Source organism: Neodiprion fabricii, chromosome 2, assembly GCF_021155785.1.
Source record: "Neodiprion fabricii isolate iyNeoFabr1 chromosome 2, iyNeoFabr1.1, whole genome shotgun sequence".
Lineage (NCBI taxonomy): Eukaryota > Metazoa > Arthropoda > Insecta > Hymenoptera > Diprionidae > Neodiprion > Neodiprion fabricii.
The window spans coordinates 22913587-23031461 of NC_060240.1; the positions used below are offsets into that span (position 1 = coordinate 22913587).

The 117875-nt window shown below is 37.5% G+C and overlaps 2 protein-coding genes across 7 annotated transcripts; both read left to right on the forward strand.

The window, feature by feature from the left end:
- Positions 1-3079: 3079 nt before the first annotated feature.
- On the forward strand, positions 3080-110715 carry LOC124174762 (potassium voltage-gated channel subfamily B member 2). 6 transcript variants are annotated; one of them, XM_046554215.1, is made up of 11 exons: positions 3080-3204; positions 3326-3615; positions 21036-22008; positions 49596-50442; positions 52336-52631; positions 81777-81860; positions 83284-83790; positions 89383-89608; positions 90610-91002; positions 98485-99659; positions 102310-110715. In XM_046554215.1, exons 3-10 carry the CDS (start codon positions 21163-21165, stop codon positions 98751-98753), a joined length of 3468 nt encoding a protein of 1155 aa, XP_046410171.1. In that variant the 5' UTR covers positions 3080-3204; positions 3326-3615; positions 21036-21162; the 3' UTR covers positions 98754-99659; positions 102310-110715. The 6 variants fall into 6 exon arrangements, with proteins under 6 accessions (XP_046410171.1, XP_046410170.1, XP_046410172.1 ...); XM_046554214.1 differs by having other exon boundaries at positions 3080-3615; positions 102409-110715; XM_046554216.1 differs by lacking the exon at positions 102310-110715 and adding an exon at positions 97764-97844 and having other exon boundaries at positions 3080-3615; positions 98485-98618.
- Positions 110716-112965: 2250 nt separating this feature from the next.
- On the forward strand, positions 112966-113902 carry LOC124175604. Its single transcript, XM_046556004.1, has 2 exons — positions 112966-113113; positions 113262-113902. The coding sequence occupies exons 1-2, from the start codon at positions 112966-112968 to the stop codon at positions 113900-113902; spliced, it is 789 nt and encodes a 262-aa protein (XP_046411960.1).
- Positions 113903-117875: the final 3973 nt, after the last annotated feature.

Sequence of the window (117875 nt, forward strand, 5' to 3'; positions counted from 1 at the left end):
TCTAAGTTAATTAGAAGCTAAGATACAAATTTTTTTAAATGATTAAAAAATCGAATTTTTTTTTATTTCAAAAATTGCTTCAGCGGCCAAATTTGATCTTATCGGGCTGAAATTTGCCGGATTGTCTCCTTTTCTACCCTACTTTCGAACAAAAAATCAGCATCAAAATCGCTGCCCAAAGTGCGCACACTTTCGTCGAAAAGTAATGGATCTGCCTATATATTTTTTTATATGTAACTTTTCGCACTTTTCAAGCATACATTATGTGGTATGAAATACAAATTTTTCTGATTTTGTGAGCAGTCATTTTTACTCTTACAAAAATGGCACAGATAATGAATATGAGTGTTTTCAATTTTTCAAGATTTTTGATTAAGGCTCAATAAGTCTGCGAAAATTGCTTTTCATACCTCATAATATCCCCAAAGAGTACGCCAAGTTACAAATTTTTTTCATCGTTCTTATGTATTTAAGAAATATTTGAGTATTAGCATTGAAAAAACACGTGTATTTTTCATTTAAAATTTCAATCGCTCGGTGTACGGTTTAAAATTAACCGAGCGCCTTCAAGCCGTACACACACATATTTTTCTGCACACCTTGATAATATTTTCAGAGTAAGAACAAAAAAATTTTGCCAAAGCCGAAATAGCGGCCACTACCCAGTTGTGTATAACGGCGACCCGAAAAACTTCTTACAAGTTTTGAAGCCGTTGCTCCGAACAATAAGCGCGAGTTGTAAGTCAACTACCACAGAACGTTTTAAATCCTACAAGAACTTTTTCGGTTCACTGTACACGAAGTGTTGCAAGGGACGCGTAGAAGTGTTTGTTGAATAATATGTATCCAATCAAAGCTCAACTTTATAGACTTGGCCGTAGTAAAAGTCGGGTTGAATAAATTACCACCAAAACGCTAAATAAACTGTTTGAAAGTATGTTATGCTTAGACGAGCCATAGACTAATTCGAACATACTTCCGAGGGTGTTCAATTCATCATTTCATCGGCCACTGCAATGAAGTAGCTTCGAGTTTTTCAGTTATGATTAGGTTGACGAATAGATTAGGCATAAACATGTGCTATACATACAGACAGTATGGGTATTACAGATGATGAATGTATATTTGTAATTATGCCCATGCATCTAAAGTATGAGCATTAGTGATTTACGGTATGCAAATTTTAATATAATGCGTTATTTCAGAGCGTGTATGAAAACCTTCTCCACTGACGATCGTAAATGTTTTGCGCATTAAAGCGATAATGGATTGATTGTATTGAAAACTATCGATTGGAGTGACTTTATTCAATGATAGACATGACCGCATTGCAAAAACATGGAAATATGCACATTAGCGTGGCTTAGAAAAGGGCTTTTTTTTCATAGATTTCGCTCTTATCCGAGATTCTTGTACTTTTTCACTAAAAAATAGCTCACGCGAAAGGTCTACGCTGAAACAATTTTGTTACTACTGTCTCAACGACGGTGAAATTTCGAAAAAGGTTATTTTCAGGAATTTGAAAATTGAAATATCCTTAAATTCTTGAGTGGCTATGTTTTGTATAACGAAACAAAAGTTTTTGTAAAATCTGAGATGCGTGTGTTTTCTTTTAGCACCGAAAAATCTATGTTGAATTTCGGAGAAACTAATTTTTATAACTAAAGTCTTGGAAGAAAAAATTAATAATTCGACGAGGCAATACCCAATATTGGCTTACACTACAATACAATATTGGCTCACACTCCTTCAGTTTCGCTAAAGAGGGTCGGCTAGTGTGAAAGCTTTTTTAGAAGCTTTTGGGATATTTTTTTAAGACAAATCAATAAAATAAAATTTCTCATAGTTTTTACATTATATTTATTGACATTTAGACAAACTTTGTGAATTTTGTAGAGATGAAGTATTGAATATAACCTAATGTATACTGCCCGATAGGAACGTATGTAAAAAAAAGTGTAGACGTAACATCTCAAAAACAGTAGACCGATGCTACTCAAATTTCTACAGCATCTTTATTATACCTATACCTATCGCGTGAACTAGGATGATCATGATTGCTTTAGAGGTTTCTGTTTTGCGAAAAAAAAAAATTGAAATTTGCATTTTTTTCCATGTTTAAATTGTAAAATAAAAACTACCAAAGCAATCATGATTACCCTAGTTCACACAATCGGTGTAGGTTTAATAAAGTGCTGTAAAAATCCGAGCAGGATCGGTCTACTGCTTTTTGAGGCATCGTGTCTACTCTTTTTTTACATACGTTCCTATCGGGCTGTATACATTATTAGGTTATATTCACTACTTCGTCTCTAAAAAATTCACAAAGTTTACGGGAATGTCAATAAATGTAACATAAAAATTATTAGAAATTTCATATCAATGGTTTGACCTAACAAAATACCTAAGAAACTTTGAAAAATCAGCTTTCATACTACACCACGCCTTTAAGCGTTTATTTGCCATAAAGCAATGAGAAAAATGAAAAGCAGTGAAATATTTTATACATGAATGTTAATAAAATCAGTTTTCATGGATTTCAAAATAGATTTTTCGTTACTAAAAAAAATCGCACGCATCTCAGGTTTCCCAAAAACTTTCGTTTCGTCATACAAAACACAGCTACCAAAGTATTTAAGGACATCTGAATGTTAAAATTCTCGAAGTATCCTTTTTCGAAATTTCAACGTCGTTGAAGCAGTAGTAAAAATATTTTTTTCAACCCATTCCTTTCGCGTGAGCTAGTTTTTAGCGTAAAAGTGCAAAAATCTCGGAAAAGAGCGAAGTCTAAAAAAAGGGCCTTTTCTGAACGGTAACACACAACTGAAGTCAAGTAGTGAGATCAAATTTCGCTACCTGAACACTGGACTCCGTTTCTTCTGCAATATACACGTAAAAAAAATTCTCTCATTGTGAGCATAAATTTCGTGACCGCGAAATAAAGCGGAGCTGCGACGGGTTTGCGTATCAAAATTTAGGGTGGTCGAGTCAGGCGAATCAGGCAGGCGCAGCTGGCCCGATTCCAAGTACCGCCTCGACGTCAACGCAGAGCCAGGAGCAGCAACGGCAGCAACCACAAAGCAGCAGCAGCAGCAGCAGCAGTACTCGCAGAAGCAGTAGCAGCACGAGCAGCTGAGTGTCTCAATCGTGCATTTACCCGCTGCTGCTGTCGGAATTTCTGCAGTCATTTAACAATAATTTGGTGTATCGATCTGCCTCGCGCGGCATAGTGTCTCAGTCACGTTTTCGCCGTTGTTATTGGTGTTGTTATTGTTAATATTGTTATTGCTAATCATTTAAATGTTGAAATTGTTATTGTTTACAGCAGCTAGTCAATAGCAGTAGTGGTAGTAGTTAATAATAGAAGTGGCGATGCGAGTCGTATTGTTATACACGATATGTTAATGGTGGAGACTGAAGGTAGATCACTCGATTTATACATCAGGACGGTAACTAATCGATAACTGTTCAGTGGATTGTCGATATTGCATATGACGAATCATAGTGAAAGAAGTTTTTGCGGTATTCGCCCTTGTCCTTTGGAATAATGTGAAATGTGAACAAGTGAATTTTTTTATAACTCTGCAAACATTCCCAGCAGTATTCAAGAGGAAGGTAAATATAAATCGTTACATTAAACTTGTAACGTATATATATATATATATATTATATATATATAAGTGTATATACATATAGAATAAGTATATCCACCCATGCAAAGGCTTCACTGTATAGGTATAATATACGCACGTATGTATGAGAACCTATTTATGAATGGATTACGTGCATTATAGTTATGTGCACTTGATACGTAAGCTTATAATTACACGTATTGGTTATTCACCCCTGGCAAGAATAGTAGCAATAGCGACAATTCTAATAATAATGTCACTCGAACGTAACATCGATTATATGATGTGTATTTAAAAGCGCGACTCATCGTCTGACATTACCTGAAGTATAATATGCATAAAGTTTTTCGGAAGAAACATGGAAAAGTATTTTAAAATAAAACTGCGAAGGGCGTAAAAATTTGAAAAGTCATTTGAATCTTCAGGAAATGGTCAATATTTTTCAGGATAATGCTGCTACAAAGTTGCTTCTGAACGGGATCGATTTCGTGGGTAACCGGGCGAGGCAGAGCGTCCGTCCGTTAAAGGGGCCAAACCAGGGTATATTTTATTACAAGTGTAACATATATACTCAGTCCATACCCTGCACATTGACATTACTGTTTGCTCTTTATACATGTATAAACCCAGCTGCTGTATTAATGTCATGCGATCGTTAAAGCAGTCGGTTTTGCTTTAGAAAAGTTGATGTACTTTATTCGGATAGTACATTGACGTACAGCAGAGAGCTATACAGCTATTGTTAATATTTCGTTGGGGAATTGCATGATATTTTATTCATATAATTATAAATTTTTGATGCAATCACACTAATCTTCGCGTTATGATCATCAAGGTCAAGGCTTGTCAAAATTCATTTCGGTTCTCTTTTTACATTTTTCCGTACGCCTGGCAAGGCGCCCCGGTTCGCCGAGGGCAATCGATACGAGGGTTGTGAATTTGTGTTATTCAGGTCACAGCGTAAGTGTGAGTAGGTCGGACCGTTGACATTCAAATGATTTGTGCGATTTACGCAAAGTTGCTGCTGCTTTTTTCCTTATACTTATGTGTTTTGCGGGTATTCTTAGTTCGTCATATGCTGTTTCTGTCATGCTCAGACTATTTTCATGTCGTTCTCTTTGCAAGTGAGTTAAAGTTACAGAGTTACATTCGATGCCAGGCAATTTATTTATACCTAACTCTCACCTCGTTGTTACTATCGTCAACCCATCACTGCTCGTTGTAAGGAAATAATTTACGTCGCAAGCCAGTATATAATAATACATGTATACCCGTAGAATGCAGCAATTAACAATACAGATTTTATGGCTGTTCGACGCTGCTTAGATTTAATACAATTGTTTGAGTATGGCGACTAAAATTAGTGCAAAATTACTGTGATAAACGAATTCTTCCGGTGGTGCCTTGACTTCACAGTAAAACGAATTAGCTCAGATTACGTTTGTGAGTATTACTGTGCGAATTATTATATGCCTAGGGTTGAAAACCATTTTTTGATTACTCAATTGTTCACCAAGTTTTTTATTTCCCCCTCACTATTATACATCCAATAAAAAATACATTCGTCTCAATCCAATAGTTCCTACAGGTCAACCATGCAACTATTTTTGTTTGCCATTTTCGGGATTTGTGACCTCGAAAATCTTGGCACACTATCTCTCACACAACTCGAACTGTTATTAAATAATCTGGTACACGATTCAAAATTAGCAAATTTTCACTATGAAATTTTACTTAATCACCCCAAAAATTTTTGCATACAAGTTTTCCTTCGATTGAAACGAATCTTAACATATTACCGCACAATGCTGCTTTACGTATGCATTCGAAACAACTCAGAAACATTGCAGGAATATTTAGGTTTGCTGATTCTGGTCAAAATATTAGAAATTCTGCCGTTATGGTATAAACCAGTCGCTACTTCCTGGTCATCGATCACGTATCAGCAATACTATAAAGTTGTTTGTTTATTATTTGTTTTAAACTAATTAGGGTCTAATCGTGAAACACCATTATTCCTACAGCCTCGTACGTCAATGTTTATGAAGTAGTATTATCACGTATATCTACATCTTACGCATTACTTTGATAGTTTAAAGGGGAGGCTCCATCGACCAAAGCAGCTACATGAACATAAGTCGCAGACAGCTGTCGATTTTTTTCTAAGTGTATTTTTGTACTCTGGAAAACATGCCACGGAGTTCGAAGTGGTAAAAAAATATTTGTACGCCGCCGATTTTCTGTATTGGACATAAAGTAAGACAACAAAAATCTGAAAATATTGTTTGTTCGGAATAGTACACTGAACGTGCACTACAAATTTTAGCCCAAAATATTTAAAGCTGGCGAGATGTACTTTAAAGGATGAAAAATGTCATTTTTCGAAGATTTTTTAATGCTACCTTTTTTTTAAACTGTAGAAAATTTCATGTCAAAAGAAAGGTGTTACAATGTTAGTACTTGCCGTGAATAATTGTGGGGATCTATATTTACTCTGCTGAATGTATTGCAATACATGGACCTGTAGTAAACATTGTTTACTAACCAATCTTCACTACGCGGTGAATAAAAAAAAAATTCCAGTCGGGCCACTGAAATTTTCATATCAATTCTGTTATTTTCAAATTATATTGCTGAACGAAAAAAATGTTCAAGTTGAAAGTTGAGTTTTAAAGCAACATATTTATTCGCTATATCACATCATAAACGTGTTGAAATGACACAAATATCGAGAAATAAGTGAATAATTTTAAATACATTAAAATTAAAGTAAATAAAGTACCATTCTTTCTTAGTTTTTTTCTCATGAAGTAAAAAGACCGATTTATAAATCGGTTTACGAGTTACAATTCGTAATTGCATAATCTATTTTCAATAATTCACACCCCTGAAACTATTCACGGTAAGTACCAACATTGTAGAATCTTTTTGCATGAAATTAACTACAGTTTACAAAAAAAAAAGTGGAGGAGACCAAGGCTAGTTGTCACAGTATTTACTCTCTGATTGTTAGAATTTTTTTGTATAAAATTTTTTTCAATTTGAAACATGGGGTATTGTAAATGCATCCATTGCACACCTAGAGTTGATTAGTAGTTGTTCCAAAGCAAGTTTGAATAGGGTTTGTCGAATTTTTTAAAAAAAAGTTTCGGAGGGTGACAACTTCCCATGAGGCGGGGTAAATTGTCCCAAGATTTTTAAATGACAAAAGTGAATAAAAATTGGTGAATAAATTTTTTGGTCCTTTGTTTTGTTGTTTTTGTTTTGAATTGAGAAAACTACGGAAAAGTCGACATGGGGCAAGTTGTCGCGAAATTATTTTTACATGCGGCAACTTGCCCCAACCCGAATTTATATTTAAAAAAGTGCATATCTTGATGATCCGCTATTCAAATATCAAATATATATATATCAAATAAAAGTGACAAGAATCACCTTTCCGATTATCTTATTGCGAAATATCCCAAGGCAGCCAAGAATATGAGAAACAAACATATTTAGAAGATGTAATATAATTACTTACCAGGTCTAATTTCAATGTTTCAATCATTGTAAGGCCGCATATGTGGCGATATTCTAGTTAACAACATTCATTTGTTTCAAACATTGATGTCACGGAGTAGTAGGAAGGAGACACCACTCTGCTATAAAACTTGTCCCCAGTCTTGAGGTAACATAAAATAGTACATTGTGTATCTAGGGCGGAAAGTGAGCGATTGACGCGAGTGCGAGGCTCAGCCCAAACTCGCACGAGCGTATATCGCTTTCCACCCATGGTGCACACGATACTTTTTGTCCACAATCTGTACCGAAAGTTTGCCTTGAGTGCACCAGAGAAGCGGTACACCACTTCATTTTGCACCCGCTCATTTGTCACCGGTCGAGAAAAAGCCACTTTGTGCGCCTTTACATGCATACTTACATTACCCCAAAAACCGAACCTACCTCTGACCGAACGCTGCTTGACTGTTGTCTCCTTCTTGCTATTCCGTGATTGAACTACAACTTTAATCTATAACGCCGCTCATCGCAGCATCTAGCGATGGAGTTATGAATTTTCTGACAATTAACCCGTGTGACAACCATTGACTTAGAGATAGACTGCGTGGTCCACGGACTTATGGACGGAGCCTTTCCCTGCGGGGATGCGGCGAAAGGATGCACACGGATGTGTACGCACGTGCAGTTGTTTGTTATTATTGTATAGGTTAGGTCAGAAGGTAGCCGATCACGGACTGAGAATTCAGAATAATACAACAGGCCTTATTATGTAGCGCCTAACTGCAAAAACAGATCTTTCTCAAATTCACAAAAACAATGTGAAGTCGAAGTAGAGAATAAGGCTACATTTCACCTGTAAGTATAAGTAACGCTTCTAGAACTGTAAATAATGTGAATGCTGTGATTCCAAGTAATGTATTTGTATCTATATTCCTTCAAGTTTTCCGAAAAATATTGAGAGGTGTAGGATATGGCTTATTACGATAGGGTTGACGAACACAAGTGTGCCAAAGTATGCTTATTTATGTTCATGTTATCTTTCACCGGAAACATTCGATCGAACATCTGCTTTCAAAGTTAGGCTGAAAGACGATGCTATTCCAAATGTGAGTTCAATTTATAGTTTTTGAATACAAATATATTTCCGCATGTGAATATAAATCATTTATTTATATAGGTTATAAATACAATAATTTACGAATTATTCAACGCGATGTTTTCTGTTCATTCTGTCATTGTATTATATTGTTTTTTTTTTTGGTTTTTTCTTTGCTTACATTGATACTCAGTAATATTCTGGTTCTATGTCAGGTACTTTCCACCTTTATAAAATGTACGCCGGAATTAAAATTGGATTTAAAAAAAATGTGCTTACCTGCACTGTTTCTTATAAAAAAAGAATTGAAGCTGTGTTCGTACATACCTATACAGTTCGAGGAAATAGTTTATCACAACGATCTGTCCCAAAAACTAATACTACCTAAAGTGAATCGTTTAAACGTGGCGCCCGAAAACTTAGCTCATCAATATGGCCGACGTGCTACCACATGTACTCTCCCCAAGGCTCATACCCCTCGTCGTCAAGCCTAGCTTACGCTCCGTCAGCGCGGTCCGTGCACCGAGTTGAAGCCCTAATCAGAAAGAGAAAGCAACAGCGGGAGCCGACTTCTCACTCTAATCGGTAACTTGGTAGGGGAAAAACATAGCTTGTACAAGCATGCGTGCTTGCCTTATTTGCTTTCCCCGTGGCTGCTCCCCACTCTTCCGACCGTGCAACAGAGAGGTGGGTCTCCCGCTGCTGCTTTCTTTTTTTAATTAGGGCTTCAGCTCAGTGCACGGACCGCGCAGTATATCTCCGTAAGTTTATGGTGACAACTAGCCCCGGCCTCGCCCGCCTCGCCTAGTATCAAAAAATCGTTAAAAGACGACATTTTCGATCCTTCGCAGTGTACTTCCTTCTTCAGTTTTTAATATTATTGGTTGAAGTTTGTTGTGTACATTCAGTTCACTTATGCGAAAAAACAATAGTTTCAGATTTTTGATATCATGCTTTATATCGAATATAGAAAATCGGTGGAGTATAAATCCTTTTTTACCGCTTCGAACTCCATGGCATGTTTTTTTAAGCGCAAAAATACATTTAAAAAAAAAATTTACAGCTATCTGCGACCTAGGCTTCATGTATAACTGTTTTGGTCGTTGGAGCCCCCTTAATTGAATCTACCCGAAACAATGGATGCTAAAGTAAAAGTCTAAGAGGCAGTGGCCAGCAAAGTCACGTCATTTGACCATGCAAATGCTCTTTCTTATTATACTCTCTAAATATAGTTTATAATCGATTTCTAAGTCTGGCTGCCCTTCGGCGTAACCTTCAGCTTGTAGGCGGGGCTGAAAAGGGTAAAAAGAATGAATAAATTCATGTGAAATGAACAAAGGCTGATCTTACGTTTTTTAGTAGGTAATAATGTTTTGATTACGAAATTAATAATGCCAGATTCTTTGGATAGGACCAAAATACCGCCAGGCGACGACAAAAGGGCACGAAAATGTACCCCGCTCAAAGGATAACTTGTTTTTGCGAAATAAATCTTTTATTTTCAACTTTTGACTATAAAAATGGTCGCTCAACTATAGTGGTGAGCAGTAAGTTCTTTGCAAAAGTTGCGTTAATAGCGTGGCAAAAACGGATGACGTCAAGCGAATAAAAGTAAGAGTAAATTGTAACTATGCAATCGAGATCAAAATTAAAGCACAAGCAGATCATCGTATGTTCCAAACGCTTAACTTTTCTGCCATACTGATACGTGATTTGGCAACTCCAATGGGTACCCATTACTTTACATGAAAAATGGAAACACCCTTCCATTGGGTTCAAAGATTAATTATCATCAGCTGAATGAACAAAAATGCTCAACTTTTTTGCAATAGGGACGATCGGATGTTCGCGTTTCTAGTCCTTAATCCTTTCATGCATACATTTTTCCTTACATACACGGTTCTCTTGAAATTTGGCATACGTGGACTTTTGGGGTCGCTGATTACGAACCTGAACTAGAAATTCAAAAATTCGTAATGGCGAATCTAATATGGCTTACGATCAAAAAAAACAAGAAAAATTTTTTGGTGTGTACTCGTATTAAGTTTGTGTAATAATTGGCATTTGGATTTTCATGGTGGATCCGCAGAGAATTCTTTTTTTCGTCCAAAAGTATGAATTTCGACCATTTGGTGACCACATGGTAGCCCAGAATTTGGAAAGAAATCAGAATTCTAAGACTTTTCAAACCAATTGATATAAAATTTGGTACACGACCTTTCGTTTTTAATTCAGATGTATGTGTTTCTGCATCGGTATCGTCCGCCACTTGGAAATTTTTCGCGGATGGTAGTTTATCCCAGTCACTTCTCTTCGAACATCTAACAAACTAATCTGATCTATTAACTCTTTTATTCACACTGGGACGCTCAGTACCCACCTTTTTTTGCAGTTTTTTTATTCATCAAACTATTTTTTTAGTAACATTTGTTGAATTCATGGGTTCCACGTGGACCTTAAAGTATTTTTAAGTCTAAAAAAATTGTAATTTATTTATCTATTCATTGCAAAAATAACACATGTAAGCAAATGGCATGCTGTACGTTTACGTATTCAATAAATCACGTTACTTCATATCACATGTACAAATGCAGTGATAAGTCGTCATTGCTTGTTTGTTTCATCCAACTACGTACATAATAATACCATGATTGTTTTTATTTCATTTCACAATCACCTGGATCATCCTTATTCGATTATGAATCCGTTGGAACAGACAAAAATTAAATTTGTGACACAAAAGATGGTCTACAGTTGCTCGGAAGTTGTCACTCTACGTATCTCGCATTGTCCTGAACCAACTTTCACTGGCCTACCAACAACTAACTTGAATTTGCCTATCTTTCAGCACCACTAACTTTTCCAACAGCATGTCTGATATAATCCCAATACCTTACTTTAAATGGTATGCACTGAGCACAATACTATTCCTAAATCACCTGTAATCATATAAAGCAGACTACAAACTTTATAACCATTCAATTACAGTATAAATGCAATAGTATAAATGTATAGTGACCAGTTGCATGTTTCTCGTTTTGTATGTGATCGATGTTTTGTATATTTTTCTTATCATCAGTCAATTGACAGGAATTATACTCATTGTCAGTCTTAATGACAGTCAAAATCAGGATGTGAGCTTGATGAATGCTTCTGAACCAAGGGATTAGTCACTTACGATATAGAATGGATGTCCTGGATTATATACTACCCACTCGATATGAGAAATCATTAACTTACAGAGCACAACTTGAAAATAGCTATTTTAGGCAACTCAGACTGTAAACTCCAAGGTTGAATATGATGATATCTGTTTCAGGAACATTCAAAATAAACAATATGCAAAACTTGAACCAGTGAAAATACCTGAAATATGAACTGGAATCACTGCCAACTATACGTATAGGTCAACATACCATGAAACAAGGACTCATTTACCAGATCATGACTGATAAGAAGAGAAAATAACATTTTTAATTGAGATGAAGTGACTACTTCCAACTGCAAATAAAACAACAATGTAATCTACAAAGTCTGTTGGAAAAAAGATTGGAAAAAAAAGTTACAAGCAAAACTGGGCAAATATCACATTAAACCAACGTTAACAAAACAGTTTTGTATATAGCGTAGCAATAGGAATAAATAGACAGAATACACAGAAGCATTCTATCAGCTCAGAAAGAAGAAAAATTTTCGTCCAATGTAAATTATTTATAAATCGCCGGAGAATTTGAATTACTCGAGTAAATATAGTTCTGTTAATTGTTATTTCATTTCTCAAAATGTTTTAAATTGCAGAAAAAAGAGTAACAATCTCCATTTCGTTGTATAAAAATGGTATTAATTAAAAAAAAAACTTAGCGTAGTTAACACAAACCTAACGTCACATTAACATATGTCAACAATACATTCATTAGAATTACATTTTATGTAATTTTTGAAGCGATTGTTCTAAATTTCTGATTCACCAGCAACGTGATCACAAATCGGTAAGGTTCATAAACATCTTATGAATAATCTAACGTTAATTAGAGTTATTTACTATTCCTTTTCATTCCTTTGACAGAATGCGTCGTACGCTTGAAATCAAACTGTAATATTTTGAACACATCTTATTCAAAAAAAGTCAACATGAAAATGAATGCACTTTACTTTTTACTTTCAAGTGTGTGCAAATTCCCCAAAATAACATATGTATTTTGAGATCTTGCAACGTAGGTCTGATTGTGAGCATGTGGCATGGATTATTAATTGGTAATTTGGTGTTAAGAGTATAAAAGTGTGTAAAATAAAGTTTTATATTTAGACTGACAAAGGGTATCCCTGGTTAAGAGGGGCCAAATGCCCCTGTTTCGGGATTTTTAAATTACCTGTTCAGAAATGTTTCTTAGGTCAGAAAAACAGGTGCCCAGTGGTTCATAACCACTGAAATAGAGATATACCTATTTCAGTGTTCATAATTCAATAACCCCCTCCACCCGCTCCAGGGGGTGAAAAACGACATTTAATGCATTTCATTTTTTATCTCAAAACTCAATTGACGGATCCGTATGAAAAAAATTATTAATATCCATTACCAAAAGACCCTTTAGGTGAATTAATTTGGCCGTGAAGGGCCACTCCCAAGGTACCGAAAAAACTCAATTTGAGTTAAAAATCGTTATATTTCGAAATCAAGTCGATGTAACAAAACTTTTTTTTCCTTCATTTCATTGCTTCAGGTGTATAGTACCTCTATGAATTATTCCAGAGTTTTGCGAGTGGTGCGCCACGTGGAAAATTGCGATTTATGCACATTTTTACCATTCTTTTACGATTTTGACCATGTCTTAAGGAAAAGTTAATTGAATATCCTTGAAATTGCGAGATTACACTTTCAAGTCATAATATCCCTAACATCCAGCCTCGCCATCTTGTATATGAGAGCTTTGAGTCGGTGAAATGTCTTATTTCAGGGCTGAAAATATTGAATCGTGACAATTTAACATTTTTCTTCCAATTCATTCTTGCCCATAGTAAATTGAGATGGGAATACCGATATTCCTTTTCTACTTGCACTTATGGACACCGTTAATCGCAACAGCTTTTCCTTACGTGTACCTGCTCCTTGTGAAATCGATCCAATACGAATAAGATTTATCAAAGAAAATCCTATTCTGGACAAAAAAAAAACGTCTTTATGCAAACCGTTAACAATCTGTACCACGAATGGGTTTGTTGTAGGTATTGCAAGATCTTTTGAAGCAAACAAAAATGATGCGCACATCTTAAAATATATCTTGAAAAAGGAACATAGACTCAGCAGTATTTTGAAACCAGGAGATTATTTCATTCTAGATACAGGTTTTCGTGATGTTATAGATATTTAAAAAAAGAAAGGTTATCGAGTACTCATACCTGCATTGAAAGGGAATCGGAACCAACTTACGACAGACGAATCCAATGAATCACGTTTTGTTAGCAAAATTCGATGGGTAATTGAAACTGTTCATGGAAATTACAGGACAGAAATACAGACTCTTGCATCATCAGTTCCGGAATAAACTTTTAGCCGTTGCTAAGGCGTACTATTAGTTCGCATGTTTTATTCACAATCTAACTGGCAAACGTCTCAATTCATATGTTGGAAAACTAAATATCATAGTCGACAGAATGAAATTAAAAAGGTACGAGAATAATGTCCTCGTCGAAAAAGTTGCTGCAGCCAACTATAACAGAAAGAGTATGCCCTTTAGTGAAATATCATCTGCGGATTTAAACGGTTTTCCGAAAATCACATTTGAAGATTTGGAATTGTTTTTCACTTGATCCTACCAACTTTCTCAGGCTATATTCTATCTAACATTTCGAATTATAAGATTTCAAGTCAAATTAAGGCATATTAATAGAAAAATGTACGAATGTTATATACATTATGACGAAAATTTTGTTGATATCGACACAATCAAAGGATACCGTTGCAGCTGTGCAAATGGTCTGCGAACAATTGGATGTTGCTCTCATGTGGCTGCTCTTGTGTACCATTTGTTTTACCGCCGGTGTTTATCAAAAATAGTTCAACCCGTGCAAATGTTATCAAAATTATTTGACGTGGAAAATGTTTGTCCCATTATTGATGAGGATAGCGACGAATACTAGATAATTAATTCATATAGAAGACTAGAACGTCGGTTCTGCAAATGTAAAATCTTTTTTTAATTTTAGTTAGTATCATATTTATCACCAATATCTTATTTTATTTTAAAAGTCTGATTTTGAGTTGTTGATAAATTGAAAATCCCAAGGATATTCAGTCAACTTTTCCTTAAGACATGGTCAAAATAGTAAAAAAATGGTAAAAATGTGCATAAATCGCAATTTTCGACGTGGCGCACCACTCGCAAAACTCTGGAATAATTCATAGAGGTACTATACACCTAAAGCTATGAAATGAAGGAAAAAAAAGTTTTGTTACATCGACTTGATTTCGAAATATAACGATTTTTAACTCAAATTGAGTTTTTTCGGTACCTTGGGAGTGGCCCTTCACGGCCAAATTAATTCACCTAAAGGGTCTTTTGGTAATAGATATTAATAATTTTTTTCATACGTATCCGTCAATCGAGTTTTGAGATAAAAAATGAAATGCATTAAATGTCGTTTTTCACCCCCTGGAGCGGGTGGAGGGGGTTATTGAATTATGAACACTGAAATAGGTATATCTCTATTTCAGTGGTTATGAACCACTGGGAACCTGTTTTTCTGACTTAGAAACATTTCTGCACAGGTAATTTAAAAATCCCGAAACAGGCGCATTTGGCCCCTCTTAACCAGGAATACCCTTTGAGTTATGCTTATTGTACTTGACGGTTGAATGAAGTGTTTTTCAAAAAAAAAAAGGGATAAATATATTGATTATTTGTTAAAAAAATTGAAATAGTCGTATGTACGTATAGGTGCGCCAATCGGATCAGCAGTACTGGTATTTTGCGTTCTCATCGTGGTGATCTTAGTGGCGATATCAACTATGAATGGCAAAAAGTATAAAAGTTGTGGTTTACTGACAATTAGTTGATCGGTTACTTGGGACCAACAGTATCATTGCCGCATACTTACAAAAAGTAATGAAGTCTAGGCAAATGTATCGAAAATATAAAAAAATCTGCCAAGTTACCAAAACCACATCACATTAAAGATACAAGAACGACTTAGGTATTGCCAGTTTCCGTCATGAAATTAGGAAAAAACCTCAAGCCCTAGGATCTCTCAGCCAGTCATCGCGAAGTCAGACCTCGCTGTTTCGTATAGTGTTACCGAAACATCAATCCAAGAGCTCCGTACTCGTAGCATAAAGCCCGAAAAATTATTCTTGGATGTGTCGAAGTATAAATAGAACATGTATCAATAGATTTTATTTAAAGCTATTTCCGTAGCGAGATAGTTCACCACCTAGTGTCCGTTTATTGTACTGGTATACTGATATTTACGATGAATATACTTACATATACTCTACTTGCTTCAAAGCATGTGGTGTTTCTTTCACCTCGTCAACAAATTAGTGCAACTGATTCAACCAGTTACACCAAACAAGTTCCGGTTAGATTGATGAAGTTTGGCTTTCAATCGATGTAAATTTTTTGTCGGTTAGATTTATGTGCTTATTTTATTTAAAGTACATAATTGTTTCCGTCAACTAACATGCGACTTAGAGAAACGACACATAAACTTGAAATGAAATGATATTTAGTTGACTCAATTTCGAAAATACATCGAAAGGTTCACTCGAACCAATACTCCATTCGATACAACAAGAAAAGACTTTTGACTCAAGGAATTCATTTGAATAAATCATTTTGACAAACTAACTATATCGAAAGTGTTGAATTAAAGTTATCGTATTTGGAACAAATAAGGGATACTAGATTGGAGTGAATGGACTCCAACAAAATCTGTTTTGTTGGTTCGAAATGTCCTTTCCCTCCGTTTGAAACTTCATTTCTGACAGAGGCTCAAAATGTATTTGTATTTTACTAGATTGTTCTAAACATTTTCTGATTTTAGAGAATTGGCGCGTCGGAAATAGCAAGTTAAATGTACAGATAGAGTTGGTGCCAAAAATTTTAAAGAACTCGGGGTATGTTTGTCGACTACTACTTCTGCATGCAAAATTGCGAAGCAGATCTAAGATCGCAACTTCCGATCTTGAACAATATCCCATATGTATAGTAATACATTGTCCCATATCGATAATAACCAATTTCTGGAGTTTGTTTAAAAAATAATTTCGAAGACCCGCCCGCATAAATAGCATGTAGACCTTAGACCTGTGATCGAATTCTTAAATCACTTGATCGATATGTCGTATATAATAACATAATTTAACCACTTACGATACTTGGTTTCCATCGATGCTCTTACACGTGGTTGGCTTAGACTTGATTTCCGCAGTTGATTGTGATTTTCATACTCATCTTTATAGCCCGGTCAATCTGCATTTAAAATCTTTTGCATTTAAAAAAGTATTGTCCTTGAAAATTACATTATAATAGTTCGTGGAATAGGCCTACTGGCGAAACCACGTAAAAAAAAACACGTCGAGTACACTACCTCATAGGTGGCGTGGAAATGTGTGCATATCATGTATAACGTGACTCTTACAATCGCGATATCTCAGAAATGGTGACTCTTGGAAAAAAAATTATAAAGACCATTTTTGTAGATAATTTGAGGATCTACAACTTTGGTCAAAAGTACTTTTTCGATAAAACTCACCGTTTCCGAAAAAAATCCAAAAGACCTCAAATTTTGACCTTTGACCCCGAATAACTTTTGTAGCGCACATGGGATTAATGGGGACTTTTGAAACTTTCTTTCTCATGGTGAACCCAAGCTCTCCACAAAAATTCAGCTTTCCCCCAATTTTGGCTATTTCAAATGTCTAGATTGACTTGATTGACTGGGCTATTTAACGGTGGAGGGTCGACATGACATAAATGATCATCAAGTCACTACATGAGGTATAAATATCACAATCTCAGTTTCAATCTATGCATTTTACGTAATTCTAAAACACTATTTTACACTTCATTTGCAATCTGCATGTCGTATTTGATGTCTCGTCGTACATTTATTTGTTTACTTATTTGCATATTTGATCTACCCGTGTTTATTTTTTCGTTTATGTAAATTATCTTCTACTGTTGCTCTATATTCATATTGTACAACCTACTTTTTGGGAGAACTTAATTCATAATGTTAAAGTGTGACAATACATTTTTAGGAAAAATCGTTATTTCACGACATGAAGATTGAGTATGAAATTTCAGTTAACTCTAACGAAACAAAACATATTCATATTTTGCAAATTCGACTCCTTCAAATTCATTTTAGAGTTGCGAAACAGTATTTTTTGTTTCAATATTTTGTTGTATTGTAACGTTACTGATTTGAATCTTGTGTTTCTTTTTCCTGTTAAGGTTTTTCAATTGTTTGCAATGCAATATGACCGTGTAACGGTGCTCAAAATAAGTATACATAATATTACCCGTATGTAAAATGTTCATGTTGTTATGGAATTGTACCAATATAATGTCACCAAAATTTTTATTCGACTCTGCAAGTGGCGATAAAAGAACTCTTTGTATTCTCGGAAAACTCTCCTTCGTAACCATCGAACTGTACGAAACTATCGTTTGGTCGTTCAAATAATTTATTACCTTCGTCTGAATGAATGTATATAATGTTGAACACGTTATTCTTGCACACAACCATAAAGTATTCTCTGCATAAATAAACACATAATTGTATGTCTTCTCGTTCGGGACACAACAACGTTCACTTAGTCAAGTTTGTTTTATGGCTATTGCACATCCTTCTCCGACACTATATATATTTGGGAATTGCTTAGATTATTTCCTTAGTACTTTATGAGCCATTTATCATTGATAGTGTTTCACATACTCTCTTTTTATATCGTTAACGAATAAACAGTTTTAATTGGGCACTGCTGAAACACTTAAGGGGGTGCCCTGGTCGATTTCGACATTAATGTGTACATCTACAAATCTCAAAGTCCACGTATTTCAAACGCGGAAATACGCTTAAAGGCCCCATTTTATATGTTGGGAATGCCCCACATGCAATTCTGAACAAAAATACTTCAATTTGTTTCCTTAGACGCAGAATTAAAGAAATGTCATGAATTCTGCAAATTTACTACTGTGATTTCGGAGTATGTTCGTTGAGAATTGCATATAGAATGTGGCTGTTAACCCAGATAACTCTTCAACTCACTCTGGGACGCTCAGCGTCCCACCTTTTTGTGTAGCTTTTTATTTATTAAGCTACTTTTTGGTAACAACTCTCGAATTTTTTGATTCTTTTATTTATATATTGCAAATCTAAAAAATTTTTTAACCTATCTTCTACTTATTAAGCTACTTTTTTGGTAACAACTCTCGAATTATTTGGTCCCACGTGGTCACTGAAATATTTCTAACAATACGTCTAAAAAAAAAAAGAAAATTTATTTATTTATTTAGTGCACATGTAAACAAATGGTGGAAATCTCTACTTTTCCATGAAAAAAAGGATTCTCTCCTAATCTACCATGAAATTCTGAATGCCAATTTTTACTCAAACTTATTACACACCAAAAAATTTTACAAAATTAAATCAAAATTTTTCGATTTATTGTTTTTGTTTGTCCACTATGTTAGATCCACTATTTTGACTTTTTAAATTTCGAATTCAGATTCACAATTTGCGACCCCGAAAGCCCATGTATGCAAAATTTCAAGGGAATCGCATGTAAGAAAAATGCATGCCTGAAAGGATTAAGCCCTTTTTCACGTTTGTCAATGAGATACATGAACTACGATATTTGGAGATATATATACGTTAACGTTGAAATCGATCAGGGCACTCCCTTAATATCGTTAATTGAAAAAATTTCTAGTTATTTTCCATATAACTTTCAATTATACGCTTTATACGGATATGCTTCTGGCTTCTGATACAGAGGCTGTCTTTATTTATTATCATTTTCTTCAATTCATTTGTCTGAGGTGAATAAATAAATGGTTGTTAGAAGTTCTGGATAGACAATATACTTCCTCCGCACACTGATTTGCAAGGCTTTCAACCTGTTTTATTATAGTCTGCTTTTTGTATACACTTCTATGTTTTAGCTTATCTCAACTCTCAGTCTTGGTATATTTATTTCAATATTTCGGCACTTGAACAGTTTTTATGCGTTAACAGTTACTACTCCTCTGCCTGTTATCTGGTGAGATTCTCTCAGACGTGATGCGCCATGGATTCGTGTGGCCACACCTACGTGATTGACGCAACGCACGATATGCATATACAATCTGTTTGTCCAAATCCAACTTTACTCACATTGTTGTTACTATATCCTCTGTATTTGCGTCGGACGCCCCACTATAGTTATAGTTAATGTTTGTTTTCAGTGTTTGCTTCTCTCTCTTCTGTAAAATTATTTCTACCAGGCACTACTTATACCGTATTTCTTTATTTTATTTTCAACTTGAAGTCTCACTCGCTCGAATCTTTCTTGCAATGATGTACGTCATGACCGATCTATTTATACAAACAAGCATTCTTACGATGAAATACACATTTACTCGTCACAAATTCTTCAAAAAATGGATAAAAAGGGAATTTTAATGTGATATCAATGGACTTGGAGTTGCATACATTACTAAGTATAGGATAATCATGGCATCAACTTGTTTAACGATTTCAAGATGTTTATTTGGCATAAGGAAAATAGTATTTGATAAAGGAATTAATACACACCGTCGAATATGATTACGGATCACTCATCCTACACGCGTTCTTCCCGCCATCCACCATCTGTTGGATTTTCGTAATTCAATTCTCGAGTACATTCTCCACATAACCTAAACAGGATACAAGTAGAGGACATAAAACATATAACAATCAATTTTGGAGGAAATACTGGTCAATGTTGACCACCACTAATCACTTTGTGTAATGAATTACGTTGAAATTACCAATTACATTCGTAATTTGTAATTGAGTAAAAAACAAAAATACTACGATTACAATTTCTAAATAGAAAAATTTTGATTACAAATTACAAATGTAATCAGTGACGGTTTTCATTCTAATTACAAATTATAAATGTAATTGGTATCGATTTTTTTTTTGCAATTATAAATGAGAATTTCACTAAAATTTTTTTAAATTAATAAACACATTCGTAATTTTTAATTAAAATGTAATTAATTAAAACAGTGCCCAGAATTGTCAATATAAAGCATCCTTAAACATCGATTTTCAATTCAATAAAGTCCGTTCTGTGCCCCTGTCGTGGAATGACAGGTGAATTTGTTATATTGCGGTCCGGTCGATAAAAACGCCGTTTGCTTCATCCTATTACAACCCGTTAATCGTGAAAGAGGGAGGCACCTAGCACAGAGTTCCTTAGTGAACTATAAGATGCTAACTCTAGTAATTTTTTTACAAGTGGATATTCATTTACAGATTAGTTCAAGAATGATTGTAAGATTTCGAAGATTTCTGTCGATTGCATTCGATCTCAAGCAATTTAAATCATTTCTATTTCAAAGATGTTGAGTAATTCGAGTAATTTCAACTGCGATTGATTTCTTTTCTCTCTATAGGTATGGATTGTAGCGTGAAAAGTTCTAGTACTTGGATCTCTAAACTGAGATCTATAACATCGTAGGATCAAAGCGTTGTAGATACATCGATTATACACAAAGATGCAGTAAAGTTGTGTTAAATCAACTGACCACGAACACTGTTTTTTGTTTTAGGACTAACATTAAGATGTGGCCAACTGGTGGGAGGTTAGTAAAAGAGGACCAGAGTTCCACTGGCGGATGAAGCTGAAAGGCGACTGATCGTCAAGCATAGATTGACATTCAAGCTAAAGTTAATCTCATGCTGAACGACAGAAGGTTTGATGATGAAACGGGTGCCGACCCAGAACGCAACGGAAATGGAGTTCCTACTTCGATTTATACTCAGGTCCCTCATCTTGAGTCAACGATGGACTCTTTCACATATGACCCATCGCTTGTCACGGTTGGAAACATGTCGAACCTTGGGAACCTTGGTAGCCTGGGCAATAAAGAAGTTCGTTATGCTTCATTCTCAACAGTTCCAGCTTCGCTACCATCGATGCTTCCGCCACCGTTGCCACCACCCCCACCACCTCTTCCTCTTCACATGCAACAACGCATTTACTCGCGTTCCATGACATCCTTACCACCGGAGCCTTTCATGCTGATGCGTTCAAAAGCTTTGAACAGAAGAGTCTGCATTAATGTCGGTGGTGTTAAACACGAAGTTCTTTGGCGTACTCTGGAAAGACTGCCTCACACTCGTCTCGGACGTCTCCGAGACTGCAATACCCACGAAGCAATAACTGAGCTTTGTGACGATTACTCGCTTATAGACAACGAATTTTTTTTCGATCGACATCCCAAGTCGTTTAGCTCAATATTAAATTTCTACAGGACTGGGAAACTCCATTTAGTTGACGAGATGTGCGTTCTAGCATTCAGCGATGACTTAGAGTACTGGGGTATCGACGAGCTTTATCTCGAAAGCTGCTGCCAGCACAAATACCACCAACGGAAGGAGCACGTTCACGAGGAAATGAGAAAGGAGGCCGAGTCTCTTCGGCAACGAGAGGAGGAGGAATTCGGGGAAGGAAAATGTGCGCAATATCAAAAATGTCTCTGGGATCTTCTCGAAAAACCAACAACCTCTATAGCTGCCAGGGTGAGTCATGTTTTCTTATAATATACGTTTACAAATGTTTGTAGCGCGGAGGCATGCACATGGATCGTATATCACTCTACAAATACTTGTTAGCATCAGTGAAATGGTGAAGATACTGTATAATTAACAATCAATAATATTCAACGTTGCATCATTTAGTTAAACGCGTTTTCCAAATATGTCTTACAAGGAGCATCAGTATGGTGTCCCCCCCCCCCCCCCCATTTTGTCGTTGCACCTCACATATGTTCTAGAACATTGAAAACTAAAAGACTCGTATTATTATTTATCGGCAGAAAAACTGTTTAACTGGGTGAAAATGGCTCCCAAAAATGTGCATTCAATGAGGTGGTTTCTCAATTTTGGATAGAAGCACTTCATGGATTTGAATGAAACCAACGCTGCAATGTTTCTATTCATTAATAGAACATTTCAGCGTTCTCTTCATTCTAATGCAACAAGTGCATCAAGAAATCATCCCGCTGTGTGCCCATCTTTGGGAAACGATTTCACCGCTTTAAATCGTTTTTCTGTAGATAAAAAAAGGGGGACACCAAATTGGTGTTCCTTGTTAGGTGTATAATGTTCATTTGCCCATAACCATATCACGTTTAGTTTGCATGTTTATATAACTAATCTAGCTAAAAATGAAGGATATATTGCTGGGAAAAATAATTTGTTCGCATTAGTTACGAGTTTGGTAACTTCAGCTGTTTTTTGTTCTAAATTATGCAACAAAATAATCTAGTTTTTGAGATATTACAACTATATGTTCATTAAAATGTATCTAGACAGCATCAAGAGACTTTTAAGGTTTGAATGCTTAAAATTATGGAAAACTTACTACATTCGACAGTGATGTAGTAAGGGGAAATGAGACAACCGCATTATTCAATCACAATTAATTGGATGAAAATCTGATGCTATCGAATCCCCTGTACATCGCATGCATACATACGTATCATACATAAGTAGCAATCGTTTTCTCATATGCTAGAAAATCGAAATTGTATTTTCTGTGAATAATAAAGCAGTATACGAATACAAGTCAGAAAAAAAGTTTCTGTACACAAGACCAGTTTGGCCGATCGCCAAGATCAGATTTGTTTCTTTTAGAACTCGTTGAAATCAATTATATTTATAAATTGGTAGTAAGTATAAGATATCACGAGCGTGCTCGTGCCATGCCACTTAAAAAAAGACAGGTAAGCAGAGTAATAGATTTTTATAATTTAATGTACCTATAGCGCTACCGAGAATAAACAATATCAATATAGTGTTTTGAAAGTTTGGAAAAAATAACGAATATACGGATATTTGAATTTTATAACGTCTAAAAATTCATGTCTCTATACATATCCAAATTACCGAATGATTATATTTCACTTTTATCCGCAGGAAGTGGCCTTTTTATTATACGATACAAGAACTAGGTTTAAAAAATTCACGAACGTCTCTAACTCTTGCAGTTCAAATAAAGTAACATGTGATCAAAAATTATATAATAAGATTGACTTATACATATGGGATTTTTCATCTCGAAAAGTCTATTTTAATAAAATTGGAGCAACAAAAAATCACTGCAATCAAGCGTATTCGAAAACTAAGAAAATAGTAGCATCAAGAATTATAAAGATGAAGTTAAGTCAATTGCGTTGAATTTATTAAAATAGCCTGTTCTCAACAGAACAGTAAATCAAAAAATCCGCATTTAATCGACTAAAATTTATTTATTACTGATTTTTAAATGGTTATATTTTTGTTCCGGTCGGCCAATGTCGTATCATTTGTTTATTTATTGATAAATGAGACGAGTTTTTTCTGTTGAACCTCAACTTCTCACAATATCTTTGTATTCAAAATCATTCAAGGTCATAATTGAAAAACATTTGCTAACACTCTTTCAAATTCAGACAATCTGTATGTAGTATCCCGTCACGACTAAATTGAGCCTAATTGACTCATTTAAATTACACAGTAGTTTGGCACTAAAAAAATACAATAAAAATGTGACCTCTCTAAAATTAATAATCACAAAAGTTTCTCTATTTAAAATTGCTGTTTTTGAGATAGCCATATTGACAAATTTTACAAACTAGTGGAGACTTTTTTCTTCGTTAGCACTACAAAAGTGTCAAATTTCAGAACCGTTTTCGTCTGAAGTTAGCTGACGTGAATCCACTAACTTATATAATACAAAAAGAAAAATGTGCCACACTTTTATTGTGATAAACATACAGTATTATTTTACCAATTCGCATACTTTTTATAGTAGGTGTAACAAGATAAGTTATCATATACAGACATTATACACATCAATAGCTGATTTCTAATTCGCTTCATACGTCGTACAAAACTTTGCTGTTCCGCAATTCACTCGTAATGTAGGTATATATCATTTAGTCACGCATGGAATATATATTGTCCAATGCTTTTCTGCCACGAATATTTCTGTTAAATTCATATTGTTTTTTAAAAATTACTATCCACTGACACTTAAATTCAGGGCACAATGATAGGACTGAATTTAAATTAGTCATTTCCGGCAACACGGACTTCTTTAAGAGAAGACTTCGGTAAAACTTTGGAGAAAAATCGATTTTTTCATTCTTATACGATTAAAACCAGTCATAAAAAAAACTTTCAACCAATTTTTAGGTTATGGTATTATATGCATTGAAAAAAGTTTCAATCTCCTGTAATGAAACTTTGTTTGAAAGCCTATATTACCATAATATAAAAATTAGTGGAAGGATTTTTTATACGACTTCCAGTAACGGTTTTAAAAATTTCACCGAAGTTTCCCTTATGGAAGGTGTCCCATTTCTTCCGCTAAAATGAGTTTTTTTGGATTCAATAAATATAAAACTGTTCAATTAATTACTTCCAAAATTTGCAGCTTGTATTAATCGATATTTTACATGTTCACATCTTCCTCATCCGTGACCCCCGGACGCAGTTTCGCAACCGCAGGGGTGCAGGTTTTCTTCACTTCTGGTAGTCTGAATGAGAAAACCGAACGGAATTTTAGTTTCTAGGGGCGAGGTTGAAGTTCCGAATTTAAAAAGTTCCGAAAACGCCTTATTCCAAATTATTCTGTGGCGAAACTTGGAGTAAAGAAATCAAATTTTTACGAAACAACAAAGTTTCGAATGGTCGAGAACTCGACTACTCAAAGTTCCCAAATGCGAGATTGCTAAAATTTAAATTACAGTAGAGTAAAGTTCCGAAAAGTAAAGTTCCGATCGAGAAAAATTCCGAAAAATAAAGATTCGGTAAATTACAATACCGAAAATTGAAATATACTCGCATAGCGTAGTTTACCCAACGAGTGGGTGACAAAAAATGAGAAAAACCGAAAATCAGAATTACCAGGATTGCGAACTTAAGAATATCGAAAATCCAAAACAAAGAAAGATCAAAGGGGTGAAATTTCACCAAGCCGAAAATCTGCGATCATTCGGAATTTCCATGTATCAGATTTTTTGATTTTCGCACTTTCAGAACTTTGGGTTGTCGAAGTTGTGCTCGTTCGGAATTTTTCCCTTTCCGAACTTTGCATTTTTGGAACTTTGAGCGTCGGGTTTCGGACCATTCAATACTTTGATGTTTCGTCAAAATTTTATTTCTTGACTTTAAATTTCGCCACCAAAATATTCGGAATTCGGGACTTTCGGAACTTTTCAAATTCGGAATTTCAACCCTTCCCCAGTTTGTAAACATGTAGCTGCCGTTTGATGAATCGCAAAATTATTTTTTTATGAAATGACTACTGATGAAATGATCTGACTACACATCGCTTTTTTCGTTCATCAAACGATAAGAGTATGTATGGCTCTGCATGCTGTTAAAATTTGTAGTCGATCGCTCTACTGGTTTTTCAAATATCGTGCACACTAGTTGCAAAACAGCTGTTCCGCGAAAAACGCGTTCAAACTTGAGTACAATTTACAAGCATATGGAGTACTTGCAGTGTTCATATGCTAATTTAATTCAATTTTGCGGATTTTGGGATGAAATTTGGCACACTTGTACTTAACACCTTGAAGCACAAAACGAGGCAAAAAAAATAAAAAAATGGCGCACCCCCCCTTAAGTAGATTATTCAAAGTTTGGGTAAGCCAATGCACTATTTTGACAATTTATTTGTTGTTATCATTATTATTGGTGCCATTACACGGAGAGAAAAACTTAAATTAGCCGGGTATATTCCAGATTACGGTAGATTTGAGTATACACGATAGTCTTTGGAGCAAAAATTATGGCGAGTATCGCTTGCACAACTATATCACTATTTAAAATACCATTACCGATTTCTCATACTAGCCATACTCACTTGACCACTTATGCGTATGGCTGCTTTTTCTAAGTCGGCTTGTTGAAGTGATAAATAGTATTATTTTTTTAGGGATAAAATATTTTAGAATTGAAAACATTTCTCCAACCGTAACTGTCATTTCCAGATAACCGTATTCACTCGTATATCTTTTTTCTCCGTGTATCATTATTTAGTTGTAAGTGAACTTCGCTTTGCATTAATTTATTGCATATTATAATGTGAATAAATTTTACTATAATCGTACCAATACATCAAATCATGTATCTAGAAAAGTCCGGAAATCATTTGTGTGAATACTTATGACAATTTTCCTGAATCATTGTTGTTTTTTTTTCCATAAATTTATTCACATTGGTAAAAGGAAGTAGAAAAGAAAGTTTATGAAAAACAAGAGATAATAATAAAATTAGTATCAGCTCTGAATAGGAGTAGACAAAGTAGAATATGTATAGTAATAAAGAGTTATTATAATCGAATTTATTATTTCTAGGTGGTGTGACAACGCTATTTTTGTACATACATAATATAAATCTATCCCCCTTTATGTCATGTAGATAGATTGACTACGTACTGCTAATCATTATTTTCATATTACGTCAATATAAGAATATATGAAAGCAGATTGTGATGGAAGGGTTAACACGTGATTACCAGGCATCATGTAGCTCCAGTCTCGGCACCGCTCCCTCTATGCAGTATAGTACCATCGGTAGATAGAATAAAAAGAAACGTCTCAGATTTATAACTATGGAAATAGTGGTGCAAAGAGGATGAAATTGACAAAAGAAAATAAAATACAAGACGATTAGCTACAAGCAGACATGTATTCCAAAATTAACTGTCCATCGAAAATCTAACAGAAAATACACCATATTATAGTTCAGAGGGTTGGGTAATATTGGAAACGATGTCACTTCAAATATGTATTTCGCCGGCCCTTAATAAAATTCACTTAACTTTAGAGAGGCTGATTATGAAAGACCTCACTTTGGTGTGACGATTATAAGTCAAGTAACTCTACGGACCGGGATGACAAAACAGTTCATTCCTGTCTGTAAGCATAGACAATAATTGTTTTATCATCGCCGTCTGTAGAGTTACTTGGATTATAATTATCACGCCAAAGTTTTTTACAAACAGCTAAGGTTGAGTGAATTTTATTAGGGGTTATCGATTTGGTATTCAAAGTGGCCAACAGCAGTTTCTATTTTGAATATCCTTATAAGCAATTATAACCGTTTTATATTACGAATGGAAGAATGTGAGCTATTTACAATTTCATAATACCGTAACATTCATTAGGAAATTCTATCGAAATCCCATTTTGCTGTACTTTTAAAACTAAAATGGGCACATAATTTGCCTGTGAACAAAGATTGTAATGTCTTGAAAAAAAGAATACGTAGTGACTGTGCTTTTCAAGAATTTCACCAGTTCTATATATCACGGTACGTGAGTTAAGGGAGCGGGGCTTGGATAGGACGCAATGAATGCGGAAGAAAGTATATCAGCTATCCATAGACGTAATTTAGTGCAAGTGCAAGTGTCTGAAGTAAATATCTGCTAGTCTACCTAATTTGTACGAGTTAGGTGAAACATCTGTAGGATAGACAAAAATACTACTGCTACCGCCTACTTCCGTAGTAGTGCAATTTGGTCCGGTTGCACCTGCGTAAGGTGTTTTGCAGTTTTCATTGCCGCCTGTTTAAATTCGGGTGCTTTTATTAAACGTCAAGATAACTGCAGACGTATAAAAGTGGTCACTAACCTCTCTCTTCCTCGCCCCGCACAAGCTGATCGCTTATGGGGACTTAGCCGAAAGCGTATTGTGGGCTTGGTGGTAATTACTATCATTTTCATTATTATTAAACAGATTGGTATCGACGATTGCACCGCCTATATTTGTATCATTTTCCACAATTTTTTCCATTCGTCAGATTGAGATAATATTTAGCGATATAGCGTATACGCACGATTAGAAAACTTGATCTATGAGTACTATAACACTACTATTATTGTCATTATCACTTTCATCGACATCGTTATCGCTATCGCTATCGCAATCGTTATCGTTATCGTTATCGTTATCGTTATCGTTATCGTCATCATCATCGTTATTGATATTGCTATCATTGTATCGCTATCTGTATTTCATCTTTATTGTTATCACCGCCATCAACTTTATTAGTCATATACACCATGCATAATAACATTGGTCTACGAAAAACAAAATTTCTTGTCATGCTTTGTAAATGCTTTTTTTCATACCTTGGCGTTAGACGAGTTAAAATATTTCTAAAAAAAAACTCCCATTTTTTTAGAACAATTGTTTATTTGAAAAAATAAAAGTGTATGAAAATCTTTATATAATTAATTTTTTTTAATTATTTTGACGACTTTTTCATACGGTCTACTTTTTTTTGAAACAACGTAACCGTGTCACTTTCATCCTACGAAAAGTTAGTGTTCAGACGAGCAGGCTAGTAAACGCCCAGAGTAAATTTAAAGCAATAAACCAAAATAACGGAGTAATTAGAAGAGCAAGAAATATCGGAAAACAAGATTAGGAACAAATATCAAGCGCCAGGCACTAAGTGTCAACGAAATGAAGAATCGACAAAACAAAATGTCAGCAAAGAAAACAAAGTTGAATCAAGGAAATTACCTGAATCAAACGATAAGCTCTGCTGTCAGTAATTGGAGGAAAGGAACGTGGGGGCAAGGAGTGAAAAGGATACACGCAAACGGAACAAAAGAGTTAGTAAGTAAGGTAGAAACTTATTCGGGGTGGATAAGGAGACTTCAGTTAGACTGCCTCGTACAGGCATTCCCGGAAAGGTCGGTAATACAGAACCCGACATACTACGTCGTCCACGTTGCAGAAGGCGGCGGAAAGAGTGGGGATAGACCAAAGAAATAGGATATAAAAATAATACAACAGATTTCAGAATAAAATTACCGGAGATGTGAATGGTACAACAAAAATTGTAGCACAACTTATGATATAATTGTGAAGAAATTACCCTACACGAATCAATATAATGGTATACGAGTTGATACAATAAAGTAGAAACACAATATTTTAATTATTAATCAAAAGATTAAATCAGGGTAGAATAGTTACACGATATAACACAGTAAAATAGGGGCAAAAGTAACACACTGGCTTAGTACGGGAAATGAAAATTTACACACTATATCCCAACCCGAAATTGATGTGGAGACAACACGATAGATCAGTAATAAGTCCCAAAATCATCGGTACAGAGACGAAGCAAGATATGACATTGTCCGCACACAGGCACTCGCATATGCGCTCACTCACACACGTCAGGAATGGAGCGTAGAGCGTATAAAACAATAATAACTAGGACAAAAACTAAATTCGGTATAAAACTGACAAACTCAAAATATTGAATACAAAATATGTGATAGTCAAGATAAAATGACATTGGCACGAAAACCGGACAAGGGCAAGAAGCCGAACGCCGAAGAATGACCTCGTCGGGTTGTTATGCAATAATCAGTAAGAACTATTTGCTCAGCAAAAATCGAAAATCATAACACAGGGGGTTGTGTGATAACGAAAGCTTACTTACGAAATCTACAATGTAACGATAATCCGAAATCGAGAGTTACAACAAAAGGTACTAAGGTACTAAGGCCCAAAAGGTATTTTCAACGATACGAAAAACACGCCAAGTCGTTACGAAGGTAGAACGAAAAGTTGTTACAAATAATTCTAAGCGCATCGGTAGTTTAACGAGAAGTGGCAAAGTTTGAACCGTTTTTTCCCTCGCAGGGTTCATAGAAAGAACGAGAAATAGATGGCACTGATGTACGAACTTGACGAGTAGACTGCCGTTAGGTGGCCAGGCGGAGACCGTGGCGCTCAGCGGATTTGAAGTGTTTCTGTCAAATTTGGTAGGGCGACGAGTCATCAGGTTGAATATCGTCAAATCGTAGAATGTTCCGGTGTCGTGCCAATAAATGAAGCTGCTTTTCATGTTATCGAAAAAGAGATAAGGGGTTACATACAACTGGGGCGGCTAAAACTAAGATTACGTTTAAGAATTTTTTTCGTACTTAAAACTGAATTTTATTGAACAATTATTACTTATAATTTAAAGTCTGACATATTATCCATATTGTGTGAAAATTTGGTTGAAAAATTTCAAACGGTAAAAAAGTTACAGTCGTTTTCCTGAGACATGTTTTTCTTGATAGCGTTTGTGGTACCGGACGTGCCTTCACTATTTCTTATATTTAAATAAAAAAAAAAAAATGTCCTAAAGTAGATAGATGAAACTAGTACTCAGTAAACCGGGATTTAAAAATTAAATTTTTTCGAATCCTCGCAGTCTTTGGAACAAAAAAGCCGATTTTTCGCCTCAAAATTTTTCACTACTCATAACGAAAAAAAACTATGAGAAGTATCAAAAAAACGGCGCACAAGTACTGAATTATTGTGTGAAATATAACTATGCAAAACTAGATCTCTGTATATATGACGAATCTTCCTGAAATGTCGACGCTTCCATTAGATCTTTTTTTTTGCTGTGTTAACCTCATTGTTCCTTCTTTTGATGGCCTTGTCGCTGCTCACCCGGCCTGCAGGATAGTCACTCGAAGGATCGTACTTTCGAATGAACAAATTTATGAAAAATCGATTTTTTGACGTAGCCAGGTGTACGTAACTCCTTAATAATTACCAGCAGTATATGGAGTGGTAAGCGCGATTGTTGGAGCTGATACTTCACAGATCGGATACTAAAGTTCAGAGGTTTCGTAATTAGTGCCAACTAACTCATTTTAATGAATTTTCAACCCAGTTGCGCACTCCTGTTAGCGGACCCACGTTGTTAACAGTTCAAGTCGTACGTAGGTGGCGAGATGCGGTAAACGATTACTACAGAGACACAAGTACTCTCACCGACACTTTCAGGCACCTGCCAGGAATGTCTCAGCATCTCAGTAATGACAGACTTTACATTCTGTGGTTTCCAAGCTGGATACAAACGTTTCGCTAGTCTTGGTAGTACGACAGTGCCTAGGCAACGATATCGTCTCCGCCTTATCTCTCAGCGACACTATCTTCTTCCGGACCGCTCGTTGGAAGGTTAGGCTGGTCGGGACACAGAAAAAAAATATAAAACGAAAAACGATAAGAAATATTTTGGATTCTTCTAGTACGGGTCGTATCGTGAGTCTTAACTTCTCATCGTTACCCAGTCGAATACAGAATATAGTGGATGCGGTGATTAGTGATGCCGTCGAGCGAGACGAGACGAGAATTTCGGATTTCTCGTCTCGAAAAAATTTCAAGAAATATTTCTCGTCTCGAATTCCGAGAAAAATTTCACGTCTCGAATTTCGAGACTCTCGAAATTCTTAATAATCTCGGCGCCCTTGGGCTTGGGCATGGACTGGGCTGGAATAATATAAATACAAATAAAACGCTTTCAAATGCACTTTTATTATTCGGACGGGTTAAGATTTTTTTGAATCGCTGATTTGAGGCTGCACGTCAGCCATCCGTTTAAACACAGCAGACTTCTCGCTGTTTCATTGGACATCCTATTTCGGTGTTTCCTTAGGATCAAACCGGCCTTCGAAAACAAACGTTCAGCCGGGACGCTTGTCGCCGGGATGCTTAAGAAATCTCGCGCCATTTTTGCCAAATTCGGAAATGAATTCGAATTGTTTCGCCACCACTCCAAAATATTTTCGTTCCGGCTCGCCCGTTTGAGTTTGCAATAGCGCTCGAATTCTCGCTGTGGTTCACTACAGTCTTCGTGAAAAATCTGCGTGGAAGCCTCATAAAGTTCATATAAATCGAAGGATCCCTGGCTTCCTTGATCCGATAAACTTTTACCCTGAGATGCTATCATCTCGACGGTGGAATTTGCGCAATATTGTTCGCGAAAAATTTTTTGAAACTTAGCCATTGATGCCTTCTCTATGTCACGACCCCAAGGTGTGAGTTGAAACGTTTCAACTTTGTGCCGAGGATTGAGGATGAGAACAATTCCATATATCCAATTCGTTTTCTTGTAGTGTTTAAGTATCTTATCTCTTCCAGCTTGGAAAGCTTCGATAAATTCCTCGTCGACGCAACTTCGCGATGGCTTCGCATCAAGTTGGTGAGTTACCGTCTCGATTTTGTCAAGAAGCATATTGAACCCCACAATTACCAACGGCAACGTAATGTACGTTTGACCACCGAGAACCGTCGACAGATGATCGAATGGTTTTAAATACGCGCACACAGCCGCGATGATTTCCCATTCTTCAGGGTTGATTATCATCTCGCGAAGTTCTCCATAGCTGTGCATCAGTGCGTTAAGAGCCGACTTGACACTCAGTGCTGTTCGCAACATTACGTAAGTCGAATTCGAGTCGAATGATTAATTCGAGAAGAGACAGAAAACGGGGATTTCTTGATCATTGGGACGAAAAGGGAATAATTGGCTTGGTAATGGCGTCGCACGCCCGGTGAAAAACGAAGGACTCACTTGATCGCTTTTTCAGTGTTCAACAACACGAAAAGAAGGTGCCGACGAGATCCAGAAACATCCAAGAGTCGTTCTTCACGGAGCCGGTTCGACGTAAAAACTTTGATTGCGAAAATCGTTAGAAATATCCTCGAAAACGATGAAAATTTGAGGGACGCCGTGCGTGCCTTGCGAGTCCGCCGGGGAAGCGAAGCGCTACGGGGTCCTCACGAGCTCCCTGTCGCTAGCTCGCGGCTTCGTGGAGCCTCGCGAGTTCTCGCGAAGCCTCGCGAAGCCCTGCAACCTGATTAATTGAGAACGCTCGCGGGCCTCACGAGGCAAGGCCTCGCCTAGTTACTATTTATTTTTCTCGTTCGGTGCCCCAAAAATCAAACGTAGACTGAGAGATTCCAGGAATCTCGAAATTGACAAGAAATCTCGAGAAATCTCGAGAAATCTCGAGAAATCCGAGAAATCTCGAAAAATCTGAGAAATCTCGAGAAGTTCGAGAAACCTCGAGATGTCGAGAATCTCGATCGAGAATCTCGTCAGTCGAGAAAAATTTCTCGTCTCGTCTCGCCAAGAAATGTCTCATCTCGACGGCATCACTAGTAGCCAGTATAATCTGATTAGACCGTCGGTAGGCGAAGTCATCGAGAGCTGGAAACGGTAGATATCGGTCCCTCGGTCGTCGGGATCGTTGTCGTCCAAGTACCTTATTATCGTGCGCCGAAGTGCGAAATACAGAATTTACAAAGAAAGAATTGGTTAAAAGTAGTTATTGCCTATTTTGTATCGAATTCGGTTGGAGTACCCTACTGAGGACGCGTAAACTAGAAATAATAACGGTTGTGTGCCCTTGTGACGCGCGACTTTGAAACGCCACGTTACAATATATGTAGGGTTATTTGACTCTATAGGTATAAGGGTGTGTATTCAGAGTAAAGGGTTGAATCTGTGTAAGTATAAAGGTATATTTCGGGTCAAAGATTCCCTGATTCTAAGATGGATGTATATTGTATATGTGTGGGTACAGTGTTAAATCTGTAAGGGTATGAGGGCATGTATGTGAGGTAAAGGATTAAATCTAGCAAGGTACGAAGGCATATATCTGGGGTAAAAGGTTAAATCTGTGAAGGTATGAGGGCATATATGTGGAGTAAAGGGTTAGATCTGTAAAAGAATGGGAGCACATATATAGGTTCGAGATTAAATCTGTCCAAGTATAAGGGCATATACGTGGGTTCGAGGTTAAGTCTGTCAAGATCTGAGAACATATACGAAAGGTAAAAGGAAAAGCGGTCTTCCTGGTGAAGAGCCTGACGGCAGAGGAAAGGAGGAGGTGAGATAGTGAGGGGAAGGGCGGGTAGTGGAAGAAAGGTCTGAATTCCTGACACGGCGGCGGCGGTGAGATATCTTTATAATATAGAGATTTTATTTTCAGGCTGGTTAATAGTACATTCGAGTTCCGATTGACTCTCCGCGCGAAAGTCTGCCGCTGCTGGACTCAGAATCTTCTCCCCTCTCCATTGGTTCTAGAAGCGTTTGACTATCGTCGGCGCAGGCGCTCAGTTTTCTGCTTTCGCTACCAGCCGATGTCTCTACACGTTGAACCTCTTAACACAGTCGCCTCATGCCGCGGGCGCATATTACCGTCATCTGTATGGTCTCTTACTCCTTTTCTTTTACCATCTTATGTAACAAATCAACTTGCCACCACCCTATATGGCTGACGACCCCTTTTGGTCACGCTATGTGACAGGCCAGACTTTGCCGCGACCCTATATGACGGACGACCCTTTTTGGTCACCTTATGTGACAGATCCGTCTTGGCCGCCACTATATATGGCAGACGACTCTTTTTAGTCACCCTATGTGACAGGTCAGTCTTTTGCGTTTGACGACTTATGTTTTCTTGTTATTTGTCCGTTTTACATATACATATTTTTACGTTCCAACTGTGCATTTATGCACTAAACACACGACAATAGCGGTGAAGCAAGTATAAACAAATAAATATCACTGTGCACAAGCGACTAACGCGAAATTAAGTGGTCCTCTGACCATTAAACAACAATTAACTAAGGCGACTCTACAAGCACGTAAATAATACTAATAAATTGACCTTGCGCAGGTTTGGTCTGACACAAACACACTTTATATACTCACGCCAAGGGCAGGACTAGCTCTGTCCTGCGGTCTTGGCTTCAGCGGCCCGTAAGATTGCGCAGTCTATTTCTATAAGTCTATAGTGTGAACCAATTGTAACATGGACCGTCAAGATTTCCTACAGCTATAAGCTAAATTCGTGACCCGGACAAATAGGTGCCAATTATCTCACTGAAATAGTACCAATCATTTAATGGTGAATAATTGTGAATTGGATGCCATGGTGATTTTATTATTCCCACCTTACCTTGGCCATGTAACCGACTTAGATCGTGGGTTGTTCTGGTACCGGGTCGCGTTGTTCGGTGTTGGGGTCTTTCGGCAATTATTGGTAACAAAATTCTCAAGAGGAAGTCGGGAAAGATTTAATGAAGCGTAATTATAATTACTTAAACCACCACCATACCTTTTCCATCCTCTCTCGAGCATTACTAGCCAATCTCTAATCTCTGCATCGTTTTTAAGGTGTTCGAACGCATTGTTCTGGATCAGATCATGGTTTTTCCCGACAGCTGTGGCTTGCATGACCCCCATCAGTCAGGTTTTCGCCCTGGACTTGACACATAGTCGGCGCTACTGAGGCTCACCAAACACATTCGCATAGGAATTGATGACCGTGACGTAACCTTATTCGTTCTAGTTGATTTTCGAAAAGCTTTTGATTCTATCCCTTATTCTATCCTACTCAGAAAACTACACGATATGAGCTTTTCTCGGAGCGCCTTGAACTGGATAGCCAGTTATTTACAGGGTATATCGCAGGCGGTGGCTGGTAGCAACGGGAAATTGCCTTCTTAAAAATGTCTCAATCAAGGTGTGTCTCGAAGTTCGGTACTGGGCCCCCTTATATTTCTGGTTTTTATTAACCACTTGTCCCGTGTTTTGCGTTTCTCAGACCATCTCATTTATGCGGACAATCTGCAAATTTATCTGTCGACTCCTGTTTGTGGCCTGGCGAATGCTATCCGTAGTGTCAACAAGGATATCGACGCTGTTTTAAGCCGGGCTGCGGCCAACGCCTTGAAGTTAAGGGGGGGGGGGGGTAAGGTTAATTCGGTGAAAAAAAAGCATGTTTTTAAGATTTTTTTTTGGCAATACAGATGGTGTTAGTTTATTCAGGCAATCCGTACATGATAATGTAACATTTGAACAATATTTCCCTAAATTTTCATTGCAAAATAGCAAAAATTGAGCGACTGACGATGAATCTCCGGAGGCGCCTCGAGAAAAAGTTGTTTTGCGGTGCCCATCATAACTCGCAACCAAATCATGTGAAACGAAAAAATCAAAATGCATTTGTTAAAGGAGATGTTTGTCGAGGTATTCACGGGAGGATTTTTTTTTTTTGATTTTTCGATTTTTCGTAGCACTTGGAAGCCAAAAACCTGATTTTCGCTAAAAAAAACGTCTAATTTGTTGTTGTAAAATTGATAATTATTGAAAAAAAAAAAAAGCTCCCGACAATACCTGGCGAATAATGTGAAAAAACACTGTGCAAAATTTCAAAACGATTGGTCCAGTAGATTTTTAGTTATGGTGGGCACGGACTCCAAAAATGACAAGTCTCAGAAAAACGCTTTAGAGTTTTGCGTACTGAAAAATTCAACATAAAATTCGATAATTTTTTTATACTCCCACAGAGTCGTCGATGCCAGGTCCGTAGAGCAAAAGGCTTCCATCAAGATGGTCTAGAGCATCTTTTTGCATTTGTCTACGCAAAACTCTTTCTTCTTTACTGTCACGCGCTGCTTGCTCCTCTGCTCTACTAATTCGCAACTCGTCAGCTTGTCGTGCCCATTCGTGAGAACTTGGCCCTGTCGGGATGTGCATCTCTTGCATAAAGGCCAGTAAGGCAAAAGAACCTTCATTGAAAGTACATGCAGCTACATGAGCTGCAATTTCAACGATTGTAGCGGTGCCACTGACAGACTTTGGCTAATTTTTCGGGGCATTTTTCGATGTACGAACACAAATGATAACAAAGTAACACTTTCGATGTACGAATTGAAGGAAAACAGAGTCAAAATTTTAGCGTCACTTGTTACTGCTCAGCACGGCGTACAGTGTTTAACTGATGTATATACCATGCCTCGAATATTCTTGACTCTACCTGAACAGACGCGTTTGGTTTTAATTGGGCCGGGTGAGCGCGTCGCGTAACTGTCGGTCAGGTATAAAACCTCATCCCGGAGCAACGGACGCTTACTCATAACTTCCTCAATTTTGCTTCAATCGACTTGAAATTTTAACACAATATTCTTGACATATTGTGCAATCAATTAGAAAAATAAAAAAAAATTGAAAAAAAAAAAATTTAATACCTTACCCCCCCCTTAAATGTTACTAAGACCCAAGCCATCTTTCTCGGTAACACTATTATAATCGCCAGACTCAAGAGTCTCGAGCTCCCGAATATCTGTCTCAATGGGTACTCCATAGCCTTCTCTCAGTGTGTACAGAATCTCGGACTGCTCATTAACAGCGGTTTGACCTGACCCCTTCAGGTGTACTCCATCTGTAACCGGGTGCATTGTCTGCTCAGGCAACTTTCTCTCTCATGTCCTATGCTATCTTTTGCTCTCCGTAAGTTTCCATCACTGATTTTCCCCGTTTCTGACTATTGCGCTATCGTCTATAACGATCTCTCTGGGATGCAGAACGCACCTGCGTCTGCGGTGTGGTAAGGAGAGATCATATTACTCTTTACTATCGAGGACTTGGCTGGCTTTCTGTCCAGGATCACAGGCTTTATCTTCTGGGCATTGTACTCTTCATAATTTTTCGATCTGGGAGTCCAGGTTACCTAAGAAGCCTTTTTACCAATCGCGAACTTGCAATTCGTGACATGACCAGGCCCCACGTGAGTAATTTTGTTACTTCGCGGTGTGCAAGTGAATCGTATCTACGATATTTCACGGTTGAAGGGTTGCGTTTATGGGAATCCCTTCCAGGCGAGTTGAGGGAGTCCAGTTCTTTGTAGGGCTACAAACAGGATCTTTTTAATCACCTGTTAGCCGCTGAGGATGCGCGATGGCGTGCGATCTGACTTTGCTTTTCCTTGTCATCTGATGTATTTTCTAATCATTTATGACTTTAATTTGAGTCTGTTAGCTGTGTAGTTATGTTTATTTATTTTATTTTACTTTAATTTTTATTTTCTTTCATTTTTCGTTTTATTTATTTTTTTATGTAACCTGACCTACGTCTCTATACTTTTACCATACTTTCCTCTCCTTTACTACTCTGTATTCTAATTTTTTATCACGGCACTTATGTGAATTGTTTGTCAGTTTCTCTTGGTATAAATATTGTTGGTTTGTGTTAGATTAATTTAAGATTTTTTGATTGTATTTTATTGTCTGAAGTGGTATTTTTGGCTTTCTCCTGTTTGACATGTTTGTTTCGCATTTGTTGAATTTGTTGGAGACAAATAATTCGAGGTTGTCCAATATTGCCATGGACATTAATAAATATTGATACTGATACTGATACTGATGGTCACCGCAAGGCACTATTTGTAAGAGAGGGTTCAACAATCCAGCAGACAACTTGGTCCAGAATTAATACTTTGACTTAAAATTTTCGTCAAGTTTACTCAAAATATCGGGTAAAAATTTGGTATTATACGTAAAATATAAAACATACAATGATGAAAGAAAAATCTTTAAAGTGCCTTTTTTTCACGCTTCTGACTGCCCCTTAAGGGAGTATTCTAGTCTAAAAATAAAAACATTTTTACCATCCATTATTTCACAGAATCCTTATTGGTATTTGAAGACCGTACATTTAAATTTTTCTCAAGAAAACAAGTGGAAATAAAAAAAAATGATGGATCTCTAAATACGGCTGTTGCAAAAGAATCCGGTTGAAGTAGTTGACACGATTCTAGTGCTCCCGTTCATCCGAAACAGAAAAAAAACAAATTTTCTTGATCAATAGGAATGTCGCTATAACTCGTACCAAAAAAAAAAAATTATGAAAATGGCAACTGTTTGAAGGCAAAATTATTTATTTTTTATCTTTATTTTTCTAGGTGCTTTTCAATTTTTTATAACTAGTAATAATAATTTAGCAATGCCCGAGGCAGGGGCTTTAAAGAAATGTATACTGTATAAAACAGGAATTCTTCTTACCGTTAATCGACGATTCTTGGGGCATATAGGAGGCCTTTTACCGTATTCGCACCTTCCTTAGAAGCTGATCTTTCTGGCCTTGAAGCCAATAGATTTGTTGAGGTGTGCATCGAGCAATTGTGCATAGTTTCACAAGTGCTCATAACTTTCTCAATTTTTGAAAATTCGCCATCGGCCTTAGGCCAAAATATTCTTAAAGGATGTAGGTGTAATACTATGCAAAAAAATGAATCCATTTTTCCAAATTTGTAAACCAGAATAGCCCCTCAAGTCCTTTAATTCATCTCACAGTTCCCAAGGACGTACCGGACGGCATTGTAACAGGTTTCGGACAGGTAATTGCGTAAACTACGTGGCATCATCCATATTTCTACCGTGGGCATCGCCCTATTCCATTTTTTATCATCTTTCACAGACTTAGGACTAAACGTATTTCTGAAATGTGTACAGAATTTCTCCATTTACCGTTCCAAGCTCATAAAAACTTGTACCTTGTATTTGTACTCGTAAAGCTGTAATACAAGGTTCAAAAGGAATTGTGACGCCCATTTTTTAGTAACTCTCTTCAAAAAATTTACCTTCTTCAGCGTGACAATCTTGATATAATACATGTGATTATTAAACGACAGTTTCCTATCAAAGACAATACCTAAATCTTTAATATGCTCAACATTTGCAAAATGAATACCATTCAACGAAGAAATAGTCGTTGGCAGCCCAGTTTCACCAAAACGTATACATACTAAAATATTTATTAACATTACAACTCAGCTCAGATCATTAAGTCCGCGCCACTGGGAGAATGAATCAACATGGTAAATCTTCATGTTGTCACCAAATAACAGGAATTTAAATGCTTTATTCTAAACTTGACATCGTTTTTAAAAACAAGAAATGGCAAGGTTTCTAAATGTGAACCCTGTTCAATACCAGATCGAACAGTCATAGCTTCAGAGACAAAATTTTGAATTCTAACGTAATGAGTTCTACCACAAAGAGACGACTCCAACCACTTAAGCAGACTCCCAGACACGCCATAACAACTTAATTTCCTAATTAATAGATTCATATTGAGCATATCAAAAGCCTTTGTAAAATCAGTGCAAATAACATCGATAGTATTCTTATTTGCAATATTCACAACCAAAAAATCAACATAAATGCAAAAATTAGACATAGTTGATCGACTACTCAGGAACTCGTGTTGTTCCGGGATAATAAATTTTCTTATATATTTTTACAGCTTATCACACACCAGGAGATCAAAAATTTTAGCAAACACATTTGCTGTGCATATGGGCGATAATTATTCACATCAGTGACATCACCACCTTTATGAAGAAGGGAGATACAGGTCATTTTCCATTGTTTAAAACAAACGCCCATACTGAGAGAGTAATTGAATGAATCTATGAGAACCTTGCAGAAAGTTAGAGAGCAGTTTTTTACAAGCAATGGTTGAATACAATCAGGTCCCGGACTGGATTCCTTTCTCTAATTTTTAATACTTGTCAATACATTATTTTCAGTTAAGTAAATATTTTCCATACATTTGTTATGGTCAAAGTGCAACACAGTACCACTCAGATTATCATCCCTATAAACACAACCAAACTTACATGCAAACAGATTAGCTATGTTTTGCCAACTATCGGCTTTTTCATTCCCACAATGCATAATTGCCGGTATATAGCATCCTCAACGTTTATGGAACTAACATACCAAAGAATTTTCTACAGTCAACGGTCAGCCCTGCCTTAGTTTCGTTGAGAAGATTCGACTCGTCTCATCTAGAGAGGACTACACAATGCTCTCAACTTCCTAAATAGACCATAGTAATGATGAGAATTATATAGCTTATAACGCTTATGCATCTTTTTTTCTCCTTAATATTATAGGTTATCTCTCTGGAAGACCATTTTGGAATGGTGATAACCCTAGCAACAATCTTTGGTACATGCTTACTAATAACATTAACAGTAGCACCGTTTATGATATTGACTCTATTACCCACACTACTTATTTCCGTAGAAGAATCTGACCAATTCACCTAGACAGCTCCAAAGATATAGCATTATAGTCAGCCCTCTTAAAATCGTAACAATATTTCTTATGCCCTGTGATATTCATCTCGATTACCTGCAGCTCGATATCAAGGGCCGACTGGAAGGGATCACAATCAAATATGGCATCCACGTACGCTTGGCACTAAGCATTCATAGCGCTCGTAAATAATAGATCTATAATATTTCCTAAGATATTTGCGCGATTGTTGAACTGAAAGATTCCATAAGATTCACACAAGTTAGTCAGTGAGTTCACCGCAAATCTAATATCAGTATCACTATGATAACCGCTGGCCACAGAATTTCTGGCCTCCCTAATCCAATTACAGCCTGGAATGTTCTAGTCATTAAGTAAGATCAAGTTGTCACTACTTGATCCGCAGGTAGCTTCTAGAAATGAGCTTTGCACACATTCAATATACTGAGAGTAATAATCCAATTATAAAACTCACATTATGAACTGTAACACTGACTATAACCTGTTCAAACGCGTTATCTGTAAGAGAAACAACAGATTGCTTCAACCGTTTTTTTACCGTGATCTGTCGCATCTGGTAACATTAAATTGATTTAATCCGTTGCATACACTGTCGTCCAGCCAGCTCTCCGTCAAAATAATGATATTGTATTCTTCGTTCAATCCTGTGCAAGTCTAAATTCGGTGATGCGTTCTTTGATGCCACGAATGTTCTGATAGTAAATTCTGATGCTACTTCTGATCTTTATTTAGAGTTATGACTAGAACACGTCGAATATACATAATGAACAGTTTACTTTCACCGTTATTCTTGCGATTGCCAAGTTCTACACGCAACTTATTGTAATGGGCAAGTTAAGATTTCGTTAGGTCGCTCTTGAACACGACTTGATTCTTAACAAACCTTCTCTTGTTCTTAAAAATCCAGTGCACAGATCCAGTGTACAGTGCTCAGAAGAAGTCAGAATTATCTTTAAAGGCCTGACTTTTAACACTCACAGCGTTCTTCCCCAGTCGAACCACTCTAATTTTATTGACATCGAAAGGAAGCTGATTAGCATCACTAGCAAGCACAACATTCTTCATAACGCGGAGAACGTTTCCGCCGGTATTAAGAGAATCTGTCAGGTTGAAAGCAATAATACTCTTTTCCCTGAACTACCTGTCACGGATTTCATTTATGACACATTCACTAGAAGAGGTAACTAGCCCTTCAATGCCGTCAATTCTTCCTTCCACCTCGTCAATCCTGGTGTGGGCATCATTAATACTGCCAACAATGTGATCCATCTTTTTATTGATCATAATACACTCTGATTTCATCCTGTCCCAGAGTGGCTCCGAGTTATTGTCAAGCTCTGCATTTCTATGAGCAGCGCGAGTAGTCTGACTGCTTCCAGAGGAGGGCTGCGATAAAGTACCAGCCCGTTGTATTCCAGCACCGCAACAGAGTAAACTTTCGTATCTGGAATAGACTCTCTTTTTGCAAGACACGTGATACGGCACATTGCAGTACGGATATTCGACCGCATCTTTTATCAAAATTGGACCCGACTTATTAGGGCAAACCACGCACTTCATATTAAGCATTATAATAATAGGAGGGAAGAGAAAAAATAAAATAAAATCCAGATCAGTGAAACACATGGTGTTTAAGTTCAGAACAGTCAACTAAACAAAGGCACCGTAACCGACTAAGCACACACGACGATTAGGTTACAAGACACTTTATCAGTCAAAAGACACCAAACCAACACACTTAATACTAAAATATTTAGGGCAAAACCTGCAGTAATAATTTCTTGTTTACCATACGCAATATAACACAAAGCAGTAATATTATTAGGCAACAAGAAATATTCGATACTGTGGTCAGGCAACAGAATGAATGTATCGATACGCCATTTTGAATTTTCTGCATAAATCAGAAGAAACACTACGTACAAATGCTTTTTTGATGTGCAAATACATATGAAAAACAATCTTTATTGCCAAGTACATAATTGAAACATAAGTTAATATGCATATAGAAACCCTTTTCCGTAATTTCAACGAACTAGCTGGCTTCAAATGAAAAACCTGCAGTGACTGGTACTACTTACCGGAAATTTTCATAAAATAAAGGGAAAATTCGATTTTGGAGCTGCACCTGCAGTCGAGAAAATCAATAGTCTAGGACCTAACTAGTCATTGCTTTAATGGTTATTTATAGGCAAAGTCATATCAAACTACGTATGCATTAGTGTGTCAGTTTCAACATTATTTCATGATCATGAGCCTCGTTGTTAAATTAGCACCTTTAGAAACCATGAGGCCCGCGTTCTATACCAAAAGCTTGAAGTATATCATTTCTTCCAATAATTTTACAAACAAGATTCACATGGACGGGTGTATGTGTTTCATACATATGTACATTGAACAGAAGTTGATGCATGTGTAACAACATAATTACATAATCCAATTCATACTTTTATGAAATTTTTCCTTGGTCCACAAAGGCTCACGACCAGTCACTAAAAATTTTTTATTTCAGGGTGACTAGTTCTTTATTTTTTACGTTTATTTAAATTTTTACAAAACGGCGTGTGTGTACGTACATATTACTTTATGATTGACCGATGAACTTGGCGATAAATATTGATTTTAAAATTCTTGGTACACCAAGAAAGCATTTATATGGGTTATTTTTTTATGGATTTTGAGATAGAGAAGGAATTTTTATAGCTGTTCACCACTTTGGTGAACTTAGCGCAAGGTCTTTGCACCTGAGATGCTCTTAAAGGAATGCCTTGTCTTTGGAAACAATATAGGTACTAAATGTTAAAATTTTTCTATTTTTACACCACCTGTAGACCTCATTCGCTAATTATAAGTGATTTAGGTGTTGTATTGAATTCTCCCATTATTCGTATAAGTTACTGCGGTAGTGTTGCCTATGCATAGTACAATTTCACAATCATTGACATCCGAAACAAAGCACCTTAATACCCAAAAAGCAGCTAATAGCATCAAATAATTAATATAGCAAACTTTTTTCCCACTCAGTGAAAGTCCGTTTGTACTTCTTTGTAGTTTATAACCAGCAACATACTTTCCATCCAGATCCTAAGGCATCTAACCAATTTTCCGTCTTGCAGGTGTACCTCCTGTTTAAATTATATGCCGTGGGTAATTTATTAGTCCTTCACTCCAACTCCTTCTAAATGTAACTCGGTATTGTCATTGTCGGGTCGTAGTCGTCGTTAGCCATTTTTTTTCACATTTTTTGGCGTAGCCCCAACCAAACTCAACACGGGGCAGTGAGTGAGCAATGATTTGACATACCAGTTGTGCAAGCTAGCGAATTTTACAATTCTGTCTTAGTGAAGGGGAGTTCATGATATTGTCTGTCAAATTTGTCTTTTCGATTTCAGCTATTTCAGGGCTCATTTTGTCTGAATTCAGAATAAATCCTAAAAATTTACTGTGCTTTTGGCGTGTCGTTACGTTTTTCATAGTTTATTACGAACCATAAAGATTCTAGCGTTGATATCAAGGTCTTCAAATGCAACAGCCATTTATCAAATAAGCTACCCAAAATCAAAATATCATCAAGCTAAACTATCGATCGGAACCATTTTTCTGTCAGATCTTTTGCAACTGCACTTATATTCTCATGGAAACATAAGGCCTTATATCCAACCCAATGCGTAAACAGGTAAAATGAAAAGGTTGATTGTCGAAAAGAAGTTTAATAAATTTGTGACCATTTTTATGTAACGGTATCGCAAAGCAGGCATCCTTCAGGCTTAAGTGACACATAGGTGTGGTTGTCGTTTGATAACAGGTCAGTTGCAGCCACCAAACACAGTAGCTTAAAATGTGAGGCATTCATAAATAAATTAAGCTTTTTGATATTGATAATAAAGCAGTTTGACTTATTAAGCGTTTCTATACGAAAATATGATGATACAAATTGATTCCCCATCGTTCAACTGCTCGAATTTTGAGTAGATGATCAATTTCTGATCTGTTGATAACAGAACTGTGTTCGAGGACAGACTATTTGCGAGGGTCATAGACAGGGAGAGCTGTGTCGAAACGGTAATAAATAGTATTCTGTATTTCCTAATACATTGCAAAAGAAATTTATCTTTCGTGAGGGCATCTTCTGTGGTAAAGGGTAAGTTCACCTGGTACTCAAGGCTTGAATCTGATGTTCATCTCGTTGTCTTCTTGGCTCTTCCAGACGAGCTTCTGGGGTTTAAACTGTATATCGGCTGATGTGATGAACGTACATTTAGTGAATGTTAATGGAGAATCCAATTACTTATCCATCTTCTCCATTGATCGAGCTTCCTTGACTCTTCCACCAAGGTTTTCACCATCAAAAACAAATCCATAATGTTTTTTTTCTTCTAAAACTTCTCTTAATATTCTGTCCAACAGTCCAACCTTAGAAGAATAAAGGTCTTTCTGGCTATTGCTTGAATGTAATGAATTTCGATCAAAAAGTTTTCTGCATCTAATAGAAATTCTAATAATACTAATTTGTCGACCTTCCGCATTCTGCAATAACGGTATTGATATTTCTGAACCTAGGGGGACAACGCAGTCCCTGTAAAGCTTTGTAAGTGGTTAAAGTGATTGTCTCGCTTTAAGGCAAACTCTCAAACTAGTAATTACACCCTATGAAAGCTTCCCACTCTCACACGTTATTACTCGACGACATTTTCCATTGCAGTATCATACTGTTTACCAGAGAAAACGATATAAAGTGTTAACATGGCGCTCACCGCGTATTCCAGTGATGGTGCGCTAAACTAAGCACCACGGACACTATTTGGTACCCGAAATAAACAACGGAACCAGGGAAGCTGTCCTCCAGTGCGTTGAGTGACAATTGCTGAAGACGGCCAGCTAAGTGGAAAATTTTGAAGCTTAGCGCAATTGTTACGGCACGGTGAAGGGAGCTTCGGCACAAAGGTTTTATACCAAATACAGTTTTTATTGTGAGCCCTATAAGCCAGTTGGTAAATGTGGGGCACTTCCATTACCCTCGCACTCGCTGTGCTCTTTTGCTTGCTTTAAAATAATACCCATGGTTGGCTGTCTTCAGCAACCTTCAGTCAATGTTCAGAGAAAACGAAACTTCGAAATTCTTGTCATGAACTACTATGCAAGATGGCTCGGTTTTGGGTCACGCTTTGTCGATGCATTTCTTCTTCCAATAGTTTTTCCATTCTCTGGACCTTTTTCATCAGGCTATAGCCTATATATAGGCCTATATATAGGCCTAGCTCCTCTATTGGCTGGTATATTCGATATTTTCTTTTCGATTTCCCCATATTTTTAAGAAAAAAAGGTGTAACAAGGGTCACTGTTGAACTTATGACGCTGCGAAGCACAAAGAACATTATGATCAAGTAAGTCCATGTGGGGCAACTGCGAACCCCCATCTTAAGTGTTCAAATTCTGAAATGTGACACTTCCTGGTTACCGGTACGGTACTACGTGTTTATAATCTTGAGAACGAGATGGCAAATATAATTTCTGGAGTTCACTTTGAAAATAATATTGAAAACGCGCCCACATAAGTAGCATGCGTTGTGGCCTAGGACCAAATTCTCGAATCACTCGATCGATACGTCGTATGAAATATGTAATACATTTCTATTGACGAGACTTGATTCTGATTGGTGCCCTTGCACGTGGCGTTGGCGATAAATATAGATATAAAGACTTTAATAAAGACCAGCTTTATGGGCTTTTGTACGCTAGTTTAACATGGATCTACTAAAACTTCTGGGGATGTTTCTTTGCCTCAAAATATGGACCTTTTCGAGTGAGGTTTCATCTCTTGAGCCGTTTTTCACTCCGCTTAAAATTGATTCATCAATAATTTGATAAGTGAAATGCCCTAATAAACCAATCCTGTTTTGTATTTTTTGGTAACATATTCATTTTTATTGTCTTCACAGAGAGGTTTTCATAGATTCTACGTAAACAGATATATTATTATTTCAGAGCCATAACAAAATATCATGTATGAATTTCGACAACCTGATATATTGTCGATCCAGCAAAAGAAGACCCAATAGATGCAATTAGACATCAGAAGCTTCATATTTTGAACCAAAGAAACACACTTAGGAGTTTCAGTAAAATCTGTATTCTACAGATCTGACACTCTCCTTGTTAGTCCAATTCTGCTGGCAGAAACAAAACTTTGAACACCGGTCAGTTAGTACGTTCAAGCATATTGGACAAAATTTCCCCCAAGGATACATATTACATACACATATAAATACTGACAAGCAAATGAACTTGAAATCATTCAATGGGATGGCACCTTCAGTTAATGCAATAATTCACATGTTGAAACCAAGATACATATGCAGAACTATATACCTACACCGTTTTTATCGTGGTGTGCTTAATTTGTGTTAAAGTGAAATGTGTAGTATCAATGATTAGATGTAATGTTGTACACCACCATTTAACGTTTGTATTTCTCCTAATTTTAATTCAATTCCAGTTTATTATAATTGATTTCACTATTTTATTTTGTACATGCAACTGTTGCGCCATACATACATTTACAGGTTTTACCTCTTTACCGTGTTTCTTGTACCGGCATTCGCAGTATTATGTTATTTTTATATTAACAAGTAACTTAGGTGTCTCAATAAATGCACCGACGAACGAAAAACTTTATTGTCATCACACTATCCAGATTTCAACGTTGTTTTATTCTAACTCTTAGAAAGGTTTCTATGAACGCGACGATTTGTTAATCAACCAAGCGGAGATTTCGATAATATCAAAGTTTTATTTAGGAATCGGGTCTTACCATAATATAATAATTTGTACCAGAAATTTTTGGTTAGACCTATTTCTAATGGAAATAAAAATGTTACCACTTTCGCCGAAGATTCGTTTCATGAACCGACCGTACCTATTTCTTTTCGTTGTAACGAAAAGAATATAGAATTTATTGAATATAGGATACAAAATTATTCGTTTTATAAAAATATTTCGCATGAAATAGAATCTGATAATTCTTGGTTCGCACTGTTCTAGAAGACATTGTTCGTCACAATATTTGCTAAGTGAGTTTACAGTTTGCTGCAAAATCAATATGCTGTTAGATACACTTGTTATTTTATTTCGGCGATCTTTAGTTGTGTAATGTTTTTTTACATCGTACGAAATGACGCATAGAGAAATCGAAGAACCATTACACCTTCACCAGACTTCCAATTTTTGGGAATTTAACCCGCGAAATTTACAGGTACGTTGATACTTGTCTCTTGAAAGATCAACGTCTCCAGAAGCAAAATTAATTCTTTCAATTCCTCCTATATAGTAGTAGATTCCAGATCTGTTAAAATTTCAGGGTAAAAACGTTTCACCGAAAATATCTCTGCAACACTCCCCAAAAGACTTGACAAAAGTTAACAATCAAATTTGGTAGAACGTCGCTGATTTCGATTAAAAAACCTGTAGTTTTCTGTACTTTGCTAATTTTTGGCGTACTAGGCAAAACAAAACTGTATGCGATCATCCAAATTTTCAGAATGTCAATAATTTGTGTTATGCAAAAGATCAAGCCTTGTTTAAAAATTCATCATGAATAAGTTTAAGAAAATGTATTTTGTATGTTTTTCAGAGATGGCTTTGTTTTTGATTCGTCTAAAGTCTGAATATATTGCACATTTTTTTTAAAAATAGACCCAATTTAGGAAAATATGTTATTTCAAAATTTCTCCCAACTTGGAATTGCAACTTCACATCATATCTCGTACTGACAAATGTTCCCATAAGATTCTTCCAAATTTTTTGTTCGGATCAAGTATTGTTGAAATCTAATCAGGTCAGTTTGATGCATAGGTCGAGTATTCTTTGAAACCTTTTAATTACCTCGCTTTAACAAATTGTATAGTTTCATATCCAGCTGAAACTTCGTGACTCAAATATAATAAGCTACAATTTTGCAATAATAGAACACTCAGAAAATTAGCCCTTATAGCTCGAATTGAAAATAAGAGAGAAGTATCTATTCCTCGCATTCTGCTGTCAAAACATTGATAAATTTATATGCATATAGTAAAAATATTCAAATATATTTCCTCGACAATGAGCATCATACAATGATTTCTGTCAATTTCTCTTTTGACGGAATTACCTTTGGTGCCATTTATTCAGGGATGCAGTTATTCTGTTAACATAAATATAGAAGATAGATATATTCCTCTTATTCTTCGGGCTTATGTTATAAAATGCACATGTTACACCAGTCGATGAAAAATAGCGGTACAAGAATTGGAACTGGAAGGCACATATAAATAATATGTCAATGTTATTTTAATAGACTTGATAAACTGTATTTAGAGATGAGTGATCGATTTGGGTTACTTAAAATTGCAGGTGATAGCTGTGATATCAATACTCTTTATTGTGCTATCAACCATCGCATTAACTCTCAACACCATTCCTAGTATGCAAGTGAATGACGAAAAAGGAAACTTTCAAGACAATCCACAACTTGCAATGGTGGAAGCGGTTTGCATCACTTGGTTTACACTTGAGTATGTACTTAGGTTCAGTGCCTCCCCTGACAAGTGGAAGTTCTTTAAGGGAGGCCTAAACGTAATAGACCTTCTCGCAATACTTCCTTACTTCGTGTCTCTATTCCTCGTCGAAACAAACAAGAACGCAACGGACCAATTCCAGGATGTGCGTCGTGTAGTTCAGATATTTCGTATAATGCGCATTTTGAGGATACTGAAGCTTGCACGCCATTCAACCGGGCTCCAAAGCTTGGGCTTTACGTTACGTAATTCATACAAAGAGCTCGGCCTGTTGATGCTATTTCTTGCAATGGGCGTCTTGATATTCTCAAGTCTCGCTTATTTTGCCGAAAAGGAAGAACCTGGAACTAAATTCATAAGCATTCCCGAGACATTTTGGTGGGCAGGAATCACCATGACAACCGTAGGCTATGGAGATATTTACCCAACTACTCCCCTCGGCAAAGTGATTGGAAGTGTATGTTGTATATGTGGTGTCCTGGTAATTGCGTTACCCATTCCAATTATCGTCAATAATTTTGCCGAGTTCTACAAGAATCAGATGAGGCGCGAAAAAGCACTGAAGCGCCGAGAGGCTTTGGAAAGGGCGAAGCGAGAAGGAAGCATTGTTTCCTTCCACCACATCAACCTGAGGGACGCCTTCGCTAAGAGTATAGATCTCATCGACGTCATCGCTGACACGGGTAAGAAGTGTTCACTCACTGTTGAATTTACCAAAAAAGTCAATCATCATTTAACGAGATATTACGGTAACTGTTTAAACAGCTAAATTGCTTTACGAAATATCTTATTTTTCATCATAACAACCACACCATTCTCTTACACACATTTATTGCCACTGCAGCTTGCGTACACATTATTACTAAACACAAATTTCATGATTTTAGTATATTCAGACCTTTTTTTGGTTGGATTTATTGATCGTTCATTCTTTGCATTATATCAATCTTCAAAATTTCTTGCCTTCTCTTTCACTTAAAAATATTTTTATCTCATATTACCCGATTGTGTACTTCATTTGGCTTGTCCAACAAAAATTCAGCAAACTATCATATTTTTGCACGCATGTCATAAACATGTACGAATACTCGAGTCCCAGTCACAGCATTTGAGAAATGTAGTCCGTGCAAGAGATTTTCGATTTTATATTTGGTCGCCATGTTACAATAGCGTCCTAAATCACGTCAAGAATTTCTCATCGCGATGAAGAATCAAGTTCTGAGATCATTTATGACTAACCATTACCAACGATTGTAAAATATTTCAGACGTAAATACACTTTAAGTAATGACAAGTATTTTCAATAATTAGAGAGAGAGAGTACGCTGTGGATTCAGAGATATCAAATAATTCTGTAAAATAGCGTTTCTATAGATCCAAAATGATGAACCGCGTATTTCAGAGAATCTCATTGATAAAAAAAGGCTAATTCTATGTGTATGCTGCACTGTTGAGTTTATTAAGGCGCAATTCATTTATCGTTTGTTTTACAGTGAAGGAGGATGAGGTATAGTTGCTGTTGTTGTCAACTTTATTTGCCAGAATGTGCAAACGCTTTACCTGAGTTTCGATTCTAATTTTAGGTGGAATACCAACTGTTTTTCCACACCTACATAAAGGACAACCGGCTATACATACTTACATTTTAAATTAAGCCATAATCAAATTAATAAAATACATTATGCTTGTTTTCTTACTCCGCCCCACTTGCTTTTTAACCATTGTACAATTCCCCACGTCCCCTTCTGCCAAACTGACGATTATGTAAAATAAAAACAATGGTTTTTAATGTCTAGCTTGCAAATGCTAAGGGTATCAATTGAATTTGATGATCAATCGATGAACGCAATTAAATCGACATACCGATGTCGTAAATTCGATATTTCCGACAGATCCCTTAAATTTATAACAACATATTTCTTCGAACACTTACTCTGCGATATTTTCCGATCATTAGTGTCATCTTTTTTTTTTGCAAATTTTGAGGTATACTATGCATGATATTGAATCACGATTTCTAACTTGAGCTGTCCTTGAGCTGATGTAGTACCGGTACCGAGCAAACTCACTCTTTTTCTTCCTATATTAAAGAAACAAACGAACTTAAAGCATTCAAATTTCGACGGCGCAGCACTCTTTTGAAGCGGAATTCAGGAAAGTTACTCTAGAAATAAAATGGGAAATGTGGGAATGGTAAGACGTATCAAAAAACTACACATTTTTTGACGATTTTCGGGATATGAGTAGCTTTCCGAAATTCCGCTAGAAAAGAGCGATGCACCATCGAAATTTCAAACATTTCGGTTCGTTTGTTTATTTAATATACCAAGAAAAACGGTGAGTTTTCTCGGACGGGAAAGGTAGGAATACCACACGGCATTAACTAGAGTTTAGCTCATGATGAAACTTAAGTAAACCGATCAATCAATGCAATTTCTACCTACAAAGTTTTCCACGGGATTGGAATAAATCGCGAGGTCATGTTAAAGAATAGCTGCTCACATCTTCAACAAGTAGGTATATAATTGTTCTTTCATGTATGAAACACTAAGGTGTCATTCCGACTGGTGTTTTAGGTCAGAACATGTCGGGAATAGATGGAAACAGCACGGAGGGTGAATCCGCGTGTGGTCGAGGCCCTGCGCAGACTGGTGCGGGATGCTACCGTAACTACGAGCATTGCAGCATATCTACTCATCGCCGAAGCGCCTCAACGTGCTTGCCAACATTGCCGAATGATCTGTCAACCCCGGAGAGTCCGAACCATCGTCTGCTTGACTTTGCCACCAGTTCATCACCTAATAGGAACGATCACTATTTCCAAGATGATATTCCAATCCAGCCATCAACTCAAGGGAATACCACTCCTAGTGTAAGCTGAGTTTTACATGTTTATCTTATTCGTTATTACTCCTATAGACTTACGAACGGCTATGATGTAGTCCGATAAAACAGAACGCGCGTAATGCAGAACGAGCAAACGCCAATCATTCCTTGTTTTTCATTGAATCATTAGGGGCGTAGCATAGCCAATCTCAGAGCTAAAATAGAAATCGTCCGAAGAATAAAATGCAATAGCTAAGCTAAAAACAATTTTTATCTTAAGATATAGCTTACTTAAATCATGGAAAATCAGGGCTGGAAGTAGTCTGCACCTTGATGTGTACCGCATTGAGAAATTTAAAACTAACAATAATAATGTCGCAGCGTGACCCTGATGTCAATAGTTCAAACGCTTCCTTCAGTGCAGCGTAGCAGCTATCACAGTTTATAAAATCGTGAGGTCTAAAGATTTTCGTAGGGAAAAAGATGGAACGGATATTTCAAAACGGTAATATCTACTTAAATAATTAAATAAACATTATTGTTTGACTCTGAAAAAAACACAATCCTAGAATATTTCTTAAATCTTAGCAAATATAATGATTGTTTGGAGATACTAATTACGATGCCAAATTCTAATGGCGGCAACACCACTATGTAAGACAATTTGTTACGTTATACGTACTTACGACTATGTGATAATGGTCGTTGAATTTAAACAATGTAACAATTCTTGCTAAGTGGGACTCGTGGTCGCTTGATTCGTGGACCATTCCGGAAAAAAATATAATATTGAAGCCGTATCTCTTAGGGCGGTCCATAACATAGGTTTCAACGCATTTCGATGGGCCATCCCTTCTATTTTAATTTTATTTAATTCTAAGTAAATCAGCAACATCTCTCTATTAAAGAAAAATTTTAATTAAAATTATTTACAATGCGACACTGCGGAACTGGAGGTAGGACCTGAGTTCAAATGCCCGCCTGTCAAGGAGGACCTGAGCGGCAGCTCGCAAAAATTGTAAGACGGGTCACGTCTCTCCGACGCTAAATTGGCGGGTTGAGGTTTGAACTCGGTCCGGCTACACCTCGATAAGATCTTCTGCAGTTTTCCTTATCCCTTGAATGTGGATTTTTCTATCGAACATCTTAAGACGCTGCAGCCGCAAAATGATGATCACTAATCCATCCCTTCCCTTGCTCTGCACAAATCTCCTATAGACTTCTGGGGACATACATACTTTACTGCGTATGGCGGGAAATGACAATGATTGTTGTACATATATTGTAACGTTCGCGGTTTTTCTAGAGCCACCGGATCGTGCAACCTCGTTAACGTGAGTAGTCTTTATCTTTGATTAGAACGATTTAAATTGATAAAAAATAAAAAGAACTCCTCTTTTGATTGGGAAGAAAGGTCATAACCTATGTCTACGCAAACCACCCTGTTTAATGAGCTAATTCGTGGTTCACGGACTCGGATAGCAGTGGCTAGTAGAGAGATTGCCAATGCTCGCCCTGCGGGTGAACCAAGCTGCGGGGGGATTTGGACGTGGTGGGAGTAGTTCGCGTGCATATTGGCTTGGCCGATACGTCAGATTTTGGAAGATCGCTGCTGCACCTGCGTGTACATCAGCTACCTGGGTAATGCAGAGTGACTGCAGAGCTGACTGAGCGGCGGCGTGCACGTGCCTCGAGCGTATCTATCGGGTGGACCTTTTTGTTTGGAAACCGCGCCTTCCGCATTCGTTGGAGAAATCAACAAGTGCGAGAGTTCACGTTTATTCACAGACTCGATTGTATTTTGCTGATGATGAATGAGTCTGTAACCGAACATTTAATTGTGATAAGCATATATTTATATCACGGTCTCTTCAATTGGGCCTATTGCGGAAAAGTATGCTCGTCAAAAAAAAAAAAGATGTGGTCTCGATCCGAGAATCGTTAGATTACCAGCCACGAGTGCCACGCCCGCTGCTACGAACTATACACAATAATTATGGCGGTCCAGTGCATGTTCATCTACTGAAGGCTTAACAGCCAATTAATTACTTTTTACGTAAATTCAGTTCAATTAGATATAATATTATTCGAAGAAATTGCTCATGCGTATATGGGCTGGAATGAAAGAACAGTCTCTGACGCAGTCATGCACCTATTGACGAGCATACTTTTCCGCAACAGGCCCAATTGAGGGGACCGTGATATAAATATATACTTATCACAATTAAATGTTCAGTTACAGACTCATTCATCATCAGCAAAATACAATCGAGTCTGTGAATAAACGTGAACTCTCCCATTTGTTGATTTCTCTAACGAACGCGGAAGGCGCGGTTTCCAAAAAGAATTTGTTATATAATTTTGGTATTACGTATTATACTGCCGTTAATCAATGAAAACAAAATTCAGAATAATATGTTCTATTCGACATTTTTTCATTAATGTTACATTGTTATGATTTTATCATCAGTGCAGCATTTTCCAATTTCGAAACTGGTGTCCTGCAGTGATCTGCAGTGATCTGCAGGCCTTGGATGGGAGCTGATATCAAGTAGTAAGGTGCACTCCGCATGTCTTCCTGGTAAAGATCACTTTGATATCTTGCTCAACAAGTTCGACTGACTGGTCGGCGTTACGTGGTCTTTGATTACAGCTCGGTTTTTCCGATAGTAGGGGTAGATATTACTGATGTCGAATCACTTCATACATCCAATTTTCGAACCACTCGGTTCATCATTCGGTAATTCCGAACAAGCGAATGGAAGAATGTGAAAAAGTCACTTTCAATCGAAACCAATACTTTTCTTACATCACCATTGGTGATGCAAAATAAAAATGGTCGATAATTCAAAGTAATTAACTTATTTAAACTTCACTTGTATTTGAAATACAATGATTCATGATAATGTGGAGAACTTTGTGAAAAGTATAATTTAGTGAAGAAAACGCGTTGGTGATGTTTTAAAGAAGAGTTCGAAGCTTACCACAACATCTTCAACCTCAAAAATTTCATTATATCCATCGTCATAAGAAGTGATTTCTTGAATTGCGATCTGACATGTTGGATCATGGTAACTTTTCGTAGCTGAAGAGCGTTGTCCTTTATACCGAAGCTTTGAGCAGTTAGTAAGACTACTTAGTATCTCAATAAAAGCTGTATAATACTACCTATCTTCATATTTAGTAGTCACATGGAAAACAAATTGAAATTCCTATCACATTTAGTTATCTAACACATATCACATACTTACCCTAGTAGCGTTGCCTTCAGTTGCAAAAATTTGAGAAGACTCTGTGGGAAGTCTTTCTACAAGGTCAATACAGAATCTCCCCTGACAGCGATATTTTGTTACCTGACAACAGACCTCTGCAGGATTTCGAATAATGCAGATTCTGATTTCAGACCCGCAGTCAAATGTGGAAGTAGACACATAAAGTCTACAATTGCAGCCTGTAGGCAGGCTTACCTCAGAATGCTACTAGGGTATATGTAATATTGTAATACACATAACTTTCGATCCCATTGAATTTTTCGTACGAAGTTTTATAATCGACTTGAGATCACAATTCTTCAAAAAAATATTTTCACCAAACTAGTTTTTTACGCCTAAATTACGCTGTAGGAATTTCATTTTAATCCGTCGATTAATTTTTAAAATATAGTGGTCACAATCTTTGACAACTTTGTTTGGACGAAAATGCATTTAAAGTTTTAGACTTGACCCTTTTATGCACGAATTTTCCTGTGCAACTAATTTTTCTAACATAATCTGAATAGAGAATTTTTAGGGTCGCTGATAATCAATATGGAATTAGATTTTCGAAATTCGAAATGGCAGATCGAATATGGCAGACGTAAACCCAAGAAGTTACTTGATTTGCGTAAGACTCGAATCTTGGGGGTTTTCGAGGTCACTGATTATAAAAATGAACTCCAAGTTTGAGAATTCAATTTTGGATTGAAAAAATTTTTCCTTTTGGTGGTACATGTTTTATGAATACTAACAGATTTTCGAAGTTCTCTTGAACTCCTATTACGTCCCGGGATAAATTTTGTACAATAATTTTATATGTTTGTACAACTTGTAACTGAACATATATTTACGCTCGGTTCTACGAGTTTCCACGGCCACCCTCGCCTTAAGATGGCGTTCACAATGCGGTTGCAGCGCAGAGCTAGCCGCAGCTCCCGAGCTGTGATCTCACGCCTCGCGAGGGTTTCAGAAGGGCCGGTGCTTTAGCCAGTAGCAAGCAGTTAATCCACCGACACCGCACGACAAGGATGTATGCCGCTCTGAGTCAAACGAATTGCATAACGTTTTATACAGCATTGTCGCAAGTGCATTGAACCTCACGTGGTATCAACTTCCCAAAAGCGCATCGAGCTTTCCGTTTCTCGGCGTCCTCAGCCATCCGTATTTCCGTTTATTTGGTGTTCTGAGTCAGCCGTACTTGTGGTTAATTGACGTTCTGACCATCCGTACTTCCGTTTACCTAGGTATAGAAGTAATTTATATTTCCATTCATTCAAGCATACGAGCCTGTTATATTTCCGTTATTCTTGGCGCATTGAGCTATCCGTATTTCTACTCCGCAAATACTACCGCACTAGCAGCCTCATTGACAGAGGCGAGTTTTGACCATTTAACGGACCGAGGCCCACTATTTCCTCTTCCCTCGCCTAATCTTCACGGTTACAGATCCAGCGAGGGGTATATAACCCAATACATTCTCGGCCCTAAGCCATTTGAGGTGCAACCGAGCTGAGGTGCGTACACTCTATCGCCGTTCTAACGCAGGTGTACTAAGCTGCACGTACACACCATCGTTATATCAATCGTATGGTTTCTATAAACATATTCATTCGTCGGCATTCGTCAAATATAAGGCACCGTATCATAAATCCATCACCGACGACTCGTACTGCATTACTCCCCAAAGGAAACAGAGGTTATACGATAAGTATCTCACCAGCTCACGTTGCAACATCGGGCACTGGTTAGCTCTTGAGCATCCACAAAACTACACAATTCGGGGTCACGTGACATCCGGCGGAAGTTCGATGAGTACAACTATCGACTACTCAGTTTCACGGCAACAGATATACTGACCCCAAGTCTAAACTTAAATTATATTTATTATTTAGATGTATTTAATATCCTGTTATAATCCGGTCAGTACAGCTGCCGTCGGCCATCTGCCGTCAATAGTAAGAGGGACCTACGGATATTATAAGATATCTCTAGAACCATCCATTAGATCACCTTAAAATTTTCACAGAATATTTTCGAAACATTATACTTTGAGAAGTTGGAAGAAGAAATCGTTTTTGTAAAAATCGTGACTGGTTCTAACCTCTTGACCAGTTAATATTGCTGGCCATCGCTACGCCAGTGCTGTCACTTCACCAGTACTCTTAACCATCACTTTGTCCGTGTTGCTGGCCATCACGATGCTAGTGTTGTTTTTTAAATCGAAATTGTATTAGATGGTCAATGAAAATTAAAATATAATGTATGGTCACCCGATCCTCGAACCACAAAACAAAGCACCATAAACTCCTAACGGACGTTGCGATGCTTTTTAATTAAAATTATGTCGAAAATCAGTTTCAAACAGAGAATATCATTTCGTTTTAACTAGTATAATATATACACAGGCACATACCTGTCATTTATTCAGAAATAAAAATTTTCCAGCATCTACTCAGAATTCGAACCCGTGATCTTTGGCTTACAAATTCAGTACGCAGTCCACTCGGCCGAAACGTACATGTGCTATAAACAAACCGAATGTTCCATATAATCGGTGACCTCAAAAATTGATGTTTAATGATTCAATTTCCGTTCATCTTTGTTTTAGCAACACACAAGTTTTGCTAAAATCATAAGTACGCAAGAACAATTTGCATTTGTGTCAAGTTGAATCTGAATTCTCTTTCAGCATCGAAATTTGTGGTTCAAATATTGAGAATTTCAACAGTCGAAACATTTTAGAGAACAGTGGGCACATTTATTGTACAAAGCATTATAAAGAAGCAGTAGCAAACGTCATTTATACAGAATATTAGAAACCGAAGTACCATGAAAAAGCGAAATTCAGCCCGAGATTTAACAGAAGGGTTAGACATCCGTCCAGTTACGCTCGGCTGTCATCCAACTGCATGTTACTGTAAAGTGTAGACAGAAGGCAAAGTTGGTGAATCGATGAAAAACGAATTGTGCGTAACTCTGTATTTCGCAGCTCTGCTGGCACAGCGTCTAATTACGGCACCTCGTTATCGAAATTAAGCTGGTGATTGTGATTTTACTAGTACTGACGCTGAAAACATGGTATAGCGCGAGCTTAACATTGGCGAACAATGTTTGAATACCGGGTCTGGGCTGGTGCTAGTGTTTTTGCTCTAGCACTGGTGGTGAAAACATGAATTAGTGTTGGCTGCGTATCGGCAATCAAAGGTTGGATACGGCCAGCTGGCCGTCTGGGCCAGTACTTGTGTTTTTGCTAGTACTGGTACCCAAGATATGCGACCTAGCGTTGGTAAAGAACGCTTGAATAACGGTACTTGCCAGGCTTAGCCCGTATTACCAGCGTCGACAAACTCTTCATGGGTCATCACAACATGTCAAGTATCTATAGAAGAACTCCTTATTCTTGGTATTAATCTATGTTTTAACTATAGTCACTGAAACCTTATTTCAAAACTCGATTTACGTTTAGGCCTGCACCTTTCATGAAAACGTCGCGCTACTATTACTGATGATACTTTGCAGTAGCGTTATCATTTGCAATAGTTGAGTTTTGACATAGAGCATTGGAACAGCTCAATGTGATAAACTTGAAAGCGATTTACAATTTGTATCGGATAACGTAAAGTAATGACGCTTATTAATTGTAGATATGAAATATATTTAGCGGCTTGTGGTTAATTCATTAAAGCAAAATAGAAAGAGAACCAAATTAAAGTGACGACATCGCGGGTTTGCCAAAACTTATGTAAGCACCGATTGGAAGAAGCAAGTACAGAAGTTTCACGTGAGTAAATATTTTAATAAATATAGTTTGGATCAATAATAATATAAAATGTTACAGGCCACCAACACATTTTCTGGACTATTATAAGGTTATCAATTATTGTCACTCAACAGCTTCAGAACTCGCATCTAACAAACTACTCCGAAAATTCATGCTTATAGGTACTATTAATCATCAACATTCAAGTGCAACGTTTCGAATTGTGGCTGTCACATCAAATACGATTCAAGACCTTCTAAGATAAATTAAAACTTTGAAAAATATTCTATAAAACATTTGAAATATAAATTAAAAGTCTAATAATCCCAATTATTTACACCCGAGACATTAAAAGTTAACATATGCGATGAACCACGATCGGCGCTACTAGCTGAAGAGAATTATGCAAATTGTGATTCACACGATTCCATTCACCAGTAGAGAGTTGAGTACAATCCAAGGTATAATTAGAGTTCTTAGACTATTCTCTAGACTAATTAATTACTATGTGAAAATTAATAAGAGCTACCTAATAATAAATCTTGAAGATAAATATTTATTTAAAGTAATACTAATACACTTCTCAACTGCACCATAATGGCGACTACCGATCAGTAGGCATCGCACAATACCAGTATTCCCCTCATAGCTCGGACAGCCACCGATATCAAAAGCACTGTAAACTGAAGCATGCACTCGTTCCAAGTCGGATTGCTCAAGACGATTGGTAAAAATAATTTTAATTGGAAGTACACACCGTAAGATCAATCTTCCGTGCATTTGAATAGCAGTTGAGGGAAAGGTTGCCGAATTCGCACACCACGCCCAAAAAGTAAAAAAGTAAAAAAGTAAAGCCGCCTGGCAGCTCCCATGGTGTAAGGGGGCATCCATTAATCACGTGAGACTTACGATGGGGGGGAGGGGTACTTTAAAATATCACGATTGATCACACGGGGGGAGGGAGGGGTCACGGGCAATATCACGTGTATTTTTTGGTGCATTTCACGTGATAACGGGCAAAGGGGGCAGGGGGGGAGGGGGTTCACCAAAACCTCACGTGTGATCACGGAGGGGGAGGGGGGGGGATCTAAAATTGATTATAAAGGCATCACGTGATTAATGGATGCCCCCTAAGGAGTAAGGTGTGCTTCCGCGCTTTTCGGACGGACCAATAGAAAAGGTCCACCAGTTGACGTCACAACAGGCGGTCAATTCAAAACTGTTGAAAGATTCCAAGGTAAATTAGAATGTTACACATGAAACGTTGACTGAATTCTTCAGTTCACGCATAGCGGAAATGTGAATACTTTTACCTCTGCTGGTCCTACCACGATTCTTACAGCCCTTAACCGAACAGTTGAATTGTTTTGATTGAATTCATTAAACGATTCGCGTCAACGCGATGCGTGACACACCACGTTTGTTTATTCGCTTATTGAAGTTATAATTGAGGTTATGTTGTAATTTTTAGGTGCGCATGCGCATGCGCTGTAGGCTTACGATGACTTTAGTGACGTCAACTGGTGGAATCCGCGACCTTGTATGAAAATTGTTTCTCTATCGAGCACACCTTACTTCTTACACCATGGCAGCTCCGCTAAGCGTAAAATACTTGCTCAATGCGGTACTGCGCAATCAAATAATTTAAAATATTTCGAGAATCTCCCACTACCTTAAAACAGAGGCGTAGTATCGGGTTGCGCAAGTATTCTACGCTTATTGTTAGCCATGCCGCTAAGCGGCTGCTATACATATATTGGACCACCTTAAACTACGTGCTTGGATTGGAGTTCGGTCTCCTGGTCTCTAGTCATCTTAGTCCAAACATCATTCGAGCCGAAAACAGTTTACAGGTGTGCCCCATTTTATGTTTTCCGGCAGGCACATAATAAGTCGCATTGCGTTACCTATTTTCGATCGTGAATGTCTACATTCCTAACTACAATCTAAAAACTTTTTAGCGTAATTCTGAGATTTACCGTATAAAGTAGCAGGTTACCAATCGAACATAGATGGCGTAAACAAGTTTTTTCATGCGTGTACTGGTAAAATATGTATACGGAAGCTTCTGTTTTCCACAATCGGTCTGAAAATACGACTTAGGTACCTATTACTTTCCCACATCTAATTTTGTATTTCCATCAAGTGCTCGATTATTTATTTAATTCTGTGGACCATCAGAGTTTAATTAATGTGCCGTGTTAAATCGGGCTATGTTCAATCAGACTTTTTGAAATCGTTTCAATGCTTGGTATTTAATCAGTCTGTATCTAATCAATCTCGTGTCCTATCGAATGAGGTCCAAATGAGGTTCTCTTCTCTTTTGAACCTGAGACAAATTTTTCATGTATACAACAAATTGGTGTCACCTATCAAAATCGAACTAAAGAGAATGAAACATAACACAGCGATCGCATATTTGTAGCGAGAGAGTAAGTTTCTTGTTTCGAGATTGATACATGCATGTCAGATAAGTGTCAGTATTTTTTTTTCGTGAATAACTCTGGATCTATGAGTGAATAATGAATTGAAAGCAATTCTGCTACCATCAGCTTCAGCAATATAATATAAATAGGTGTATAATAACAAGTTGACCAATCATTAAATACAGAACAACGTATATCCCACTGCAGCTAGTTTAAGCAACGAACATTTGTCGAAAGGGAACGGTGAAACTTTGTATTTTGAGCGACAGACCCCGCATGCTTATAAGAATGATTGAACTCTATCGATAAGCAGGATTGTGCTGCGACAATATTTTTATCTGTAAGCGTTGACTGAAGATGTGTAGATTACCCTTATGAGGAATCCAAAAGGGCGGGGGAGAAGATCATAGTATTTTTTTTATTCGAAATCGATTTTACGTCAGGATCCCATATACCGATCTCTATACTATCTGGATGCAGTATCCCGAGTTATTTTTTTTGTAAAGAATTGAAGCTATGAGGCGACCACGCAGCTTGTAGTCAAATGTCGTGGGATATTGAACCCACACGCCAACAGGTCGTTCACTGAACGTCGTAAGAAGCTCACAAACATGTTTGTGAGGCCCCGTGATTGGTCTTAAAAAAGTCGCGGCAACGTCTCTAGGTCTTCCTATGTCCCGATTTTGAAGCCCTCTTGAACGTCGCATGAACGTATCATAGAACGCTCGTCGGAGCTTGTAGTGACTTCGGCACGATGTTCCAATTTTAAACCTAGTAATAATATGATATAGGATAGGCTAGGATCAGTGCGCCATAACTTCACTTCTAAAAAAAGAGGTTTTGTGAACAGAAGGACTCTTCGATAAACAGGTCAGTGAAAACGAGAAGGTTTTGACGTTTCGGGCCGAGTGTGGACCCTCCTCAGAACGATAATTATTTAATGAGACATCTGTCAATCGAACATACGGTGTATGAGCAGGTCTCAACCTATAATTACCTGTGCGATGTGGAAACACGTATAAAAAGTTAAAGTTTATGTAAATAATTGTTAAGGACCGTTCATAAAACAGGCGACACTCATTTTTGGGATATGTGCCGCTCCCCCCGTGACGCTCAGTTACAGAATATTCCTTACGCTCGTTACCAATCGCGACAATAGTACAATCCCTCCCGCCCTCCTCTAATAGCGTTACATGTTTTATGAACGGCCCCATATTACTGCCAAGCAGGGAAACGAGGAGTAATGTGGACCAGCGGGGCCAAGTAAACTTCTCAAATATTTTTTAATCGAGCGATATTGAGATGGTCGTGAGAATTTGTCTTGAACTACTTCACAAAAGGAAATACTTTAGCAGCATGACGCATGCCCTATTTAGAAATAAATCCAACAATTGTTGTTGGCGAGTGTGGTTAAATCAGTGAAAATGCTACCAAGTTTGAAAGAAGCGAAACTGTGGTTGTAACGGTAGAGAGCTTGTCATACCTTGGATGTATGGATTGACCAATAAAGGGGGCGAGGCTTACGCGAATACCGATCACACGAGTCCGAGCACGTTCATTTGGATTTGGAACATCGCCGAAAAGAGATCGTTATGCGAGAAGTGACACTTGTACCTGTTTTGAGGGTTATCGATCGATTGGGCCGGGAGGTCCCCGAGGCTGACCATCTCAAGGAGATGGTTTCCGCCCTGGAAAAGCCAGGGTTATGACAGTCTCGCGAAATGGCGCCTGCCGGGACGATATGATCGATCGGTACATTCGCGTACATATCACTGAGACTGTCTTTTACCGAAATGTGAACAATAAACTCCTTTGAAAAGAAATCGTCGCATTTAATCAAATCATTTGCGTACTCAGTGTACCCCTCCCCTAGCGAGAGTCTATCGTAGTGGCAGTCATTAGTTCAACTCGTAGACTATGGGTCACCCCAGAGTTTGTCACATACCCGGCGTCGCTAACAATTCTGTTTAACATGCTTTTAGTTACTGTTGTTGATTCGTAGTGATATCTGGTTTCTTATACAATTTACTTTTTTGTCATACGATTTGGTGAAAGTTTTTAGTCACATTGTTCTCGTGTAACCTACGAGGCAATGTGGACAGGGTAAAGTGAACGCTTGACTGATCGCGAGATGCTGACCGGTCCTCGTATCTAACTGTCAGCTGGTATCAGAGAAACCATCTTCCGCTCGACATATTGATAGTGTCAACGGCATTAACCTATAGTTTTTTTTAACCAAAACCTTAATTTTTTCTAAATATCTTCCCTTCAACTCTTCAAGTAAGTATCCATTTTCACAGTAATATTTTTGTAATACTTTTGCCATTATTTTTTATCATGATACGAGTATAGATGAAATTTTCTAAATCTAACTTATAAAGAAAACACGTTTGTATTATATTTTTAATAACAAATACATGGGCAAGTCCACCAACTATCAAAAAATGAACGGGATGACAAAAATTTGATCTGTCTGAAATTTTTACCCTTTGTGTGTACTAACAAGAATCCCTAGGTAGGTTAACCCCTCTGATTTTGATTTAGTTCATGTAGAAGTCGATATTAGGATAGAGAGAGATAATTGATAAGTGCGAGGTTGCCACGCTTGTATGTGTATGTCGACCTGGAGCACAGGAGGCATCGGTGATCAGAACGATGAGGCAGTCGAAATAAAGGAATACAAGCTATCACATCGTGTGTCTCTTTGCTCTACTCCCTTCCCGCTCCTATATGTATACATACCTATAGATATATAACAGTTCATATATGTTCTAGTGCATCGGAAACTAAGAGACACGTATATTTTTTTATCTGCTAATAAACGGCTTAGAGGGGTGCAAACGACGTCCAAAGATGGGGTTTCATTCATCGATAGAAAGATTTTAGCTTGGCTTCATTCAAATCCATCAAGCGCATCAAGAAATCATCCCGTTGGGTGCCCATCTTAGGGGCTCGTTCATCCATCTAAACCGGTTATGAGCAGATAAAAAAATATACGTGTTTCTTAGTTTTCGATGCACTACGCCATATATGCAGTAGATCAAAATCGAAGGGGTTGACCTACCTAGGGTACCTTGTAAGATTCAACAGTTCACCAAGTTTGAACTTTCTACGACTTACCGTTCGCGAGAAGTGCCACATTCAAGTGTCTAGTTTCAACCTAATTGAGGTTAAACGCGAATTGTTTTCGTATCGTTTTCGGCAGAAAAAAATATTATGAATATACGGGTATCTTATGTGATAAATTCTCACCTTTCCGAGTATGTTATTTATTTCTGAATAACTTTTCGAAAACATTCTCAAAAACACGTTGTGCGGCAAATAAACCGCTTTCTTTTATGCGCCACCTAAATTTATCTTACTTTTGAGTTCTGAGATTTTTTCAGTAAGAAACTGAAATTTTTAGAGTGGGATTGTTGTAGGATCTCACGTGAGCTACATTCAATTGATAAAGGTCTGGTAATAATATGTACTCTCCTTTTGAAATTCAGCGGAATGTTTTTGTTTCTTTGAATTGTGGACCACCAGATGTATCTAGCGGTAGTTGATGAGGCGACTGCATCATCATCTCTCAGATTTCTGTTTATTAGTATACCACGAGAAAACGGTAAAACTTAGCAAGCTCAGCGACCGACTGCGCAGGCGCTAAATAGATTGACTCTCATCGGTCGTATTATGGCGATATTTTCGTTCGCCAAAGAATGAGTAGACGACAAACTCGCGTCTGCGCAGTCTTTCACTGAACCTGCTAAGTTTCACCGTTTTCTCGCGCTACACTAATAGACAGATATCTGAAAGAAAGAAATAAAAACATTCCATTGAATTCCAAAAAGAAAGAACATATTATTAATAGACCTTTAGCAATTGGACGTAGCTCATGCGAGATCCTACGGCCGTCTCACTCTAAAAATTTGAGCACCTTACTGAAAAAATCTCAGCTTTCACATGAAGAACTCAAAAGTGAAATACCTAAATTTAGGTGGCGCATGAAAAAAGCGGCATTTTGCCGCACAGCGTGTTTTTGAGATTAATTTTGAAAAGTTATCCAAAAATGAATAACACATTCGGAAAGGTGAGAATTTATCACATAAGATACCTATATTTTCATAATTTTATTTTCTTTCGATAACGATACGAAAACAATTCGCGCTTAAACCTCAATTGAGTCAAAATAATAAACTTGGATGTGGCATTTCTCGCGAACAGTAAGCCCTAGAAGGCTCAAACTTGGTGAACTTTTCAATCTTAGTAGATACTACTAGAGGTAATAATTTCAGACAAATCGATTTTTAGACGTCCCGTTCATTTGTTAATAATTGGTGGACTTGCCCATATGAAAAAACCAGCACCATTGTCATATTTCAAGTATGTTATAAATCACTTTTTTGTTTGGTAGCACAAGCACCTTACGAAAAATTTATTGTACTCAGGTATATAGAGCCCAGGAAGTAAGATTAGGGAGTGAACTTGTCTCGTACGGATAGGAATAATTTTGGGTACGAAATTTGACAGTTCCAAAAACACTACTGGCAGCAAGAAAGATTCGAGAATTGTAGGTAATGCCCCGCAAGAAGAAGGATACGGGTATAATGAAGAAGAAGAATATCAAATCTTGGTGTGGTACCAGTTCATCAGGCGCATTACCCACAATCAGCCGCGCTGGCACATATCTCTTGTATGAAGTAGCTTTGTCCGGTTAGACTCCGTAGTTGTCTGTATGTGTAGGAATGTACGGAAGGGTCCTGACACTTGTTAAAAATAATCACGACGCAGTTGTCTATAATCACGATGTATTTGAATATTTTACAAGAAATGTTATTTAAAGAGCATATGCAGGATATGTGTGGTCTGTCTGACTGTAGCTTGCTAACTGACGTTAGAAGCGTTTTCTCATATGTTTCTCTCAATAAGGGTGGCATGTGCGAGTGCGGGGGTGGTTTTTGACCACTTAGGTTTTCCTTCCCGAGACGTAGACAATTGTGTTCATAGAACAGGGCGTTGCAATTTTGAAACTAAGCAAACGCGTGACCATTGGCGTTCTGACAGTCGCCCACGACCTTTCCAGACCCTTGTAAAGTCATATATTAGTCTGGTCTGTATACGCCCGTTTCTTATTCCGGCTATCTCCGTCCTGCTCGTTATCGTACCGAACCCAATTAACCCAACCGCTACCGCCATCCCATTTGCAGTTGATCGAACTCTGTCGGGCAAGCACTGCGAATATCCGCCAGGTGCGCTCGCCGCCCGCGATACCGATGCCGCCAGGCGGGATAATATAGCGCCGTTCGACCGACTGCCACAGAAAAGTTTCCAATTATCGCCAGACCGGGTGAAGCACATCCATTTCCAGCCTAGGTGCCTCAAGTTGGAATAACTGTGTCAATCGTCATTGGCTAGTGAAGTGCCATATTCAGATCAGTAATATGGCTTTAATGCCTTAGGCCTTCGGCCACCTTGTTTTCGGTCCGATACACAATGAGAGCTTAATTCTATATGAATTATGTGACAATGACTGGCGATGCAGCCGATGAGAGAGATTGGGAATTATCGAAAGTCGATTTCGTTTGGTCTATCTCATTATTAATAGCGGAACATTACATAAAGGCGCGATATAAGGACCACTAATTATGGTCAATCCAGGAGGATACCGGCGTACACTCTAAACAGGGCTCCGAATTTCAGACGTTTAGATTGCTGCTCACATCGTGCCTACGAAACTCGACGTTACTCAGACTGATTCGTATGTCCCGTATCCACGTAATAAAATATCTCCTGACATGGTTTCGTTAAAAGTTCGTAGCTATAGTTAGATATAAAATATTATCGCGAAGATGACTGAAGCACCTGCACAGTATTTCTGTTGCCTCATAGAAATCCAAATGACGAGTTAAATAAATTGCTGCTACCGTCTTAATCGAATATCATTGTGTTCAATTATTGGATTACCCTTTTTTCTCTTCACCTGAAACTGAACCCTGGTCGAATCTGAGCATCCGGCTAGAAGGGGCTGCAACCACTGCTAAGGATAACTCGAACCGACCAGAACCATACTGTTACAACGGATCGAAATATTCAATGCAAAGGAATATGGTAGAGTTGGCAAGATAAAAAATTCAAATAACTATTCATCGGTTATACATTACGTATCTTAAAAACGTGTCAAGGTTAGGAAGCACACTATCAGCACGACTCTGAGCGCCGCGTAGCGGCAGCGACATTTGGTGGCCATTTTCCTTTACGGTAAATTGGGTTTAGTGTTAGAGGCTTATACATGCTCTAAGGTTAGAGGTTTGGGCCATATACTCTTGGATTGCGCATTGCCATCCCGCTCGTGATATGCGTTGCCAGCCAAGGATAACGAACCCGTAAACCATGCTCTATTTGTGTTGATCTTATAGAATCGTCGGTTAGAGACGTCCTCTGCTACTTTTAACCATTTATACATATACCTGTGAAATGATACTTGAAAACATTTATTATCAGACGCCCCCGCCCCCAATGATGAACCCAACAAGACCGAGTCATTACCTTTAAATGATTGAAACAAATTTAAATTCCATTGTTTATTGTTTTCGTAGTCTGAGCTCATAAATGTCTATCAACGTGTCCAGGGTTCCAGGGTTGCCAGCTCACGCTAACTGCCGACCCGGGGATCGAGGAGGAGGGGGGTTTGAATTGTTATTACTGTTAACAGTGCTGTTGAATTCGGAAAGGGCTGTGTGGAGAATAAGTGGACACGAGACACGAGATATTTAGAAAATACCTAAGAATAGTGTATTTACATATGTACACAGATATAAGTAGTTGATAATAATGTAGATTAATGCAATTACGCTTCGCACTGAGCAAGGATGCGCAAGATATCTTTCGATATATTTTCAGTTTCAAGCTTTCTATTATTTAATTTCTTTTTTGCTCTCAGCAGCATGTGGTGTTACACAGACATTTTTAACCTCTCTGAAGGAAGTGACGCACGTTCTGGAATTCTTACAGTAATATATATATTTTTCGCCTGCGCATACACCAATGCTGCCAACTCTCAATCATAAATTATAATTTTACCAACAAGTGCAAATCTTATTTTGCGACTTATGGGTCTTACGGCCGTTAACGGTGATAATAAAACGGAAAATGCAAATGTCATACGTTTTACCTGGAGATTCAATTGTCCACCCGGAACCCGGAGTAAAGTAGCCAAAACCCGGAGTCTCTGGGTCAGCCCCCTGACACACGCTGCTAAAAGTGGTTCGCAAAATGTCCCTCGATTCTGCCGTCAATTTCCACCACTAGTGGCGCTAGTAGTTACCTGACGAGCTTGCGCTCGGTCAGCGAGGGCAGCAAGCATCTCAAAAGTTTACTAGCGCCACGTAGAGGAACTAAAAAACGGGGAGAAAACGCGTACAATTTTTTAGTATACGAGCAGTGGTGAGTGTCAGGGGGCTGCTCTGGGTCAAACTCGGAAAAGTGGCAACCCTGAACGTCACGCGACAGCAAATTTATTTCACACAGATTATAGCTCGATTATGGTAACAGATCCGATAACATTGCAAGTAGATGTGACAACGTTATTTTCTTTATATCTACAATCTCTCTGTTGCATCGGTAACTTATCACAACACTTCAGTGCCAGAGCATAGGCGATGCGCGGTCCAGGAGTAGGGGAGACCGGATCACGACGAACCCCCTAAGCCGCTAATTATTTTTTGTGGCTTATGAGCACCGGATACAAGTTGTTTTGATCGATCTCGAATAAATTCATCATTATTAGCCATATTTAAAAAAAAAAAAATTAAATACGGGGCACGACGGGCCCCTTTCAAAAATTGAACAAAATTTTGTACTTTTTTTTTAATGTATCCGTATCCTTTAATTCTACCTGTATTGAATAAATCATCGATTATCTATCAATATATATTGCAAAAAAAATTATATTCCGGAACAAATTACCTTTATCAAGAATATAATTTTTTTTAAAACTTCTAAAAAAATTTTTTATTTCCCTAAAAGAATGTTACATACTTTGATTCAACACATATTAAACAAAAACTATTTTTTCCAAATTTTTTGGGGTTTCGTCGTGTCCCGGTCTCCACTATATGGTCCAAGTTCAGGGAACTTCCCATAATTCTTGAATCTTTATGGGTGTCGCGACGCTGCGAGTGGCGCGTACTGAACCACAGTACTCCGTAACCAAAATCAGTCTTCTCTTTAATCTTACTTCTTGATTTAGCCACATATTACATATACGAGACGGGTGAGTCGTCAGAGTGTACTTGACAAATTGACTACAAGCAACATGGCTTCTAATAATTACAAGGCTGCCTATACCATAACGCATCCAGTTAGTATATAGATCAGCGAACTTATAAGACGAGTTGGTAAGTGTAGGGTAGTAGAATTACCCGCAAACGCGGCCACACCTGGCAAACCATTACGAAAAATAACCCAAAGCTTGCTATTTTTACATATCTTCAGTTGACGCTACAAGGCAAGGGAGCCACCTTACTCAAAACGGGACATGCAGTGCCAGAAAATAAACTCTCCTACGACAAGAGGTAAATTTAAATTATGTTTTCACGATGACCCGTGGCAGTTATAAGCGATGAATCAGTTAACAATAAAATTTTTCCGAGCATTCCGGAATCACTGTATCAACTACTTCAGATCTACTTGAACCAAACAAATTAGCATCATGTACCATAATCTCCATAAACCGAGTTTGGCAGAAAAACTTGAGGTGATCACGTGATCAGCCTTCATGAAAATTCACCGAAAGTCGTGCATACGTAGTCGGACAATTAATACACCAATTTTCACCGTTTCCTCTAGATATATTGTACTCAGAAAAATAGTGCATACCTACATGCTTATTCCGCAGAAAAGTAATTAAAAAAGCACATGTTCATTTTGTATCCATTGTAGTGTAGTATTACTTAGTTACAAATGAAGAATTATTTGTAATGCATTATTTAACACTCGACCATCACATATCTTATAATAAAACTTATATACTTACACATGCTAAATGTGCATTAATTCTCTGTATCTCACTTTTTCCGTTCTCCACCGTTATCCTCAAAAACACCTTGGAACGAACTCGTAGTACAACTAAAGCTCCTAGATGCACATCTATACCGTACCCACTTTATCTAATTTACTTTCTTTTTACGAAATGGTTTTACACTTCATGAACAGTCTACCTCATATAATATTAGTTCTGCATATCAACAATAAGTTGATTCATAATTTGATTTGAAAAGTACAAAATGCATTATTCTTTCAGATGAACAATAGATCCAATATCATGCTTGCAAATAATGTATCAGACAATTGAATCAAAACGACACAACAAATCCGTAATAATAAATAAAGCAGTTTCATGCGAAAAGAAATAGGTATTTTAAAATAATTTATGTAACGGAAATGTGGTTCACGTATCTTTTTTGCCTGCGTCCTACACATAAAGTTATTGTTTTTATGACAGTGCACAAAAGGACCATCTTTTTAATACAGGAAATAAAAATAAACTTCTTTGTACTCTACTATGAACAAAACCGGACGAGTGCGAATAGGACTCGCGCCCTGAGGGTTCCGTACAAAATAATTTTTTTTTTTTATATATAACTACAAATTAACTATTTTCGGACTTTTTCCTTTACTTGTGCTGTGAGACCTTGCTTTTCTTCAAATTTCATGATTCCAAGTCAACGGGAAGTACCCTACAGGTTTTGATGCATGAGTTTGCGAGTATAAAAATATGTGAGTTAAATGGGCGTATCTTTTGATTGCGGTGACTTAGAAGCTTGAATTTTTTACACCTCCAGGGGACCGTAAACCTTAGTGTTTGATATTAATTTCCACTTGATACCTCTACCCGTTCCTGAGAAAAAGGGTCTTGACAGGCGGACCGACAACAAAGTGATCCTATAAGGGTTCCGTTTTTTCCTTCTGAAGTACGGAACCCTAAACAAACTTGTAAACTATACTTCTGTTACATAAAATATCGTGTGCATCATAGAGCCAAAGTCTTTTCTACCTCGCATATTTACAATGTTCGTTTTCGTCTCGCACACGCGTGCAAACAGTGTTCGTCAATATGGCCAATATGTTACCTCACGTACTCTTCCGAAGATTCATACGAGCGGGGTGACACTCAATGTTTTAGGATCTGACCCTTATTAGATAATGTATTACAAAGCATTACCACCTGAATCGAGCTGGGTGACGAAGTAACCAAAGGTTAGTAGTTTTGAGTTTTCCCTCACGTTTGTTAGTAACACAATTTTATCACACCGCACTCTCGAGATAGAAAATCAGATAAATTTCCTTTATTCGTTATTATTATATCAATGCTATACTAGTCAATTTACGTGGTAACATTTATTTTTCTTGTTGTGGTAATAGAATTTCGTCTAAGGTTTCAAATAAGAAAGTGGAAGGGGAAACTTGTGTCACCCCGCTGATTTATACTGCTGAAACTCATTGTCAGACTCACCTTGCGCTCAGCCTATAAGTCCATGATTGCCTATCGGATGGCGAGGCATCATTTACATCGTTAAACCTCAAGGAATTCTCCTGGTATCTACATACATACAGTATTGCAGAGAAGGGAATATTGGCATTAGAGAAACCTGAACGTCCCCTATTCAATAATTACATTCTATTTTATATTCATTTGCGAGCTCCAAATTCGCCAATATTGATTATTAATTCGAGATCATTTGATTAAGCAGATTCAAAATAAATGATAACGACAAGCAACCTAATTATATAAAGTTTTCAAACTCTTCTCACAAATTGATCTAGTTTTTACCCAGAATGGATTAAATCTGTCAGTTTACTAACAGGTGTCATCGGCGCATACATAGTAATTTTTTTCTTTAATACTACGAATACGATCGCTTGTCAATCACATATTGATACAAACTGCTAAATAAGGTATTTGTTTGAAAGCCTACGCAATTTTGCGTCCCATAACGGATGACTAATGGGTCTAGCCAAAAAGGAAGAAATTATTTTTTTTATTCAAAAAGGACCCTTTTTTTTGCTGAAAAAATTAGTCTTCTAATATGTGTGAGAATATCGCCAAAAAATCGCCAGAGTGGCACGGATCGAGGTTCTAGGGTAAAAAAAATGAAGCCACATAAATTTGGTCGAGGTTCCGGTATAAAAAAATTAATTTGTGTGGCTTCATTTTTTTTACCCTAGAACCTCGATCCGTGCCACTCTGGCGCTTTTTTGGCGATATTGTCACACATATTAGAAGACTGTAATTTTTTCAGCAAAAAAGGGTCCTTTTTGAATAAAAAAAATAATTTCTTCCTTTTTTGGTAAAAAATCAGCGTTACCGGAACTTAAAAATTTTTGAATAAATTCCTCTCGAAAGCTAACAAAAAACTACAACTTTTATGGAGAGTCATTTTTTTTCAATACTTCAAGTTTCCGAGGTGTATTCATTTTAAAAAAACCGGCAATTTCTGAAATAATGAATTAAAAGATCTGAAAAAATTCACATAGAGTATCTTTTAGTAGTACTTTGATGTAACGAATTATGGGGCAGATCTGAGATGGTCGAAAAAAAAGTGGCCGAGTTGACGGAGAATCCCTCATATTTCTTTGAAAGTATGATATTTTACCTATATTGGGTGAAAATTTGGTTGAAAAATTTCCGACGGTAAAAAAAATTGCTGTCGTTTCCCTGGGACGTGTTTTTGTTGATAGCGTTTGCGATATCCGACGTGTGTCCACCATATTTTGTCTGAAAAAAAATGTCTCCAAGTTGATAGATAAACATAGTAGAGTCAAGCGCGCCCGTGCCGTAAGTGCTAAATTCGCTAAATGGCGTCATAAAGTAATTCAATGTTTATGGTATCTCAAGTGAATATTTACTTTTGAAAGCATAGGTTTTAAATAAATTTGCGGTCAAGGAATCCTATTATGACCATAAAAAGATATTTTCTCGGCGTATTCATACACACACTGAATATAAAATGTACCGATTCTAGCTATAATTAGTATTGTTACAGCAATGTTGTATTTGAAAATGTGATACTGTGATGCCATCTAGGCAAGAAAGCCATGAAAATATGACTGACAAAATACCATTGGCGTAAGCTTACCACTATGTCATGACAGACATATAGCCAACAGCTCCGTGAGTCTGACAAGTATCTCTACATCAACAATACTGTAGTATAGCTGAGTTCACGATCACGAGTTATGAGTATACCAACCAACTAGTATAGTTGTCTTATAAGTACTAGCACGTGAGGTAGACGAACACCAGCCATACTAGTACAGTCGAAGCAAGCATATACATAGGTATAATGTTGTTTGGTAGAAAACAGTTTTGTCAGTATAGGGATAATTATTTATAAAAATATACGTTTAGGTAAAGTAGAGATTCTCATAAGTATGTACAAGCCCAAGGAATTTGTCTCAATTAGAAATTTATTTTATATGGATACATTACAGGACATTGAACCGACCTATGCTCGTAAAGCTAGTTACTTGATTAAAAAACGGGTTTGGTGTCAGCAGGAGATATTCGGATTACAGGACATTGTCAACCAATATGTTTCATAATCGCCAATATTTATTTCAATTATGTGTTATCGATATCAAAATATTATATTTACGTCACTGAGTAAATATTCAAGAAAATGATGACCGTCCTAACCTACATACATTCGCTTATTGTTATGTACGATTGGCGTGTGCTTATACAGGAAAAAAACTCATGTTTCACAAACTGTAAACTAGTGAGAACAGACTTAATTTCAAATGGTGGTATTAGATCACCAATATTCCATTCGCCAACTTTATGCTCCACAAACTCTTCCATCGCAAAAGATTTTTGCGTGCAGCGAGGTCGCGTCGAAAGCGATACATTTCCAGCTACAGTAGGCGCTAGATAAATGGCTATTCACACAAATAATGCAGCCCCCACCTCAGCGCGTCCATCTCCCACTGCGCTGCATTGTCACCCCCCACCTCGCACGGCTCTTGTTTTCAACGCCAGGAGTGGGAGCGATTAGCAACTATCCATTTCGGAGAATTTACCTCTCCTCGGGCCCCGCGGCAGGGTCATATATCGAGCGTCCACTGTACTTATGTTAGAGTGGCTAAGCTGGCTAGACGATTGAGTTTCGTTCACAAGAACGCAGTACGCTTACATGGAAAAAACTGTTCTGCCTTAACTAGCTATATGATTGTTAGATTAGAAATACTTCACTAGTCACGTTAGTATGAACTTTACAGGAATCAGAGTTTTCTAAAAGAGCTATTGTATTTCCTGTGTAAGGAATATGTTTTCACAAATATACCTATAACTTGCCAACAATAACAGTATTATTGTAAATCCCGAACCATTTTTTTCATTGCACTTTTGAGCCCTCGAAGTCGACAAAATTTTTGTCATTTTCTCAAACGGCGTCATAGAATAAACTATCCTTTTCTTTTTTCGGAATGGAATTTTCGTTTCCTTTAAACACTGAATAAAACATGTTTTTAGTACAAGCAAGAAATTTCAAGAATTACAGAATAAATGTGTTTTATTATATAGTATAACTGAAGCTCATACAACAAAAATTACTCGGTAATTCTTGAAATTGTGTATTTGAACTCAAAAATATTATCATTCAATGTTTTTCAATAGAAAAATTCAGCCCGCTGAAAGAAGATGATAGTTCTATGACGCCATTTAAGAAAATGATCAAAAATTCGTCATTTTCGAGGGCTCGAAACCATATAAATGCGCAGTCAAAAATAACTTTTTATGTTCATAATCGAATTCCTAGACCTCAAAAATACTCAGAACCCATACTTTCAAAAGTTTTTACACCTCAGTTCTGAGCCTTTATGAATATAAATTGTGTGGGGAAAGGATGGGTTCAATAAATAAAATACGATTGAGTTTATTACAGAAAATATGGCTGACTCACCTTCAATTGTCTTTATCGATTTTTTTTTCACGCGTACAACTAATCGCAGTTGCTAATCTTATGGTTTGCACGACACTGCGCATCCGAGACAGCGCTCTTGCAGAGACGCCTCGCAGCAGTCGCACTTTCCCGACAACGCTTGAGTGACTTTTTCGTGTTCTGTATGCTGAAAGAGTCACGTGACTTTGCTGATACCAACGTACGACAAATTCCTGCACTAATAAAAAGTAAACTTTTACCTGAGACTCCAAGAACATTGAATTACTTTATGACGCTATTTCCCGATTTTTGGCAATTGCAGCACGAGCGCGCTTGACGCCGCCATGACGCCTTGGTACTGAAATGTTTATATATTATATAATTAAATTATATAATGGACAGTCATCCACCTTACTTTGAAAATCCAATAAAAATTAAAGATTTACTTATATTGATACTCAAACACCGGGGCACGTGAAATAGGTCCATACAATCACTCACGAGTTTCAGTAGTGTTCTGAACTTCAATCGGATCTGCTAAATATTTGTGGGGAAGCTTAGAGTATTTCTCATAGTAATAAATTCTTGTTCAACTTTACGTATTCGGAAAAAATAAATTTTCAAATTCATTTGTGTTTTCTGAATCTTTAGGCGCGCTAAAAACTTCGCAGGGTACATTTTGGTAATCATCCAACCTGAAGTTACCAAAAATGTGTCTGGCGAAGTCCCACCACGTATATGTACTATAGTTACCAACATCATCAAGTAGAAGAATATCCTCCATTCGATGAATAAAGTGCAAGTTCTATCTGCAGAACATATGAAAAAAAATTACGTTTGTTAAGAATAGATCATAAATTGGACAACGATTTCATGAAATGGACAATGGAGTTCGCAAATGAATGAATATAACCACACGTGTGTATCCATATCTTGCTACTTACAGGTTATATTATTAAATTAGTGAATAAGTAAATTTCTAATTACTATTGATTGCTTCACCAAATTTTATTGAGAACATATTTGACTTGGGATTAAATTTTGGTCAATTTTTATTCTGTTGCAGATGATCAAGCGCAACAATTGTTTCACGTGATCCTGAAAGAGAAGAACGGCCGCCTAATAATATGAATGCGCTTTAATAGTTGTTAAAAATGTTCAAATACACTATTTACTTGTTTGTAATAAATGCAATGCGTTCAAATGATACTAATTTTTAGTAAGCTTATTATAGTTAATCATCGTAAGTAAATTTCATCTATTCAGCAGCTTATTAACAATACAAACAATTTAACAGCATAAACGCTTGTACGTGTGCAGCATATGCTCAAATATTACAAACTTGTTTTTTAACTTACGCAATTGCTTGCAGTGTCGTATTAACTATAAATCTGTCCTAATGTTTAAACAGTTGAGGGAGTTTTATCCCAAAATGAATTGACGGTTAGAAAAGGATAAAAATTGAAACACGGGTAGCTACAAGAAATAAAGTAAAGATAAATCGGTTCAATTTTTGTGATTCGAGGGTGCGTGTGGGCCAAGATACATTATACATATTCTGCATCATTCAACATTTACTCGTGGCAAACTACTTTTTCATCGCGTTCAATCGCTTGGCACCCAATAATTGACGGTTAGATTTCGATGAAACCATTTTTAACCCTTTGACTCATAGTGGTAAGTATTCTTACCGCCTATTTGATATCCATTTTTTGTACATTTCGAGATTTTTTAAAAATATTTCTTTGCTGTTTTTTTCGTTATTTCTGATGGTGAGCTTATAGGTTTTTAATACTCGAGATTAATTATTATAATATAATGTAAATTATTACGGTTACAAACAAATTGATTGAAAAAAATCGTGAATATTGAAGGATTAATTCATTTCCGGTAAACTTACCCCTTAATATATATATATACATGTTTTACGTGAATTTTAAGATTTTGGGATCACTAATTACGAATCCGAATTCAGATTTTGAAATTTGAGATGGCGGAGTCCATATGGCGGACAAAAATTTCAAATTCGATCGAACTGAACTCTGTTCAGTTGTTTTTGGGTTCGCTGATTATGAATCTGGAATCAGATTTTGAAAATTCAGTATGGCGAATCCAATTAGCAACCCCGAAAACTCCTGCGTAGAGTTTTTCGACCTATGCGATCAAATTTGAAATTTTCTCCCGCCATATTAGATGTACTATATTGGATCCACCATCTTGAATTTTTTAAATTTGATTTCAGATTTGTACTCAACGACCCCGAAAACCACTGCATCGAGTTTTTTGACTAGATTTAATTAGATTTGAAATTTTCATCCAACATATGGGGTACACTATCTTAAATTTAAAAAATCTGATTTCAGATTCGTAATCAGCGTCCTAAACACAGAATACTATCCTGTTATAAAAGTTGACTCAGCACAATAATGTGTGACTCAAAGGGTTAATAGTGCAAAGAATATCTAACGAACATTTTAACGATTAATATTTTTCAAAGGATTCCTGTGAATTGAAGACTAAATAAATAATTTTCAGAAATTATGATTTTTGAAAAGTCAAATGTAAGACAGTTTTTGTTTTGACTACCTACGTACCGATAGAACTCCCTTAAAGACGAATTCATCTACCAGCCCCAATGCGTTCTCATTAGATCAACTGTACTGCTTGTATGACATGATTAAGTTTACTCTCAAACTCCTTTAGCCGAATTCAAAGAGGACTAATAGAAATCTGACAGAACATTATTGAAGAATAAATAACTATGGCAGCTACTTTCTTTCTCGTACTTACTTGACTTCAAAGTTCACCAGAAAAACGTCACATGGGCCAAGAAGTGGTAAATACTGAAAAACCGGTCGCGGTCGAATGATTCGAAGATACTTCTATTAATTACTTAGTCATACGAATAAGTTTGAACGTTAGACATATTCATCTTGCTATTCCTACAACATAAGATTCAGTGTCAATGACGGATTTTCTTGATAAGGTAAAAATTTCAAATTGAAGCCAACCGTAGTCTTGCAGGCAGCTATAATAATACGAGACAAAACAAGTTTGGGGGTAAAAATATGTATAAGAACAATACATATATTTCATAGTTTAGAAGGTACACACGGAAAAAGAACGTTGTTCTTCAGACAGGAACTAATCTAAAACGCTTAATTTGAGCTCTATCTAAGAATAGCTCTCTCAATTTATTTAGAGGACCTCTAGAAAACATGAAAATGACAAGACTTCATCAAAATAGGTGGATTCAGTGTCAAATATTGTTGAAAAGAACACTGTAGGATACAGTGACTACCCTTCACCAAAAGTGTGTACATGAGGTGGTATTGCAAAACTTATACAAGTACAATTTTTTTTTTTAATTATTAATTTAACCGTATCAATCAATTTATTTGCGACAAATCTATCTACATGTATTGGAATATGTCCACATGACGTCAGAGCCTGGTTGTCGGCGCCATTTTATCACCACATAACCCAAGTTTTCAACCCTACACCTCATGACTATATTTTTTTACCTTCAACTGCATGACTGGGGTTCGAACGCAACCCACGCTTTTCTTGATCATAAAATCGGTCCTATGCTGATAAACAGACTCTCATACATGGTTTTATCGTTTTTTCATAAGGAAGAGAATACTGTGTGATAAATCTGATATTGTTTACATTTAGCGAATGAAAAACCTATTTGAATACTTTAAGCGCGAAAAATCAGCAAAAGGCTCATTTTTTACATGGAAATTTGTAATTTTTCAACTGTTCAACCGCACTCAAAATTTCAAGCGATGATTTGAAGAGGAGACATCAGATTATTAAAAACTAATTATTGTCGGTCTATGCACTTTGAAAAAGTATATTTATTTGGGCCATTGAAAATTGCGAAAATTCAAAAACCAAAAATTGTGTTTCCAGAGTTTCTTTTGGTATAAATTCGTATAAAAAGTTAAACTAACTTGAAAAGACGAAATACTGTACGAGAATTTAATCAGTTGCCGCACAATTGGCGCAAAATAGGAGTTTGTGCTCTTCGCGCATGGCTCGGCGGTACTTAACGCAATGTCCATGGCTTTTGCGATCTTCTTCGTCGTCAGAAGGAATATCCGGTGCTTCAATACCCTCTCTTTCTTGCATCTTGCATCTTCGTGTATCGACAACCTCTGCTACCTCTTATCTGTATAATTTTTTAAAATGGTTATTCTTTATTCCAATCCTCAAATAATATGTTTGAATATTATACTCAGATTACGTTATAATGTATACAATATGGTGATTTTAATACAAAATATGAAATTAACTTACCGCCACAAAAGTTGAACGTAAACCGAGGACAGTTTGTACACACCCCACGCACGGTTTTAGACCACACTGCGTGACAGCCTGACACTACTCACAGACCTTCATTTGTTCAAATTATGGTTCTGATCAGGAGTCGATAATATCGCTCGCTACTTCAGGAGCGTAGTTCAAATTTCGCGTGGGGTGCGTTCGCACCCCACTCATGAGTTGTAGGGTTAATTTTAATGGAGGCAAGTTGTGATTTTTGGGGTTTCAAATTACTCATGTCACATAAGGTAATGAAACATAATCAATAATATACCTGTTCTGCTATACACACGCGAAAAAACACTGTCAGCTGTCAGCCTGGTTGCATTAGTTTGACTTTTTTCCACCAGATGAGGCATTGCAATGTGACAATCCCAATACCATGCATATATATTTTATCTGGAATCTCAGGGCGTCTCTAATCCGTGTTATATTTCTATTTGCATTTTTATTCTAGGTGCTAAAACGCCTGACCACTTCTTCTGACCTTGTGGAGACTGTTATGTTTCGGTGCGTCACACGAAACAACTCTCTTATACTATTTTAACGATTTATCATAAACTTAGATACCTAGGAACCGACTATTTTTATATCATTATAACGGCGCGTAGGCACATGACGGAAATAATATTCGAAGACGATCAGATAGTAATAGTACCTGCCACAAATTGGTAACATGTACTCACCGCGTAACTTTTATGTGCAGTATCTCCTCGTCTAACTCATGCTAATTAAAAACTGAATGATTAGCGAGCTAATTAGCTGTGACGGTAAAATTGTTTTTCAATCAACCTCTCCATGTGTAAAAGCAACAGGTAATAAAATCGCTACCTTCAAAACGCACATACTGTGATTATTTATCCTTTCTTGCTTAGTTGTTTATATTGTATGCTTTACCTTCAAATTAATCCAGCCACAGTTGTCCAAAGAATGCGGTTCAATTCTACAGAAATTAATTTTACCACGTAAATGGTCTGCAGAATATCTTCTTCGGAAGTATTTTCCTGCAGAAAGGAATTCGACATTCAAATCAGAAATAATCCTGTACAAATTATTCTGTAGGACAATTTTTCTACAGAACATTTTTCTACAGAATATACCTAGTTCTACAGACAAATTGTTCTGTAGAATATTGTTGTACAGAATATCTCTCCACAGAATATTTTTCTGCCTAAATTTTTTTACATAATATTTTCTATAGATTGTGTTTGACACAACATACATTTACAGTAATCATGGAATCTTAAATTTAATTATCAATTTTATAATGTAATTTATTTTAAATTATTTGTGTTGAATTTATGTATGTGTTGAATATGCCTTGCGTGGAACGGATATTGTGTTGGACGTATGAAACCAGAAAACTACTCTGTACAAAAATATTCTGTAGAAACGAGGCTGTAGAACATTTGCCCTGTAGAACTGATTTCTGTAAAATCGATCCTCCTCTGTCCAATAACACGTCTTTGAAAAAAAGCTGAGAACTATTTGGTGTTGCAGGATGAAGAGAAGAAGGATTCCAGAAAATTTGACAAAATTGAAGAACTGCCTAGTGAATTCGAATGCTGTTTCTGTACTACTAAGGTATGCATATCCATCCGTATAGTTTACTCATTGCCAGTATACTTACAAAGCAAAACGTAATTCAATCATTACAAGAATATTGTGTTTTAGCTAATCGCAGGGATTACTAATTGGACAAAAAGTGGGGTCGTAACTTTAATGGGTCATTTTCACCTATTTTCTGTTCGTCGGCAATTAGCCAGACACAAAAATAGATTGAAAAAATAACGAACTCTGCAGGTATCCTTGGCTTACTTTGCGTTATACGCGCCTACCGCTTCTCTTCGATTGTTTAATCACGTGATTATTTGATACAATTCAGTTTAAGTATAATCGTATAGCTTACAAGTATAATAACTAATAAGCCCGCCACAATATCGCTGAAATTTTTGTTATTTCACCGATTAATAAAAGAACAAATCTCGAAACAAGTAATGTACTATTGATTATATATTATACATATTCTAATTCGTTTTTACTTTCCATTTTACAGGCTTTCGTTGACTTCGCTCAGCTTTGTATAGTAGTCTATAAATACATGGTATTTTACTTCGCAGATTGCCGATTTGACTACACAATCGCCTTGATTTCTTCCATCTCAGAGGAAATTTTTGCAATGACATAATACTTTAGCTGTATAACAAGTCCGATAAATTATTAAGACACGTTTGCTACGTTTTTATGTCGTGGAGGATATGCTTAATCATATAAAATCCAGTCCATTAACGGCATGGCATAGTTTCACATGTACCTCATAGTACTCTCAAGTAATTGTCTAGAACAACGAAACACGAGTTACGATGATGTGTATATTTACCTAAAAATATTTGTGGCAGCAATTTACACCTTTTAGCTCACCAATAGTTTAATTTAGTTTAGTTTACTATGGATCGTCTAATTTATTAGTTTAAAGGTTTTCGCTCGATTCTTAATAAGTTCATGTACATACATGTTTAGATTTCGCGGGTCTAATGGTATAAGGTCGTAAGCTCCACCTTATGACCTTTAACTGTTGAAAAAGACAAAAGAGTGTGTATTTTTGATATCGTATGTAGGCTTAAAACGTGAAACTATCGTCAGAAACGTTGAAAGTGAACAAGTTTGATCAGGAGCAAAAGGTCGAATGTACTAGTAATACGACCTTCTGCTACTGATTCAATCATAAAAACCTATGTCCATTCCTTTCATAAGATCGTATCTACTAAAAAAAATTCTTTTTAAACTTTTTTGTGTTCGAGTATAAATTCATCAACTAAAAGCAAAAGGTTGTATAATATATGCTAACAGATACACTTTTGCCACTAAAATCAAATTCTCTGCGGTTACGACCTGATGTCATTAGATACGCGATGTATACATTATCTACATTAAATGAAATAGTATTGATTCTGAATGTAAAACGAGGCAATTTTCTAACGTACGAATTGTTCTTCTGTCTTTCTAGGCGTATAAGGATTTTAGAGATGCTGAGAATCTCATGCCTTTGGCTACAAGTGATTTCCGGAATCCAGTTTGCCAGGAACTGAGAGCTCTGCGCGACAGCAATGCAGAATCAAACAGTTTCGGATACAATCAGAATTCACCAAATCAAGACAATTACTCGAATTCATGTTTTAAAAATAATAACGAGTCATGCAGCGCGGACAGCACGGATACCTTTGCCAGTTGCCACACACATTTTTTCAATTCTCAAGGTGACCTCACGGAGGAAGGTGATAGTAACTTGTACATAAACCCATTGGAAAGTACAGACAAGTGCAACAGCTGTCATCGTCAACAGTCCACTTCAACGAACACGACGAAGTCTACGACAACAGGCGTTCTGCTACACATATCCAATGTACAATCTTCCGAGCAGCCCGCGCAGACATTAAATCCACCGAATGAAGATGGCAAAGAAAATTTCAGCGATACCTCTGTACCTAAGCATAAGAAAACTCGGATTCAACAAGTAAGTATATGCATAACATTTTCAAGACACCAAAAATTTTCGAATTCACCGCATGTCACATGCAATGTGTGTGTTTTCGCCCAGGTTCTGACCTTAAACCTTACTACTTGTACGTGACGTTGAAAATATCTGGAGGTGCGTTCCGAAATTAGGTGCCTGCACTAAAAACTCCCTAGGACAGAGGCAAAGCTACTCACGAACTCGGCAGCACAAAACAGATAAAAGTTTGCTGACAGCATTGGGAGCTAATATCGAAACGCACCCCAAATATCGAAGCAAGAGTGTGCTTGAATGATTTCACATTTCTTAAACTGAGATGATATTCCAGAACTTACATGTAATACTTACATTTGAACAAATCATGTTAGAGAAAGCCTGATATTGCATGTTTCGTTGTCAGTATAGAGCCGCAAAGTACACTTGGGGGACAATGAATCTGAGGAGGCTAAATTTTTATACTAGGCAGTTATGTTGGCAACACAATGAAACCTACAGCGCCACAATCGGCCGAGAGCGCTGCAAACTCAATCTCAATAAACATAACATAACCCATGACCGTCGAATCTAACCTTAGAATACGTGTCAATCCAACAAGTCATTATCCCCTCAGTATTCCAAGGTTAGATTCGACGGTCATGGGTTATGTTATGTTTATTGAGATTGAGTTTGTAGCGCTGTAGGTTTCTCTGTATTGCCAACATAACTATCTAGTGTAAAAAATGAATCGTCTCAGATTCATTGACCCCAAATGTACAGTAAACTTGCTTGTCTTGTATTCATGATTTGATACATGATTTGAAACGGCGGTCGGTCAAAATATCCCAGTCACAAAATTACCCCGTACAAAATCCCTGCGGAACAAAATCTCCTATGATACCCCCCGCCCCCCTTCCTCTGCAGGAAATCACCCCTGACAAAATCTCCCCAATAAGATCTACAGCACAAAACTCCCCCGGCAAAAATTCCGCCTGGATGAAATTTCTTTTAACAATTTCATTAACTATTCCACCGCTCGAATATTATTATACATACATTTCTCATTCATTTATCCATTTATTAATACATTAAATAAAATTAATCGTACAAATGAGTTGATACATAAGATTTAGTACACATACAATTTCATTTAATATATATGATTTGATTGATGTAATGATTGATCTAATAAGCGCAGAAAAAATATTGCTAGACGGGAATTTTCTCCGGGGAAATTTTGTGCAGAAGGGCTTGGAGTGCCCAAACTTGTCTATAAGACCGTAATTGTGACGCATGCCGTGTGCATGGTGGTGCAACGTCACAATCTATCTTCGTTCGAAATATACAACGCTTGACTTTTGCTCAAATATTCTTCAAACGATTACATGTTTGATATACTACAGGCAGATCAGTGATATGAATTAGTTTAATTTCACTGGATTTTTTTGTGACCAGGTAAAGCTTTCAGATACGATTGCCAACCTGTTCCATGAGACACCGTATTTGAATTGCATAATTGCACTTTTATACCGGCGGCACAACCAAATCAGTTTAACAGATGCAAACAAGCTAACAAATTCATTACACCTACTTATTCTCCATCGAATCAGGGCATAGATTTACATTGGGTAATAACCTCTTACATGAAAGAAATTGAAGTAGCGGTAACTAAAACAGGTGTAATAAAATCAAAAAGAGTTGTGTGTGTTGTTTTAAAACCATGTTCATAGCTAGTTTGGTGCAGTATGTGAATTTGTATTTTGTATGGTGCAAAGTGAGGGAGACGCGCAAAAACTGAGTTTTTAGTGTATCGCAAAATATTTTATGGCAGTGCATTCAAAGAAAGCAATTACTGCAATAATGACGAATAGGAAAACGATGTTGGAACTTCGACAAGCAGAAAATGTTTATCAACGTTCGGTGAAAGTATCTCAGACGAGCAGCAAAGAGCAGAAGAAATTCATCATTTTTTTGAAGCTTAAGATGATGGAAGTTAGACAATCTAAGGTATTTCCTTTGCCTGATCGTAAAAGAATTCAGTGACATAAAATAGATACGTGTCACTAACTTACTTGTAGTATATCAGTTTTGCAATTAAGTCCCGAGTATTTGGGAAAAAAATCATAATATCTCGATAACTGCGTGAATTCCTGCGATGAAGATCTCTCAAGACAGTTTTTAACTTAGTTCAGATCGAGACGGTGTTTGTATGCTAAAGTAATGCAGGATCCACAAAGAATCGAAGTTTCCGACTATTTTACCATTTTAAATTTTCGCTAGCACCATTGTCTGGTATAATATTGCTGGCTCCTTGGGTCATGCACCGAAGCAACTTAACATTTTGATTAAAATTTTTTTTTGGGTATTCACTTAAGTGTCTTTTATGAGATGAAGAAGGTCATGGTAATAATTTTCGATTTTTAGGTAGTAAACATTTTTTAAAACGTAGGAACTTTCAAGTTACGAATAATAGTGAAACGTTTTTAATAGACATCTCTTTATAACAGACATGTTAGAAGTCCTTGGCAGAAAAGCATTGCCTCGGAGGGGAAAATATACCTCTGAATAATAGAAATTCTATAGTATATTACGCAACTAGGGAGGAAAGTAGGCCATTTCCTTCTCGTGTTACGCATAGTACTTTTTACTACATCTGTAAAGGAATAGTATGTCACGATACAAGTGCGCGAAGTATGTGATTCCTATACTTCCTGTAGTTTGTGGGCCGAGCGAAGCGAGGGTTACAGAGAACGCGCGGTTACGCGCATCGTGTTCTATTTTTTGTAACACCAGTAATGGGAAGTTCCACCCTGTGTACCGAAGGATGCGCAAGGCGGCCGATTCGTCAACAGTTCCCAAGCTATTAAGTAATGTCATAAAATTGTTAGGTTATACCGAAAACTGTTAGGTAATGAACATTATCTAACAGAAAACTGTATCGGAATGAATATCACCTAACAGTTTTCAACATTACCTAACAGTTTTTGAAATATAGGGGAATCGGGCGCTTCGCGCTTCCTTTTTGGTGCACAAAGTCGACCTTTGCATGAAGGCCTTATAAAAAGTTCGATATAAAACGTTAGATTTTGTGGAAAATGTATTTACATCAGAAGTGAGAAGGCATCGTACGCGCATGCATCCACACTTCCCCCTCTTCGCATAGGTACACATTTATACACAGAAAGAATAACAACATGAATTTAATCAAATTAATTTTGTGCAAAATATGTATATTATATAATACCTGTTTCAAACATTCAAAATAATAACCTATTCAAAAAGTATAATGACTAATCATGTGTATTTGGTAATCCGTTTTTGGAAATCAAACAATCTATAGTGAGCAGTTAGGGAGAGAAATCATTTTCTTCTTCGTTTTGTATTTTTATTGTGTGGGGGAAGGTTGACACATCCGCGGTAGTTAAGCCCATGCGCACAACAAATTCGAACCTCCTCCACAGGGTAAAAAACGCCACTTCCTTTCCACTAAACAGAGCAAAAAACGAACTTTCTGTCGGGGTGTGGTAAAAAAGAACAAACATGGACACTGCCACGGTTGTATTTTTCCTTGCAAAAACTTCTTAATAAATGGATACATTAGCAAAATTTTCAGTTTGGTCATTGTTTTCCAAACGCTGGAGCCTGCTACATATCTACCTTTATCGAAATAGTTTCTTTTTGCGTTTATTATACATATTTTCATTCTTTAATTTCTCATAAAGAAAGTGTAATTTTTTTTTTTTTTTTTTGTTCATCACAATATTTCTATTTCGAATACTTACATTCGTTTATTCGTTTATGTACTTTTGGCTATCAAAATATTACATATTTCGTGTGTATGTATATGTTTATCCGCAATAAAATACGACATATTTGTGCAATAATAAATGAGCCATTTTCTGTATAATGGACATTTCTCAATAGCGGACAAGATTTCCGGTGCCGAAGGCACCACTATTGGGAAGTTTCACTAAACTATAATTTTTGACGTTCCTGTGATTATTCTCGCTATGTTTTTGCAACATCATAAAAAAAACTCATAATTCTCGTCGAGAGAAGTGCCAGTTGCAGTAATGTTTTAACGGTTTTACTATGCATCGGTGCAACATACGGGTTAAACAAAATGAATGAAAAAACTCGACAGGGTGATTCTGATTTAAAAATTATAAGCATATTATTATTTCTGGTGTCATATTTGAAGTTGTTGCTCATTGAAAAATCAAATTTATTTTTTGGATGTGGAGGCCTCGAACCTTAAATGCGATAATTTCTCGTCTTGGAACTCCAGCATTTGTTGACTAACGAGAAACAATGAGGCTTATGAGCCGCCGGCTATAATTTGTACTAAAATGAAGAATCGAAATCCAGATAAAGGAGTCATTTTATGAATTTTTTGTGATTGAATCATGAATACTTAGCGAATTAAGGACAAATTATCCCGGCGAATGAGTCTGGAATTGCCTGTGCTTAGCGCACGACTCATCATTGTCTGGATAAGTTTATCGTTTAAGTAACGATTATAAGTTTTACGTTGCCAAACAAGACGTGTTTCATGATAATCAATTTCTGAATATTAAGATTCCCGAAAAATATCGAGCGAATATATTTCTATTATAGGAAACTAAATTAACTAAAATGAAAATATTTTCGACACCAAACAGTTGGAATATTTCGATCAACGCGTGAAAAGATTACACACATAACATGGTAGAATTACTATTGTCGAGGTGATGTAATTACAATACTTTAGAAATATTGAAATTGAAACATTCTCCCTTACGGTCAAACAATTTAGTGAGAGCTGAACTGTTTCTAATACCCTATAAAAATAAATACTAAATGAAATATTACAGAAAAAATATTATTAGACGTTGAAAATTTTATTTTATTTTTTGACAGATTAAAATTACAATTGTAATGTTTCTGTTACATTGTATGTAACATGTTGTACTGTGCGGGTCAGAAATTAGCTTCATAGTTTCCTACAATTATTTTTGTTATCTTACAATTACCGGAAATGGAATGTAAGAATACGTACGAAGATTAAGAGGACGTTAGACTCCCGTCAAATCCGGAAAATGGGAGATAAAATGAAAAAAAATATCAGATTTAGCTACAGTAGATTTGACGAATCTGTTACTCTGCTACAGGCTGAATCTGCATTGCTAACGTAACCGACTTGTTCAAAAAATAAGCCGTATCAATGTTACTGACCCTATGTATACCATATCATCGCATGTCGAATCGAGTAAAAACTAGCTGCAAATACTTTGGTGCTTCCACCAATTTTCCAATCTTCTGCTAGGCAACCGACAGTCACAGATATGAGCCCTATGATTTCCCTAAGTTTGAAGAGATTTCATTACTTGAAAAAACAAAGTACTAACCTAACCTAACCCCTATTGTTCAATACGATTTGTCATATTTTGATGGATGTCTGACATTTCCTCAATGACATAGATTTTATATCTCGGTGAAATTTTGACGACAAAGATAGAATTGCATAACATATCTGTATTATACGTTCAGGTAATAGTTGACAGTGAATTGTACCTTTGACTTGCAATCGCATATTTTAACTGGACGTTTGCTTTTCTACCCTACTAATAATTACAGAGCGGAAAGCAACGCACCCATTTTGGCGTTAATCCTGATTCTTTATCGAGTATTGTTGGAGTCTCGACGGAAAATACTATCACAGGAGATAACAATAACCAATACGGACTGATCGACAGCCTCAAAAATGGCATCCTGACACCAGCAGATTACTTTGCCTCTCCATCCCGAGTGATTAACCATCATTTGTTTGGAAATGTTGGTGGCTTGAAACATTCCTACTCTGGTAATTGATATCATAATGATTAATACTGCTTACAATTGCAGCTATCGTGGTCAAACAAAATCTCTTGGTGCCCTAAAAACGAGGCAATAATTCTTTTTTTTTTCAATTTTCGAGTCCTCGAATATGTGAGTCCAAAACCCATTTACATGTGTCTACAACACACAATACAACAAGAATTCATCTTTGATGGCATTTTACGAATGCAGCATTGTATATTACATGTATTTATATTCTTTATACACATTAATGGAAAATTCGAAATTTTATAAGCCATGGTAATAGTACTCGATTCAGTACTATTTGTGAAGACTGTGCCATATTTTTAGCGCAGAGTTTGATCCACTGGTCAAAAGCTATACGACATCTTCTGAAATTCGAAGACTGCAAACAAACTTGCCGTGCAATCACTCTTATAACATTTGCAAGCTTTACCGCACCATTTTTCAAAAAACTTGAAACTGTGAAATCATTTTATAAATAACAACGTTGTCCACAAGCATTTGTCTCCATAAAACTACCAAATTTGAAATACCGTAAAATAAGCAGCATTGGCCATTGGCGACTTTTCCTCTTCAGAGATTAATTCTTATCTTCTTAAATTCTCAAAAATTACTTGTATATTAGTGGAAAAATCTGTAAAATCTGTGTTTTACTCTAGACAGTCATGTTGCCAACACAGAAAAACCTCCAGCGCCACAGTCGACCGAGCGCGAAACAAACTGAATCTCAATAAACATAGCATAACCCATGACCGTCGCATCTAACCTTAGAATACGTGTCAATCCAACAAGTCGCTATCCCTGCGGTATTCTAAGGTTGGATTCGGCGGTCATGGGTTATGCTATGTTTATTGATATTGAGTTTGTTTCGCGCTCGGCCGACTGTGGCACTGCAGTGTTACCAACGTAACTGTCTAGTGTAAAAAATTAGCCGTCTCAGATTCATTGTCCCCAAGTGTATACCAATGATTTATTTAATAAGTGTACGTATGTGAATTCTAGGGAAATCTATTGGAAGTAAGCTGTCCTTATCCAGCAACTCGATAGATAGTGAAACAATGCCGTTTTTAGACCGGCACCGTGTTTCCAAATCAATTCTAAAAAAATCAGATATCAGCAATGTTCGATACAACAACGGCTGGGACTCAGATAAGGAAAAACTGATATCAGAAAATACGTCTGCTACCAGCGTGTATGACAGCGAAGGTGATATTCGGACAGATTCGTTACTGATAAAAGGTCCAGTCCTCAAGCTGTCGCAGTCATCTGAACAACAATCTTCTGGGATAATTTTCCAGACGAAGAATGAAAGCAATCGAAACGACGTTTCAGATCATATCAGTACAAAAAACTTTACACCTGCATTATCGAAAACTCTTTTTGACTCACATAAAGGTAATTTTTACTTCGTACATAGCATGATTAGTATTGTCGATCAGCTTATGATGTATTGTTTGAAATCCTTTTGAAAATAAGTATTGTTTACTCTACAACTGAAAAAGAATGGAAACGGAACGATTAGCAGAATTACGGATCTCGTCTCTTTAGGTTACAGAATTAAGCATGTTTTATTCCAATGAGAACCTGTTCGTTTCACCTGTTTATTCGTTTATATTCGATGTTATCTGTTCTTTCCTATCCCGTCCTATCCGCAAGAACCTCTCACAGCCTATTCGGTTCAATTATTCATTTAGAATAGGGGATTGCAATTTTCAATCCGATTCTGTTCTTTCCATCCGAATCAATTCGATTCAATAGGCTGTGAAAGGTGGCGCATGGCATTGTTGCGGATACGACGGGATAGGAAAGAACAGATAAAATCGAATATAAACGAATAAACAGATTAGAACGAACAGTTTCTCATGAAAATAAAATATGCTTAATTCGTTAACCTACAAAAACGGGATCCATAATTCTGCTAATCGTTCCGTTTCTATTCTTTAGCAGTTGTTGTGTATTCCTATCGTCCTTTTTCAAATTCGTTTTTATTCGCATTGTCGGATAAAGAAATCGGAATAGATCATATTGAAAATTCTGTTCTTTTTCAGTTATTGGGTACGTATTATCGACAAAATGATACACACTGTTGAAAACTCTAGTTTTCCCTAATCGCACACCGATCAATGGAAAACTACACATTCAATCGCTGTCTCTAAAGTGAAGAATCTATGCTTAAATTTTAACCATAACGGAAGCATCTATTAAACATAAGAATCAACTGCACATGCACTAAATAATTCAATCTTAATTGTCGGCAAAATCGTCCTGCGGCGATATTTTTATCTTCGAGACAGAAAGCCAACTTGACTGAAATGTGACAAGAACTGTGAAACTTTCACGTATTAATTAGCGAATTGAGGTTATGTTGTTATTTAGATTTATACCTATATACAGTTATTTCTTTCTAAGCTACGCCTTGGGCGGCAGGGTGAAACAGCACCTGCTTAATTTCCTACTTCTCGAAATTCTCAGCCCCGAGATTTGGAAATTATTGTGGAAGCACTGTTTACATGTGATCTTACTGTCCTAATACACAATGTACACTTGGGGACTATGATGAGACGGCTAATTTTTTACACTAGACAGTTATGTTGGCAACACAGAGAAACCTACAGCGCCATAGTCGGCCGAGCGCGAAACAAATTCAATCTCAATAAACATAACATAACCCATGGCCGTCGAATCTAACATTAGAATACCGCGGGGATAATGTTATGGGTTATGTTATGTTTATTATGTGAAAATTTCGCGGCCCTTGAATTTTTTTAAATATATGGAAGGATTCGTCGGAGAGGGTCAGAGAATTTGACCGTGCGTGGTTGCAAATGAAAATCTAAACATGCAACCACGCATGGTCAAATTCTCTGACCCTCTCCGACGAATCCTTCCACATAGTTATGTTTATTGAGATTGAGTTTGTTTCGCGCTTGGCCCACTATAGCGCTGTAGACTTCTCTGTATTGCCACCATAACTGTCTGGGGTCAAAAATTAGCCGTCTCAGATTCATTGTCCCCAAGTGTACATACCGGGACAATCTCTTGAAACTTGAAAATCAACTGCGTATGCGCCAAATAATTCAATCTCATTGGTCGGCGAAATCTTCCCGCAGCGATATTTTTGTCTGCGATACAGGGGGCTAACGGACACAAAATGTGAACATTTCAATTTTCAAAGAGCATAAGCATTAAATTCCGACCGTTCTTCGAAAAATCAACTTTCCGACCCAATAACAAATGCTTCCCAAACCTTTCCGAGTCGCTACCGCAATTATTTAAGATTATTATCTTGAAAATTCGTGTCAACTACATCGCCGCCAGAAATTTAATAAATGTACTCTTGTGGTGTTTAATGTACTTTATTTACGGTAAATACTTTATAAATGTGGAGGACGCTTTTGTCGTGCGTTAGGCCTACAGCCATCTTTCTTTGTGTGACTGATCCCAGGCGTGACCACTAGGTGGCGTATAAGCTCGATCGTGACATCTTCTCTTTTTTTTTAAACAATATAAAATAATTTGAAGTATAAGAATACGGATACAATGTTTAAGTAACATAATCTTTAAGATAGCCGGGTCGGGTAATTGCACGTCCACTACGAGTAGTTGCTCGAGGCGGTGGAGCGTTTTTTTTCGGTGCTTCGGGATTTGCTGCAATCTCAGTAGGAAGCTGTTGTTCTACTTCACGAGTTTTGCCGAAGGTGTTCTCGTTTTCGCGATTCGTCTCCTCATTGTGAGGGAGTTCGTCGAAATAGTCTGGAGGGTGTTTGACTCGAAAGTTTCCGTTTTGGTCTCGATTGAGGTACTTCCTGTTTCGGGTTAGGATTGTTCCAGACTCTTTCATAACTTCATACGCGCGCGGTTTGTCGCTTTTATGAATGACTAATCCGGGTTCCCAAGTCTTGTCTTTGTTCTATATTCTTACAGTTTCGCCTGTCGATAGTTCTGGGAGATTTCGTGATCGGTTATCGTGGAAGTATTTTTGTGATGTTGGTTTTTCGACTAGCTTGGCTCTGATAGGTTCGTTTTCGGGACGTCGATGCTCTAAGAAATCAGGTAGCACTCCGCGTACATTTCTGTTACATTACATTTCTGTTAACAATAATCTATTGGGAGACTCCATACAATTAGAGATCGGTGTGTTACGGAACTCCAGCAACGCTAAATACGGATCCTTCCTATCCTCTTTCGCTTTTTTCAGCATTTTTTTCACCGTTTGTACAATACGTTCGACTACCCGTTACTTTTCGGATAAGTAGGGCTCGATGTTGTGTGTTCAAAACCTCAAGCTTTAACGAATTCCTTGAATTTGTGGCTACTAAACTGCGGTCCGTTATCGGACCTGACTATCTTTGGTATTCCGTGTCTCGCGAACAGAGATTTTATCATTACTATCGTCGTTTCGCTCGATTCATTGGCCAGTAATCCTATCTCTACATACTTAGAGTAATAATCGACCATTATTAGATACGGTTATCCTTGCAAATAGAATAAGTCGACGGCTATTTTCTCCCAGACATTACTCGGTACTTCGCTCGAAATTAATGTTTCGTTCTGGTGACTTTTTTGGAATTTTTGGCAAACTGCACAGTCCATGATCGTGTCTTGAATTTGTTTGTTCATTCCCGGCCAGAAAACGATATCGCGAGCTCTGCTCTTTGTCTTTTCGATGCCCATATGAATGTAGTGTAGCTTGCTGAGGACTTCTTTACGCATTCGACCAGGTACTACTACACAGTTATTCTTGAATATTAACCCATCTGACTCGAAAAGTTCTGTATGGTAAGTGTGGTACGGCTTGGCAATCTCAGGTACGGCTTTGATTTCTTTCGGCCAAGTCATTCGGATCAGTTTAATTACTGTTTGTAACTCGTTATCACTTTCAGTTTCAGCTACGAACTCTAGCTTTTTCTTGTCGCTCATGCTTTCGGACAACACAATATTCAAAACGTGCGTGTTTATATCATCGTCGTTGTTCATTCTTGTCAAATGCGCACGCGAAAGGCTGTCTGCGATTAACAAGTCTTTACCGGGTTTGTAGGTGATCTCAGCATCGTACGGTTGTAACCGCAAACGCATTTTTTGGAGCCTTACAGGAATGTCTGCTATCGGTTTTTTCGAGATGGGTACCAGAGGCTTATGATCGCTCTCTACAAATACAGGCTTTCCTATTATATATTGGCGAAATCGCTCACACCCATACACAATCGCGTACATCTTTTTTTCGATTTGTGCCCAGGCTTTTTGGCACGTCATGAACGCTTTTGAAGCATAAGCTATCGGTAGGTTATTTTGCAAGAGAACTGCTCCTACTCCTGTTCCACTCGCGTCTACGCTCAGCTTGCAATCGGCATTTGTATCATAATACTGTAACACGGGATTGCTTGTTAGTCTCTCTTTGATCTTTTTAAACGCGACTTCGTGTTCTTCTTCCCAATGAAATTCCACTCCTTTTTTTATCAGTTCTCTGAGTGGGGCTGTTACGTCGGATAAATTCGGTATGAATTTGGCTACGTATGTTATCATACCTAACAATCTTTCGACCCCTTTTGTGTCAGTCGGTTTCCTCACTTCCGTGACGGCTTGAATTCTATCAGTATCTATTCTGATACCTTCGTTTACGAAAACATGACCCAAAAACTTTACGTCACTTTTACCGATTTTACATTTCCCGAGATTGATCTTGACACCGTTTTTGCGAGCTTTTGTGAAAACTTGCTGCAAGATTTTGTTATGCTCTTCTTTGTTTTGTGCCCAGATTATAATGTCATTGATATAAACTTCGACATTCGGAACGTCACTAAAAATCTGTTTGTAAAATCTGTGGAAGATCTCGGGAGTTGTTTTAATACCGTAAGGCATACGCAGGAAGCAATATCTACCAAAAGATGTTTGGAAAGTGGTAAGTTTTGAACTCGCTTTCAATAACTCAACCTGCCAAAAAGCCTTGGACGCGTCTAGAACTGTAAAAATCTTCGCGTTTGTCATCTTTGAAGCTATTTCGTCGAAAGTCGGTAATTTGTAATGTTCTCTGAGCAGGCACGAGTTCAGGTACTGAGGGTCTAAGCAAACTCGGAGCGAATTATCCGGTTTTTTCACAAGTACAACCGGATTCTCGAACTCTGTTGGCTCGTCTGTTCGCCTGATAATTTTGTCCCGTTCCATATTCTCAAGTTCAGATCGATAAGCCTCTAATACTTTGAAAGGTACCTTCCTGCAAGGTTCGATGTTCCCTACATATCCTGGCTTCATTTTGAAATCGTAAACGTACCTGAGTTTGCCAATGCTTTCGAACAGGTCTTTATTTTCCTTAATTAAACCCTTTGTTCTCTGAGCCTTATTTAAGCTTATTTTCGCTACTCGAGTTAACAGTTTCAACTTTACAATGCTCGGTAACCCCATGAGCGGTGTCGTTTTTTCGCAATCAACTACGTAGAATACAAGATTTTCTATTTTACCTTTAACTTCGCACGCCAATTCTACTTTATTTACGACCGTGAGTTTACATCCGTCGAAGTTTGACTATTTTTGGCCGGTAGCTTCGAACTGTTTTTTCGGACCAACTTTCCGATACTCGTCTAATCCGATCACATTTGCTCCGGCACCCGTGTCTAATTTGAACGATATTGCTTTCCCGGTTTCAGCGAACACTATTTTCTCGTACCAATCCGAAGTTGCGCGATCATTACCTGCTACATTTCCTAAGAAAATTGTATCTGGATCTTCGGTTACCGCGTCTATCTTTTGACAGCTTCGACATACCTGCGCAAAGTGATTGTACCCATTGCACGCTTTGCATTGCTTATTGAAGGCTGGACATCTATTCGCTTGATGTCGATACCCGCATCGTTTACAGGACGATTGATTCTGCTGCTGCTGATTTGGCTGTCCGTTGTTCTGCTGCTGCGTATAGTTTTGTTATCGTCTGGGTGGCTGGCCTTCGCTGCTACTTTGCTGTTGGTACTGCTGCTGTTGTCTCTGCTGCCCTCTGCCTCTGTTGCCACGCGGCTGGTTGCGTCCTCTACTGAACGGTTGCTGTTTTTCTTTTTGTTTTGTTAGGACGACATCTATTTTCTCGGTTGTTTTTAATGTTTCAATTCGCTGATTGGCTAGTTCGGCTGCTCTACACAACAGCGTACACCTGTCGAAACTCAGGTTTTCTTCTCGGAGGAGCCGATCCTTTAGCTGTGTGTTTCTTATGCTACTGATGATGCGATCTTTGATCAGGCTATCTTTCAAGGCCCCAAACGAACGATCTTGACTCAATTTTTTCAGGTCCGTCAAGAAATCCTCGAACGATTCATCCGGTTTTTGATTTCGCTGGAAAAACACATGTCGGCACACACTTTCATTCTTCTTTCGCACACAAAAGTTTTCGAATGCATCCACGACTTTGTCGCAGTTCTTCGCGTCCGCTACACTGAGCTCGAACGTGTCGTATTTTTCTTGTGCCTCTTCTCAGATGGCGTGAAGCAAGATAGCTATTCTCACTTCAGCGGTTTTGTTATTCGATTCCATGGCTAGCAGATATATACCGAACTTTTTGAACCACTTCTTCCAGTTTTCTGAAATATTCCCACTAAATGAGAGAGGTTCTGGCGGCTTCAGGTTGAGCGAGTGCTGCGCCATGTTTTCTTCGTCACTTTCTCTTCCAGCAAGTGCTTCGTCGACTAATTCTCATCGTTCGTCGATTCTTCTAGGGTTACCGTGACGTCTATGGCGTCTTCGAAATCACTAGTAGTGTCGAGTCCAGACTGCGCCATGTAATAAATGTACTCTTATGGTGTTTAATGTACTTAATTTACGGTAAATACTTTATAAATGTGGAGGATGCTTTTGTCGTGCGTTAGGCCTACAGCCATCTTTCTTTGTGTGACTGGTCCCAGGCGTGACCGCTAGGTGGCGTATAAGCTCGATCGTGACAAGAAACAGTTTGACAGCTAAAACTCTTAATGGCCAGCCTGTACGAACGGCCGATAAAACTCGCGCATGCACGGTTGATTTTCAAGTTGCAAGGCATTGTCCTGGTATACGATCGTATCTGATTATTTTTTCCCGGAAATAGGCAAAATAAGTGACATTTAATGCAGTTGGTAAAGACTAATTATAGCATCCTCTTAAGGTTAGCCGGACCCTGATTGTGACTTATTTTTCACTAGTGGAAGCGGTACCAAGCGCCATCTAGACCAGTCAGAACAAAGCTTTAAACGGAAAATCTTCTTTTCACGAGTGAAAAATAAGTCAGTATTAGACCCCAGAAAGTCGGAAAAACGGTTACTATTCACCTTGACCCTTATCCTGAAATTTTATCGCTTGTGTTACGATGAAACGGTGTTATAAGTAACAGAGCTTAATGTTTTTTGGTTAGTTAGCACCTTTACATGCTCACGGCATCCTCTCAGCCTTGTCAACTTAAATTTGCCTTGAATTTTTGAATATTTCAAAGCCAATTTTTTTGTGGTCCCTTCAAAATATTCCGTAGTAGACATCAGGAATTTATCACCCTATGAATGTTTCATTGCGTCAAATTTCAGCAATTATGTTACTTTATCCCATGAACAATTATTATTGATCCATAAAATAAAAAAGTAAATCAGTTTAAAAAACTTTTGTCATTATTTGCTTGTTCTGATTTTCAATGGTCGAGGTTGTTCCACGCCTTGAATGGAATTTAAAAATATTATATAATTCAAAAACATTGAGCTCTGTCACTTGTTTACCGTTTCATTTGAACACAGAACGCGTATGAGATTTTACATCAAATCGGATGAAAAAATGTATCCCCTTTCAATTCAACATTCTTAGAGCTCAGTCTGCTGAGTTTCATCGTTTTCTGTTATCATAATCCCCACAAAGAATTAATGAATGATATATTTATAGATGCACGAGACGAAATGGTCACAGACAACAAAGTCAAAGAGTGTAACGACGATAGTGCACAAGAGGATTACAAAAAGAGCGAAAGTGCGACAGGGAAAAGTCAACACAATACTCTGCTGATTTGTCCGCCGCAGTCAAACGATGAAAATATTAGGGAAAATAGCATCCATCGTGAAAGGAAGAAGCCAACACCGAATAAACCGAACACGAATCAAACCACCGCTATTCGTTTGAACACAAATTCAAACTGTTGTAGCTTCGCTACGTAGCAGAGAAGTCGTTACGTGTATATGTAATAAAGAATGGAATTAATCTACAAGGGAGACTGGAAGTTCTGATATCTCCTTAAGGCAAGACCCTAGTGAAATTTGAAAATTCGACTTTCTAACATTTTGGATGGGTAAATCCGGAGCACTTTGGTAAAATATGGTTGTGGCGTCAGTAGCTATTATTATTATTATTATTATCTTCAAAAATTCAGAATAAAAGTCAAGTAAAAGTAAAAGAGAGAAATGCAAATGATTTTCGCATGGTTGTAAATTTATAGTAAGATAACTTGGAACAAGATCAAGATTACTATATATATTGTTTTACACGAAACTGTCCACACATAGTAAGATTAACTAGGTATCCTTGACAGGTCAACTGTGACATCATCATCGTATGAGACGTATAAATGTAATTCCATTATCCACAACTTCACAGTTGCAGTATCAAGTGTGTGCAGGTACTCATAATTATTCATTAGTGAATTCGTGTATAAATAATCCCAGTAACATTCAAAGCTACACTGCAATAAATCATAATAATAACAATATTACTGACATAATTAAAGAGCTTCATATAAGAGGGTTGTGAATAATTGAGAATCAACCGTATAGTTTTAATGATTTGTTTGATTTCCAGTCCCCGTGAAACTTTATCATTCAAAGAAATCACCAAATCCATAGATATCAAAAAATCTCGACACCTTTCTTTCGAAGCCTGTATCTCAGAAACTACTGATTTTTGGGAATTGTGTCCATGAGAACTTTTGATTGGGAGGATATGTCCTATAACATACTGAAAATCCAGCCAATTCGACCGGGATCCAATTTGCGTAAGGATTCTGCGGGGTCTTTTATCGTTCGACGGACCATCCGTTGGCACCTAGTTGCCTCTAAAATATACAAATCGTAGGTTCCAACAATAATGTTACGGTTATCTGTACTATGATACCATAATGATTTTCAACAATAAAATGTAGCAGTCACCTCCAATCACCCTATTTCAGATTTAAAATATGGTAAATTCAATTATATTTTTCGGGGAATGTCAATTCTTGAAACTTCTACTCAATTTTAAATGTTGAGTTCGTTTTCTTAATCTTTACACGAAAAATATTGCTAGGGTTAACGGTGATTCGTATAGTTAACCCTTCATTAGGCGCATGGGGACGTAGAAATCCCAGGTATATTACTTGTTTCCGCTGCTACAAAAAAAAATTTACGGTGTTGCTATTTTCAGTACCTTTCAGAAACCTTTCAATAAAGCCATTCTCTATGTTGGCGTCCTGTTTTCGCCGTTTATTCCGCAACAATAAGTCATTAAACTCCGTCAGGGTCTCCACGGACCTACAAGTTCGTTTCTACAAGTGGCGGTTGAACAAAATCGTTTCTACAAGTGGCGGTTGAACAAAATCGTTTCTATAAATGCCGATCCTACAAGTTCGTTTCTACAAGTGGCGGTTGAACAAAATCGTTTCTACAAGTGGCGGTTGAACGAAATCGTTTCTACAAGTGGCGGTTGAACAAAATCGTTTCTATAAATGCCGATCCTACAAGTTCGTTTCTACAAGTGGCGGTTGAACAAAATCGTTTCTACAAGTGGCGGTTGAACAAAATCGTTTCTATAAATGCCGATCCTACAAGTTCGTTTCTACAAGTGGTGATCCTATAAGTGCGTTTCTACAAATGGTGGTCCTACAAGTTCATGCCTACAAGTGGCGTCTAATGTATGAGAAACGAACTCGTAAGACTGCAACTTATAGAAACGAATTTGTAGGATCGCCACTTGTAGAAATGAACTTGTAGGGCCACCACTTGTAGGAACCAACCTGTTGGAACCAAACAAGAGACACGAACTAATAGGATCGCCACATGTAAAAACGAACTTGCAAAACTGTTCACTTGTAGAAACGATACCTTCTCGCACCGGCATTACTGATCGGGGTGTATAACAGGAGTAAGTATTATTTGTGACACAGAACTAAACACACAACAATGTCTTTATCTATGTCAGCTTGAATTTTAACAAAAGTTGAAGATTATGTTATTATAAAATTGGGGAATTATAAATATTTATTTTCTCAGTACGTGTACTTTTTCGTTGGCCAAAAAAAGTGCTTTTTCTAAATTAATAAAAACTGTAAACATTTATTAAATATGGTACGCCATGAACTATTTTGTTTGTTTATATCTTCATTTCAGTCAGCAAGCTTATAAAGAAGCAGTTTTGTGCAAAGGAATAGTATCTTTTTGCGTTATCGTCCATAGTAGTCGAATTTTCGGGTTTTTTGACTTTTGAGATGAAATATTTTTCATTTATAGTTATCAATGAATTTGAAACGTGCAACCCGTCAATCCTCACAGGCACAATTTCCAGAATAAAACGTTTTTATTTATTTGTTTCGGCAAAGTAGCAAAATCGCGACGATCGGGTGAGGATTTGTAGTTCGTACTCATTGCGTCGTTATTTCACTTGCTAGTTCAAATGGTCCTAATGTAGTTCGCACAGTCACGTGCAGTATTTGCCTGCCTGTCTCTACCTCGAATCCTGCTTGCCCATGTCGCACTTCACAACAGATCAGCTTGTCGCATGTGTATTTACTTTCGTTAAATCATGTCTGTATATTATCTATGTGTATTATCTCGATTTTGTAAGTCCTCAGTTGTTGTACTGATATCTCAGGATACAGATCGTATCGCTGTATCGAATAAAGTACTTTGTATCATTGTTTCAACTCTTCTTTGGCGCACTTACTTCTGGCCACGATTTTGACACGCCGGTTCAATTTGCCTCGGATGATGCTTCATCCACCTGTCATTAACAACCCTTTCGTGGGATTTTAGCTTATGAAAAAGTGAGCATTCAATGAAAAATTCGTCCGGATTAAAATGACCCAGAGTTCCCAACGAAGTTAATAATCACCATTTATCGTTAATAATCAACCCGGTTCATTCGCTACAGTTCTTTATCGTTAATTCGCGGATCCTACGTCGATAATCTACAATCTCTGCCTATCTCTCCAAACAGTATTGGAGATGAACATATTGCATTAGTTAAATGGGGTCTTCGAAGACCCCGCACGTTTACTGGAATTACGAAAGTTGATGCGCCTAATGAAGGGTAAATGCCCGATATATATGTGGGGAGTTCCATACGAAATGTGCAATTGATTATTGACTTTTGGCCCGGACGTACAGTTTGGGAACTACAGCGATGTGAAAAAAATAATTACATATTTTGGATTTGGTGTAACTCGCAACTTGTAAAAGGTAGAATTTTTATTGTATAGAGGAATTTTTTTTACAACCCATAAATGGACTAGACCAAGTTTGAGACAAATCGGAAGGGGTGTGGGCAATCAATTGCACATTTCGTATGGAATTCCCCATGTATATATATATTATTATATTATTATATATATATATATATATATATATAAAGATATATAATAAAATATGGCCAGAAAATACTCCTATGTTCAAAAGTGATACTTGGTATTGGAATAATCGTTAACCTTACATTTTTTTTTAATTGAAGTATCTCTTATCTATGGAAAAGTGTTCTCATGTATTGAGTTACTTGTTTATCTATGTTGGGACACATATATTGTAACGTGTTCGACCGCCCCACCGGCTGGTTGAGCAATCAACATTACAGCTAACCACACCGACGCAACGCAACGAATGCATACAAAGGACAGATCACACCCATGACGGACGAACCAACACCGAGACTAATCCTTTTGTCGTTCCGGCATCGTCCACTGCCGCAGGACATCGGTATAAATAGGAAAGCCTCGGACACGGCCGGCAGATACAAACGTAATTGGGTTTTCGTAAAACATGTTCTCTGAAAAACCAACATATCATATAATACTAAGTATATGATATTTGAAAAAAACGAACTATACTTACTTTAACAAATAATACCATGTTCACAAAAATTGAGTTATGTTCAAAGGACAGGCATCTAAATTACGTAGAACCCGTTGTAAAACAACCAAGAATTTAAAACAATAAAAACCTTTGAACCTTGAACGGCGTGCAGTAGTAGGATGGCATAGCGCCTTTTCGACTCATTTCACGTCGTTAAACTATATAAAGCTCATCCTGAATCTGCAGCCTAATTTAGCTTAATTTATACATAGGCGAACCCCCTTTTCGAAGTAACAATAAAAATAATAAAAAGGGAGTAATGCATACACGGAGAGACATTTTATAGAAAGATTTATTAAAATCACGACCAGATTTTACTATTCTTTCTCACAGTCTGGGGACATATCGGCATTTTATCATAAACTCCTATGTTGCGTGGTAATTCTCAAGGTTACCAATTGTTATAGGAATCTAACCTACAAAACTTTTCATTTCTATATGTATATATATTATGGGGATTACACAGCAGATATTATATTTACATCACATTTGATAATTAGAGGGTTACGTCAGCCCCCTGACACACGCTGCTAAAAGTGGTTCGCAAAATTTCCCTCGATTCTGCCGCCAATCTCCACCACTAGTGGCGCTAGTAGTTGTCTGACAAGCTTGCGCGCGGTCAGCGAGGGCAGCGAGCGTGTCAGAAGTCTACTAGCGCCACGTAGAGGAACTGAAAAACGGGGACAAAACGCGTACAATTTTTTAGTATACGAGCAGTGGTGAGTGTCAGGGGGCTGGGTTACGTAATCAGTTCTTCGGCTCACTGAACTTAACCTTACGTATTCTAGTTACATATTCATGTTATAAATGTGGTTAGGTATTACCTGATGATAACTTGCAGCGCTAGCGAGAATCCATGTATCAGTCTGTATCGGCGCAGGCGAAGTGAACCCCGCGAAATTTAAATCTCATAAAAAAAACAATGGTTGTCACGGATTAAGCTGCGATGCTCGGCGATTATCGGATGTACTTGAAAATTTTCGGCGATGAATTTGCTATTCTCGCTGGGAATCTTTGTAATACAAGTTCTCGACTTGTATTATATTTTGATGCAGTCAGTCCAAGATGTATTACATATACCGTTGAAGAATATTCTTCAGTCAACGCATCTACTCTACATTCCTGTTTGGTATGGGAAATTCACCAGTATTTTACCGAAGAAGTATTAAATTGCGGGTTCATTATTCCCATTTCTTCAGTATCACTTAATAATACGGGTACTTCCTTCTACTACTTTCATTTTCACTATTTACGGATTACAAACATTAGCGCTCGTTCATTACATGTTGCTCTGGTCGACTAGTAAAACGACGTATTCGGATACAAGCTTTTCCTTTCACCATAAGAAATATTGCAAAAAATGCTGATATATCCCTAAAATTCCAGTAAGTACAGGACTTGAATCAATTGGTCTCTCCGTGTAATGATGAATAATTTGGTAGAAAATTTAACGTCGTATAAGAATTTAGCAGCGTAATTGAAAAATTACGTATTTTATGATTTGCTTTATCAATTTTTTTCTCCTTATGTTCTTACATGTGCATGCGGCACCCCTGTTGCCACAACTTTGTAAATATCTGAATAACTTTTGTTTTGATTATTTATAGCTTTACACTAGCTTGCTTGTTTATTTGCTAACATTTTGTGAATTGCATTAGAATCAAACAATTGAGCAGGGAGCAGCAACGGACTACATCTCGCGTTTGCAAGGCAGGAAGTAAAATCAAGAACTAGACACTTTACGGGTATAAAAAGCCACTATTAGCGGAGGGACTACGGCAACATTTTGATAATCTACGTCCGTGAACGTAGTGTTAAGCCCAGAGCACAGGAAATGCAGTAAGCCCTGTGCCGTTACACACACAAGCCGGAGACGCGCTGTCCGTACACCACTACATCGCTGTGATTAGCTGGCGGCTGCTAGCGCTATGTATTGGTGCACGAACAGCGCGTTCCCAGCTCATCTGTCCGACGCCGCGACGGTACACAACTTACTGCATTTCATGCGCTCTAGCCTTAGCTTGGCGACGCGACGGTCACGGCAAGTCAAAACTCATTTTCTGGACAGCAGCGGCGTAACCGCCTTCGTCTGCTTAGAGACACGGACTACAAGCCAATACACCCGAATCTGCACAAGGTAGCAACGGAGTGACATCCCGCGTCAACTATAATACAGATAAACAAAGACGAGAACTTTTGACAGACAATAGTATATTGTGTAACAAGGAGACAAACTTGATCTTTTCGGGCCGAACTATGGTTTACAATATGAGTCGTAAGTGGCTAAAGACAAATATTGCAAATACGCGAGGCGAAAAGACCGTTTCTTCTTTGTTGCACACGATTCTTTACAAAACAAGAGCACGGTTTTACATACAGGTCTGGAAACTCGCTCAAAATTTCAGTGGTAAGGGTGTCCTCTTATTGAAGCACCGGCCGTTCCGCCTAGTGATCACGAGTGTCGTTGCTATTGAGGGATTCAGGATGTGTGGGAGAGACGGAAACAGATTTCAAAACCACGGACCATGGAGACTAGAGTACAGGAGTCCGATCTCCATTGGGAAACATACGAAAAAATCGTCCTCGAAAATTTGTCGTTTAGTAGTTCTAGATTTGATCCAAAGCATCGCTGTCATCGTAAAGTTCCGAAGTGAAGTTGGTAACAATTGACTATATATGTGTATATAAACATCGATCGTGACCAAAATGAAATTGCCCCTTAACTGAAAGGGAATATTCTTGGGTCTGGTCTCCCCACCACTCGTCGGATCCTTGCGATATCAGGGGCGTTCAGCGTCAGCCAGCGCAAGACTTATTGTACGGATTTTTGATGCTAGATCAAACGTACGAAGCATGGAGACCAGAGATAGGAGCCCGAACTGCTATGCTAAATGGAAAGTGAAATACGTCATTAAAAATTAGTCGCTGGATGGCGCTGGAGGGCTCAAAAGGCTTCAGTCGAGTGCTCGTCTCTGGCGTCGTCCCGGCCGCCGGCGTCGTCTAAATTCTCGCCGCCATATTGCTTGTGTATACTTTATATACCTAGTCTCCATGGTTTCCCCCTTGGTTCCCCCCTCATGGCTTTGTGAATTGTGCCTCGTCGCGGTCCGCTCCCATCTCATACCTGCTCGAACTGGAACCGTTTGAGCCTACTAGCGCCGCCTCGTGACTATACATTTATGTTCACTCAACTAAACCGCAGTTCGTGTTCCTGTCTCTAGTCTCCATGGTACGAAGACCGGACTCCTGTACTCTAGTCTCCATGCCACGGACGGTCAACAATCTGTTTCCATCTCTCTCGCACAGCCTGAATCCCTCTATCGCAGCGACACTCGTGGTCACTAGGCGAAACGGCCGGTGCTTCAATAAGAGTTTCCAGACCTGTATGTAAGACCGTGAACAAGAGTATGTCACGGGTTTTTTCACGAAGCACAAAATTGAGGTTACGGTCACACAATGTCAGATTTGTTCGCGACAACGCATGCGCGCAGTAGAGTAAGACCACTTTTAACTCCTAAGACTTAAAAGTGGTCATATCTACGTATTGTCGATATAACCTGTGACTTTTTTCTTTACAGACATCACTCAAATAAAACCTGAAAAATCATTTGAATTTCTGAAAAGTCTATGAAATACCCCAGTTTCACCAGGGTCCTCCCTTGAGGAACGATATTGTCCATGTTTACTAACAGGAATGATTTCTTCGAAATTCGGCGAAAGAGATCTGCTGAACCAATTGTCCTTTCGTCATTTGATAATTTATATGGAATAGACGCAAAGTGGCACACGAAATTCGCCAAATCTGCAAAAATTATTTTTTCATCCACCGCAAACAGTAGCCATGTGACTCGTTTTAACTATTATCAAAGTTACACCCCATTGATGTTAAATAAACGTTTAACAGTCGTGTCCCGCAAAGAATTTCAAATAGAGCCGACTGAAAATATCTTAGTTTTATGCTAAAGTAACATCGAAATGTGAAAAATTGCAATTCATGAAAATAGGTGATTGCGTATAGCTCAGAAACCGTGCTAATCGGCGGTTCCCGCATACTTGACAGAGCGTTCAGTGCGTGAATCACTGAAATATGCCCTAACTGGTACGCAACAAGCCATTTGAGTTATCCCCCCCCCCCCCCCCAATCTCAATCTACAGTAAACTACAAAAATAAATGTAACTTGTCGCAAATCCACCGGATTAAAAGTATATTAGATCAGAATAAGCCTCATAATACGTCCAAGAAAACATAGAATACGAGTATCAATTGAACATCCATTTGGAATACTCACCTTCGATATTTAATGAATCAATTTACACCAAAGAAGTATGAAGTAGGTATATTTACACTTATACCAAATGAACATCCGAAACAGAGCCAATATTTACAGTTATATATCGATCATACGTAAATTTTACAAATCTGGTGAAAATTACATTATTTTGTAGTTATTCTAGTTACAAATTTTAAAACGACTTATAGTGATACGTTCACTCAACAGTTGAATCTTTCACATTTCACGTTTCCTTTTTTTTCTATTGAAAATTCATAGGAAATAAAATTAAAACTTAAGTAAAATATTTGAGACAGAAAATTGTTCTAATACTATCTACTTTTAAAGCAATTTTCACCGATTCCCACGAAACTATTTCAATAATCAATTGAATTTCCCGCGACATTTGACAAATTGAAAACAAGCAGCATGACCGCCTCGTAGCTTCAATCCTTCACAAGAAAATAACTCGGGATACCGCATCCTGTTAGTATAGATATCAGTGGCGGAAGCCAGTGCTGCTTTGCGTAGTGCTGTCCAGCCGTAGTAGAGCTCACAAACATGGAGTGAACATACCGGCGTTTTCCTTTAATCCTTTAAGCCCTAGATTACACTAAAGATTTATCGTAGACAAGATTACCAAAATACTGGTAAAAAGTGATATTGCACTCCATTTGTTTGATATCAATTTTTTCTGCATCTATTTTTCACACGGAACACTATAATTTTCTGAACAAATTTTTTTCAACACGGTGTCCTGGGTAGACACTGCGCTATCGGTGTCTCAAACACGCGTTTTCAATATCTTTTAAGGCCATCATTCAAGTACACTTCGAAAAAGCGATCAGGTCAGACACTGCGTACAAAGTACCTGATACTCGCATTTTGGGGTCCGGGGTCACTTATCGATTTTATACGGACTTTGAAAATGCTATAAGAGAAAAATATTGAACTTGTGCTCCGGTACTATGACGAAATATCCAGTACAAAATGAGGTCATCTAATTGGAGAACGATGAAAAAGGCGTATTTGAATCCATTAATGTACTACGTATCAACCATATCTCCAGGAATGTTCGGTAGGTTGTGAATTTACAGTTAATGGTGTACAAATCGACTGTAAATTGAATTGTCGTCAAGAAAAGTAGTCAAGCGAAACTGCGAAGTTTCGATACTTACCAGAATTTTTGATTCCATTACATTCACTGTGACGTGACGTGTTTTATAGGATGTTTAATTTTCGTTTTGGGTTTGTCTTGATCTGGATATTTTTCAGAGCATTCTTTGACGTATGGTTGGCACAGCTTCGACTTTTGGTTTATTGACAGTTACTACCATACCTCAGGCGAACTTGCCGACGTCCTGACAACTCCAAGTCAAGTTTCCAGTTAACCACATTATACCACTTTAATTTTGTTAACCCATAGTCGACATTCGAATAAGTGGGCTATCTGGGTAGGCTTTGATAATAGTAAGAATAAATCACTTGGCTACGGGATGTACAAAAAGTAAATTATTCCCAATATCGGTGAATATCACAGGCTAGCGCGAACCTATTCTCCGTAAATCATCAAATTCCATAGGATAAATTGATTCATTAACATCATTTCGGAATAATTCTTGAAAAAAAAATTGTTTCGTATAATTTAGCTATCGCATCCCAGTAAGCTGTTTTAACCCTAGTCACATACACCTATGGAAATTTTCACGTTGCTTACACAGGGTCACTCAGACCCAGCCAACTTTGGAACGTTATTACCTTAGAAAACATTACGGTATGCACAGTTACAACTCGAAGAAAATTCTGAGACTACATGTAATAACTCAAAAATAGACTACAATGTTATTTATAGCAAAAAAACGCGATCGAGGATGTGGCAGAAATTCTTCAAGGAAAAAGAAGTGAAAAAATACGCAATACAGTAGAACCTCGTTTATCTGAGGTCATATGAGGAGAGTATACCTCGGATGAGTGAAATCTCAGATAATACGGAAAACATATACAATCCAAGCGATTACGACGTTTTACCCTTGACTCCAAAATCGGAACTGTGGCGTTGATAACTCGCAAACATCGCAAGAAACTTTTACAAATTTATGCATATTCTAAGATTCTAACGCAGAGTTCTCGGATGAGATGGGCGTCTCGGATTATACGGAAACTCGGTTAATCGAAGGTCTTATAAGCAAGATTCTACTGTACATGCCAGGGATCTCTAAGACCCCATTTTTTAAATAACTTTTTATATTACTTGCACAAACAACCCTGATTCAAGCGTGCTAACTTTAAAATTATACGTTAAAATCGGTGTTGGGGCCAACTAGACCTCATATATGACTAGGGTTAAACACGGAGTCACTTAACCGATTTAAGAGTCTTTATGAGATTCGATATCATTTCACCATAAAACATCGGTTGAGCTGAAATTTTTGGTGAAGGTCATTCAAATTTTAAGGAGTGCGCTCTGGTCAGCCAGCGCCAATGAATTATCACATGAATTAAAAACCTATTAAATTGCGAAATATAACCTGAAATCTCGTCTCGGTACGAAGTAAATAGATTAAGAACCTGTCCGATATTTATCCAGTCCATGCTGAACAGAGCATACTTTTTGACAATAGCACAATCATTCTGCAAGCAATTCCAAACTGATTTGAAGATTTGAGGAAAAATTAAACCGATTCTCATGAGTACTCTTAAATCAGTCAAGTAACCCGTTGCTCAGAAGCCTTAACAATTGGCTTACGTAATTTGTAAACTTTTAACTAAAGATAGAGCAGGGACATATGGTTGAAATTTTACAGGTTAGTTTTACGTTTGGAATTTTGGCAGATTTATCATGTATGTAAATAGGTAGGGTATATGTATAGTTCTAAGAGGCAGGCTGTTCAAATTTTACACCAATCGCGTGTTGGGTGCGGACACAGTGTTGAATTTGACTTCAGTTATTCTTTCACGCTCTTGCACACTGTTCTAAAGTATTGGCTAAGGAATAAATAAATATCGCAGAGTTTAATATCATTGGGCATTCAAAACTAATCAGTAAATCAATCTGAAAAAATATAGTTGAATATACAAATATGACATACAGGGTGGTCCATTTTAATTGCCATAGGTGAATATCTCATAAACCAGATGAGATTATTTGTTTATTTAAAAGTCCGTATACTGTTTTGTATCATATGGCACTAGCTATTTAAAATACGACTTTTTTGCAATAATATATTGTAAGTAAGGCAGCCGTTTCGGAAACTTTTCTCGCAGGATATCCTCCAAACATGTGCCGGCCGGGCACTCGCTCAGCGCATTAGCGGTTTCGATTTTTATACGTAAGCAAAGTGTCGAAATAAAGTTATTATTATTAAGCGATTTTAACCATTTTTGAAGAAGAGCGGTCTTCCGCTAAACTAAACGAATACATATGTTGAAGGATAATTCAATTGGACCGATATTTTAGGTATGAAGCTAGCCCTTCTAAATCCCAATTGGACTGATGCACCGCCTTAAAACATTATCTTCTCCCGTCGAAACCCTCCAAATTGTGCATAAAACTGTTGTTTCTACCAGTCTTTGGGATATTTGCCAAGGGTGGTAATTAAAATAGGCTAGCCACCCACATGTTTCACAGCATTCTTGTATAGATGAGTAGAAGAAATTTTCAATAATTTCGCTAGCAATAGTTGCGTATATTGTTAGTTGTGATTCTACTGAAAATTGTTCAATAAAACGTTAAAAACCATGAGAATAATTTCAATATACATATATCTAAACAAAACTCCACCTTCCGATTATCAAAGTGTCGGTTTTAACGTTACGTTTTATTTAAGCATCTATGTTATGGACCAATACCTCCATCCTATCGCAAATCCCGAGTGGTAGCATGGAGAGGTAAGGACTCACTGTACGGTCAAAACTAAACGTATAAAGAATATTTCACATCTCTTAGTTCTATATATATTTGTTCCTGTATTCCATCCAACCAAAGTTTTCCACGAGCATTCTGCAAGAAGTCAACGTCGCCAAAAGAGGAAGAAAGGCTGAGATACTACGATTATCTGTGCGCTGTTGTACTGGTCTTACTACCGTAGCGTCTATATTCAGCTTAAAAACGGGGCACAAAGGTCAATTGTGTGCCGAGATGCTGTCAATGTAAAATACCTAGCAGATGTTTCATCGCTTTGGCGGAAGTACCTGAGTCTCTGACATCATCAGTTCCGTATATTCGTCATTAGGTATTAGTATAATATATAACATAATAAATAATATAATATAATTATGTAATAAAAAACATAATATATCATGTAATAATAATTACTACCGTCATTTACCGCACAACCACGCCAACCAACTGACTAAGGACACCGAGTCGGATCAAGGCCTGATAAAATTGGGTTAGTCAGCACTGATTTAAGGAGGTGACCTAGTCAATTTCGACGTTGACGTATATATCTCCAAATATCAAAGTCGATGCATCTCAAACGCCAAAACGGGCTCAGTAGCGTTAATCTATACACAACTTTGAACACAAACACTCCAATGCATTTTCATGTAAGGCAGACAAACAGAAATGGCACGGATTCTACGAAATCGCAATAGTAAATCAAAGAATTCATGCCATTTCTTTATTTCTGTGTCAAATGAAAATATTTTAGGGTGGTTTGATTCCGAGTTGCGTGTAGAATGGGGCTGTCTAGTTCTTTTTCGCGTTTGAGATACGTCGACTTCGATATTTGGAGATACCTATATGAGTATGTATACACTGCCAGCCAAAAGTTTGGGTACACCAGGCGAAATTTCTTGCCGCACTAAAAGTTAGATAACGGACTCAAAAATAAAGATAATTCAACGTTCCAAACAGCACATTAAAGAAGACATATCTACCTTTATTTTACTATTTTGGTAAATTTTCTAAAAGTTTTTTTTTTTGCCCCTGTACGTATTTTTGAATATGACCGTTTTTCGGCTATTTTTTAGCCGCCAGAAATTAACTCCGAATCATGAAGAAAAAATTTTCCTCAGTTTTTTCCGTGGTAAACGTAAAAAGGATATCAAAACCTAAATTTTCGTTTTTTAGATAGCTTGTTACGATTTTTTTTCACCCCAATATTGTATTTTTAGCTAAAAAATACATGTTTAAAAAAAAAAGCTGTAATTCAATAACTAGGGGGGTTCAAAGAAAATGTCAAGAGCGTAAAAAGTTGCATAGATTTACACTGGAGGAGTTGGAATTATATTTATGAAATAAAAAGAATTTTTATAAATATAGGTCGGGATTCTGGTGAGTGGAGGGGCAATTTCCTTGGTTAGAATTTGGAGAATCGACGTTAGTTCCCTCACGGAAAAAAAACCCCACTTGGGTGTATATTCGTACCTCCAACTCATAGATAATCCTAATTTCCCATAAGAAAAAAGTTAGGGGTACGAATTTACACCCAATTTGGGGTTTTTTTCCGTGAGGGTTGAGTTGTTGTGTCTCGAAAACTATCAGATTTTAGACAAAGTATTAGAACGAAAAAACTCGATGTTTTTGAACTTGCTTTTTAATGCAAAAAAAAAAAAGAACAGTCAATCACATCTCTCACATCACCTATACGAGTTTTTCGTTGTAAAGAAAATCATATTTGCGCCAACGAGCTCATATTTATCGATATATTAATTTTTTCGCAATAATTAGATATCTTCTTTAAAAAAGTCTTCTTCATTTATTTAGAGAAGGTCTCTTCACAATAGATGCGGTTGACAAGGTAACGAACTGCATCAGGCAGGGCACGGAAGGTAAGAGGTGGGTCGCAGGGGTATGCGTAGATATAAAAAACGCTTTTGGCACAGTCCCCTGGCCTGAAATCATCAGAGCAGCAAGGCTGGCTGAACTACCCGAGCACATAATTAGGCTAATTCAGTCATATTTGAGCGAAAGACTAGTTAATTAATATCAGTGCCAGCGGGGAAACTACCATCGCCAATTTAACCAGAGCCGTCCCACAGGGTTCCATTCTAGGCCCGACCTTATGGCACTTAACATTCGACGAAGTACTGACGAAGAAATACGAGACAACGGACATGACGCTGACCTGCTATGCGGACGATACACTTATCCTGGTAGAGGGCAAAACGGCCCAGGAAACCGCAAGGAAGGTAACACGGGCGGCGAAGGAGGTGATCGATCAAATTGAGTCACTTGGTTTGGAAATAGCGATAGAAAAACCGGAAATCATATTTTTCACGAGGAGAAAAACCTCAGCACCGGAAACCGTAAACATCAAAGGACACGACATACACACGAGTAAAGTATTTCGTTAATTAGGAATATATCTCGATAGCAAGCTGAGTTTCTCGACACATCTGGAGAAGAGTACGAACAAGACCATAGGGACCATGAAAAAAATCGGAAGAATAATGCCTAACATCGGCGAACCACGACAGACCAGGAGACGACTCTTGGCGCGGGTAGGGGAGTCAATCGCCTTTTACGGCGCACAGATATGGGGCAAAGAGACGATCAAGGATGCGAGGGCCAAAAAACTCCGTGACGTACACAGGGTCTGCGCGAAGAGAGTGTCCTCAGCCTACAGGACGGTGTCAAACACAGCCTTGGCGGTGGTTGCAAGAATACAGCCCCTGGAGCTAACCGCGCAACAGAGGAGCCGGCAATGGGAGTGCGAGAGGAGGATCCTGAAGGCGGGCAACGACCTACCAAGGACAGAGCGTAAAGCGATTCACAAACATGAGGGAAAGTACGCTGCGACATGGACCTTGCAACAATGGAAGAACAGATGGGCAAGCATCACTACCACCAGCCAGTGGACGAAGCGACTAATAGGAAACCTGGAACCATGGTTGAAGCGGAAGCATGAAGAAGGTAGCTATCAACTCCCGCAAGCCCTAACCGGACACGGGCCTTTTAACCATTATGAGATGCTCGTCATTAACCATAAATTGCATTAAAATTTAATTTTCTGTACAGGTGATCGTGTGATGATTCTTTACCAATGTTTTACGGGATTTCGTTACCAAACACCAGCAAACGACCAGCAAAAGATTTCCCGTATGGGAAATTGAACTTTACTGCAATTCATTTTAACGACGAGCTGTCGTAAGTTAGACGTGCTGGATTGGACCAACTCCCGGAACTATTGCCAAACTAGAATCTTTTTTTTTTTTTTTAGCGGGTTCGGGGGGAGATCTATGTTTTTCAATTTTTACTAATAAACGCTGACAATCGACCAACAAACGATTCCGCATGAGCAGAACTCAATTCGATCCCAAAATACAACTACGAGGAGCTAATGTCACTTGAATTCCCTAACCGATGTTGTTTTATCAATAACGACTTAAATATTGACTATCAAACGTTGGGAACTCACTATCAAACACCAACAAATGACCAACTAACGAACGAAAAAAAATTCAACTCACCCGGGTATGAATGAGGGGCTGAGTAAATGGAGCTTGCGCGTTTAAGCAGGGACGCAGAGGGCGCCGTTAGACTATGAATTCATCTCGTCTATTTTCGATTACGAAAAGCCCCATAAGGCTCCATCTTTAGACCTAACAATCGCTTCTAATTGCTCCTTGATTGTTTAAGAGCATTTTTACAATTTAAAAATTTTCTCCTGCCTAATTATAGAAAAAACTGGAAAAAATAAAAGCGTATAGTCATTAGATTATGTCCGCGAGTGGCAAATTCGAAATTGTATCGGAAACGAAGAAATCTCAATTTGGTCCTAGTGACAATTGCATCTCATTGCTCCTCGATCTCTATTCGATCGTCCATCTAAGTCGTCATTTGTTCCGTCAAAGTTATTAAAAACACTGGGAAAAACGCCCCGAACTTGTTGCGTGGCAGCGGTCCAAGGAGACGCAGATTCGAACTCGTATCGGTATTGAAAAAATGATTATTCGGTCCAAGTTCAATATGCTCGTATTGCTTGTCGATTGTATATGAGCATTTTTTAGATTTAGTCATTTTTCCCTGACTAATTATCGAGAATACAATCGAGGAAAACATTAGAGCATCTGATTTGTAGGTTATGTCGACAAGCAGCGAATTCGAAATTGGATTCGAAATTGAAAAATGTCAGTTCAGTCGAAATAAAAATTGCTTCTGATTACACCTCAATTTCTTTACAAATTTCTAAGTATGATGAAGCAAATTTCAAAGTTGATAGCTAGACAGTTGTCAAGAAATCCACGAGGATTTAGAAGCGGTAAGCTTTTGTGTCGAATCACCATTTTTTCATGAGGAACATGTGTTCAATGTGTCGGACCCTGCACCTAGCACCGAGTTCGTTTCGTTTTTCCCAATTTTGTTAAAAACTAAGACAACGCAAATTGCGAATTCGTTGGATAATCGAAAAGAGATCGAGGAGCGATGAAAAGCAATTGTCACTTGGACCTAATGGACACTTTTTTGTTTCGCCACTCATCGACATAACCTACAAATCAGACGCCCTGGTTGATTTTCCAGTTTTCTCGATAATTAGGTAGGAGCTAATCACTAAATCGACAGAATGCTCGTAACAATTCGAGAAGCAACTGCGAGCATACAGCAGTTGGGCTGAAATATAATTTTTTGATACCAATACGAGTTCGGATCTGCGGCTGGTCGAACCTCTGCTACGCAACGAAATGGTGGTGTCGTTTTTCCCAGTTTTCTCGGAAACTATGTGCTAGCAAATGACGAAACTTCTGGATAATTGCTAAGAAATCGAAGAGTAAGTCAAAGCAATGTGCACTTGTACCAAATTATAATTTTTCCGTCAGGTTTAAGAGTTCAAATTACCGATACTCAACCTTCCGCTACGCAGCGAGTTCGTGCCATTTTTCCCAATTTTCTCAGAAACTACAAGGGGGCAAATGTCAAAATCGGTAGATAATTGAAAAGAAATCGAGGAGCGAACAAAAGCTATTTCATTTGCACTAAATTGATATTTTTTGTTTCTGATACAATTTCGAATTCACCGCTCGTCTATATGACCTACAGAGCAGACGCTTTACTTTTTTCCAATTTTTTTGATAATTAGGCAGAAGAAAATATTTAAATTGCAAGAGTGCTTATCAAGAATCGAAGAGCGATTGGGAGCGATTGTCACTTGGATCGAATCGCCACTTTTTTGTTTCGGATGCAATTTCAAATTCACCTCTCGTTGACATAACCTAAAAATGAGATATTCCGGGTTTTCCCAGTTTTCTCGAAAACTATGAGAGAGTAAATTACGAGATTCATGAAGCAATTAACAGCGACTCAGGAGCAATTAGTAGCAATTATTCGATTTTCCATATCTTCATCAGTCTAAGCGACATATCAATTTGAATTCAATCACAGTGCGCCTCGCCAAAACCCCCTTGGTGTATTTTTTTTCTCGATTTAGTTAAAAACTATGCGGAAGTAATATAAAAAAAAATTGAATGATCGAATATTTGTTTGAACTTGGCACCATTTCGCGGGCCTCAAGTACCCGAAAGGTGCTTTCGGATTTTCTCGAAAACTGTGTGGAAGCAAGAAATAAAAAATACAAAGCAATTAAGCTTAATTCAGAAGCAATTTTTAGCGTCAAAATTTTGAAAAATTCGAAGGTCGCAAGCCAACTTCACATAGGTTATTTACTATCAATAATTGCGGTATTGATTATTGATTTTTCGTAATAAATAACACCACTGTGCCGTGAGTACAATTCCTTTTCCTATACTCATCAAAATTGCATGTAGTTCATTGTGTTATTTCACCTTTTACTATTAAGATGCCCATCTCAGGTGTGACGTATTTTCGTAAGTGCAATATTCAGATTTCCATGCATAGGCCTTCGTTCCGTGTGCATTGCGGGCATTTGTCATATGTCAACAATACCAACGGATTACCTTATTTGTGTATCTGTGTGTAAAACCAAGCGAGGACAGTATTGATGATTATTATCAAGTATTATAAACAATTTGTAGCGGACAATAAGTCGTCCTGTTGATCCCGTAAGTATGTACATATTTAACAATTGAATAAATTGATAATATTCACAGATTTACTGGGTATTGAGATAATCCCTTATCGGTCCATCAATTATTCTGTCTTTATGTACACAATTAAATTTAATTAATTGTACTTGTTTACAACTGATAACCTATATTCGGCCTGTTCTTTTCCATTTCACAATTAATATGGAGATGGATATTAAAGTCGTTTGAGAATCCATTATTACAACTGATTATTATCGAATACAAAAATATTTTATGAGGCAAAAACTAGCAGCCAAGCGTGCTGACATTGATGAAAATGAGGCATTAAAGCCCAAAAATCGAGAAAATTGATTAATGTCATAGAAAGAGGTAACACTTTTCTACAATTATGGATATAAATTTGTATTGCATAACCCTATTCGAGAGAAGTTAAGCATGTTTGGCTACTAATTTTGGCTTCCAGCTTCAGCTTTATGAATATTTTATCCTCCGGTACTAATAAAATATTTGTTTGCATAGTGTTTATAGGTTAACTGCACAGTTGTGTGAGTACGCGGATTCCGTTGCTGTTAAGTCCTTGGTTCCCATGGACCGGAATTATTAAGAGCGGAAGGAGCAGCAGCCAACCAGAATGATAGTTTTTAAATTTCCTGGTAGAAACAGAAACGCTCTGATTCGCGACTAAGCGTTCCGTCACCGTGAATTCCCTGTCATGGAAACGCAGCCTAATGCAACCGAATGTAACATCCGATTGAAACGCTCATATATTTTATTCCTTATTACTGTTCTATATCACTAATCCAGCTAACTCAACTCCAAGTGTGAGAATCCTGTAACCAGATCATTTGAAGAACCGTCTAACTATCCAAAATGCCCCTAGATGGTATGTAACAATAATAATCATTAATACGAGTGTAAAACCATATCACGAGATCCTCGCACTACCCAAAACTATAATATCATCTTTTTG

Excerpts from the sequence above, each read along its gene's own strand:
- LOC124174762 (XM_046554214.1), top strand. The coding sequence starts at position 21,163 with ATGCTGAACGACAGAAGGTTTGATGATGAAACGGGTGCCGACCCAGAA. Across the intron at positions 22,009-49,595 it reads CAACCTCTATAGCTGCCAGG|GTGATAGCTGTGATATCAAT; the intron begins GTGAGTCATGTT and ends TTAAAATTGCAG. Across the intron at positions 52,632-81,776 it reads AAGGGAATACCACTCCTAGT|GATGAAGAGAAGAAGGATTC; the intron begins GTAAGCTGAGTT and ends TTGGTGTTGCAG.
- LOC124175604 (XM_046556004.1), top strand. The coding sequence starts at position 112,966 with ATGGCACTTAACATTCGACGAAGTACTGACGAAGAAATACGAGACAAC. Across the intron at positions 113,114-113,261 it reads TAACACGGGCGGCGAAGGAG|GAATATATCTCGATAGCAAG; the intron begins GTGATCGATCAA and ends TTCGTTAATTAG.